The sequence below is a fragment of the Acomys minous genome (genome assembly GCF_964271855.1).
Source record: "Acomys minous genome assembly, chromosome: 9".
Taxonomy (NCBI): Eukaryota; Metazoa; Chordata; class Mammalia; order Rodentia; family Muridae; genus Acomys; species Acomys minous.
The window spans coordinates 22,859,631-23,003,809 of record NC_140490.1 but is presented as its reverse complement, the minus strand read 5'-3'; the positions used below and the strand labels follow the sequence as shown (position 1 = coordinate 23,003,809).

General features: G+C 39.2%; 1 protein-coding gene across 23 annotated transcripts; it reads right to left on the bottom strand.

The window, feature by feature from the left end:
* Positions 1 to 28,642: 28,642 nt before the first annotated feature.
* On the bottom strand, positions 28,643 to 143,789 carry SLMAP (sarcolemma associated protein). 23 transcript variants are annotated; one of them, XM_084793940.1, is made up of 25 exons: positions 143,675 to 143,789; positions 142,130 to 143,439; positions 93,369 to 93,516; positions 87,325 to 87,397; positions 82,921 to 82,957; positions 81,044 to 81,106; positions 78,993 to 79,088; positions 78,658 to 78,729; positions 77,021 to 77,161; positions 75,636 to 75,773; positions 73,340 to 73,508; positions 73,202 to 73,252; positions 72,730 to 72,780; positions 67,138 to 67,200; positions 58,068 to 58,127; positions 53,227 to 53,307; positions 52,912 to 52,971; positions 44,014 to 44,136; positions 42,039 to 42,113; positions 40,880 to 41,200; positions 40,061 to 40,178; positions 37,924 to 38,095; positions 33,630 to 33,764; positions 31,684 to 31,773; positions 28,643 to 30,462 (listed from the first exon to the last, which is right to left on the bottom strand). In XM_084793940.1, exons 2-24 carry the CDS (start codon positions 142,325 to 142,327, stop codon positions 31,690 to 31,692), a joined length of 2,529 nt encoding a protein of 842 aa, XP_084650066.1. In that variant the 5' UTR covers positions 142,328 to 143,439; positions 143,675 to 143,789; the 3' UTR covers positions 28,643 to 30,462; positions 31,684 to 31,689. The 23 variants fall into 23 exon arrangements, with proteins under 23 accessions (XP_084650066.1, XP_084650055.1, XP_084650061.1 ...); XM_084793929.1 differs by lacking the exon at positions 31,684 to 31,773; XM_084793935.1 differs by lacking the exon at positions 44,014 to 44,136.
* Positions 143,790 to 144,179: the final 390 nt, after the last annotated feature.

Here is a 144,179-nt window from a genome sequence, read left to right as displayed (position 1 = left end):
ATTTTTCATCACTACCTATGTGACTTAATCTTTGTTCTGACTGGACACCCACAATCCCCACCACCTCTGCATATTGTAACAGCGGTGTGGATCTTCCCCGATGTGCTTGTTCACCTCAGAGGACTGATCTTTCTTCCCCCTCATCCTGACCTAATTCCCACTAATTTCCTAGCAACCTTTATTTCTCATCTCAGTTAGAGACCTTAAGAAGGGGAAAGAGCCATTCCTGGACTATTTTTTGAAAGTGAGTCTTCAACTACCCGTAGATAAAGTAGTGAAAGGATTCTGATGTGGCAAAGAGATCTCTGGCTTTGTAAGGTAGAGGGCTGAAGGGCGTCCGCTGTGTCTCAGGAAAGCCTCCTGGAAAGAGAGCTTTTAAAAATATGGGTGATGGCTGTTGGCAGTGACCCTAACAGTCTCTTCTCTGAACATTCCTTGGTATTCTCTATGACGTCATCACAGTTGTGGCAACACCAACTGCCATTTGGGGCATTTGATCAGTGCCTACAGGTTTCATCCGTAGACATGTTGGCAAGACTGAGCAGGCTACTTGGGAGAAAGATTTGGAGGGATTAGGCACACCAGAGAGAGGCAGAAGGAAGCTGGCCTTTGGTCTCAGTGTAAAACAGCAAGAAATAGATGGACTCTGGAAATGGCACTGTGAGTTCCGGGCAGGGGATGAGGGGCTTCCTGGAGAAGGCAGGACTTAAGCTGGGAAGCAAAGGGCCTACCCTGCTTCTCTGTTTCCTGAGGAGCAGACCCAAGTCAAGCATTTCTGAGGGTTATTTGGGCAGGGAGGCAGGAATTGTCAAGACTACAGCTGCTGTGTTGGGAAGTTACCCTGGCAATCAGGAGCCACAGAGTCAAGCTCTGCAATGGACCTCACACAAGAGATTTATCAGCAGAGAAAAACCCAGGAGGATGGCTGCCTCTGCTCAGAGGAGAAGTAGCAGAGAGCCAAGCTGAAGGCAGCCTTTCTAACCTGTTTCTTGATGGGAGGTGGGAGTTGGGGGGCAGAGCTTTCCAGGGTGGCCTGGGATTGGAGAGATAATGTGGCCTGATCTTGAAGCTCGGGAATTGGAGGGATTTTGTGCACAGGAATTGGGGGTGGGGATGAGGGTTTTTCTTGACCTTAAGGTCAAGTCAGGGGTAGAACGTTATTTCCCTTGGCCTTGGCTCAACGTCAAGTCAGGGCCAGAATGGTCTTTCCCTTGGCCCTGATTCCAGGGTCAAGTCAGGGTCAGGGTGTTTTTTCTTGGCCCTTTTACCTTACATCCCCCCTCCTTTTGTTCAGTATTAATAAACAATTGAGGGTTAGAAAGGATACAGAGTCATCATTAGATTCCTTCCTGCTGATTGGGGCCACCAAGGCCCTTGGGGTATAACTGGGTATTGCAGGCCTCTGGCTCTGTAGGTAGGGGCTAGTAATCCTGGAATAGCAACTGATTAAAAGTCTAGTTAGAAATCTTCATAATATGTTGCTGAAGAAATCTCGACAAGAAGTTTATGAGGCACGGTAGGATTAGTAGGATTAGCATGAAGAGGAGAAGGGGCCTTAGGAAAGGCAGCCTGCAACTTCACACAGTGCTGTCAATGATGCATCAACAGGGGCTGTGTCTTACATGTCTGCACATCCACCTGAAACATTCCCTCATTCCCTAAATTCATTTCCTTAAACCTTCAGAGCTTTCTTAAGACCTTCATGCACTTTCTCAGACTCTCGTTGCTAATGGGCTGCGTTTTCACCCACAGCCTCTCCAGGGCTCTGTTTAGGAATCTCAGTCCTGCCACACAGTGCCAGGTCACGGTTGCTCTCCATGACGCAGCCCTTCACGACTTGTTAAAACGATACCACAGAGGAGGCAAAGTTCAGTACCAGCGTCAGGTGGATTCTTGTATATAAGTACATGGAGGTAGAGCTTTAATACCTTATTAAACAGGCATTTTTTAATCCTATCATAAACCCAGTTTTTATGATTTTTTTTAATTTCAGGATAGGAAGTATCATACAAAAATAGAGAAAACAGGCATAGGAGGCAATCCCCAGTGAAGGAGTGATGGATACGAGAGTTATAGGAAACTGAATCAGCCTTTGACAACCTGCTATAGAGCAATTTCTTGACCCTATTAGGACAGGCTGTTGGTTAGAGGAGAGGGTCTCTTGGATAATACACATCCATATGTAAGAGCTACCCCAGACAGGCAGACAGACAGAAATAGAAGAGGGGAGGGCAAGTTTAGATGTAAAAGGTGTTTTGGATCATTTGTGCGGTGGCAGAAGTTGCCATCATTGACCATCAAGCATGCCAATTTTGGCCATCTGAACTGAGGCTAAGATGTCTATAGCAACAGAGTGGGGTTTTAATAAAAATCCGAGTCTATAAAGGAAGAGAGGGAGGGCCACAAAACAAGCTCTACCGGAAGGAGTTTCTATAAGCTCCCAGTGGGAGCTGAAAGACAAGAGAGAAGCCCAGAAGGATATTGAGAAGCCTTGAGACTTCCAGGGCAGAGTTGGGAGACAGGAGGGACAAGGTCACAGAGGCCCAGAAAGGTTCAGGAAGCTGCAGATTTAGGTAGGCGGCTGGTGGGGAGAGAGGGAGGCAAGGAAACGGAGAGGATTCCACTGAGAGAGCGTTCTGGAGGAAGGCAGTGTTTGGAGACCCTTGTTTGTTAGGAGATGGCACAGGTAGTAAAGAGAGAAGATGGTGGTGGGTGACCCGAGGCTAACCAGGGAGAGTATGGTCTAATTTTTTTCTCCCCATAAATATGCAACAGGAGTCTTTCTACTTCGGGGTTAACTCACTCATTATGATCATTTTTAGTCCCATCCATTTGTCCACAAATTTCGGAAATTCCTTGCTTTTAATAGCTGAATAGTATTCCTTAGTGTAAATGTACCATGTTTCTTTATCCATTCTTCAACTGAGGGACATTTAGGCTGTTTCCAGGTTCCGGCTATTATGAATAAGGCTGCTATGAACATGGTTGAGCAAAGTTTCTTGTTGTGTGATGGAGCATCTTTTGGGTATATTCCAAGGAGTGGAATAGCTGGGTCTTGAGGAAGCCCTATTCCCAGTTTTCTGAGAAAGCATCAGATAGATTTCCAAAGTGGTTGTACAAGTTTGCATTCCCACCAGCAATGAAGTGTCACTTGAATTTTTTATCTTAGCCGTTCTGATGGGTGTAAGATGGAATCTCAGAGTCCTTTTGATTTGCATTTCTCTGATGACTAAAGACATTGAGCATTTCTTTAAATGTTTCTCAGCCATTCAATATTCCTCTGTTGAGAATTCTCTGTGGGGAGGCCTGATGGCACTCAAAGAAAAAATAAGCAGGCTACCAAGATGAGACTTGATAGCCTATGACCATATAGTGAGGGAAGAGGTCCCCCTTGGTCATAGACCTAGGGGAGGGGAATTAGGGTGAAAGTGGGAGGGAGGAAGGAATGGGAGGATACAAGTGAAGGGATAACAGTTTAGTTGTAATCTGAATAAATTAATAAAAATTTTTAGTAAGTATGCAACGGAGCAAAGGAAGGTTCATCCCAGATGGTGACCCAGGCCCCCCAAGAGCATATCCCTTCTTTTCAGTAACATAGAGAAGGAACAAGTTAAGTTCAGAAGATGTAGGGTCTGACCCTGGACGAAAGCCTGCTGAAGCTTACAAAATGGCTTGGTAACGGATGTGAGAAGGGTTCCTGTGAGGGGCCAAGGGCCGCATCATATAAAGGGCAGGTGAGAAGAGAGGAAGAAGGAATCTCAGAGTGGAAGAAGTGAGCAAAATTCTAGGAAGGATAGAATTCCATCCTTGATGGTGGGGACTGTGAGTGACTAAATTATATGTTTTCTATCTAGGGTAATGGCCTTGTTGGAATAATAGCTAATCTCAGATAAGAAACCTGAGGGGTGGACCACTGACCATCAGAGGGGAAGACCCTATATCCCTGGCTGGACAGAATGTTTAATAAGGTAGAGTTGTCTGCCTGGCTAATTATCAGGGACGGACTACAAAGGAGACCATTGATGTGTTGTATAAGCTTGGATTTAGGAAGAGACAAAGAGAATAAGTCAGAGCCCAGAGCCTGGCCAAATAGATAGGGGCTATCCTGGAACCCCTAGGATAGGACAGTCCAAGTGAGTTGTGAGAGTGCCCAGGTCAGTCCAAGTAAAGGTAATGATGTTTTGTGACTGGGGATCCAGGGGAATAGAAAAGAAGGCTGCCCCTCTGGGGCAGAGGGGACCACTGCCAAGTTGGTAAGTCAGAGTCCTGAACCAAGTGGTAGGTTCCACTGGGTTTTTAAACTGTGAGTATAGGAGTGGGGGAGAAGTGGGGCATAGAAGATTCTTTCTTAAGAGGTCATAAATAAGAGGCTTAAGTCCCTTGAGGCTTTGGAGAGAGAGAATGTGTATTGATCCAGTGTGATATATTTGGTGGGGTTTTGTAATTAAATGATGAGAGGGAGCTGATGTTTGGCTATAGAGGGGTTTTGGGTGCCCCATGTACAGGGATCTACCTGAGAGGCTGTTAAGGGAGAAAGTGTGTCAGGTTGTGTATTTCTTCCACTTGTGGAGTCAGGTGTCCTTTCTCTAGATGTTTAAGTTTGGCCCTGATGTCAAGGAAACTGAGACAAGTAAGTCATAAGGAGTTGTTTTCTATCTGGGGTCTTGTGATCCAGATTGGTACATTGGAGGAGACTGTGTATGAGAGACTGTGTGAGGCTGATAAGGAGGAGGCTCATTAGTGTGATCAAAAATAGTGGAGGAACCAGCTGGTTTGGCGTTCATGGCTAGGCAGAGCTGTTTCTTTTTTTGGTTGGCTTATCCTAAAATGGCACCACGCCACATGGTTCCTCTAAGATTACCTGTGTATATGTCTTTTTTTTTTTTTAACTATCAACCCCACTGTTAACAGATTTTTAACCTTATCCAATACGCTTACAGATCTTGAGGTAAGATTTATTTATACCTCAGGAATAGTTTCAGAAAGTTAGACCAAAACCAAAACAGTATGAGATGAGTAGCAATAGTCTGCACTGGGAATAGTCTGTCCCTTCATTTTGTTTTGCTCTACTTTCGCTGTCACATAGTCAGGTGGCTCACCTGATATGGGACTGAGATTTTGGAGGAAATCTTTAAGTAAGCATGCTTGAGCCTAGAGGAGGGGGAGCCGTACCCCAACTCCAGAGCCTGCTTGCAACTGAAGCAGGACAGCGTAAACAACAGGCTAATGCAGCTCACACCGAAAAGACACCTGAACGTCTGCAAAACTGAGCCCAGTAAGCTGAGAACAGAGAAGGCTTAGGGATGGGAAAGTTCTGAGTCCTGGCTATCGACAGAGAACACTGTCTGAGGAGGTGAGAGGTGCACAAACCAGAGAGGAGTGTGTGAGAGTGGGTGCAACTGCCGCCAGTCTACTCCTTGGCTTTTTCTCCCTCCGGCCAGGTCCACCTCCCACTTGGCAACAAACTTACAGATTCATCAACACCAAAGAGATTGAGGAATCTCTTTCCATTTCCCCAATCACTTGGGGTGTTTGTAAAGATCTTGAATAATACCGGGATCTAGGTGATTCTGTAAGTGATATCGATATTTTCTATGGCAAAAGTGAATAAATTTAGGGCCCTTCGTGTCAAGTGCCAGGTAAAGAGGCTGAGGGTTTTCTAAGAGGCATCCCAAGAGGGAACGAGAGGGTATGAAAGACAGTGTTCCCATGGATGAGAGAAGGGAAGGAAAATGCCACTGCAGTCTGTATTCATGGCCATCCCCCGGGCTCAGGGAGGACTGAATGAGGGCCAAGTGTTTCAATGGGTCAGCACCACATTCAACCATGGTGAGGAGCTTAGCCTGGACAAGCCAACGGAGAGACTTGGCGCCTGGTACCAGGGCTTTCATAGAAGCCAGAAGGCAAGGAAGAAAACCAAGCTCTAGAAGCAAGGTCTCATCCAGAGGAAAGGGTCGGGGAAGTCAGAGAACCGAGTTGCAAAAGCCAGGAGGGTCTAGAGGAGCGGCGGGATTATGGGCAGCTCCTAAGGGGGGAGAGGCGGGAAAGAGGGCAGGAAGGGACACAATCGCCTAGTTGAGCCTAAGGAAACTGCAGGGTCGCAGGTCCAAAGGTGATGATGACATTTCTCCTGTTGTCAGAACAGGGATTTTCATTCCTGGGTTTCTATTGCTGCATATATACCCACAGCACATTTTCCAGGGAGGAGGCCCAACTTCAGGATGACTTTATAAACTCCACATGGGATTCCAACATGGAGTTTGGAGATAACATGAGCTGAAAGTAGGGCCTTTGAGAGATTCTGAGTTACAGTATAAATGCAGCTGCATCGCAGTCCAGCAGAAGTGGCACAGCCATGCTGAAATATGAGAACAGGGCTGGCTCAGTGCAGCCTCCTTCGGCTCCCCTTAGGCTAAAGCACTCACCCTGTGCTGTGTCTGCAGCACTCAGTAACTGCTTTTATTCAAAGCTGTTCACTCTGAGTTAAAAATCGGCCTCATAGAGGCTTGAGATTAATGAGGACCCTCCAACATCACTGGTGGGTAGCGCTGTATGGAGGCATGTGCATCCAGTGGTTCTGTGCAGGGGGACAAGCTAACACTGCATAGCCATGGCATTTTGCTAAACAGGCTTGGCTAACAGTCCAAGACCCCTGGGTCCAACTGTCTGTCTGCTAGGTTTACATGGCAAGGACTTCAGTGGCTGAGGCGTCTATATCCCCATGCCCAGTATGTTCTTATCCCATCCAAGGAAAGTTAACTTTCTGTTCAATCGTATCCTGGATGATCTCTTCTCACATTATATTGTTTCTAAATTATCTGTATTATCAGTAGGCCTGACGAACAATTAAGACATTGACACTTGTTATATTTTAGAATAGCCTTAGTTAACCTGGGGCAGGGCAGATATCAATCTTCTAAACTAGTTCCCATAGTGGGGCAGGCATGGGATCCTTACCTTAGTCCCATGCCATCTGTTCCTAATAACTTCCAACAAGCTACCTCCCGTCCATAATCCCATATACTTGCTAATGTTCTTCATCTGGGCTGGATTCTCCATCCACATAGGCCATGTGTTTCTCCTCATCTAACCCATGGCGGCCTTCCTCTCTCCCCTTCAGGTCTTTCTCCTTCCTCTTTGTGGTGGTCTTTCTTCTTCTCCCCATAATTCCTCTCTCTCTCTCCTAGCCTCACCTATCTCCTTTGTCCTTTTTATTAATCAAAAGATGGGTCACAGAGACAGCAAGCAGTAATTAATATCAAAATATGTCAGACCATCCCCCAACAACATTACCACTACCCAAGAAACTAAACATGTAATGGCAATGCAGTGTGCTTGTATGCATGTACTTGTTTGTGTTCAGGAGTGGGGGAGCGCATACGCATACGCACATGTGTGTGCATGCATGCATGTGAGTGGCCAACCCTCTACTAAGAATGCAATCTTCTAATGAACAGGTACAAGTCAGACTGGAGGAAAGACTGCAGGACCCACTGAAGCAGAAGAAGCCGGTCGCCCAGGGAAGGGACTTGGCAGTTACACTGCAGCATCATTTCCATGTCTCCATGATGAAGTAGGAGCCCGGGCTAGGAGGAGGGGTTAAAACCTAGTGGGTTCCCTGTACCTGCATCTCTTTTTTGGGTCTCTGGCCACCTGTGTGGCTCTCAGCCACAGCTAGGGAAAGAATACCTCAGAGTATTGTGCTGGTTCAGTCACCAAAATCTGTCCAGGAAACAATGGTTGATCCTTGGTGTTTCAGGGTACTATGTATCCTTCCTTCCTTCTGAGCTCTCTGGTATTATCTAAGTACCTTGTCCCCTAGGTCTCCCCACAAATACTCCTTGTCCCAAACCAAGCATTGGCAGCATCACTTGCGGGAGACAGTGAGCCCAATGCCATTGTATTTTCCTTCAGGAACATCAACTTTAGAAGTCAGTTCCTGCCCTTGGGCAGATTTGCGTGCAGTACACTGCTGCTGACTGATTACAGGGTCTCTGCAGTGTCCGTTGGCTTCCTGTGAGATGGTCTTTCTGGTTGTAAGCAGATTTAGGGGTTTGATAGGCAGATCGCATGCAGAGTTCTGAGATGTAAGGAGAATCAGAGCCTTCACTGCGCTCCTGTGTAGGCTCCATGGAAAGCCTCCATATCGTTTCCCGGGCTGTACACATTCACCTGGTACGTAATCAAGGCTATGCATCACTCTCCAACTGCGACTCGGGCATTTCTATGCTGTTTTTGCAAAATAATATATCTGGACTATTGGAGAAATTTGCTGGTTTTTTTTTCCTGGCACAATATGTTTTTCTCAGTTCAACTTCTAGGAGGTTTTTTTTTTTCATGTGTATTGGTATTTTTCCTGTATGTATGTCTACATGAAGGTGTTGGAGCCTCTGGAAATGGAGCACAGGCAGTTGCGAGCCACCATGTGGGTTCTGGGAATCAAACCCAGATCTTCTGGACGAACAGCCAGAGTGCTCTTATCCACTGAGCCATCTCTCCAGCCCCAACTTCTAGGCGTTTTAAAGGCTGAGGAAAACCCAGGTCCAGGTGCTCTGACTATTCTCCCTTGGGGATGCAGAGACATTACCTGAGCATTTTGGTCATGCTGGATTTTGCTGCTGAGTAGAGCTGAAGGGGGCTTAACAGCTGAAATGGCAGACAATCATCAATCCTGTGTCTCAACTGTCTTCTTCCCCTAGGTCAGAAAATCTTCATCATGAGCTAGAACAGGCCTCAGCCCATGGCCAAAGCCTCCTGCAGACAGAGCTGCTGCAGCAGGAACACTAAGTGTACCAGGAAGGTGAGCCACCATTCCATCCCATCCTCAGCAACCATGCACTCATGGGGTGGGTTTTCTCCCATTGGTTTCCCTTGTGAAGATAGGCACTGGTTTTGTCTACCCTCTCTCTCTCTAGACACTCTCCCAAGCCCTCAGTCTCATTGCTAGTGCCGCAACAGACCACCAGCTGCAGCCTCCCTATCCCCCATCCCAGCCAACATCTCTGTGGATCCTACAGATCATCCCCACCTGGTCTCTCCCTCCCCCACATCACTGTATCCCAGCCCCCAACTCCAGCAGGCTAAACTACAGACCATGCCTGCTAGAAAACAAATAGGCTGCCTGCAGGCCTTCTCTCTCTCTTTCCCCAGACCCAGCTCTGCAGCAGAACACCTGCAGCAGCCTTCCATGACCCCTCACTTCCATCTCCTGTGGATCCCACATATCTTCTCTTTCTAACCTTCCTCCTGACTTTTTGCTTTATCCAGCTTGAATTCCAGCATGCTAACCCAAGGGCAGCTTCACCCAGGGCAACAAGTAGGCTGATAGGTGGAGATCCACACCTCTCCTGTTGCTCCCTACATCCAGTCTCCCCAGTCTCACTATCAGCTCTGTAGCAGGAAACCTGCTGTGGTCTCTCTCTCCTCTCTGACCCCCATCCCCAACAGATCACAAAGACCTCCTCCTCCAACCTTCTTTTCCACAACTCATCCTAGTATCACAGACCACAACACCAGCAGGCATTCCCTGTGAACGCACCAGCTGAGCTGGGTGGTGGTGGTATACTTGCCTTTAATCCCAGCACTTGGGAGGTAGAGGCAGGCAGGTCTCTGTGAGTTTGAGGCTAGCCTGGTCTACAGAGTGAGTTCCAGGACAGCCAGAGCTACACAGAGAATCCCTGTCTCGAAAAAACAAAAACAAAAACACCAGCTGAGCAGGCCAGAATAACAGGCAACACACAGCCATCACACTCGACAAAAATCCAGAGAGGAAGCAAAAACCAAGGAAGAAAACATCCACCCAACAAAGATATCTCCAGAAATCAGCATCAAGACAAACAGTCATACCAAATCTAGATGCTTAGACACAAGCATAAAAACAATCATTAACATCCAGGGCAATATGTCTCCACTAGAGCCCATTTACCCTAGCACAGTAGACCCTAAATATTCCAAAATAGTAGAAGCACAAGAGAAAGAACTCAAAACCAACTATATGAAGATGGTAGGGGTCCTTAAACAAGAAGTCAACAAATCTCTTTAAAAATTCAGGAATAAGCAAACAAATTTTTGAGGAGTAAATGAGTAAATCTTTTTTTTAAAATCCAAAACCACACAAACAGTTGGATAAAATGAATAAAACTTTTTAAAGACCTGAAAATAAAGACGTTGGTTTGGAGCCTCTGGCTTGCCCCCTTCACTCCCCACCACTCACCCCACCCCACCCCACATAGTCCAGTAATCTCCATTCCCCTTCCTCTCTCCAACCCCCCCAGCACAGAAAGCCTCCAACCAAAGAAAAGGCCCCGAAGCCCAGTTCCACATTCTTGGCAGCTGTCAACCTCCTCCCCTAATGCCGCCAGCCACCCAAATCCCTACCTAAGTGGCCATGCTTGGGCACAAGGCCAGCTTGTGGCTGACATGTCATTTTCCTTCACCTATAATCCATAAAGACTTCATTGCCTTAGCCTGGGCACAATTTCTCTCGCCTTGTCCTCTGAGTCTGGTGAACTCACCTGGGGTTGCTCCCACACAAACCTGCTTTTATACTTTCTCAATTTGGCTCAAATTGGCTTATTACATTGGTGGAGAAACTTGTTATCTGAGGCAGAAACCTATTAGGAAATATAAGCAGTAAAGAAAACACAAATTGAGGAAATTCTGGAAATGAAAATTTTAGAAATTCAATCAGTAACCACAGAGGCCAGCTTCACCAACAGAATACAAGAGATGGAAGAAAGAATCTCAGGCACTGAAGATGTAAGATGAAATGAATACATCAGTCCAAAAAAAATGTTAAGTAAAAAGAAAACTCCTGAAATAAAATATCCAGAAAATCTGGGACAATATGAAAAGACCAAACCTAAGAGTATTCAATATAGAGGAAGAAGAAACACAGCTGAAGGGCCAAGAAAATATCTTCAACAAAATCATAGAAGAAAATGTTCCTAACCTAAAGGAGGAGAGGCCTAGAAAGATATAAGAAGCATACAGAACACCAAATAGAATGGACTGGAAAAGAAAGTCTCTTCATCACACAATAGTCAAAACACAAAACATACAGAAAAACAACAAAAAATAGTAGAAGCTTCAAGGGAAAAGGGCAAACAACATATAAATGCGGACTTACTAGAATTACACCTGACTTCTCAATGGACACTCTAGCCTGGACAGATATGCTGCAGACTCTAAGAGACCACAGATGCAAGCCCAGACTAGTATACATAGCAAATGTTTCAATCACCCTAGATGGGGAAAATAAGATATTCCATGATAAAGTCAAATTTAAACTATATCTACAAGATAGTCCCACATAAAGTGCTAAAAGGAAAACTTAAACCTATGGAGGTTAGTCACATCATAAAATCACAGGAAATAATTTCAGACGATTAAAATCAAAAGAAGGAACACACCATCACACAATCATCGCCACCAAAACCAACAACAACAGAATAACAGGAATCAACAATCATTGGTTATTGAGCCTCTCAATTCTCCAATAAAAAGATAGAGACTGGCAGAACGGCTGTGAAAGCAGGATCCATCTTTGTGCTTCATCAAACAAGCATACCACACCATCAAAGACAGACATTTACCTCGGGATAAAGGGTTGGAAAATGCTACTCCAAGCAAAGTGAATAAGAAGAATAAAAATAAGAACCAAGCTGGTATAGCCCTGGTTGTCCTGAAACTGCCTATAGACTAGACTGGCCTCATAGTCATGAAATCATAGAGATCCTCCTGTCTCTGCTTTCTAAGCACTGGGATTAAAGGTGTACGTCACTATGCCTGGCAATTTTAGATATAATTTTAAAAGCATGAAATAGCCAGAATATATATAGATTTATATCTAAAGTAGAGAACTGGGAAATTTACCTATTTTAACATATGATTTGTAAAGACATGCATCAGTGAGATAGAGTGAACTTATACTAGCCTTCTTAGACTATTGAGAGTTGTGTAACCATCACACTGTCCAATTCAGAACATTTCATCAACCCTAATCTGTCATCTGCCTAGAACCTCTAGCTTCTCCAGGGCTGGAAACCCACCAAACTCTTTTCTCTTTGTAAAACCTCTGCTCTGCACGCATCTCATAAGTAGAGTCATACAGTACTTACTCACTTTTGACAGCCTTCTTGCACTTAACACAGCATTCCCAGGATCCATTTGCCTCATGGCAAGTGTCAGTACCAAATCTACAGTCAGATCTGTATTGGGCAGTTGTGGCACTCATCAGTTAATGGAGCCCATGGTTGCTTCTGCTTCTTGGCTGTGAGTGAAAATGTCTCACAAATATGTCTGTTAGATATATTGGGCCAGAAAACTGAAGATGATGCTCCAACATTATAGAGAGTTTTGGGTGACTGTTCAGGCAGTGGACTGTCTCTGCTGTTTTCTTATTTTGGAAGCTGCTAACCTACATTTGCAGTTTACTCAGGTAATTAAATTTTATTCCTTCTCAAGTCTCTGATGGGGTTGAAGACCAGATAGTTTAGTCTTACAATTAAGCTTAGTTGCTTAGGGGTTAAGATGTTTTTAGATCTAGATAGATGTTTTAAGTTAATAGAGATGAGATATGATAGATACTGATTTTCGTTTAGAATTTTAGACTCAACAAGGTAAGAAAGATGTTTACTTCAAGTTTGCCAAATACAAATAGCTAAATCACTATGTAATTCCTGATTGTTTCATGGTTCTTCCTGCTGTATGTATTTTTTATTTATGTGTAATAATATAAATGTATGTGGTAAAAAAGAAACAATTTTAAAAATGGGAAAAAAGAATTAAGAAAAAAACACTGCCACTAGTGCTTGTTTCTAAGGCACTTTGTAAGCTTCTATTTCCTTGCTTTTGGACCTTATCCTCTGAGTAAACTGGGATGATTACAGCATCCCTGTGCCTTTGCTCATGTCCTGGGTGTTATCCAGCCAGCCAGCCTCACTGGCTCATCATTTGATTTGTCAAACAGTGTTCTTGGACTCTTCCCACCTCAGTGACCTCACTCTTGTCAATTTTTGTTTGTTTGTTTGTTTGTAACAATTTAACCCATAGCTTAACATTGCATTTACTGTTTTTGTAGTGTCTGTATAAAAGATAACCTTGTATACATATAAATTTGTTGAATAGCTAATGATATTTGATAAGCATGTAACTTTTACTTAAATGAACCGAATACATTTTTGCTTAATAGTTAGGTTAATTAAGTACTTCATCTCCTATACTAAGACTTGTGAGGTAAATGTGGGTAAGGAATTAAATATAAAAATAGAAAGCATTTATTCTAATTGAAGATGGTTACTTTGTCAAAGCCTGTGCTTGTCTAACAATGGAGACAAATAGGATTTGGATTTCTCTGTTACATAGCATTTAACTCACTGAAAAGCACTGGCTACCACTTTTCTGATATGCATTCCACATACCCTTCATCTACTATTCTACTATTCAGAGTTCTGAGTAGAGCAGCCCAGCGTGAATACTCACTTGGAATGCATTGATTCACGAACCTTGATCTCAAAATAGAGTCCAATAGTATGCCAGTCTTTATCGGCCCCCACATCAGTTACATGCTCCTTAGTGTAGAAGGTTCTGTTTGCATTTTACTATATGATCATTGCACTGAATGTTAAGTACTGAAAAAAGTTACTTATGAATTACTATACATGGTTTCTAGTGCAGCTGTAAATGTTTTGTAATTAATTGGGACAAATTATGGGCCTCATGCTCCCTTTTGGCCACTGCTTTAAGCAGTGTGAAAAATGACAGCGTGCACTGTGTGTAGAAGACCTCTACTAGCATGCCAATTACCTACCATAGCAGCTCTTGCCATGGCTTAAGTCACAAAGTACACATGCTGAAAGCTAATATAACATATGGCTCCTTTGTGTCAATTACTCCTCAAAGAGTCGGCTGCTGGAGGTAAATTAATCTCTTCATTTTAATCAGAGTCATTGATGTATAGAAAGTAATCCAGCCAGGCGTGGTGGCACACACCTTTAATCCCAGGACTCGGGAGGCAGAGGCGGGCGGATCACTGTGAGTTCGAGGCCAGCCTAGTCCACAAAGTGAGTCAGGACAGCCAAGGCTAACACAGAGAGACCCTGTCTCGAAAAACCAAAAAAAAAAAAAAAAAAAGAAAAGAAAAGAAAAAGAAAAAGAAAAGAAAGAAAGTAATCCATTCCAGTTCACATTGGCATTAAATTTGTGAAGCCAGGATACAAACCCATTCTTATAGATGCTGCCGCTCAGGCTACTTCATGAAACATCTACTTGTCGCCCAGAGTGTCATCTCTGTTCTTATTATCATTAGTATCCTTTGATTGCTCATTTACATGAATTTTCACTCATTTACATTAATTTTTCAAGTAATCATTTTTGAGGTAGTATTGAAATATAAGCAAATTCTTCACACAAGGAATTTCTAGGTTATCAATTTTCTCCATTTGAATATCTGATAAAAATATAATTTAAAAGACCAGAATCGTGTGCTTCCTCCGTTCTAGAGCAGAAGTCAATAACTTTTCTGCAGGAAAGTGGACCATGGGGTTGTACTGTTGACAGGGATAAGGTCCCTGTTCCATCAATTCTGTCTCAGTCTGTACAGCATGGAAGCTCCCACAAACAACAGCTGAATGATGAATGGATGCAGCTGCTTTGAATCATTTTGTATGAAAATAAGTGATGGGCAGATGTGTTCTGCATGGTCACTCCAGGCTTCTCTGTTTTAGTTGCAGGAAACACAGTGGCAAGAAGATCCACAGAGCGAAGGCGTCCTGAGTTCCACAAGAACGGAGCATCAGCTACAGAAGCCACATGCAAAACACCTCTGTTATTTATAAATCCAATCAACAGTGTAGTGTGGAGATTGTGTCAGCCGTGGCAGTAAACACATCCACGTCAAGCCAGAAAGACAGTTCACTTTGTTTTGTGCAATCCCTAATTTAGGACTGGGATATGAGTCAGTGCTAGCTTATGTAATTTGCATGGGCAAGACCCTGACTTCCTCATCTTTCTGCTCTTTGGTTTCTTAAGATTTGACTTATTAACAATTGAGAACAATTAATTACTCTGTAAAATACCTTCTAAGCTGTGAGTTGAGTGTCTTGAGTTAGAAGGCTCATTAAAGAACCAACTATAAGAAACTGAAGAGATTGAGAATCACCTATTAAGAGAAAGTTTGATAAGTTAGTGTATTATTCATTTCTGCCACCATGAAGAGAGATTTCCCTGTTCTCAGTGCTACTTTAAGGGAAAATTATAGAAAACAGGAAAGAGATAGTTGATAAAAATTATTTCTGTGTTCATGGTGATAATGCATGCCATGCTACAACTCCTCTTGACTTCACACAAGAGCTTAGTTGAAATCATAGAATTAGATAGAGATTTGTGCAGTAAGCTCTTACCTAGAAAATATCCTAACAGTTGGAACTCAACATTTCACACACCTATGTTTATCCATCCACTGAGTAACCTCAGGGTGGCTTCCACCTTCTGCCTGTTGTAATCCTACTTTAGAGAGGCATGGGTGTGATGTTCTCTGCTTGAGGCTCTGTATTTTACAGAGCTGTTAGTATTTTAATTTTCCTAGAATATTAAGTACCGTTTTATGCAGTGTTACGAATCTCCTTTGTAGTCTAAGCCTTCCATGGAAGTTTTAAGAATACATAGCTTCTAATTTCTATTTCATCAAGAACCAGTACTTGGTCATTATATTAACTTCCTTCAATAAAATGCATTTTTCTTTTTTGTGTCTTTTAGACACAAAAGAAAGGTGATGCAGGAAGCTGGTAGAAATGGTTGCTTGATGCGTTAGGGACTTACAGAGAAACACACAATACTGCTGGTATTGAAGATGCAGAATCTAATTTCTCTTTCACTTATGCTCATTATCCTTCCAAAGACATCATACTGTGATCAAAGACATCATACTGCAATCTCATAGGAGATGTAATTCAGGATGCCAACTTAATGACATATAATGAAAGTGATACTTATACTTATCAGTCAGAGTAAAATTCTTTTATTACTCATACATTCACTTGTGGAAAAAAATAAGATAATAGTGGGCTGGAAATATGATTTAGCAGTTCAGACATTTGCAGAAGACCCAAATTTAGTTCTGAACACCCACATTGTGTGGATCACAACTGCACGTAACTCCAGTTCCATGGCTTGCTTCTGAGTCCCTCCTCTGGACTCTGGAAGCACCTGCATTCACATGTGAACATTACAAATCACAGACATGCTTAAACACATAATGAAAAATAAAGTCTCTTTTAACAAAGAAATCAGGCTCGTAAGACTGCCCTGCGAATACTAAGTTGGAGCAATGGTCCTTATGTCCCTGTAGCCTTTTTGGCATCATTGCATTGACATTTTGTGTCTCTTTGTATCACAATAGTTATAGTCAAATAGTCTATTATATACATATATTTATCAGGGGAAAGTAGAACATCTGTGTTGACTGATCTTCCTCAGGATGGAAGAGGCATTAAAAAAGTTTTTACTCTTTTTTATTAATTAGTCCCAGTATTATTATGCTTTCCCTACATATATGCTGTGACAATGTATCAATAAGGAGTACTCTGATCATTAGAGTTCTAGTAGATATCCTTAAGTGTCGTACAGAAATAGATTAGGTTATCAAAGTTGAAATTTTATTACCCATGCCTATGAAGCTTATTATTATCCAAATATAACAAAGGAATGAGTTAGAAATACGCAATTAATCATCAGCCATTTTCTAGTTTTCCCTGTGAATCAGATATTTAATGAGACATGTTTCTTTTCATGAAGTGAGTAATTAGCCCTAACTCTCCCAGAATGTCCTCAGGTCCCTACACTAGAAGGTGAGGAATCTGGCCAGGGAAGATGAGCTCTCTACCTCACACAAGCTTCTACACAATCTGGCTGAATGCCATGTGAGAAAGTCTTCAGGACAAGACCTCCTTAACGTCATGTCTGTTTAGCAAAGTCGATTATTCCAAAGAAACAAAAGGAAACAATTGATAGTCTGGTGCTCAGAGAAGAGACAAGCACTGTAAAGAAAAAAAAAAAAACTACAGCTGGGAATATATCACCGTGGCAAAGCATGCCCCTCACGTGCACTTTCAGGGTCATAAAGATGTCTAAATGCAGTGCAGGAGGCTGATGTGGTCAGACATCAGGAGGGAGAAGTTGTACATAAACACTCAATCCATACGCAGCACCGGGTTTTCTTCTGACCCCCAGGTCCTAGCTCATGGGTCCCTCCTGGTGAAGCTGTTCATGGCTCCTGGAAAAATACCAGAGGGTCTGATGCCCAGAGCATGGATATTTTAGAGTTTTATTTAAAAAAATAATTTACATGGCTAGGCAATGCTCTGAGTTCTAGTAAGTATATGTTGTAGTGCACCCACCTCTACCATGCAGTTTCCAAATTCGTCCTTTGCACCTCCATGCAGGAGGCTGCTGTTTGTCACCTGTCTGATTCCATTATAGCCAAAAAGCTGCTATTCCTTGCTACTGCCTCTGAGCTTTAACTACCCACAAGGTTAGTACGGGCTTTGCTGTGGTGGTTATTGTAGAGACAGGGATTCATATACCTCAGGCTGGCATTGAACAAGCTCTGCAGCCAAAGATGACGTTGAACTTCAGATCCTTCTGCCTCCATCCCTGAGTGCTGGGCACAGTTTACACTGTGCTTAGATTGAACCCAGGACTTCATGAACAGTAGGCCAACTCTACCAACTGAGCTACGGCCCTCACCTAGGAGCTATTTTTTTTTCTAATTTTACAAAACTAAAGAGTACAAAATTACCAGTGGGTTTCACTCTATTCTCCTACATACCACTGAACCTTGCACATATTTACAACCAACACCATCCTGGTCACTACTCATCCCTTCCTGTTAGTCCCCTTTCTTCTGTCATGCATGTGTGTGTGTATATACACACATGTGTCTATATATAAATATATTACTCATGACTGAAAGAAATCCATATTATATGCCCTTTCCCTCTGCATTTTAGACCCCTCCCTCCTCTCTCCACGGTCACCTCTCTATTTTCATGTCTTATATGCACTTATATACACATATCTATATACATTATATATATATATATGCATATATACATTTATTTTTTAATTAAATTTATTTATGGGAGGCTAGTCACATGTGATACAGAGCACATGTGGAGGTCAGAAGACAATGTGTAGGAGTCAGTTCTCTCCCTCCACTATGTAGGTCCCAAGGGTAGAACTCAAATGGTCAGGCTTCGCTGCAAACACCTTTACCTGCTGAGCCATCTCACTGACAACAAATGACAACAAGTGCTGGTGTAGATATAGGGAAAGTGGGACTTTTATCCACCGTTGGTAGAACTATAAGCTAATGCAGCCATTTTGAAAAGTGTAGCCTTGGCTATCCTGGACTTGTTTTGTAGACCCATCTGGCTGGTCTCAAACTCACAAAGATCTGCCTGCTTCTGCCTCCCAGAGATTACAGGCAGACACCACCACACCTGGCTGTAGAGGCTTTTCAAAAAACTAACAGTAGAACTACTGTACGACCCAGTTAGACCAAACCCAAAGGGCAGGGATACTTACACATCCATGTTTATTGCTGGTTTTTTGGTTTTTGTTTTGTTTTGTTTTGTTTTGTTTTGTTTTTTGCTATTACGGTGGCATCCCCCAGCAAAAAAGCAATGTCCCTGGGTTGATAAAGGGCACAGAGACAAATCACAGAGATGGTTTCAGGGAACATCGTCTGCTTTGTTGCATGTGAACATCCACTTACACAGTGGAAGCCTGTCGACTGTGGTTGGTCAGCACACTACCTCGGGCTGCATAGTGAGTACTGAAACCACCACTCTAGCAGAAGCAGCACACTGAAGGACACTGCCGACTCCTCACAGGCCAGCTATTTCAGAATTCTGTGTCCTGCCTTCAGGAGCACGCATGGCCTGCCCTGCTTCTTTGTTGTAGGAGATTTGACCCCGTTGTGAACCCTGAGATTGCAAACTGTAAATACCTGCTTCTGGTTGTGGAGTGGCTCAGCCCTAGCACAGACTTTTAATCCAAGAGCTAAATAACATCAACCCTAGGTCAAGAGGAGCAAGAAACCAGCTGACAAGGATTAAACAGAAAGGAGGGATAGTGAGTGAAGGTTATTTAAGACAGTGTAGAGAAGAAGAAAGGGCTTTGGGCTTTTTCTTTCTGGGATGTTGGCTGAGTAGGAAGGTCAGCTGGGTGCTTTCTCTGCCTCTCTGAGCTAGTAGGTTTTCACCCTAGCATCGGCTCCTTGAGTCTTTAATGGTAAAATCGAACAATTGAGATTTTTAGTTTTTTATAACAACACTTCTTATTTAGAAGCTCAGTGTGCCAGGTAGGCTGGCCACCAGGTCAGGCCTGCATTTTTTCTTACACTTTTCACAGAAACAGATGCCCATCAATAAATGGATAGTGAAAACACAGTGCATATACAGTGGAATTTTATTTAGCAGCAAAAGAAAGTAAAATTTGCAAAAAATAAAGAAATGGATGAACTAGAAAACATTAAGTGGATCCTAGCTTCTGTTAAATATGTGTATCCAGGGGGAAGCAAAGATGGGTAAATGCTGGGAAACGAGAAAAAAAAAGTGAGATTGGGAAAGAAGAGGCTTTAAGGAAGAGGCATGGGCAAGAAAGTAAAACAAAATAGAAAGGGGAACACTGGGGGTTAAAGGGCACATGAGAACGTGGGAGCATGGTGGGTAAATGAGCCAAAAAGAAATGTGTATAAGGCAGGCACAAGTGCACACCTGTAATCACAGCCCTCCAGGAGGCAGAGGCAAGTGGATCTCTGGAGTTCAAGGCTAGCCTGGTCTATAGAGTGAATTCCAGGACAGCCAGAGCTAAACAGAGAAACCTTGTCTCAAAAAAAAAATGTATAAACATCCCATATGAAAATCTGTTACTTTGAAGACTAATTTAAAAACATTTAAGTAGCCAGGCACAGTGGCACATGCCTGTAATACCAGCATTCAGGGAGGCAGAAGCAGGTGGATTTTCTGGGAGTTTGAGGCCAGCCTGTTCTACAAGCAAGTCCAAGACAGCCAAGACTCTACAGAGAAACCCTGTCTTGAAAAACAAAACAAACAACCCCCCCAATTTAAGTAACATTTAGAGTCAATTAGAAAAAGTATGCTATCCATTTTCCTGTAAATGACATACTTTTCTTCCTCTTCTTCCTCCTCCTCCCTCTTCCTCCTCCTCCTTTTCTTCTTCATGTTACAGAAAGCCAGGTGTGGTAGCTGACACCTGTAATCCTAGCACTCAGGGAGGCAGAGGTAGTCGAATCTCTAAGACTTCAAGGCCAACCTGTTCTACAAAGTGAGCCCAGGACAGCCAAGACTACACAGAGAAAACCTATCTCAAAAAAAAAAAAAAAAAAAGTTACAGAAAGCGCTACTGGACAGCAGCCTAATGTGGGAGAAATTAAAGCATCAGTAACTTAGGTTCAAGAGCTAATTTTCAGGGAAGTGTGTTGGATTATGACTTAGCCAATATGCTATAGTAATACAGAAGATGACTAATAACATCTTTAAAATATCTTTTCATTTGTAACTCAAGCCTCCACCGTAGAAATGTACACACACAACTCTAAACAGCTGGCTTCCTTGTGAAGACAAATGACCCTGTAATTTTGTTTCCACTTAGTCACTCTCAGATTCCTTTTATCCTGTTTTTAAATTTAAGTTAGCACTCAACTGCATCTAGAAACATGAAGATATTTTTTTAAACTATTGTAACATTAAGAATATTGTTCCAGAACACCATGGGCTTGAAGATTACACCCCAAATCAAAAGCAATGCAATGCAGATCAATGATTTATTACTGGTGACTTAGGTGGGGATTTAGCCAAGAAGGTAGTGACAGGGAGTCTAAGACGGATGTGAACATCTGGGAAGTCCTACATGTCAGTTTAGCAGAGCTGGGAGGAGAGCATCTTGGGAGTTCCTCCTGCCACCTCATTTTACCAGTTTGTATCCACGTGTTTCAACCCTAATGCCCAAGGTACCTGAACCTCTGCGGAGGTAATTGGGTCCTGGTGATGGAACCCTCACAGAGGGATTAAAAAGACACACTGGAGCTTGTGTGCACTTTCTGTTTTGGGGAGACACAACAAAAGACAACCCACCATAAGCCCTCACCAAAAATAACACTGGTGGGGGTGCTTGCAGCCTTGGTCTAATTGAAGCATATAAACACGTAACCTGGTTTATTTTTAAAAAAAACAAAAACTAAAAACTAAAGGCATTTGTAGATTCAGCATCTTGTAAGGGCCTCTTTCCAGGCTTTTACTCTTCTTCAGAGCTAAATAAATCTCCTTTGTACATGTATGTCACGTTCTCATTATCACTTTGTTGACTGACATAGAGGCTGGTTTCTTGCCTTGCCTATTGTGATACAGTCGAAACTGAGAGGATGTGCAAGTATTTCTGTGGTGTCATAACTTCTTAACCTCCTTCAGGTGGACCTCAGAATAGTACGGCTGGATCATATGATTGTCCTATTTTCAGGTTCCTTGTGTGTGTGTGTGTGTGTGAGAGAGAGAGAGGGGGGGGAGGGAGGGAGGGAAGAGAGAGAGAGAGAGAGAGAGAGAGAGAGAGAGAGAGAGAGAGAGAGAGAGAGAGAGAGAATATGTGGGGACCAGAAGTCAGTGCCTGGGGCCTTCTTCAATTACTCTCCAACTTATATTTTGAGAAAGAGTTTTCCACTGCACTTGAAGTTCACATATTAGGTGGACTAGCTGGCTAGCAAAGCCCAGGGTCCTCCCACCTCTGCTTTCCTGGCTAGGGTTATACATTGCAGCTGTTGAGCCTGGCTTTTTACATGGCTCTGGGGGGTCTAAATTCAGGCCCTAATGCTCACATGTCAAGCATTTTTACTTTACTACCTAAACCACCTCTCCAACCTAATTTTAGTTTTCTGTGGAACATTCAGGGTGATCTCATAAAGGCTGCATCCGTTTACATTCCTAACAACACTGTTTAAGGGGTTCCTCTCTCCTCGGAAGTCTTGCCAGCATTTTGTTGTTTTTCTAGACAGGCATTTTTCTGTATAGCCTTGGTTATCCTGGACTAGCTTTGTAGACCAGGCTGGCCTTGAAGTCACAGCAATCCGCCTGCCTCAGCCTCCCCAAGAGCTGGGACTAAAGATGTGCACCACCACGCCTGGCCTTTTTGTATACTTTTAAAAAAAAAATTAAGACCAATATGTGTTGCCCAGATATTCTTGCATCATGGAATGGCAACTGTGTGCTTCTGGGAGAGGGAGGCAGTTCTAAGAGCCTATCTGTAGATTTTCTCTCTCCAGAGCTCTCTTCACTCTGTTCTCCCAAAGCTTTTGACTTCAGGGAATCAAACATGGGCCCTCTGGTTTGCTCTTAACCACTGGGCCATCTTCTCTCTAGGCCTAACATTTTTGTTTTTGTTTTGGGACAGGGTCTCAACAGCCATGGCTCCCCTTGAACTCAAAAACCTTCTGCTTTGTCTTCTCATGAAGGGATTGTGGGTGTGAACCATTATGCCTGACAAAGCACTATCAATTTCATATTTACAAAAGATAATGGTTTCTTATTTGCCGGTCTGTCTAGCAGACATCAATAAAATTAACTAATTAATAAACAAATAAGGATTCTATCTGTAAGAGGAGTTGCCTATGGCTCTTCCGGGAGCCCCTAGATTTCAGAGTCCTTGGGCACACGATGACTGGCAGGAGCTTGTGGGATATGAGGACACAATGACGTGGGCAGGAAGACAAAATGCAGGGACAGTCAGGGGGATGCTTCTACTGTAGCAGTTACATAGCCATCCGGGCTGAGATAGCAGGAAGGCATCTCTAATGGGCAGCTGTGTAATTTTTTTTCTAGGTCCTTTTGTTGCAGAAAGTGGAGGTGTTTCAAGGTCTGTGATTAGGCTAGCTGCTTTAACTCAGGACACTTCCCTTAGATTCTGTTTGGCTTTGAGGGCAGAACAATGCTTACACTTCATCAAGAAATAAACTTCAAGAAATGTCCCCACAATTTTTTTCTTTCATAATTTAGATTTTATTGAGGATTTTACATAGACATTCCAATCTGTTTTGTTTGGCATTTCTCTCTACAATTCTTGACTGTGGGTTTCTACCTGTGACAGAGTCGAGCAAAAAAGAAAGGAACATGGTGAAGTCTTGACTATTTACCTCAGATCTCTAAGATGTCCTTCTCTCTACCCTTCCTTCAGATGCCACAGTAGGACAAGAAACCAGCATCCATGATGAGTTAAAAAAAAAAAAGTTATCCCAGCACTAAAGAGGCTGAGTTAGAATTGCTGAAAATCTGAGGCCAGCCTTGAAAGACAAAAGTTGCAGGGTGGGAGAGATGCATGAAGGGAAAGGACAGTGGGAGATGAGGGAGGGTATACTCAAAGTAGGACACATACAGGAAAATGTCCTTATGGACCCCTGTGGACTAAAAGAGTAGTAACAATAGTTGCAAAAGAGGTGGCTTTGGCTTTTGTTTAAATGTTGCTGTGCAGTCCAGGATGGCCTTGATCTCAAAATCCTCTCGCGTTAGTCTCGTAGGTGCTAGGATGACAGCATATGCCAATATGTGGCTTGCTGTGGCAATTGAGGAGACTGGAAGACAGAGTGACAGAACCAGAAATCTCCTGCAGTGCAGCATCATGACATAACTCTTCCCACTCACGTCTCACACACACAACCGAGAGTGTGAATCTGCTTTGTGTTCTAGGCACCTGCCTACATAGCCCATTTGTTGCCGACTACTTCTGTTATTAAATTTCTTTGGCAATTTCCTATGTGTGTGTAATGCATTCCAATTATCATCATCCCTCCATCCTGCCAATGGCCTTCACCTCCGGGCCCTTCCCCACACCTGCTTGTTTTGTGAGCCACTGAGTTCACCTAGAGCCGTATGTGTGACCATGCATTTGGAGCTATCCACTGGAGCCTGGTGGGCTCGGTAGGGGGAACAAAAATGGTAGACAATGAATTCCCCCTCTCCTCAAATGTGTCAGTAGCCAATAGTTCAGAAAGAAGGAGCAGGGCCTAGTCAGGAACTCTCCTATACATGGCTGATGGTTGACAGAGCGTCTTGTTCAGACCCAGCACAAAAACTGCTCGGCTCATGACTGCCACCATGGATGGCATTTCACAGCCTTTCTCCAGGTCTCCTGGCTCTTGCATTCTTCCTGCTGTCTTCTGCAGTGTTCCCCAAGCATTAGAGGGCTGGTACAGATGTCTTGTTTAGGGCTAGCTCACTTCTGTGTCAATCATTTTTCCCACTTGAATTTCCAGCATTCCCCGCAAGCCCTGCTGGTCCTCCAAGGCTAGCTCTAAGCCACATAAAGCCAGCCCTGTCCACTTGCCACAGTCCCATCTTGCAAGGCCTTCTGTTACAGCCCTGACCAACCAGATCTTCCCTGTTTCATAGCCTGCCTCTGAACTCTCAATCCCTTCCAGCTTCTCAGGCTGCTCCCTGGAGAAGTCCTCCGATTGCTCAATTTGACTGCTCAAGCAGTTGTCTAGGAACGATGTCCTTGCCAACACCTCCACACCAAGTCTGGGGGTCCACTGCTCTTGACAGGCAGACCTGCCCAGAAACAGAATCACAGCAGGCAGAGGAATGGCTAGGAGGGTAAGACTCAGGGTTATCTTAGCTAATGGCACAGAAGTACTTGAGTAGAAATCCCTTCACACTTAGCTGCAAGCACCAGGAATACTGTCACGAGATGCCTGAGGCCCAACTAGTCAGGGTCTAGGTGTGGCTCCTTTGTCCACAAGGACTTCAGTGTGAGGAGGAAAAGCAGCCACAGAAGTTGGTATTACTGTGTTTGAAAGATTTAGAAGGGAAGGGCGGGGTAGAGGCAACGCGAAGATAACAAGTGCTTGTCTGCCTTGTGCTGTTACTCAGCATGGGTCAATGGGAACACAAGAAAAGCATGGATCAAAAACGGGGCACTGGAATTTGCATGAAAGTCAGACTCCACGCTCCCCACAACGGTGGAGACGCCTGGTGGCACTCAGAGGAAGGATAGCAGGCTACCAAGAAGAAACTTGATACCCTATGAGCATATACAGGGGGAGGAGGTTCCCCCTCAACCACAGACATAGGTGAAGGGAGTAGGGGGAAAGCGGGAGGGAGAGAGGAATGGGAGGATACAAGGGATGGGCTAACAATTTGAGATGTAATATGAATAAATAAATAAAATATTTAAAAAACAGAAAGAAAAGCATGGATGATGTCAGGAGAATCAGCCATGTACTCACTACTGCAATGAGTTAAATTCTGCCATGTCTGCCTTATTATTTAGAATGTCCATATTTATAACTGTTTAAATTACACACAAAATTGTATATATTTTCATGTACATATTTGGAAAAAATTATGAGGGGGAGATGGTTGAACCCAAATAAAGTATATCTTACCCGAAAGCTTTACAGGAAAAATAATACTATATTGAAATAGATTATAAGCTTTCCTTTTGGCTTGCTGGTAGTGTTGCTGGTAGTTAACCATTAAACCTCTGCCTAGCTGGCATTTCAAACAGGAACCTAGAAGCCCTAACATAAACTACTCTTGAGGTATCCATCTTTTAATCCTGTCCAAGAGCTTTGCATGCTCTCCTGTAGTCATACACCAGAACACAGTCAAGCAATGAATGAACAAAGTGCTGAGACTGAGATGCCAGGGGCATTCATGGTGTAGGGGCAGGGGAAGGAATGGTGGTGATTATGGAAACTCTTGTTCACAGCTCCCAGGATCCCCACCCCCAGAACAACATCCTTGTCAGTAAGAATGACATCCACAGGGGTGACCTCTACCACCCAGCCCTTTGCATATTACAGATGTGCCAACAAATAAGTTGTGTAGAAAAGTTTCACTTCAACAATACCAGGGTACCAGTGTGCACAGGATGAAGCACAACAGACCAGGCTTTTGAGCATGTCACCATCATCTTGGCTTTTATGGCAGACATGTCCAACTTACCATTCTTCTCTTTGATGGCTGTGTGCAAGCAAACTGAATTGCCCTATATGGACAACTCCCAGGTGGGAACCAGTCAGTGGTCCCATGCAGAACTCCCACAAGCTGTAGAGGCACGAAGAGGACATCTCTCAAGCTGTGGTCCAGCTTGGGTAGGCACCCCCTCCTCCCGAGAGATGAGGTCATACTGAAGTTGAAGTGTCTTTCACTTCAGGTCATCTATCTTCTCCCAGGTAGAGGCGTACTGTCTTTAGTATCCCATTCTGCAGGCCTCCAGAGAGATGGCGATAGGGAAGAATCATCAGGTAGGAGGTGGAGATCTCTTTGGCATGCTGGGATCACTTTTCTGGTGCTGAGACCACAGATCTGATCTGGCATCACTGAATTTAAAGGTGGACTTTCTCTTGAGGGCCTGCTCAGTCAGATGTCTCATATTCGATCAGTGTCCAGCCCGTGGCTGTGCACACATCTCCCAAGACTGAGAATTTAAAGTGTAGAGCTGGCAATTGGTTGACTATGTCCCTTTTACTCTGTCAGCAAAGAGCAAAGTGTACAGGGTGGGCTACCAGAACAGTCCCACAGGAAGGTAAGAGCCAGACAGAGGAGGGGACAGAAGCCGAGTAGAGCCCAGAGTAGACCCATTTGTGTCTTTTAAATAGCAGATAAAACACATGTTTCAGCTAAAGCAGATAAACCTTATTTTCCTTTGCCCACCTAAATGTCATATTCCTTCTACAACCGTATCAAAAGCAACCATAGGGTACTGGTAATTATACTGCCATTATTTGGTTTTCAGTTCTAACTATTCTGATTCCAACTCCTCCAATTCTTGCCTGCTAAACAAAGGAGAAACTAGATTACTACTGCTCCTCTAAGAATTATAGCCCAACATGACACTGATTATTGAGTGACGCCCAGAATTCACGAATACAAATAACCACTAGTCTCTCTAAAGACAGGCATTTTGCCAAGTTACTTATTAAATTACAGGAACCAACTGAGAATCATTGTTTCTAAGTTAATGCAACTCTAAAAATTCACAGAAGCCATGCCTGCAACCCCCAAACATGGAAGGCAGAGACAGGAAGATTGCAAGTCCAAAGGTAACTCAGGCTACTGAGTGAGTTCTAGGCTAGCCTGAGATAAATAGAAAAGCCTTGTCTCAAAGAAAATTATATTACTAAAAATGAATCATAAATCCTTCTTCCCTCCCCCCCTCTCTCTCACACACACACACTCCAACCACACACCTATGCAAAGGCAACTACTGTATGTCTATACTGCTTCCCTCTGTAGAACTAGGACAATTCAACACTTGCAACATGTTTTATCTATTGGATGTTTTGCTCTTTTTCTGCTCTAGCATGCATATTCTTCCACGTATCTTTCATACACAGTGTATAATCTGTAGTGTGGCAATATTAACTGTTTTAGCCAATGACTTACTCTTGGACATTTTGATCATTTATCTTACAAAACTTCCACACTGTCCTCTTATCTGAAATTTTGTGCACATAACCATGTTTGCAAAACAAATTTCTAGGTATATTTTTGAAGCAAGCCTGCATTTTACTTCAGTTGATGTATGTATGGATCTCTATTCTTTTGGTAGTAGACATATCGCAATCCCTTGGAAAAGCCAAAACTCTAGTGGAGGAGGCCAATTGAGGCAAGTCTGATGATTAAGAGAGAAAAGTATACTATTTTTTAATCCAGTCTCTCTGCATTCACAGCGAGTGTGATCCAACGTGGAATTAGAAATAACGAATTTCAAAACAGCAATTAGCTCACTACTAACCCAAGCACAGCCCTCTACAAGAGAACAGGACAAAGGGAGCAGTGCTGCCTCGGGGTCTCTATCAATTCATTTAAAGTGCGATTTATTGTCTCACCTAAAACTTTACTATTTGCAATAAATGTTCATTAATGGATTCCAAGAACACATAACTTGAATGGTACTTTTATGTGTTAGCTTTTTAATTTTTACACCACCACCAAAAAATACAGACATTGTTCTTCTCAGTTTCTGGAGGATGAAATGGAAACTCGGAGAAAATAAAAGGATTTGCTCCTGAAAACAGAGATGATAAGACCCAGAGAGATAAGAGCTATTATAGCTGTCTATCACATTGAGCACCATGTTCTTTTAATTTTGTTATTGTCAATGTTTTGAGACAAGGTCTTACTTTGTGGTCTAGGGTGGCCTTAATTCCACACACAATTTCTAATTGCTATGCTTAAATTTTAATGAATACGAATATCTTGTAACAGCCTTACCCTATTTAACCTGGAAAGAAACTGAGGGCACTGCTTATGAGCAGGCTTACTTACATTCTTGAGGAAAAACTGAAATAACTACAAAATCCCATTTATTTGATTTGAGTAGATATTGACACTAGGCCTGGTGTTTAATGGCATTAGTCTGGCAAGTGAAGTCACATTTTAACAATAACCATATTAAAAGGAAGAAAGTGTCACAGCAAGTTAAGTAAAACCTGGAGGATTTCATTTTAAGCCCTGATGACCATCTAACCTATGATTAACACCAAGTCACTTCAGGGGGAGGCTGAGGACAGCTGAAGGGCAGAGACAGCAGTAAGAACTTCAATGATGTACAACTCAGACATGCAGAGGGAGATTAAAGTTATTTTATTAAATCATGCACATCACGTGTGTTAGTGCAAATAGTTTAATCTGTACTCCAGAAATTCTATTGTACGTTTTATCTTTACAAAATAGATTTCAAACAATTATTTACTTTAAAAAAGGTAATTTTGAAGTTATGCATTTCAGAACAGTATTTGCAATAACTATATACAAGAGGTACTGTGTACCACTGGCATATTAGCATTCTGTGGTGGAGTGGCTTCCTGCAACAGAGAATGGTAAAATGAACTATATGACAGTATTTCTATAAGTCATATGTGGCTAATTCCTCCATAAATCTAGTGATTCTCCTGACAGCAATCCCAAGTAGCTTTAAATACAACTTTTAAAATAAAAACAATGACTGCCAAACCTCACAAGGCAAATTATATCCTAAACTTCTATCTCAGCATCTGGCTAGATCTGGACATTCTCATAGAACATTCAAGCCAATTCACTGACATTCCCTCCCAGTCTTCACTGGCTGGAGACTCAGTTATGTGATACTTTAGGATATTGACATCACTACGGTGCTGCACAAACCACAGCTAAACTTCAACCTCTGTGTCTTAAATGCAGAACGTCAAGCGGTGCTTAGGTGTGTCGCTGTGCATGAAACACTACAATCTTGGGAATGGTGCAACTAATTAACAGGCTGTCCCAATTAACAACGAAAAGAGTATAACCATTTGTATACCTAACCAAGAAATCTGTTGGTAGGTAGGTAACATTAGCTTACCTTGAATGTGAATTAGCTCCACATCATAACCAAATTAAGTCAATAAAAGCTTATCTAAACAGATATAATTCTTCCTTCAATTAAACATGCTTGGAGGAACAGATGACAGAAAAAAAAAATCATGCTTTCTAAACTGCTGTATATGAGAAGGTAACTTAGCTTTTAAAGAAAACATTTCTTAAATACATGAGGTTTAGTAAGTTACATTCCAATTCACTCAACAGTTTGGTTGTTTGCACTGAAATTATGCAATTATGTTTTTGCTCCCAGAAATATTTCAGTTTGCTCAATAAAATACAAACTCTCATGGAAAGTTTTTCAAAGCTGATGTCCTTCACATCTTCAAGTCACATTAAGGCTGAACAAACATGTATGTATCCCCAAATTATCATTATAAGAGAATATTTTCCAAATGTATTTTTTCCTTTAAAAAAAGAAATCCACACAAATAATTGTCTAAGTCTTGTTCCCAATAGCTCAGTGGTTTTATAACAAGTAAAAATGGCGTAAATATGTAAAAAAAATATATATATATGTGAATGTGTATATATTCAAACTGATAGGCACTGAGCACACAGGGCCTCTCTTCCCATGTATGTATTGGTTGTTCGATTTGAGTAATTATCGAATCAGAAAAATGAATTATGTGGCCATCAGAATTCAGAGTAAAATATCTATAAATTTATGGTATAAATAATTTGGTGCACTAAGAAGCCTACTTTAGGCCACCATAATAATTCAGAATCTCAACATACTAATTTAAAAATTACATGTAAAACCGAATAAATTCACAACTTTATAACCTCTCTATAGACAGATATATTTTATATAAGTTAAAGCAATGACCCTACAGCTGTATTCTTGCACTTTGCTGTTTTAAGAGGTAAAAAGGAAGAAAATGGTTCTGCTTGTCCCCAGCATGAGTGTGGTGCCAGCTTCTAGAGGGAGGACGGTGTACAGACTCAAGACACACTGTCATGGAGAAGCTCTGGCCAGACCTGGCACATACAGCACAATTGCTGTCACCGCAACCAGGGCCGCCAACATGGGCATCCAGGGCCAGGGTTTCTGTGTGGAAAGAAACCAAGAGTCAGTATCACATTCTCCCCTCTTTTTTCATACATATTTACCCCTCTGGTGAACTGAGCCCCACATACTTAAAAGACCACTGGAAAACTCTTGCATTTGCATTATAAAGGTAAGTATAGAAAGAAAGGAAAATAAGGGAGAACCACACTAACAGGGCCATTATATGGAAGCCTGAACACCCCAGGAAAGTCCTGGGCAGCTTTTAACTTTATAGTTGAAACTTAGTCGTTACTTCTAAATGTATTTCTGGGCTGTGCCTGTTGCATTTATTGTGCTATCTACAAACTGCAGTAGAACTGATGCCTACAGTACACTTCTGCTGAAAAGTTTGTTTCGATGAAATCAGAGTTCCAAGATGGGACAGAAAGAAAATGGTCCAGGCTTGATCTTATAACTTGAAACCAAAGAAGATGCAAATCAGATGAGGTTCAAGAGAAGGGCACTAAGACCTGTATGATTCCTCTGAGGAGCATGCTTTATTACCAGTTAACGGCAACGCGCAGATGGACTGCCCAGTCAGCCTTCAGAGGGTTCATAATATCCACTTACTTTGATTGCTACCTTTATTCTTACCGGTACTCTTGACAAACACTCTGATTTGCAGATCAGAGCTCAGAAAGACTTGTTAAAAGCTTACTTATATTTTCCCAAGTCAATTCTCACTGATGTTGAAATTGTGAGCCAAGAGTTCATTACACTAATCTCATTTTATTTCATCCTCACAAAAAGCAGACAAAGGATTAAAGGGAAAAAACAAAACAAAACAAAAAAAAATGCAAAACTCTACACCATGGAGGGAAAGAAAAGAGTAACACAGCTAGCTGAAAACTTCAAAGATGCAAACTCTTCATTTCTCATTCCAATCTTACTGAACATAGGACTGGGGTGTGAGTGGGGATGTTGCAGAAATTCACTGCTTACTCCAGTTTGCTAGAGGTAAAAACGCAGTTAAAGGCAGCATAGTAACAACAGGTTAGCTTGAGGTTAATTTATGGTTAGCATTATTACAAAAGAAACAAGACATAATGTTATGTGACTGGTTGATTGCTCATTAGTGTGACACAAAAACACAGCATTCTAAATGAAGGGTTTGCTTCAGGTAACAAATACCTGTATGGTTTTGCCATGCACTCTATTACAAATATGGCACAAACAGGTGACAGGGACAAACAGACAAGGACTTAACAGTAGTGCTTGTACCTTTCTCTACCACAATGGACCGAAACACCAAAACAGGAAAGCCAGGAATAGGCCGATGAATACGGCTGGGACAGGTTGTAATATGGAGGGCTAAAGAAGGGAAGGGATATTAAAATCATTTTATGCTATGAAAAAAATTTGATAAGATGATTTAGACCCCAGAGGGTGGTTGGAGAAGGAAAGGAAGGCTGAGGTAATAGAAGTTTTGCACCAATTCGAACAGTTTAAAGACATCTAACACAATTCAGAATGGTGACCTATATGACATGTATACTAAAAAACTACTACTTTAAAAGAACAGTTGGAGGCAATAGTCAATGTGCTTGTCACCAAATATCCTAATGAAACCAAACAAGAATAGACAGAGCAATGATGACAGTTTATCAAATGATGCTCTGTCTGACAACATATTATTTTTTTGTTTCACATCTTAAGTCCACTAGTTAATAAATATGTTTCCATGGACTATAACAAGACAGGTTTTATCTTGTTCTTCTATCAAAACCAGTTTTCCTTCTAACCAAAATTCTTTCACTTTTGAGATAGTATTGCTTTAAAGCTTAAAAATACATCTTCTGTGATAATGTGAACTTGATGAGGCAAGAGACATGGCACAATGTAGGATAAACAGGCAGCCAAAGCTCATGAGTCTCCTTTATTCTAAATATATCTGGTCTTATTTTAAAGGGGAAGGGAATTAAATATAAGCCTATATTTGCCTATGGCAAAAAAGGGAGATTCATTTTGAAGGTAAATAGTTTTATACAACTCTAAGTAGTAACAGAACCGGTAGGGTCATTCTGATCATGCAAGATGTCTTTGTAGGTTGATTTAACAGGAAGTGGGCTTCAAATCTATACTCAGATATGAATTAACACAAAAGAAAAGATATCAAACCATTATTATCTGATTTTAGACTGCAATCTACTTTTGATTAGCATAAAGCCTTCAACCTTTCAACTTCTAAAAGGCTGCCTAAGCTGCAATCCTGCGTTGTCTAAAACCTATGACTTTAGTGAGCAAAGGGCAGCTGGACACAAGTCACAAGCATTCTGTGTAAACTGCATAGCTGGGTGGCCATGCAGCATCACTTGTCTGTGCTTGTGCTGCAAGTTAAGCAGCCACAGGAAGCGTGCAGCTCACATCCACTGCAGTGTCCACGCTGTGACGCTTGGAGTAAGTCTCAGAGCACGACCAACCACACTCAACATCCATCAGTTAGGTCCCACAAATGGTCACCAAAACAAACAACACAACATTTATTTAGTATAACATTGCCTTAACGACCTTTTCTTCTAACAAGTGGGAAACAAGTATTATCAAATTAAATTTACAGTCAAATGTTTTTCCCATCTCTGTGCCTGAGACACCCCCTCCCTCCCCTCCCTCCCCTCCCTCTCCTCCCTCTCCTCCCTCCCTCCCTCCCTCCCTCCCTCTCTCAAGCACAAATAAACAGAAAGTTTTTGAGAATGTACATTACTCCTATAAAAACATAAAGCATACCAAAGCTCTTCTGAGACAACCAAATGCTAAGGAGCAGCATGCACCATGTCTCCTAAATGGCCCCCTATGGCACAGGCTTCATTTCCCAGCAGGAAAGAGGAAAAAAACAAAAAAAAGCCAGATGATGACTTATTGACAGAACGTTAGACTCATCTGTGCAAACCAGATAGTTCCTCTAAGTTGTTTTACTGATAGTTGTTTTCCACCAGGCAAGCTTCAAGATTTTCTATGGGTGTACATTAAAGGGCAAATTCTTACTTAAAAAGAAAGGAAGAAATCCCACAGCACAGTGGTTCTGTCACAGATACTCATAATGAAAAGCTTACTTTTCTGGTACCCAGATTGTTAGTATCCCACATCATAATGAAGTATTCTGAAAGACATTCTCAAACCTCTGACAATCTTCTCTCAAAGGAAGCCAAGCCGAGCAGGAAAACACTTACATTATTTCCTTTCTCTCGCAGCAGCTTCAGGTTGTCTTTACACTGTTTGAGCTCATCTGTGATTGACTGCTTTTCCCGCTCAGTCATTTCAAACTTCAACTTCAGTTCTGAGAGTACAGTCTGTGTCTTTTCATACTAAAGGCAAAGAAAAAAGAGTGTGCAGACTTGACTTAAAACGGGTATGATGAAGCTATTGTTCTACTGGGTCCTGTTTGATAACTTTAACACCAAAGTCAAGTCTATCTGTATCATGAAAGATACACTCTCAGTAAGAAACCTTTAAAGTTGACTTAATCCTATGTAATGACACTCTTGACCTGGTGTTAAAGTCAAGGAACAGAACATACCATGCTGCCATCTATTTATAATATAAAGGGTTGCTCTTCCATCATGTGACAAGAGGGAAAACTTTTCCTCTGAGCAAAAGAAAACCAGGTAGAGACACACCCTATAGCCTAACTAAATGGCAGTGTTAGGTCTATGTGTATTTCCTGGTAATTAAAAGTAAGCCTTTTTAGAAAAGCTATTTACACTTGAAATAAAGAGCATTAACTTTCAGTGGGTCTTCCATTACTCAGTACTAGTGGATATCACCAGTAAACTACCAATGAGTTTTCTAAGTAAAACGGGCAGAGAAATGCATCCGACTTATTCCCTACCAAGAGTGGGGGATTTGATACTTAAAACCTATCAGCACCAATTGAAAAGACTTTTTAAAATCTGTTTGTAATAGGGAAGTTTCCATAAAGGAACAAGCCATGTTCTACTCTTGAAAAGTGTGTGTGTGTGTGTGTGTGTGTGTGTGTGTGTAATATATAGATATAATATAAATAATGCATGAATTTCATACAAATTATCCCTTGAGCGCAGGTCAAACCAATGTGATACAAAGTGTGGTTTGATCTCTCAATGTTTCCAAGAAGCTGAAATCCTAGACTGGTTCCATTTCTAAGTACTACAACTTATTGAAGCCTAGGCACCCAGAGGGACACTGTTCTGTTGTTGAGCTGTCTTTGTCTCCACTTCTGCTGCCCCACTCTGCCATCTCTGAGTGTTTGAGAAGGTAGACAGGAAGACAAGGACTGAATAGAAAACAAATATACCATAAGTGTAGTCTGTCAGAAAGGCTCCTCCTCTTCTCTCAGCATGGCTTAGGAGAATGGAAGGTTTCTAGTCTTCTCTACCTACATCCTAAACTTAATAAAGGATGCCTTTATAATAGTGCTCTTGAAATAAAAACACCTTGAAGTGGAGAGGACCTCGTCAATACTCAATAAAGACAAATATTAAGAAAGATGAAAATGTGCAAATAACATTAAGGTGGAAGCAGATAGGGAAGAGGTCAGGGTCAGCATAGAGGTTACCAGGAAGGAGAAGAAAGATTTGAAAGAAACATTTTGTTACCTAAGAACATTCCCAGAACAGTCCTGGGCAGTTCACCAGAAAATGAACTAAAGACTAAAATCCATGGGTTTTCCCAGTTGGTGTGAGGGTCTATGAACTGCTCCCAGAGGGCAGAAGGCTACTGGGAAGCTGCCAAGAAAAAGACAGTGATACTAGACTAGTTTTGCACTTTAGCACACAATCAGTTCTCAGTAGTCACGGAACAGTTCTTAACAGCACTAATAAAGGATAAGTCAAAGGTGCTTTGTTGGTCAAACTTTTCCTTTCCCTCCCTTTTCCACCATTTTTACATCCAGACTGCACTCTACATCAGAACATTAAATCATCACGGATGCTGCTGTGTAGCTCCAGCCCAGGAATGCCTAGGGAGGATTCTGGCCCTATAGGAAGACAGGGAAGCCAAACACCAATTCTGAGTCAGTCTTTTCAGGGTAGACTCAGATGTTCACTGTTTCATGTATTCTCTGGTTGGCTGGTTTCTTTGAGACAGGATCTATGTAGCCTACATGGCACCAACTCAAGACCTATCTTTCTCGGCTTCCTAAGTGTGGAGATTGCAAGTGTATGCCACAAACTGGTTGAACTCTTGGATCATAAATATTCTCGTGAAATTAAAATACATAAAAGCTTTACAAAATTAGATATAAAGGTGATATGCAATTATCTTCTCTTACTGTTGAGCATTAAAAAGTCTTTCTCATACTTTTTCTTTGGAGTTATTTGTATAAAAATTACCACAGATGAAGCTTTAACCAGCAGAACAAAAGTCACCCTCTGAGGCCTTAGCTTTATATCTCGCTTGGGTATCACGTCTGTTCCCTCTTGTTTTTTAACTTTGAAGTGACTGGTGAGTTCACTCTTAATAGAGAAATATCGCATAATATTACCAACACTTTTGTCTCTTCTTCATAAAAATAATCGTATCTGGGGTTGCTCACCTTGTGATAGTTTGACCTGTTACAGTACTAAGGACACATAATCAGGATTTTGAGCACATTAAGTATGAGTCCATGAGAGAAAGGAGAGCAAAGGGAAATGTTGAAAAGAAATAAATATACATTACTAAAATGTAATAATGTATTTGCAGTGGATTACACAGAGATAAAAACGTTATTGAAACTATTTTACTTACAGACTAGTATCCAATGCATTGACAGAAGGACAAACAGAGCAATTTCACATTACAAAGGAATATGATGACCATACATTATTTCACAAGGGAAAACAGTGAACAAGAAAATAGGAAAGAAACATACTGACAAGCTCAGACATATTTTTAAATAATGCTGCATTTAATGCAATCCAAAGACCAGCAACAGTTTAGATGCTGTGACAACATGCCACTGCCATTTGTGAAAACAGTCAAAGCATTTGACACTGATTATTCAGTGACTGAAAGCAGACAAACAAATAATGCAACAAAATGGCTAACGTATCCATAATAACATAGGACAGAATCATCTTCCAACCACAAACTCTTCCCGAATACTAAAAGAATTATGTATGGCACATGGACTGGAAGGGCACAAAGTGTGTACAGTATTAGATATTGGGGCATTTACTTTGGCACAAATTTTGTAATTCACCCAAATAAGGATTTTCCTAAAATACACATCCTTAAGCAGGTAAAGCAGAACATTTCAAAATCAATGTATCTACACAAATATAAAAACTGTTGCAGTTTTTAGAAACAAGCACAAAGACAGAAGAACATTAATCATTTCCAAACGCAGGACACTCAAGGCAAAGTGCAAAGAGAAACTTGCATTAATCAAATTCTCTAAAATCAACTTTCAGAAAATTCATTTCTAAAGACAAATTGCTGTCTTCCACTTCCTTCTAACCTAGGAAGCATCTGGCCTGTCGGCAAGTCTACAGCTGATGCTTCCTGAGGAGCAGACAGCCTTACTAACCTGCACCCTGAGCCGGCAGGAACCAGTGCAGGAAGGGCAGTAGGAGCCAACACAACCTGTACTGCCCTGTTGTCAGCTTTAAGGAAATGTACCTATCCTGTTCAGAAAGACCTTGGGTGAGTCCCTTCCAGCGTCAATCTCTCACCATCCTTAACACCATTATTCAAAAAGCTAATAAAATCAATGTATAAGCAAAAGCACATGAAAATTTAAGTGTGTATTTGTAAAGACAAAAAAGAAAGTAGAGAGGAAAATACAGTTCCATAGAACAGGCCCGTTCTTTCGTGTATCGGTAAATTTTAAGTATTTTTTTCTTGTCTGTTTTCAGACACAGGATCTCATGTAGTCTAAGCTGACCTCAAACTCACTGTATTGCTGAGGCTGACCTTGAACTCCTGATTTTCTTGCTCTGCCTCCCAAGTGCTAGGATTGTAGGTGTGCATCACCATGCCCTTCGGTATATATGTTTTAATTTGGTGTTTTGAGCTAGGATTCATTATGTAACCCAACCTAGCCTTGAATTCATTGCAATCCTCCTGCCTCAGCCTTCCGAGTGCTGGAATGACAAGCATGAGGCACCACATCAGGGTAAATGACTTTTTAGTCACCTTTCCAGGAGCATATAGCTTAGTACTAGTGTTGTCCTAGTTTGCCTTCTGAAAGAACAGTTGGTTAAACATGACACTCTCTTTCATAGCTAAACAATAGACCAAGCATCTTCTACGAAGGGTCTCTCATGTCAGAGAAAAATTAAAAACTAGATCCCATATCTGTATGTTTGAAAAGAAGCACTTGATAAATTCTTTTGATATGGACCATGACACACACCTAGAAATGACCAGGCTAGAGTGTTCCAAGTGTCAACTGACAGGTAATATGGTTTCTGCTTTTCTTTATTTCTAAGTAGCATGGATATCTGATTTGCCTTTGGCTTTAAGTCCAACCATAATTGGGCTCAGAATGTCTTTTCGCTTTACCTCTTTCTGCACATCCTTTGCTTGGTTTTCAGCCTTACTGAGAAGAGTCTTTAAATCTGCTGAATCTCGAAGATGTTGTTCTTTCAAGGATCCCACTTGGTTCTCAAGCTCTTTCCTAGTCATCTGCAGGATGCTGAGGTCACTCGTGAGTTCCAAACTCTGCTTCTGAGAACTGCAACATAAGCACTGACAGTCATCACAGCAGACACTGGGCAAAGAGGACATCCAGAGTCCTCACCATCTCACCAAGTGAGAGGGAATTTCACAACAGAAAACAAAAGGTATAAATAAAGCAAGATACTTTAGTAAGGAAAAGGCATTATGACATTAAAAATTCCTTTAAGTTTAAAGCCATATCCTTTCAAATACATTTGGCCTGGAGAGACAGCTCAGCAGTTAAGAGCACTGGCTTATCTTCCAGAGGACCCAGGTTCAATTCCCAGCAACCACATGGTGGCTCACATAAAAGTAGAAATTTTATAAATAGGAGAAAATGACTATATTTTGGGTGCTTTCTTTGCTTTTATTATCTTCTTGTTCTGAGATAGAGTATGTAGCTTTGGCTGGCCTGGAAATCGCTTTGCAGACCAGGGTGGTCTTACACTCACAGAGATCTACCTGCCTTTGCCTTCCAAATGCTGAGATTAAAGATATGCACCCCATGTTGTATACTTTATTGTATATCAAATTATCTGTACTATTTGTATCATAAATACATAGAAATGCATGTTTCAACTATGTTATTAGATTAAGTACTTGAAAAGAGAACAGGGGTCAGAACCCTGAAGCAAAGCATAGGAGCTACTGCTAATGTAGGCAAAGACAAAGCTGCGCGAATGAGAAGCACCGTCACATGGGGAAAAGCACATGACAAGGAACTAGACCACAAATGAACTGTGGGGTATGGAGCAAACTGTGTAACTGCTAGGCCTTATTCTCTGAATAAACATTTCCTGAGCCCTAAGGTGTCCCCATAAGCCATGCTACAAACAGCAAGGGGTGCCTCAGTGTCCCCTTCTGTGCTAGCTAGTTTCATGTCAACTGCACACATTCTAGAATTATCTGGGAAGAAAGACTCTCAGTTGAGAAAACAACCCTTTGCTGACTAGCTGGTAAGCAAGCTTGTGGGGTGTTTTCTTCATTAATGATTGATGTGGGAGGCCCCAGTCCACTGTGAGTGGTGGAACCCTGGGCAAGTAGTCCTGAGTTGTAAAAGAAAGCAAGCCATGAGTAAGCCAGTAAAAGGCACCCCTTCATGGCCTCTTCTAGGTTCCTACTCTGACTACCTTCAACAATAGTCATAGTCTACGACCCAAGAGTTGTAAGATATAATAAACTCCTAGCCAAGTTGCTTTGTCTTGGTGTTTTATTACCACAATAAGAAACCCTAATTAAGACAATATATGAAACTATTCTCCAGTTTTAATTACATGATTATTTTTATAATTTTCTACTAAAAATAATTTATGTATGAGGCAAGTAATGTGATATGCATCTGGGGATATACCTCAGTAGTAGCGTGTATAGCTAACATGACCAAGACTCTGGGTTCAATATCCAGTGTGAAAAATAATAGCTCCTTATTCAATTCTTTGGTAACAGAAAAAAAAAAAAAAAACTTATCTAGCTTAGGGAAAAAACAGTTCCCACAAAGATTTTTAGAGCTGAAAAGATGGTTCATAGTTAAAAGCACTAGCTGCTCTTCAGAGGATGTGTGTTTGATTCTCTGCATCCACATGGCAGCCCACAACCATTTGTAACTCCAGTTCCAAGGGATATGCTGCCCTCTTCTGGCTTCTATAGGCAATACATGCACATGGTATACATGTACACAGGCAACGAAACACCCATAACATAAAACATTTTTTAAATATAAGAGTTTCAAAATGAGTGTTATGTCTTTCAGAATGGAACTTAATCATATTCAATACTATAAATAAAGAACTACAGAGCATATTTCCCACTCTGATTATACAATGGGCAAATTCTTAGGGATGAGTCTGGTAGAATCAGGCCAATATGTTTAACTTGCCAACTAGTTTGGCTGAACATTTTGCTCCAAAATGATATTTAAGTATCAAAATTTACATAAAAATCAAAGACAAATATTTAGGTTGAAAGGGAAATTCTCACATACTTGTCCAATTCTTTTTCTTGCCGCTGCAGTTCTGATGACAATAGAACGTTTTCTTTTCTTAGAGAGTGGCATTCAGTCTCCAAGGCATTCCATTCCTTTTTCAACTTCTCTAGTTCACCTAAAATAGTCACAAATATCTGTTAAAATAGAAATTAAAATGCACCACATTCAATGGAGACAGAGTAGCACCTCAGAAAATGCACTTTTTCCCTTAGAAGCACATGGGTTTTTAGAAAACAGTCTTTGATTCCTATCACTTTGCTTTTGTAGCTCAGAGAGGATCTATCACCTTAAATTTTCAGTGTTTCTTTTCCTACTTCACTGTTTTTACTTGTTTGTAGCCCAGGCTGGCTGGGAAGGTTCTATGTGAAGCAGACTAACATTAAACTTAGAGAGAACCACCTGCCTTCACCTCCTGAGCACCAGCATTACAGTGTACCCCACTATGCTTCATCGTTTCATTGTTTTAAGACAATAATGTTCATGTTCGCTTGTTTTGAAGCCGACTTTCGGGATATAATCCAGAAAGGTTTTAAACTCATACTCCTCTGGTCACTACCTCCGAGGTGCTAAGATTATTAGTAAGCACTATGGTTATGACACATCCTTCAATAGCATTATATAGAATTAACAGTGTATGCTTCTAAAATGAACTTATTACAGAACCAGTAGGGCTGCAGGATTTATCTACAGCTCCTGTATAGAAGCTCTGGTTTATACAGTTACCTTCTATCAAATGAGTTAAGAGCTGGCAGATGTGGGCTGAGACAACACAGTGAGACAAAGGGCCACCCCCTCCTACTCCCCACACTCACTCACCTTGCAACCTTGTGGCCTCCTCTCTTTGCTGGTCTTCACACTGCTGACACCTAAGCTGGAAACTGCTTTGCAGACTTGTGATCTCTTTCTCATATTCAGATGCTGCTTTCCTCCAGCTCTCAAGCTCCGCTCTCACCTTCTTAAGCTCTTCTTGCAAAGAAGCAAAGTCAGTGTCCCGCTCAGAAGCAGCCTTTGCTGCCGCTTGATGTAGGAGCAAAATCTCATCTTGGGCACTAAGTAATTTATCTCTCGTGCTGGAGATTTCAGTGTCTTTTTCCTCTTGGAGATTCTCCATATCCACATGTAACCTCTGCAACTGGACTATAAAAGTGTATTTATTTATCAATCTATCTTTTTCTTAAGTCCATAGAAATTAAGAACACATTACAGGCCACAGCTACTGTTCAGCCTATTTGTCACAGATATCTCTTTTGATTAAACTGCACAAGCAATCCATGTTTGATACAGAAAATGCCAAGATATATAAGAGAGAAACCAAAAAGCTAAAATAAACTTTACCTTCCTCACAGAGATGTATTTTAGTATTTTTGTATTTATTCTCCTTGTTTTCCAATGCCTAACTACATATATAAAAACAGACATTAAGCCGGGCGTGGTGGCGCACGCCTTTAATCCCAGCACTCGGGAGGCAGAGGCAGGCGGATCGCTGTGAGTTCGAGGCCAGCCTGGTCTACGAAGCGAGTCCAGGACAGTCAAGGCTACACAGAGAAACCCTGTCTCGAAAAAACCAAAAAAAAAAAAAGACATTAAATGGAAAGGGGGTATGTAATATATTTCCTACTTTCTTGAAGATGAAAATATTTTGGAGGGAGACAATGAGACAGGCTAGCTCAGGCTAGTTTTAACCTCATGACCCTCTTGCCCTGTCTCTTAAGTGCTGGGATTACAGGCATGCACCACCACAGTTAACATCACACCTGCCTTTTCAACTCCAGTGTCTAACAATGGGTTCATGAGTCAATCCTTCTCTTTCATCCGCTTTAAAGGAAAACTATCTAAGAGCCCAGTATGGCGGTGAAGAAAGAACCAGAGACATGACAACTGAGGACCCTCTGTAATCTTACTTGTCATTCCTTTTCCAACATTAAACATGAACAGTAACCAGAGCCATCTCAAATAGTCTTGGGATGCCCCTTACCTTGAAGAACCTGTATTTGTTTAGCAGATTCCTCAACTTGATTTCGATAGGCTTTTCGTTCTTCTTCCAAAAGAGCTAAAAAGCAAGAACATAGTGTATCTACTTTTGTGAGTTAATGAAAAACATTCACAATTGTGCAGCTAGAAATTTCTAAAATTTATCTTTTAAAGTTTACTGAAAGACTCAAGGTTAGGTGATCAGTATTATCAGTATTAGCCATTAAGATTTTAGGAACACAAAACAATAGTAAGTAACAAATCTACAAAATACAGTTTCAGAGTTTCTACACATTGTATCACCAAGAAGCCTGTCTTACACAAGAAATATCCTAATAATTATTAATCATCATTGAGCATTGTGAGAGCGCACGCTTAGAATCCCACATACTGGGAAGGCTAAGGCAAGGAAGCTCCCAAGCTCAAGGTCAGCCTCAGCTACACAGTGAATTCAAGGCCAGATTAGTCTACAAGAGGGCTGGGATATGCCTCACTGGTAAGAGTGCTTGCCTTCTATACACAAACACCTAGGTACAATCCCTAGTACTGTTAAAAAAAAATAATAATAATAATATATTAAGAGCCAGGCATGGTATTGGATACTTTAATCTAATCCAAGCACTCAGGTAACAGAGGCAGGAACATCTCTGTGACTTCAAGCCAGCAAGAGCTATCTATATAGCTATCTATCTCAAAAACAAAACAAACAAACAAAAAATCCAAACAAACAAAACAAAAACCAACAACCACCCCTCCAACAACAAACAAGCAAAAAACAAACCTTAAAATAATGCACCAAAACAAAACAAAAAACTCTAAAACATAAAATTCTTGTGTTTGTTGTCAAGTACGTAGTAAATACAAAATAATGACTGACTGCTAAATATTTTTCATTATAATTAGTAAACATTAGACTGTATCCTATAAAAGATTCAAAATGAAGAAATGTCTATTTTTTAATTGTTGCAATCCTGGGGCTCAAAGCCAGGGTTTCACATAAGCGAGGATGGCCTTACACTGAGCTATAGCTAAGTAAGTTGAGCTCAGTACTAACACCTCATCAAGATAATAATGTCTTTAAGTACCAGGAAAGGAAATAAAGTTCCCAGCTTCTTGTTGGCATTTGAGTTGTTCTTCTGCTCAGAAAGTGCATCTTATAAAAGCTACGAGTGGCAGAAGACTCCATAGGCTGGACCTTAGAACTCTGCAAGATTTAACTGCCAAAGAGCAGATGCTGGGATGATATAGAAGCCTAAGCTCCAGAAATCAGCATGGTCCCCACTGACAAATAATTATCACACTAATGAGCCACAAGGAAGTGGCCAAGATGAGAAGAGCCTTTTTTCCTTATTTAAAAGGGAGTCTAGCTCCCCAGGCTGGCCTCAAATTAATACTCTTCTTTCTGCTACATGTGCCATTGCATTTGGCTTAGAAGCTTCCATATCCTGAACCCTGCCTGTAACCTTACTGTTAAATAAACTCCTACCCTTCCCCAAAGTGGACACTAATATTAGGAATAAATTCATTTTTGAGGGCCCTCACAAGGCTTGTGTTGCACTGGTTGATTGGGCGTCTCACAACCCAAAAAACAAAACAACAAAACAAACAAAAAATAAAAACAAACAAAAACCAAACTAAAAAACCTAAAATATGTAATGCTATGAAATCTGAAACTTTTGCTCCCAAGCATTTCAGATAAGGGACATTCAGCCTGCAATAGCATGTAATTAAATTAACTATTATCGATGGAGGTCTTTTGTTGATAGAGCTCACAAAGAAGGAAGGTGAGCAGCTTTAACAGTCCTCATCTCGTCTTCTGAAATGGAAGCTGAGAAGGCCGAGTGGATGGTGAGAACAAGCCTGCCAAAGCCCCGGCTCTAGAAACCCCGCTGTGCCTCTGGACTCTGAGTTCTGTGCCAATAAGTCACACTGTGCTGCCTGCATAGGACCCCAGGGAATTGCAATCATCTTGATCTCACCTTGAAGTTCAAAGCATTTTTGTTTACTTGCTCTAGCTAGCTCCTGGGCTTCGATCAATTCTTTGCGAAGATGCTGAATTTCTTGTTTGGCCTCAGTTTCTGACTGTGCACCCTGCAAGTCATCTGACAAAAACATGTTGATTTTAAACGCAAGTGTTAGCGCTGCAGTAGAATCTCTGTAACTGAAGTCCGGCACTTTTTTTCATGGTTAGACATACACAGCTAATAACACGGCACAACTGAGTTAAGCAAAACTTAGAAGCAAATTAGAGTAAGCATATTAGTTACGTTTATTCTGAACAACATGAGTTAACATGGATACTAGCACTATAAAATACAGAGATTAACATACATTTTATTGATGAACTGCTCCTGTAAACTTAAAATTCAGTGAGATAGACATAACACTGTTTTCCATCAATTTTGAAATTATATTTATTGTTACTATTGTGGTGTGTGTGTGTGTGTGTGTGTGTCTGTATGTGCATGTGTGTGACATGCACGCCACAGTACATATGCAGAGGCCAGAAGACAAGGTAAGGAACTTTGCTCTTTCTACCATGGTGCTCCCAGGGATTAAACTCAGGTTATCAGGCTTGGCAGCAGGTGCCTAATTTACTAGACAAATCCTCTTTCAGGTTCCTTCATCAATTTTGAAATTGAAAATACAACACAAAAACTTTACTTAAACTTAAATAAAAAGAGAAAAACAAAACCAAAAATTATACAAGAAAGAGAGTGAGGACTAGCAAGGCTTGGCAGGGAGAGGCACTTCCAAGTTGACCTGAGGACCTGTGTCACCCTGAATTCTACAAAGTAGCAAGATGGAGCAGCCTCCTTAAGAGTTGTCCTCTTAACTCCATATACACACCTCTCCCCATCCTACCCACCATGAACAAATAAACTAAGTTAAAAAAGAAAAAAATCAAACTTCTGGTTTTTAGTTTGTTTGGTGTGTGTGTAATAACATTTAAAGAAAGAGATCATTTAAGGATGGCATAGTTGGAGTTGGAGGTAAGAAAGGGTAATAGAGAAACAATGTAGTTACAGCTTAATTTTAAAAAATTAAAAAATACTGTCAACCATATAAATACAAAAAAATATTAGACTGGATATTCTACTGTACCTGATTTGTACCCACTATCACATACACAACAGATAAATATACTTGTTGAATTATTACCGATGTGACCTTAGCAATTTAACTGAAATAAATTTAATCTAGCATTACCCTCTTTCCTTCCTAGTTATACTCTGCTGCTCATCCTCTGCTGTATTAAAACTTTTAGTGGGCTAGAAATGTAACTCCGCAGCTAAGAAAGATTGCTAAGCATCCACAGGGCTGGAGCTCAGAATCTAGCACCTAGGTAACAAGCTGAGTGACTTGCAAATGTCTCAACCTCTGATCCGAGGAGTGTATATCCTCTTCTGGCCTCTGAGTGCACACGGGCTTACATATACCCATCCAAAACATATACATATACAAATATGCATGCGCTCTCGCTCCACCCCCTCTCTCAAACAAATCTTTAAAACTATTTTGGCTACTGAACACTGGCTAACATCACCCAGTAAGTCATATTTTTATATTGTATTCTAGTTGTGTTTTGCATTCTTTTGCTTACAAACAGTAAAGCTATACCACACAGCAAGTGCTAGGCCTGGGCTATAGGGTGAGACCCTGTAGCAAATAAATAAATAAATAAATAAATAAATAAATAAATAAATAAATAATTCTTACCGCAATAGGAGGCAAGACAACAAATATGTAAGAAATTATACCATTATAAAATCATTCTTTGACCCCTACTGTAACAATAACTAATTGGGGGGAAATAATCAGCATATGCTAAAACATTAGTAGTAACAAGTCTGAGGTTTAATGTAGCATGTTTGTAGTCAGACAATTCTCCACAAGGTACTTACTAGTTACAAAAAGAAAATTAGTTACTTTGCAAGGAAAAACCTGGGAGACCACACATTAAATAGTCAAAGTTAATGTCACCAATATCAGAACTGTTATGAAAGTTTGCGTTTCTCAGTTATACTATATAAACATGTTTTTGTCTTAATCCCAAGTATGGGATATGGGGTCGTCCACAGTAGCAGACTATTTGCCTCATGCAGCTCTGAGAAGGGCATGGTCTTTACCACCTGCAGTTAGTTAATTCTTAGGACTCTGGAGAGAGGGAAAAAAGCCACCCCCAGAGAGAGCCTGGGGGCTCTGAGAAAGCAGAAGGCTGCTGCTGCTCCCCCTGCTGCTCCTGGTGCTCCTTGTCCCAAGGAACCTGAAGACCCTAAACAACAGGAAGCAGCTAAAGAGAACTATGCCCCACCCCCCCCAACCCCGCTGACCTTCTTTCTTTCCTACCTGGTGCTGGGGTGTTAGAAGGGATTCAGGGGGAGAAAGGAAAATGAGATATAAGAAAACCAAAATAAAAATAGATTTTAAAAATATGCCAACACAGAACAATTCAGTATCAGGAACTTTCTGACATGAATATTTCTGTAAAATATACATAGTTCAAATCTAGTCATGATGAGGCATTAGTCACAGCCAAACTGAGAGACATTTTAATTGCCCCATGCTGTTCAAAACTGTTAATATCATGGAACTCAAAGGATACTGAAGAGACATGACAAGTCAATGCATGACCTAGGACTCTTTTGTCATAGTACACTATCGGACAGCTGGAAAATGAGAATAAAGTTGGCAGACTCAAGTACCATATCAATGTTAACGTCTTAATTTTGAGAATGGTATAGTCGTCATATAGGAGGAACTGGATATGTATAGCAAGGTATTTAAGAGTAAAGACTGTCATGTCTGCAATTAGTTCTGAATGGTCCATGAGTAAAAGGAGAGAGATAGGAAAAAAGAAGGGAAATAATGATGGGGAAAAAAATCTGATAAAGTGAACAAATATGGTTGCAATGTTTACATTTGGAGAATTTGAATGAAAAGTATATGGGACTCTTAGTCGTAATGCTGTAACTTTTCTGTAAGTTACGAATTATGTCAAAGTGAAAGAAAATGTCTACATATGCTTAAATACAGGAAATATAGTAGAATATTAACACTTACTGAATCAAGCATATATAGGTGCTTCTGGTTTTCTTCAACTTTAACCATGTTTGCTTGTTTTGTTTTGTTTTTCAAGATATTGTTTCTCTGTGTAGTCCTGGCTGTCCTGGAACTCATGCTGTAGAACAAGCTGGCCTTGAACTAACAGAGATCTGCCTGCCTCTGCCTCTTGAGTGGTGTGATTAAAGGCATGCCCCACCACTGCCTGTCTGTTTACATTTTTTAATAATTTAAAAAAAAAAACTCTCTTAAGTAACAACCCTAATGCCACCATCTTAGTAAAAGCCCAATAATTTCTGACTGAATTCCATCAACTCATCTTGCCCTTCTGTGTTATTGTGTTATCACTATAAGCACAGTAAGAGTAAATGGATTACTGCAACAGCTAAAAGAAAACTGCTTTGCTTTAGTGGATCTTCATAAGTGAAGAATCCACCTCTAAAGTCTATACATAGACAATTGTCATCCACAGCACAACACTTCCCTTAATAGGTCATGCTGTCAAGCAAAACTAACACAGCAATTCGCTTTCAAATGAGATAACAAGGAAGTGGGGCTTATGCCAAGTAATCACATTTTAAAGGAGAAAATATAATCAATGACATAATGAGTTGTACTCATACAATGGAGCACTATTTGCACATTAGCTCTCTGAACCATATAAACTACCAACACTTTAATTACAAAAAAAGAGATGGCATGTATCAAATCATACAAACAGTCGCAGAAACAGTACTACTGACTAAAAATCATTACAAATTAAGTTTGGTGCAATAAACACAAATGACCACTTTCAAACTAATCTCGTAGTTAGTGTGGAGATTGGACTTCTAAACAACCAAGAGCCAACTTTTATCAAAGACTAATGAGAAATCCTTGTGTGCTAAGGCTGATTAAGCATCTGTTTTCACAAGGTTTGGTGGGAAATTACTCTATTAGTTTAGTTTATTGTGGTGAAGTCTACTCTCATGCTGCCCTACTTTTTTCCTTAAAATGGAAGGCTTTTTTTTTTTTTTTTAATCAATCTGCTTCACAGTCTTGGGAGAGTTTGGTGGTGAGTATTAATGGACAATGTTTAGACGAGGCTAAGTGCAAGCCTCCCACAGCCTAATTTATTTTTTCTCTTTTCTTTTTGGGGCTGAGTCTTATCTAGCTTAAGCTGGTCTCAAGTGAACTTGGAGTACTGCCTCAACCTTCTACGTAGCTAGAATTAAAGGAATGTGCCACAACACCTAATCCCATTTCTGTGATGACTGCTTTTATGGCCGTGAGGTAATTTTCCTTCTGCTATACAAAGCTTTGCTTAAGAGGGTATATAAACCTAGGACAAAAATAATAAATGTGTTTTAGAGCTTGTGGGGTTGCCCCATCCACAAAATATATTTTTGATTGTCCATATATATGTATATATATATATATATATGTGTGTGTGTGTTTTATATATGTATGTATGTATGCATGCATGTGTATGTATGTATGTGTGTGTGTGTACACACATTTGTATGTGTCAAACTGTTGAAACCTATTTGTTTGCTTCATCCATTGAGTGTTTATATGAGTATGATTCTTTCCATTTTCTCTTTTCTTTCTCACTGGCCTCTGGAGAGTTAAAAGAGTTCAGAGTCTCTCTATGGTCAGATGGTCACAAAGAGCACCAGATAATTAAGTTTGGTGTACTCAGAGAAAAGTCCTCTGGGTCATCTTTCACCAATTCTACATCTACCTTTGCCAGTTTTTCTTTTGATCAAGTCAAAGCTGGTCTTTGACATCTCAAAAATAAAATGAAAATTTTGGCCCTAGTTTCTGTTCTGCACACTCAGCTTCCTCTGTAATTCCTAGTGTGAGCATATAAAACAAGGACATTTTGTCTCATTAAACCATCCTTTCAACCATCTGTAGTCAAATGACTAAGTTCATGACTTTGTATCTCTCTGTTTTTTAATATGGCATATGGCATAAGATATGCTATTAGAGTCATCACAAATGATCTTTCTTCCAAAACACTCCAAACAAAAACAAAAACTGGAAAGAGTCCTTTCTTTGACTCCTGCTGGCAACAACTCCCAGCACTCAGCTTATCACTTACCCTTCTCTATATTCAAAATGACAAACAAAGCAAACAGTTTTGCAGGGTCTCTAGGAACCACTGTAAGATACTTACAATAAGAATTGAGGAGCCATATGAATTTTAAGGCTTCTCAGACCTACAGCTCCTAAAGAAGGAGGCCTGGTAGAGGTGTGTAAAGATGATATGGGAGGAGCTCCTAGGAATGGGCACCAGCAGGCAGGGAGCTAGAAGTGAGGACCTTTGGCTAGTGGCCAACAGCATGAGGAGAATTACAATGAACCTACCTAGGTCACATCAGAGGGCACAAAGGGAAACTTGTGACCAGGACTACACTCTTCACTGTGGTGTAACACAGTGGTCCAGGCAGGGTATTTACTATCTCTTTAGGGGGAATGTTGGAGATGAGAGTTAGGTACTAGGAAAACATGAACTCCCAAAATTTTACAGTATCTTCTTTTTATTGCTAACTTGACTAGAAACTCTTTAAATTCCAAGTAAACCATAAGAGTCTTTGAAGCTACTAAGTTCTCTAAATCTTTACATTAGATGTCACTTACACAAAAGCCTCTAAAGAGGCAAAATCTAACATATATTATTAACATAGCATGAAAGGTACTACTGATACCATGACTTTACTTGTATCTCTCTCCGAATGACTATTTAATGGTAGATTATTCTCTCAACCCTACATCACTAACATGAATAGCATATGATGATTATTCCCAATTTTTTTTTTAAAGGAAAGAACATTTGAGAACAATGACTAGATACAGAATGTCAATGATGAAGATAAATGGGCTATTTTAAGTGTCACTCCGTTCTAATCAATCCTAAAAGTTAATAGTGGGGTCTGATAACTTACCCTCTTCTTTTAAGAGAAAATTCCTAGATGAGTGTCATAGTGTTCCCCTATAATCCCAGCACTCAGAAAGCTGAGGTACTGCATACTTGAGAACCTGTCTCAACTACCCCACACCAAAACAGAAAATTCCGTCAGGTTTTGTACCTCATTATATAGCTCTCAAACCATAACCCCACATAATCAAGCACAATTTAAATGTTCCTAGTAAGTTTCAGTGAATAAAACATTTTAGGAATGTATAAAACTCTTACAAAGGAAAAAAATAATAACCAGCATTTAGAGTAATGATTATTTCTTGGCAACTCTTATAAAAATCTACCTGCTCCTAACCAAGCACAGAATGACTTCACACTCCATTCATTCATTCATTCATTCATTCATTCTCCCCTCCCTCTCTCAGATTTATTTGTTTTATTATATGTATGGGTGTTTTTCCTTAGACACTTACTATTCTGCTCTTAAAACTCAAGCTGCAGGATAATGAAGAGATGGCTCAGCGGTTAAGAGTGTGTTCTACTTGGACAGAGTGCCAATGTTTAGTTCCCAGTACCCACAACAGGCAAAGTCCTGTAACTCCACCTCCAGGGAATCTGATAACTTCTCTGGCCTCCACAGCTACCTTCACTTATGTGCATATACCTCCACTTACTTAATTAAAAATAAAAAAAAAAATCTAAAAATAACTTTTAAAAAAGTAAGTTGTAAAGTCTATTTTACTGAGAGGTAGACAGGCCTCTAAATTTGTTTGCTATACAGTTGAAGGTGGCCTTGAGTTCCTTACTCTCCTGCTCTCCCAAATGTTGCTATTACAGGCAAGTACCACCACATGCAGCTTCAAAATCTTTGGACAGATGTTGTTAAAATATTATTTCATTAACAAAGTTAGCAGTCGTACAGAAATGTAAGGATGGAGGGAAGAAGGGAGTGAGAGACAGAGAAAGAGTGTGAGTATGTATGTGTTCGTGTACACGAGTGTGTATGGTACATGCGTATAAAGTGTTCATACAGATACACGTGTGTGGGTGCATACATGCACACATGTGTACTTGTGAATACAGAGGCCAGAGGTCAGTGTTGGGTTTCTTCCTCTATTGAAAAATACACATAATTAAAAGTAAATTAAAAAGCATTAATAATAGTTATGTACAATTAACAATCATAATTCTACCTAAAAATTAATCAGAATTTAGCTAATAAAAAGATATGAGAGATTTATACAGCACAAAAGAGCATATAAACTGCTACTTTTATGAGTGTTTATTACTTAATTTCCTCCTTTATTTTTTCATGTCCCCATGAAGCACCAATGTTCTGTTCACCGTTGCTCAGTATCAGCTATTCTGTCTGCCTGTTTAACAGTGCTTCCTTCACAGTACCAGCCTGTTTACTTGCTTGTTTATTTGTTTTACAATGCTGGGGATCTTGCAAGGCCAGGGCCTTGTGCCAGAGTGGCAGATACCCTAATGATGACCTAACACTCTCATGACTTTTTTACAGTAAAAAAATAGTATCTTATAATGATTTTTAATTTCTGTGAAGACTTCTAAACTGTGCAAACATTAACTTATTTTAATTACTATGGCAGGAAAGAACACATGCCTTCTCAACACCCAAGAGTCACCTAAGAGCAGTTAGTACAGATCAGTAAATAAAGTAAATTGTCATTAGACTGAAGGACACCTTGGCTGCCTGGGTCAACAGTCCACCAGGGCCTTCCCTGGGTTGTGGAATCCAGTCAAAACTGGTTCCATGAGCCATGTGACTTTCAGTGTCCGTGGAAAAGAAAAGTAAGGATGCCCAGACAAAAGAACACTTAGATAATCTGAGTGAACCACTCTTACCATGGTTACACAAATAGGCCAGGGCAGGGTCATCAGGGTGAACCAATCCTCTTCCCTCATGTCTCGAAATTCAGTCCCTTAATAGTCCCACTGGAACAACAGGTATATGTACAAAGAAACTTCTACCAGCTACCACCGTTGTTCCTCTCCCAGAGAGCTTCCTGACTGGTGTTAGCTCACCACTTCTCATATTCATCCACTAGAGTAAAACTTCCTTTTGTAAAGTGAGGCAATGAAAAACAGTAAATGCTGGGAATCACAGGTTTATCAATAAGTCTTCCCCAAAACACTTTATTTTAAAAATACTTCTATAAATAACTGATATATCTTACCCACTGTATGCTAAAACAGCAACTACCAAGAAATAAATGTACTTCCTTTTTAGGGATGAGACAAGTAAGAAAGTTTATCACAAAATTTCTCAGCTTACTGAGAGAGGGAGACTTAGTCTTCCCTGGGGATGAGGCCCTAATTGGCTATCCAATGACTAAGTCCTCAGCCCTGAAAACATACACACAGAGGCTACAACACACAGGCTGTGCAGGCTGTGTGCATGTATTTAAACATATACACATGATAATAATAAGAGGCCATGAATTTGAGAGGGAATGGATTGAGCTGGAGGGAGAAAGAAAAGATGTAATTGGAAAAAAAGATTTTTAGCCCCACATTTCTTAGAGTCTTAATAACTAGATAATTTTTGGGAAATGAGAAAGAGCAGAAAACTTTAAAATAAAGGACTTCTAGTACATGACAGCATAAAGGAAATGGCTCTTAAAGTACACATAAGTTTCTACTACAAAAATGAGGAAAAACACAAACACAACTACAGTTCAGGTTCAACCACTTGCTGCTTTGTCTTCACTAAATCAAGGTATTCTGCAATTAGACGTGTATACGTATTTCTTAGCAAGATACTTTGTACAATTTTTTAAGTCATTGAACTAAAATGTAAAGCTTCACAAATATATGAAACAGATTTTGTGCTAAAAGAGGAGCCAAATATCCTGGTTTTAAATGTTGTGAAAACACATTAAAGTACCTTTTAATAGAGACACCTTAGCAAGGGGTTCATTTAGGTCTTGCTCATCCATCTGGGCGTCTATAAGTGGGAAAAAGAGAATTATAGTTTTTAAATCTATCAGCAAATTATTATCATAATAAATAAAATATCTCTTATACTTGGATAGTTGAAAATAGTTTTAACAAAATATCCAAGATTTCATACAAGGTTCTGACAAGTCAAAACACTGATTTTTCATTAAACACATAAACTCTGAATTTCCATCCACATTAATTAATAAACCTAAATTGCCAAGAGACTGTTCAGATTTGTAAATACTAGGTTAACACTTACCTGTAGTGTCGTCGCTGCTTTTTTCCTTGCTTGGACTCAGAGTATCTGATAAGTCAGATTCCTTTGCTTTTGCCTGGTTTTCTATTAGGAAAAACAGAAAAGTCAAAATGTTATTATAATTCAACACTTTCTATCAAGAAAACTGTGTATGCATAAATGCTCAAAATCTATGCCTAAACAAAATAGAGTTAGAAGAAATCAAGTGAGATCACTGAATCCCTTTGTTCTTCACCACCCGATCCCAAACAAAACGCTCAGAGCTCACAGCGAGTCATGGTGCGGACTCTGCCTGCTCTGCAGAGGGCTGGGGCTCTTATCCACGTTGTCCACTTATCAACTGGGAACAAAAAGGCAGTGAGCTTTGTTACAGTAATCAGGAAAGCACAGCAAATGCAGTAAGATTCCCAGAGCAATGGGGACATTCTCCAAAGATAACCAAAGGGAAAGGCACATTACACAGGACAGCTGGAAACTTACCTTAGTGCAGAGTCAGAAAAGTCACTCTAAAGCTCACAGTTATAAAAGTACCGGTTAAGATAAGCAGCCCATTTCTAAAGAAAACTCAACAAACCTGAATTACAACAAGAAATGGGACCTGTTTTAAAGATTCTGGTGGTGTTTTCAAGAGCTACTCTGCCACATCTGACCAAGCCATTCTATGCTATTGCTTTTAAAAATCTACTCAGAGGCCAACAGCTTATTAAATATGATGAGTGACTAAATCCCAATCAGTATCTATAATAGCATACCTATTTATATGGCATTCTTTGGGACAGGGTTTACAGAGAAGGTCATTCCTCCAACTAAAACCCTATAGCTTCACATCTAGGCTTCAGCTAAGCTTCAGATTGCAGAATTTACCCACAATCTCATCCCCATCTTGATTCACACAGGAATTCAGTGTATAAGGTTCTTTATAGGGCTAGGGCTATCTGCCTAACAGCTCACTACAGACTGCAATTCTTTGTTTGAGTCTACATTTTCCTAACTCAACAACCATTTTCTCTATCTGGCCTATTTATGCTGCAAGGTATAGCTTTTACTTCAGTTATTACAAGGAAACAACTATTTTCTAGTATGTTATGCTCTTTTATTGTATCTTTTCTGTTGTTTTTTGTTTTCCCTTGTTACCATCTCCACTTTCTGGGGGTATATAAATGTTATTTTTCTAATGAGATAGTCATATTCATTAAGTGATTACTATCTTCATGATCATAAATAATCATGGCATATATCTGAATGTACCATTCTGACAATATGTATCAAAATTTAAAATATGCAAAACTATGGACTGAGTGATAGCTCAGCATTTGTTATTCTTTCAGGGAACCCTAAGTTGGTTCCAGCATCCACAGAGTAGCCCACAACGGATTATAACGCTAGGTCCTCGGGATCCAACACCCCTTCTGCCTCTGTAGGCATCGAAACATATACAGTGCACATACAAAGAACTAACGCTTATTGCTAGAGATGGGTACATGAGGCATATTAACTTCACTAAATCTACTCAAGAATGAAACAGAGACAAAAAACAAACAAGAGAACATCTATTTATTTTTAAAACATCTACTGTTGGTCATGAAGCAGTATCTATCTACCTTTGTAGTATTAAAAGTCATTACTAGAGCTAAAGAGATGACTCAACAGTTAAGACTTCCAGATGACCTGAGTTCAGTTCCCAGCACCTGACTTGGGCAATTCACAGCCACCTGTAACTCCAGGTCCAGAGGATTTAACATCCTCTTCTGGATTCTAGGGGAATCCGCACTTACATGCAAAAACCAGCACAGAGACATACATATGATATACATATAATCTAATCAACCTTTTAAAAGTATTAAAAGTATTATGTGTAGATGTGTGTGTCTATATGGGATATGGACATACAACTGCAAGTGCCTACAGAGGCCAGAGGTGTCTGATTCCCTGGAGATGGAATCACAGATGGTTGTGAACCACCTGACATGGGTACTGAGAACTGAATTCTGGACCTTTGAAAGAACAGCAAGTACTCCCAACTGCCGAGCCACTTCTCTGGACCCTTTTTAAAGTTTTTAAAAACTCACTTCTGATTGATTTTTCTCTGTTGTGCTTAATCATTAAGATACATATAAAAGAAAATGGGAGAGCTAGTAACATAGTCACAGAACTATTCCTACACTGAGAAACATGCAAGGTGACTGCTTCACTGTATCTTAAGTAGGCACAACTACAGTAAAAGAAACACACCAACCACAGGGCACTTCTGTGTATACCACTGTGTGTACCAATTACTTGGAAGGAAGAGTTCACTTTTTGTATTTTTGTTTTAGACAAGGTCTCATTCTGTATCATAAGTTGCCCTGGAGTTTGCTATGTGTCCCAGAATGGCCTCAGATTCATAGCAATCCTCCTGCCTCAGCCTCCTAAATGCTGGATCAAAGTATCAAGTCTAGCTGAACACAAGAATTTTATACACAGTACATCGTTAAATTCTAACAAAAGGGCTAGCAAGATGGCTCAGCAGATAAAGTCACTTGCTTCCATGCCCAACATCCTTAGTCAATTCCTAGAACCCACATGGTAGAAGGAGAGAAGCAATTCACACAAGCTGTCATCCAGCCTACATAAGCATGCCATGCAAGGCAAGTGTGCACCCCAACTCTCACAAATAAACAACAGACAAATACTTTTAAGGATACCACAGTGATCCTATGAATAAAATTTCACTTTATAAATGAGGGAAGTAAACTGAGGCATGGTGAGACATGCTCATAATCCCACACTGGGGAGATGCTAACGTCAGAAGATCATGGATTTGAGTCCAGTCAAGGATACACAGTAAGATCCTGTCTCAAAAACTAAACCAGCCTAAGACACACACCAAAAACAGTGGGAAAACTGAGGTTTAAAGACTTAAATAAGTTGTCTGAGAACATACAGTTAGTTGAATTTTCTTCCTGCATTCCTTTCTACTTCTAAGCTACTATAGATATGTAATGACAGTAACTTGAGGTAGTTCTAAGTCAGAAAGCACCCACAAGGCATGATTATATATCATGTTAAATAAAGTCTTCAGAGGAAACAGTAAGACTGGTAAGAGCCGATAATTTAATTCCTAGCAACTGTCATTTTCAATGGAAAAAAGAAAAAGCCCACCATAAAAACACTAATGCATTTTAAAGACAAGTAATTAATCAAATTCCAAAGAAATATTTTATAGCTAGATTGAAAACATTAAAAATATAATTATTATGGCCACCCGGTTTGGCAGTGTACTAACAAATGTTGAATAAAAAAATATAAAACATTTGTATTACTATTCTTAGAAAATGAATTAAACATATTTGCATGGAATTATTGGCCATAATATATTTAACAAATGTCTAACTGAAATAAAGAGTCTTGAACATTTGTCCAGTTTGTTCCTTAAGATAAAAGCCCAGCCAAATGTGGCTGTTCCCACTTGTAATCTCAGCACTCAGGAGGCTGAGACAGGAGCTCAAGGCTAAACGACGCTACACAGTGAGAGCCTGTCTCAGGAAACAAAAGCCAAAGCAAAGAGAGACCCAGAAGTGGAAATGCTGAATCAAAACAGGGTCTTCAAAACGTTCCCTATATAATGTTGCACACATCTTTTTTTTTTTTTTTCAAAAAATTCCCCTAATATCAAGCAAATACATTCTATTCCAGAATACACTAAAGTTCGAAGGCAGCAAGGCACTTTCCTTAAAGAAACACCATCACCCTCTCCCTCTGCTTTGCTTCCAGCATGAAATGCAGGTCACTCAATCAACAGATTAGAATAGGAACTTTGGTGGTGAAGTAAAGGCTATTTTAAAATCTGTTCTCATCTCACTTTAGTAAGATGAAATAAACTGCATATGTACTAAAAATAGTTCACTATTCTGAAACCTAATGCCTATTTGCCAGAACAATATTAGCATTGCATAGTCTATGCATTCTTTCTCCTAATATGGCATCTACTGTGCACAAAACTCAGAATGAAAACTATCCAACATTTGAAATAACAGCTTGTTTTAAAACATTTTTTAAAAGCACGCTCACCCCGTTATTCTAACAATACAGAATGTTCTAAAATGAAATGCTACAAACTCTTAGCATTCGCTGTTTCAACTAACTAGGATTGTGAGGTTTTAAATTTTATGCTGGCAAAGTCTGATGACAAAAGTCCTATTCTAACATTGAACACATCCCAACAGATTTATTTATCTCATTTTCCTATGCTTAAAAGCAGCAGTGCACTTTAAGACTTAATTTTCTTCCCTGAGTTTAAAAACTGTAATGACAATTTTTAAAAAGTAAAATATAAACCAAAAAAACACACCCTACCTTGGTGAATTACTGGACTGCTAATTATAAAATATAACATGATTTTACACTGACAAAAGTCATTGCTTTTGTTTTAATCAAACTGATAACAAAATAAATACTGAATACCATAAGGGTGTTATAGATACAATAATCCTCAAAATAAAATTTTAAGTATTTTTCACTCATAAACAGCTTGCATTGTGTAGACTAAAATTTTGAATGAAAACTAAAAACAATGCAGAGCTGAGACAGAAAGATCAAAAGCAGACTTACCATAAACATTAACTTTAAAACATACACAAATGTCTACATTAAAAGAATTGCTGTGTTTTCTTAAAATAGCCACTCAAATATTTTATACAATGTCAAATATTTTATATAATATCCATACGGTTACTAGATTGATATTTTGTAAGCTGTAAGAAGTAAACTCATAGTTAAAATACAACAACAAACTTAAATTTTTAAACTAACTTTCATTATCCAAAATAACTGTAAAACTATAGAGGGGGAAACAGAAAACTAACCTTTTGAAAGCTTTGATTCTTCTACCACTTTGGTTAGATGCCCCTGGACAATCAGCTTCTCTGCCAAAGAAAATAAACGTTACTACCCAAGCTCAAGCAGAGCCGCATTCCCTGAGTGGAGCAGTGTAACACATTCCATGACCAAATTTAAAGACGATAGCATCACCCCTATGACCAAGCTTCAACAGAAAAGCTTGAACCTTGAAAAGGAACTAGAGAACTGAACTTACTAGAACATATTTTTTTAACTAATATAAGTCCCCCCCCCACAAGTCTAAGTTCTCACAGAAACAAAATTCCTGCTATTGTCACACACATCTCCATCCCTCCCTTTCCCCATTTTTGTTTGTTTTTTAAAGCTAGGGTCTCACCATGTCACCCAGGCTGACCTCTAATTTCAGACCTCCTGCCTCCAAGTGCTGGTACTTACTACACCTCACCACACTGGCTTTCCTCAGGCTTTTTAATTTTACTGCCTTAATCTCAACTGTACCCTGCATTGTGTTCCTGACCCTGTGTTCTAAATCTTTCTCTTGTATATTCATTCTCTCTCTCTCTCTCTCTCTCTCTCTCTCTCTCTCTCTCTAAGATTTATTTACTCATTATTCATACAGTATTCTGCCCACATGCATGTCTGTCTGTACGCCAAAAGAGGGCACCAGATCACATTACAGATGGTTGTGAGCCACCATGTGGTTGCTGGGAATTGAACTCAGGATCTCTGGAAGAGCAGTCAGTGCTCTTAACCTCTGAGCCATCTCTCCAGCCCTTATTCTCTCTTTTTATTATTCTAACATAACTTCTGATAATTTCATGAAAAGGAATAGACAGAAGGTAAGTGATTCGTCACCTTTTTCCTCTGAGAATGCTAGTTCTCTAATACTGAGAGTTATTTGATAGTTTAGCTAGGCCCACGATTTACAAGAAATCATTTCCCTTCAGAGTTTTAAAAGCACACTGCTCTAAGGTTTCCTAGCTTCCACCTGGTGAGGCCTATGACGATCTGAACCCTGTTCCTCGTGGGTGGCAAGAATTTCTAGGATCTGCCTGACCGTTCTGCGTATCTAGGTTGACAAACCCTAATTCTGTGACCCTGAGAAAAGTCCACAGACTTATGCTGGGACCAAAGCATGTAGGAGAGGATGGGAGTTTCCTACTTCTTGCTCACACCCTCCCCACACTACAGAAAGTCTAGAATCGTCTTTTGATGTGGCAACATCGTGGTAAAGACTATTATTAACCTTCTAATCCTAAGTAGTAATGTGGAACAAAATCCTCTCATCACAACAGACAAGCAGCATAAATGAGAAATAAGTACTTGACAAATTAAGCTAAGAATCCAGAGACTGATCCGTGGTTAAGAGGAGCCGGATCCATTCCCGTATCAACGTGGTGGCATGCCCATCTATAATTCCAGTCCTAGGGGATCTGACACACTCTTTTGGCTCTGCACCAGGCATGTTTAGCACTAGCATCCCACTCACTCCTCTCGGCCTTAAGCCATGTGTATTTGTTGTGAAAAATAACACACACACACACACACACACAAGAACACTTTTTAAAGGTGCAGGTTTTTATAAGTGAACTTCTCTGAGACTACTACCCAGTCAAAAAAACAGAACCTTCCTACTTCCTCAAAAGTCTCCATATTCTCTCCCTCATAAAGGCAAGGACATTCTGACTTTTTAATATTCTTCTTCCTCCCTTACTTGGTACATATATGTGTGTGTTCATATGTGGGTATGGTACACATGTATGCACATGCATATGAAGGGCAAAGAGTACACTGGGTGCTTTCCTCAGTTGCTCTCACATTATTTGTGAGAGATGATTTCTCATTGAACCTGGTCTCACCATTCAGCTAGGCCAAGTGACCACACATCTTCCTGTCTCTGCCTCCCCATTTCTGAGGTTTCAGGGATGTGCAGCCACACCCAGGTTTTTACACTGCTACTAGGGACCCTTCTGGCCTTTATACTGGTGCAACAAGCACTTACCAACCAACCATCTCCTTGCAAACTCTCTCACATTTCTTTAGTCACACCACCCAAATATATCTGACTAAATATAACTTTAATGCTTTTAAACTTCCTATAAATCAAATACTACAGTGTATATTCTTACATGTTAAGCTTCTTTAATCCAATAGACCACAGTGCATTTATTCATTTATTTTGAAAGTCTTGTGTGTTGTTTCCGCTTTTGAACTATTGTAAACACTGTTGCTATGAACATCCTTGAGTTTTCATCTTATATAACTCCTTGGGTACTTCTATAAGGAGCCTATTTTAGGGAGCAAAACTGACAACATAAAAATTTAACTAACTATCTCCTAAGCTTTTAGTTTAGCCAGAAAGTATAGAATAATAAAATTATAAAAGCTACTGAATCTGCCACAACCTACTAGATGAAAACCAAGCTTATTTCTTGGTTCACAAGAATTACTACAAAATAAAAATAAAGAACAAAGTAACTCACTAAAAAGAATACTAAAGGAAGACAGTCATGGTGGCGCATCCCTTTAATCCCAGCACTCAGGAGGCAGAGGCAGGAGGATACCAAAAAAATGTACTAAAATTAACATGAAAAGACCAACTTGGCCTACAAAGTGAGTCCAAGGACAGCCAACCAGGACTAAACAGAGAAACTCTATTTCAAAAAAACAAAACAAAACAAAAAAACAAAAACAAAAACAAAAGAAAGGAAGGAGGGAGGGAGGGAGGGAGGGAGGGAGGGAAGAAGACGACAATGACCACCACCACCTAAGGGAACTCAAGTGTGCAAAGATTCGGTTTTTAGTGTTGAAGACACATTTTCCTTAACTGATAAGGACAACTAACTAAAACACTAAGGTACAACTTAAGTACAAATGGGGACCCTAAGTAAACTAAAGCACAGAGGAGAACTAGGCTATCTGCTCTGCAAACACCAACCCGAAAAATATTTCTATGTCTCAAAACTGAGCCAAAGAAATCAAGAAATAAAGTTATGACAATGGGCCTTAACCTTAATTCTGTAAATTCCAAACAAAACAGCAATTAAAATTTTGTAAATGGTGTGCTGGTAATTAAAGAGTAAAACTCTAGATTCTGAGAAAATTTTACAGTAACATAAAGCTGGCTCATCTCGCTCAGCATGCTTTATGCCTGAGATGAAGAAGGAAACCGGCTACTACAGGAAAAGCTTCTGCAGGCACTGCTCCACAATTCCAGATGTGTGTGTGTCTTCTCCCTCCCCGTTCATGTGTCAAGATCAGAGATCACCAGGTAAATACAGCCTCAACTAAGTTTCAGAATAGTCTCATGGGGCAGGTACTACCACCTCACTCTGAGAAGGAAGGAAATGGGGCTAAAGGAGCAAATTTCCTAGGGAAAATTTGTCAGTGAAAACTCATATCAAGATTCCTCTCATAGCATTATAAATGGAAATGAGTCCAAGTCACTTGAAGAGTTGGTTTTTAAAAAGCAAATACCAAAAAAATGTACTAAAATTAACATGAAAATATAATTAAATTAAGAAATTATAATTAGGAGCTGGAGAGATGGCTCAAAAGTTAAAAGCATTGGCTACTCTTCCAGATGATCCTGTTCAATTCCTAGCACCCACATGGCAGATCACAACCGTAACTCCTGTAGATTTGACTCCTTCACTCAGACATATATGTATGCCAAACACCAAAGGTACATAAAAATAAACTTTTTAATTTAAAAAAGAAATAATTATTATTCAGCTTCAAGCTAGCAACTAATATTGCCCAGAGACTGGCAGTTTACTAGCAGGAAGACAGCTTTAGAACTTCCCAGAAGAGGCTCCATGCTTGCATTTTAATAATTCAGACATCTATACTGGTGGCACAGCCATATCTAACGGGAACAGTAAAAGTTATAAAGCTAGCAGAGCTGCTTGACAAAGATCCAGCAAAGCCGAGCTGAGGGATACAACCACTGCCGTGTGGTCTCCCACATTTTGGTCTTGATCTCCACATGTTACATGCTTGGAAGGAGGGTGGCTTTCATTATTTGTACAACTTGGGAATATTGGGTTGATGGAACTTTCCTTATGAATCATTTATGCCCTCTCCCCAGAATACTGCGTCTACACTTCCTCAGGAAAGTCCTGACCAAAATATTCCTTTTAGAGAGATATCCTTATCTGGCCCTACTTGAAGGTCTTCCTTACTCACTGGAGGTTGTGACTCAAAAAAATATGCCAGAGACATCCTTATGAGGCTCTGACTCAAAGATACTCTTAGCACATCTGCCCTTGCACTTACTCAGGAACAAGATAATCAGAACAAAGTAAACTTAAAAGGTCAACAAGAATCAATGGGCTAGAGAAGTTGACAGCAGATCAAATTAAAAGCCTCTTCCTACATCAGTTCAAAGAATGATGTGGGTACATGATAAAGGAATAAAGTATTAAGACCTCCCTTTTCTTAGAAAAAGTTAACTCCTTTACAGCCACTGTGGTGTCATATGACCAAGGAACAAAAGAATAGCAAGATTAGACAGACAAATAAATTCTACAAATATATAAAACATAAACATTATATATTATGCTAGAAATTGAATAATAACTGCAGCAGCTTTGGCCTGAAGACTTTTCCTGGGCCTAATGACAATTAGTACTCTATTAAAAGTTGATAATACACTGCATGGAACATGACAATCTGCCCAGGCTGGCTTGGAGATTTTCTTTGTCTAGTGCCCTTGAAACTGTGAGAACCACCAGCCCGAGAATGGGCCAGCATGCTTTGGCACAATGTGCCCTTGAAACTAAAAGACTGTTAAGAGTTGGTTTGTGGAGTTGATGAGGGAAATTATTGTAAATTCTGTTCTGTCATGGTTTATCAATGATAACTAAACTTATGACCAAGAGGAAGTTAAAACATGCATCCGGGGACAAAAAGACAGGATTTATGTTTTGAAACAACATGGATATATCCCTGCCTATTGAGTTCGGTATAAAGTCAATCGGGCTGTAAAACTCCCCCTAATCCCCAAGCCTGACTCACTCCTCCCTCCCTGGCTGACTCCTTATCTTCTCTGCCAGCTAGTATTTATTTCTGGTGAAGTAAAATCAGTTAAAGCAATTCATGCGATAGAAGACATTCTTGAGGCCGTTTTAAAACAAGAGAAAGCAGGAACAAGCAAAGGAGAGAAAGATTCAGAAGACATGGTGAAAACAGACCAATTTCAAAAACAGAAGGGTTTCTTCTACAAAGAAAGCACTGGAATGAACTTATAATTGTCCTCTTCCTGCCATTCAAGTGCTAAAAGAACTGCCAATAACCTTCAATGTATCCTAAACCAGACAAACTAAGAGCAAAAAGATTATTAGCAACATCTAACCCTGAGAAAAAGAGTTTTCCTATAATGGGGATATAAACTATTTTGAGTTCAGAACCATAATTACCTGGGTTGTTTTGTTTTGTTCTGTTTGTTTTTTCTATCATAGATAAACTGATCAGGTTTAGAGAAATAAGAAAGTTTAAAACCAATGTTTAAAGGAAAAAAATCTGTTTCTGTAGAGTACGTACCCAAATAACCCTGAGACTATTCTGAGGCTGACCTCAAAGAGTGATACAGTAAACACCAAGTTACCCAGCAACACTGACTCGACGGATCCCCTCTAAATAAGGCTTGTTTCAGCGAGAGTGAGGAAGCCATAACAAGAAGAAAGTCCTGGAAGAAGCCTACAAAAACAGTGACTACAATTTCAAAATGAGGAAGGGCAAGGGAAAAAAATATTTTACAAACAGTAAAAACAGAAAGACTCCTGGAGATAATGAAAAGGATAAACATGGATTAAGATTATAAAGAGGGAGATGACTCTAGGAAAATAGAAAACTTGTCTCTACAAAGCAGACCTGAGAAGAAAGCTTCTCTGGCATCCAGCAGCAAACTCTCCCTTGTGTGGACACAGCAGCCACAGACACCAAAGAGGTAGGCAGCTGTCCAGAGAACAGTCTCTCCCTGTGCTCCGGAAAAGGTCTTAGGTCTCTATGTCCTCAGAGTTTCACCCTTCATCTTTTCGCTCAGCTTTCAAGTAAGTTAGTGAGTGACAGAGCTCATGGACCCAAACAAAACAGATGCACAGTTAGTTAGCTCACACAACATCTTTATTAAAACACAAGAGTTTTAATGTATCTATTAAATTTATAAAGAAAGCCTCCTTACTCAAGTAATAAACTTTACAGAGACCATGGAAGGAACCCAATCCTTCCTAAACTTTGAATTCCTGAAGACAATTTTTTGCTGGTTTTTTTTCTAACAAGTTTTAATGAAGTTACCTTCTAATTCTAGACTTTATATAATTTTATACAGAATATTTTATAGATTGGGAATTGTGCAAAAAGTTATACTTAAACTGTTTAAAGCCCACTTTTTGTTCCTAGGATTAATAGTTTTTCCCTAAAAGAACTTTGTGAAAGTTACAGTCTGACTTTCCATACAAGGAAAACATTCAAATGTGCTCCAGCTTATCCATTTTCTACAGAATCAAGCTACTCTGTCTCATGGATTCATGCAGATAACTTGACATATCTCCCAATATACTAAGTATAGATGAAGAATCTAATGGAAGCAAACCATGAGCTTTTTATTTTTTTAGAGCACAGTGACTTGATCCTACATAAGCCCAGTAATTAATAAAGACAAGTATTTGACATGTGCTTCTTTAAAAAACTGGAAACAAGAACTTGAAGTACTACTGCACACTGACTACATATTTTGTGATCAATTTAAAATGCCTGGCCATTTAAAAAACAGTAAAAAGAAAAAAAAAGAATATTGTATATAGCTGTCTTTTCATAAGTTTACCTGAGCAAGGTGTTTGCTGAGTTTCTTTGCTTGTGATAATACTCACTAAACAATGTCTACAAAGGCAGCTTGCCTTCAAAAGACCTTTCTAACCACAACCAAAGCCAGAGGTAATCCTCATTCCAGCAATCTTGTATTTAAGGAGCCAAGTTAATTTGGAAAATTTGAGAAAACATCTGGAATCATCAAAAGCAAACTGTTGCCACCTGAAATTCAGAAACCAGGTTCTTAACAATAAACCTCTCTCAGCGTTGCACTAAAACCTCAAAAGATCAGATGCATAGCCCTCATCTTTAGATGCAAACCCACTGGTTTGGTTTGGTTTCTTGATCCTTGCTCTGCCCTCTGTAAACAAGAACAGGAGTGTCTACCTGGCTTCCTTCTGTGTACCTCAGGTTCAGCGGTTTCCCATGCAATCAGTCAGCACAAGCGCCTCTTTATTAGTTAACACTCTCACTGAGGGGATTTGCTGCAACTTCTGTAACTCTCTTCTCTTAATGCTTATTTAGCTCGCTTTACCACACAAGTATCTAAGCAGATTTTCATTTAAATTAAATATGAAACTACAATTATACTTTATATTTCTTTAAATTAAATGTATAGTATAAATTAGACATTCAAAAGGCCTTTTTGTTTCTTTTTTTAAGATAGGCAAATGGTAATAAGGTCTGTGACCTTTATTTGTTACTAGCAAAACAATGACTTTTGAAAAGCACAACTCTGCAAAACGTTATTTTGATGGTCCTATCATTTGTTGGGCTCAAAGTACAAATTCTAAAAGCTCAAAAATTAATATAAAAGTAGCATTATATATAACAACAGTATAAATATTTCTTCCAGAGTATGGTTCTAACATTATGTCCTCTTGCTGGTTTCAGTAGGTATGAGTTATCTTGCCACAGAAATTACTGTGCCAATTCCTATAAGTGAGATGCAGCAGTCAGAAGGTTTAAAAAAAAAAAAGTACTACTCATTCACAAGTACTAAGGGTTTGGGAAAATATCACATTTATTAAATTAACAGCCTTAAAATAGGTTTAAACTTTATTAAGGTATCTAAAACTGAGGCGGGGAAACCATCAGCTCTTCTAAAACCATTTATGCAATTCTGTCTTTTTCTAAACATCTCTGGGAGCTATAACTGTGACCACTGAAACCGTATACTCTAATTCCAGGTGTGACCCCCTATGACCTCACGTGGTCCCGGAGTTAAGAATGGGGCAAACACGTGTGCATGAGAGATGGATTTTAGAACATTTCATTTCAGAGGAAGAAGAAAGGAAAAATGCTTGAGCATATCTGCCCAATGGGACAAAGTATGCATCTAAACAAGACTCTACTCTATGTGGTGGCCTTTACTTGTCACTAACAACAGTAAGAAAATGTCAAACTTCCTGTTAAAGATTAAGCTGCTCTATGATTTTCAAACAAAAAGGATTCACAACATTTTGTTTAGAACTCAGGAGGAGTCCAAATCACCAAGACTTGCCAACAGCAGGCAGCACCAGAGTGAGAGACAACTTATTGCTAAGCCTTTCCCTAAAATAAAAAGCTCCTACGGTGCTGTGGGCCGTCTGCGGAGCTGAGTGCTCAAATAGACTACCTGCTTTTAATAGCTTCCTTTATTCTAAGAAATGTACTAAAGAATCTCAAAATTCGATCTGTGGTAGAACTAGAGCGTAATGAAGAAGCTGTTAGCAGTACCCACATGGACAGTCTGGGTGTGAGCACACAGATGGTTGAATCTGATTCCCAGCACCCACATGTGGCTCACAGCTCTCAGTAACTCTAAGTTTCAGAGGATGTGATGTCCCACTAAGGCCTCAGAAGACACGGCATACACATGGTACACAGACGCCCACACACAAGCAAAACAAACAAATAATAAATAAAACACACATAAAAATAAATGAATACACGTTTTTGAAAAGAGAAAGTTTGGGTACTTCACATCCCAGGCAGTCTGTTTTATTTCCTGATGGATAATTGTTAAGTAGCAAGTTTGAAATTTCTGTATGTGTGTGTATGTGTAGGGGCCACTGAAATGAAAGGTTCTGCTCCATATGTGAAGGCAAATGCATCAAAAATATGATTCTCAAAAGTGAGAAACAAGCAGGTTTGCCGATGCCTGAAGATAGTTACTTGCACACTTCTACTACAACAAATACACTGAGATTCTCATTTTTCCTCCACCTTACTTTTTGGCCCTGGCTTCATTGGAAAGCAATGTGAGAAATACTCTGTACTCACTCTGGCATTCTATGAACTGATGGATAGAGGTGCAGTCCCCGCCACTCTTTGAAAGCAAGCGCTCTAATGAAGAAAGAAACACCTTTAAGGATATAGTTTGTTGCTGTCTTAAAATAAACAACAGCCAAGGTAAAAAAAAAATTTTTTTAATATTTTAACATAGGTAATTAACACATTTTGGAATTAGGTACTAAAAGTTGTAATTTGTATAATCACTAGTTTACTCTGAATTGCTAGCTTTAAAGGTGCAGTTTTTATCCAAAGAGCTCAAAAAACAAATACAAACAAATATAGTCTTAAAAAGCCTTTTCCACTTTTCATATGTACCTTTCTCCATAAAAGGTTTACAAATACTCTTAAGTGATTTTTGTATTTGTATTACTGAATTAATTTCAAATATGTGTTCTAACAGTCTCTCTTCCAAGATGTTGATCTTAACTAAGATGCAAAAGGTAAAAACTTTAAAAATGCATAAAGTCAGCTAGACATGACAGCATATATCTCAAATCCCGACATTCAGGGAGACTGCCGTGAGTGTGAGACCAACACGGGCTACATAATGAACAGGAAGAGAACGCAGACTGTGATATAAGCCTGTTTTTAAAAAATGTTTTTTTAAAGTTGGCGACAGGATTACCATACAATAATTTCTTTAGGTTTTTAAGAAATTGATGATAAGATATTCTTACACATTCATTTCTACAAATAGTTTCCTACTTTAAGTTCCTTATTCTATATCATATATAACAGTGCAAAATTACATTGTTTATCTCCACCCAAATTATCATGTTTTACCCAGTCGAAAGCAAGAGCTTCGTAAATGATTTTGCTTACTTCAGAAATAATCCAGCTTTGTAAAAAGTAGAACTTAAAAAGAGAAAATTAAAAATTAACACAGTAGTGAAAAAGAGTTTCAGCCCTTTTCTTATAGTAGTCTTTACTCAAGGGCTAACTTATAAATCTAGATACATTCTTCAATACGTATTTGCATCTTTCAAATCTACATGAGAGAGTCCAGAAGTTTTAGAATAAGAGGCTATGCCTAACTAGCAACTATGTGAAAGGTCTGACAGCACTCACACCCTGAGTGAGTTCGCTCTTGCTCTCCCCCACCTCAGCCTATCCAGCAATCAGAGACTCTGTGGTGACAGCACCTCTTACATCTTTCCTGCTACCTGCTTTCTTAACCTTTCAATTTTGTCATTTTCTTTTATCTAGTTACTCATCACCCAAAGGGCCCAAGCTATAGTCATAAGACAAAAAAGGGGAAGAAAGACAAACACAACTTTTGTTTTGGAAAGATCAATGAGAAGTACAATACAGCCCCAAATGGAAAAGAATTAGAAGTTAACTGCAACAGAAATCTGGAATTAAAGAATTTAAACACATAGGATCTACCAACTGAAGCTAACTATAGCAAAATAGAAACCTCAATAGATTAGGCAATGCCAAGGCGAAAAATCATTTTACATAAACTCTCAAGTATAACAATTTCAAAATTCAAATTATGCAATGCCATGTTAAGTGTGAAAATTTGTTTGGATGGGTAAAGAAAATGTAGTACATATATGTGACAGAATTTTGTTCAGTCATATCGAATGAAATTAGATCATCTGCAAGAAGATGGGTGGAACTGATGATCAGCATGTTAAACAAGACAGGCCAGACTCAGACAACTAGCCTAAGCTTCTTTCATATGTAAAATCTAGATTTAAATGTATACAAAGCATATATGGTAGAAAGGGACTATTGGGGGGAGGGAGAACAAGAAAGGGTAATGGAAGGGAAAAAGACAAGTATCTTCTGACATGTAATCTAGCTTAAATTCACTTATTTATTTGATATAAAGCAAAAGGAACCATTGAGGAAGGAGGAGAATCAGTAGAGAGGGAGATGATATCATAAACCTTCATGGATACTTACCAAAAAATTTAAAAACTCATTTCAAACCAAATTTGAATATAGCTAAAGGACTTTATGACAGATACGAAACCAAATTTCAGACTAATATTAATCAATTTCTGGTAATTATTATTGAAAACAGGGAAGCCCACTGTGGTGGTGTGAATGCGAATGGCCACCACAGGCTCATATATTTGAATGCTTGGTCCTCGGGACGTGGAACTGTTTGGGAAGCTTAGGAGGTGTGGCTTTGTTGGAGGAGGTGTGTTACTGGGGGTTGGCTTTGGGGCTTCAAAAGCACAAGCCAGGCCCTGTCTCTCTGCTATTTCTCCAGCACCATGTCTGTGTACCTGTGGCATATTTCCTGCCATGATGACGGAAACTCGCCTTCTGAAGTACTTTCTTCTGTACGCTGCCTTGGTCATGGTGTCTCCTCACAGCAACAGAACTTTAACTGCAACACCCACGCTACTCACTGACAGCAACAGAACACTAACTGCAACACCCACGCTACTCACTGACAGCAACAGAACTTTAACTGCAATACCCACGCTACTCACTGACCTAAGACCGCCCCTGTCTATTCTAGTTTTGCATGCAGGGATCCACACAGGTCAGAAAGGGACGCTGGGTGCACTGGGGCTGGAGTTACAGGTGGCTGTGGCTGCCGTGTGGGCACTAGGAACCAATGATCCAGCAGAGCATTAAGTGCTGTGAACCTTGGAGCCATTTCTCCAGTGTCCTGTGTACTCTATTCTTAATATCTGAACCTAATATTTAATAGACTGGTTTAGATAAAGTCTGCTATTAAAGTGAAAAGGTAAATATATGTGTGCCGCATCTATAAAAGCACCTTTTGTACAAATAAGACAGCATTTTTATAGTCTATATAAAGCATTTCAAGCATGACAACAGTCTACTAGTTGAATTCAGGCCCTTAAGAATTAAGTTGACACGACTACAGAATGTATTATTAACACTGGTAATCCAAAAGGAAGAAGATGTTTATTGGGAGGAAAACAAGTCTCTATGAAATGGGGAAAAGCACATGGAAACATAAATAACAACTCTAGCTAGAATGCAGAGTTTATTCAAATGAGTACAGTTTTCTTTACCCCTATATCGTACTATGCTGCAAAAACTATTCACTGAATATGCCACTAAGTCTTTCCAACAGAGATCACTCTAACAGAACTGTGTGGCAAGCATAAGATAAATATATGATGATCTCAAGCACCTACTAGGGAAAATTAATACAAAATGGTTCATTAATAATCTCCAAATACTGATTACATGTTTAAATAATATTTTCATATTGTTGATTAAATAAAATTTACAACTAAAATGTGTTTTGCTTCTTTTTAAACTTTTACTGCAGTTATGAGAAAAAAATTTAAATTTTACATATGGCTCTCATATTCCTTTCAGACCGCACTATTCTATACTCTAATATATATTTAAATAATATTTATTAAAAAAAAAACAAAAACTTATAGCATAAAATCTGTGCTTTTAGAAAAGGTAAGTATTTCAAAGGGTTCGCTGGAAGAAGTATGAATTATAACATCTCTAGACACTGCTGACCTTTCTCTTGTTCCTATACTTGGTATTTTCTTTACTACTAAAAGGGTAAAGTTAATTTAAAAATTCATGAAAATTATGGCTAGGAAATTTGGTGATCTTTAAAAAGGTAAATGATCTTACTACAAAGTCCACTTCACAATAAAATGTTGCATGAGATGTTTGTGCAAATGAAAAAAACTTAGTGTCATCAAAATGCTCTATCAGTCATTCCCATGCTACTTAATATATTATCAACAAAGACTCAAATATTTTAACAATGGAATAATAATTACAGCAAGGAGTTCTCTATAACAATATAAAGATTCTTATTTAATTAATATTAAATTAAGGAGCCTATGACTATTCTCTAATAGAAAAGCAGTCTAATAGTCTAAATTTTCAGGCAAAAATTTTGCACAGCAATTTCACAACTCTAGTAAAAAGATGGTTTTGTATAGATGTAAAAATTCTTCACTAAAAAAATGAAAAAAGAAAGAAAGAAAAAGACTCTTCACTGAAAAAATAGGAAGTTCTTAGCTTAAATCAATGTAACAACTGACAAATATTCAAGGAAATACAGATTTAATTAAAAAGTATGCAATCAGAAATTTAAAAAGCAAGTAAAATAGTAATGGAAAACAAAATCATTTCAGGAAAATGAGTACTTGGAAGACAAAAATACTCACTTAGCAGAAACTTGTTAATACTTTTAATAAATAGCAACTAAAAGTTTTGGTTAAATGAATGTAAACTACACCTTTAAAAATTGTCAAATTGAAACTAAGAAACTCGAATCAGAAAAAGTTAAGGCATCTTACAAAATACAAAAAATAGCAATGAACAACTGTTTTCTCAAGAATCCTAAAATGCGTAATATATGCAGTGCTAGACCTTAACCATACAGCTCACATACACACAACTGTCCAGACCTGCTTTGGCAGCTACTAGAACTTTTTTTTTTCTCTTTATAATGCTAGAATTAAATCCAAGGCATAAACCAGGAAGACTCATGAAGCTGTATGTGCGACTCATCCAGTTTTTGTTTAAAACAAATCAAAAGAAACTATTTCTTAATTCTGACCTCTTGCCATGCATGATAAAGATATACCCTGATATGTGGAAAACGGTTTCATTCGAAGTTCTAGCTCTGACCTCAGTATCGCCTATTAACTTCTGTATATTAAAATGGGATGATAAGTACATCAATATGTACTAGAAATAATTTTATTCCTTCACTACTCAAATATCCAGTGTAAGATTAAGCACACAGTTCAAGTTGATACTCAGTTCACGGCCAAGGTGAACAGAGATCTTAAGACTATAAAAGCCAGTGATTTACAAGTGCCTCATGTACTGGGCAGGGTGGCTCTTGTCCTTGATCCCAGCCCTTGGAGGGCAGACAGAGGCAAGAAGATCTCTGTGAGTTCACAGCCAGCATGACTTAAATAGATAGTTCTAAATAGCCAAGGTGACATAGTGAGACTCCGCAGAGAGAGAGAGAGAGAGAGAGAGAGAGAGAGAGAGAGAGAGAGAGACAGAGAGACGGACAGACAAACAGGCAGACAGGCAAAGAACAAAAAACAGGAAAACTAATACACTGGCTTTGGTCAACTGAGGACCCCCACTACCCAGAAAAAAAGGGTCAAAGAGCCAAAGACTAACAAAAGATGTTTCTGATTAGAGTAATGCCTAATCTCATTCTCTGATCAATAAAACAGATGGATAAAAAAACAGTAGTTTTCACGTGTCTGAGGATCAATGGGACATTAAATAAGCTCACACACTGCAAATAGAGACCTGGAAGCTGGGCATAATGGAACAAAACAGAAATACAAGCCCCTAGTAAGGTAAGAGCCATATAAGACAAGCCACAGCTCACAATGTGCAGCTCTTTCTCACCTGAGGCACTGAAATTTCCACATAGCAAAGGATATCTAAAACAGGTCACATCTGTGTCTTAGACTATAAAGAGAAGCTGGATTTTAAACAACAAAGTCCAATGATATGTGAAGAGTTGTATATGTGTTTTACTCTAAGCACTAAAAATCATCAGGCATTTAGCGCTCTGTTCTACTTAAATGATAAAAAAGACATGATAAAAAAAAAATGTAAGTTTTTTTACGCTACCTTTTTCTGTGCTCCCATTTATTTTAGGTAAGAAGTCATCAACTTGTATCCCTAGGATTAAGACAGGATATCATTGCCTGATCAAAGAAAGTATCACTTTAAAACTGGCTTCAAATATAGCTGTGGTATTTATATTCCTGCTCACAGTGACTTTGCATAGCACACTTACTTGTAAGGAAAGTCCAAGTTACTATCTCTAGTAATTCAGGCATAGGAACCTTCCAAAGAATCTCAGAAGAAAGGATCTGCTGCTGTTCAGACTTATAACCATCTCAGAGAAGGAAGCTCATCACTGGCTCAAAGACTAAACAATGGCGCCCACTAGTGGCAATCATGAATATTTTAAAGTAAACTTCTAAAAGTGTAACCGTTGATAGTTGATATGTAAAATATCAGATGAAGTAAACAATGTGATATGTGAAAAAGGCCAAAAGCTTAATGAAAACACATCTTTAAGTAAGGTGACACCTACCTAAGCTGCTGCATTCTTTAAGAGTTTTCTCCTGCAGATGTTCTAACCGTACTGTAAAAAATAGTCCAAGAAAAAGATATTTCACAGACAAAGAGAACAAAAATCAAGTAAGATCAGTTTTTTTATCGGCCAGCTTACCTTGTAAAGCTGTTAGCCTTTCATTGGTGAAATCATTATCAGCTTGCAAAGCTTCTATTTTTGCCTGGAGCTCCTGTTCTTTTTCTTCCATTTCATCTATTTTACTCTGTAATTCTTTCTTCTCAGCTTGTCCCTTCTGTTGGATTTCCTCTTGTTTTCCCTCTGCTACCTGTTGAACAGGAATCTTCCGTCATTTCATAAAACCTCGTCTTTAAGTAGTGTAAGGCCAGGAGTGACTTCATTCACTTATACTTCTAAAGAATATATTCAGAGTTATAAAACATTTATAAAGCTGATTTTCTAAAGAAAACAAAGACAGAGACAATGTGGAAAGTGATCTGCACTGACATCACTAATACATGGCATTGAGGAGAAAACTTAGAAGCAAACAAGCAAACACAAGAGATAAACACAGAGCTAAACAGTCAAAATTAAGTCCTCCATGCTTTTTATGTGACAAATACAATCTCAAACTTACTATTATTACAACTTGTTTTGTAAGTTCTAAAATGTCACATTAATTTAAAATTATCAACTATTTATTTTTTGCTAAAAAGATGATGGTGCAAACCCTTTTCAAAACCACGTCTCTTGACCAAACCTCCCTGAGAACTGCTGTGAGCTGTGCCCTGCCTTCTCTGATGAGTACCTATCTTAGCAACACTCAACTGAGGCCGGGCTCTTTTATCATGTAATAATTAATTTTTAAGTTACTATCACAAAGTACTGTGTTTTCCTATGGCATTTTTTGTATATGTGTGTGTAGCTACATTGCTTTAATTTGTCCTTATCTGCACTGCCCACCTCAGGACCCCGCCCCTCCAACTGTTCCCCTTGCTACTGGCAGCAGCCCTGATCTGCTTCACACCATGTGCAGTCCACCGCCCTCTCCTCTCTCCAATCCCACAAGCTACTCCTCACCTCTCAGAACCCACTTCTCAGTTCATGATCCACCAACACATATGAAGAACACTAAGATGGATTTTCAACAGTTTCAGTCACAAAATTTTAAAGTACCAACTAGACATTATCCTCCTCTGGCCTGATGCCCTTATTCCAAATGTTCCAGAGGGAATCACAGCTGAAACAGAATCCACAGCACACCTGAAGGCTGAGGAAAACTTCGGCTGAAACAGGTTACCCCAAGCACCCTTTGAGTTTGCTGCAGACCTAACCAGCTGGCCTCTAACTTTGAGATGACCTAGAAATGAGTAGGTTTTAAAAGCATCAGATTATGCTAGATTTTGCTAATTCTTTTTAAACTTTATTATTATAGTATGTACATATGTATATATGATGCATTAGGGAGGTGCATGTGGAGATCAGAGCACAGCTCTGTCAATTCCTTCCAATTTAACATGAGCTGCTGGATGAACTCAGGTTGTCAGGCTTGCATAGCCCATCGAGACATTTCACTCTGGCTACTGAGTCTCTCTTTTTATAATTTATTTATTACTATATTAATTATTGTATGTGTATCTGCCTATCTGTTGTGTCCGCGTGTCTACATGAATGTGTGTCACACATGGCTGGTGCATGTGTGGCATGGCCCTCACATGGAAGTCAGAGGACAACTTTGGGGACTTTCCTTCCTTCCACCATGGGCTCTATAAGAAAACCTAGGTCTTACAGTTTGCATGGCAGTACCCACACCAAGCCATCTCACCAAAACATAATATGTTGATTTCCATCTCCTTCCAAGTGTATATCAGAAGACGCTGCTCTTTTCTGTATCATTCCAACCTTAGTCTATGTGATGCTGAAGTAAACACTACACCTGACTGTCCTGAAGCACTTCCATCCAAAGGAATTATGTCTGGTTTGAAGGGCTTTCAATTTTCAGTAGTAACCAAGGGTAGACTAAGCAGAATACATTTTCTATTTTCACTATCAATTTCAGCTTTTCACTTTTACCACATTTTACAACAACAACTCTTGAGGGATGCATAAACTTTTATGCTGTCAGTATGTTGGAGATTATTAGCTTAACATGCTTTCAGGCAGATTAAACAGCAGCTGTGGTGGTTAAACTCAGAACGTCCCTCAGTTGCTGGTGCTGTTTAAGAGGTTTGGCTTTGCTGGAGGAAGTGCGTAACAGGGGATCCTCAAACCATTCCTAGTGAGCTCTCAGCTTCCAGCTCCAGTTGCCACACCTGGCGGCTGCCACACTTTCTCACCTTGACGGTGACAGACTCCTGCTCTTCTGGAACCACAAGCCCAAATAGACTCCTGCTTCTATAAGGTATCTTGGTCATCGTGCTTATCACAGCAGCAGAAAAGGAACTAGTATACATACCTTTAACTTATCAGACAAATCTTTAATTTCATTAACTGCTCCATTATATTTATTGGCTAATTCTCTTAACTCTTCCTGAGTCCGTTCATTCATTTCCTTCAGGTGGGTACATTCATCTTCAGTGTTACTAAGACTTCGCTGCAATTCAAGTTCACAGGCAATTCATTTAGAGTAAAAAGGCACTTATTTAAAATTTATCAAATTAAATTTGTAAAAAGTGTAGCTCTGTACCATTCTACATCAACATTTGGACTAAACTTATATAAAGGTGCATTAAAAGACAAAATAATTTCAGGAACATATATACTACTAAGAATTTCTTTTTTTAATGTTGAGAAATGAACAAAAGTACTTTTAAAAGGTTTAGCCTTGAAAATATTTTAAAACCACCATTTCCTTTTCTATTTTGTTTCTGAAACAAGATTATGTCACTCAAACTGGCTTCAAATTCAGCACAGTCTACAGGCTATTCTAAAACTGAGAACCTTCCTGCCTTAGATAACAAGTGCTATCATTATAAACATAATCTATCATGCTCACTTCTAAGTCAACAACTCTTAAAGTAGTTTAATCCCATAAAACAAGTCATCTAATATAAAAATAGGAAGATGTTTGAAACTTGTATGTCCAATTACTCAAGCAACAATGGACATAAAGCACACACTACCGGATGAGAACATGATACAAACCATCCACGTCCCTATACGTGCTAAGCTCATGCCCACTTATCAAAACTCTCAGTCACAAGAATGACATTTTGACTGTTCCTAGGACCTGAAGATACTAAAGTTCTAAAGTCTAAGTAAGATACAGTGTCACTTTAGAGCAGTAATTCTCAACCTACGCGTCATGACTCCTTTATGAGTGGAATGACCCTTTCATAGGGCACCTAAGACCATCAGAAAACACTGATATTTACATTACAATTCATAACCATAGCTAATTACAGTTATGAAGTAGAATGAAGTAAAAATGAAAATGGTATGGTTGGGGGCCACCACAGCATGAGGAACTGTATTAAAGGGCTGCAGCATTAGAAAAGTTGAGAGCCACTGCTCTACAGGATGGGTAAAGTGGTAAAGTTCTCAGTCTTATGTGACCATCCTCCACTAAAAGTCATCAAACTTTTATGACAAAAGATCAATTCCCACCAGATATGGTGTTGGCAGCCTTTAATCCCATAACTTGGGAGACAAAAGTAAGTACATCTCTGTGAGCTTAGGGCCAACCTGGTTTATAGAACAAGTTCCAGGTCCAGTGGATCCACGGCCTCAGATTTCTGTAGACACCTTCACTCATGTACACAAACCCACACACATACTATACAGACTCATAATTTTAAAAATAAAATAAATATTTAAAAACTAACAATAAGAGTGAAATACCTCAACTTCTGAAAGTTTTCTAACCACTTCAATTTTCTCCTGAAGAACCCGCCTCAGGGACTCTTTGGCTGTAGTTTCATAGTTGTGTTTATCCTCTTGCAATGCTATAAGCTCCTTCCGTAAACTATCTTCTGTTTGATTCTAGGGTAAAAGATACTTATATTATACCTGTTACTTTTCTTTGAAAATTGCTTATCCTTTGAAAGAAATAGATATATTACCATACTCAAAATTATATGTTAAAGTGTTCCCAAATACAAATATTGGCCAACTGTTAACTAAATCTATATTTCAAAGTTGTGTCAGTAAAATATGCCTTCAGAAATTATACTAATTCCAATAGAAAAAAGGCAAATATAAATTTCTCTCAAATATTAAAATTATTCATATTTTGTTGAAGTCATCATAGTTCCATTTGTGAGCAAAAAAATCACTGCTATTAAAGCACCAAACATTTTAGAATAACAGCTAAGACAAAAGAAATCGGAGCATCATGAGGAAAAAGGAGACCCCAGCCAGAAACAAGAACTGTGTAAGATGCAGGGGCTGGAGAGATGACTCAGAAGTTAAGAGCACTGTCTGTTCTTCCCAAGGCCCTAACTGCAACTCCCACAACCATCTATAATGAAAGCTGGTGCCCTTTTCTGGCATGCAGGCACACATGCAGGCAGAATACTGTATAAATAATAAATAAATCAATAAATAAGTCCTTTTTTAAAAAAAAGTGTGTTAAGATGAGCATGGAGCATCCTGTGTCTAGCCACAGGACACTATCAAAGTCAGTTTTAGCCAAAAAGCCAACCTTAAGAAGTTTACTCAGACAAACCTCTGGATGATTTTATCATCAACAAAGATAACTACCAGTATAAACTGAAACATACCAAATATACTTAAATCTCAGCACTTCATTGTCATTTGCTGGTGCATAAAAAAATGAATCAATTTATTCTGTTTTAATCTAGTAAATAATTTGTAAAAACTGTAGCTCTGGACTATTCTACATCAACAATGTACATCAATTCTGTTTTTTGGGGTTATTTCCTGTAAAAATGTACTTCAGGGTAACAAAATAATTTCATGAGGGAAAAATTCTCTTTCAACAAGTAATCCAATTAAATAAATGAAGGAATGACAGAATTACATTACTATGCTTAAAATCGTTAATGAAATAATGGACCTAGTAAAGAGTCATTAAATAATAATAAAATCCTAAAAGGAAAGCCACCTGGCCATTATGCTTTCTTTTCCTGAAGAGCACCACTACCCATGAAGTGTTATTGCCGGGGGGCATGGTGGAGACACAAGTAAAACAAGTGCCATAGCCTAAACCAGACCAAATATCTACTATTTTCTGCATACAGAAAGAACTAGAAAAATGTCTCAAAAGCAGTACAGACTGAGTCATATTCCAGAAGGAAGTCACCTCTTCAACAAATATCAACTGCAATTGAAGAAAGGAGCCAGAACTGAATACAAGTGTGTGCTGCACAACTCTTCCTATTTACAGAAATGCTTTAATTTCTTTCATGACAGAGATGTAAAAGAATTGTGGAACTATATAAATGTTTAGCATACATTCAAATAACAAAGAAATGGAACACCTGAGTTCTTCCTGTGTACCTGAGGTTAATACCTACTTTGGAGCATGCCTGTAACTGGTTTCCCATAACTTCTAACCGTGACAAGAGTCTATCTTCATCTATTAAAGCCTGTTGAAAAAATTAGATATAAATAAAAACCCAGAGTAACAACAACAATTAAAAATTGTATAAAACAGATTTTACTACCAGCAAAAGAAAGAAAATTAGAAAATCAAGATCTGATACAAAATGCTGTTTCAACATTTGTTCTTTAGTTAAGAATAACTTTACTTCTGTTTGCCAGAAAATCTTAGTTTTAATTCATTCAACACATTAAACAAAAAACTATTAAACTGTTTAAATGCTTCTGAAATATAAAGTAAATGACATACCTGCCAACTAGTATCTGAAGCCTCTTGGGTAATGGCTAGTAGCCGCTGAAGTGTGGCTAACTTCTGTTCCAACATCTGTTCCCGATGTAAGGCCTCCTAACATGAATCAGAAAAGAAATTCCAATGAACTCCGCAGCATGGTTCCTCTGAAGAATAACAGTACAGATGGAATATATTCTCATATCACCCCATGGCTGTATCTCATTATTTTAGTCCATCTACTGGACTGCAAGTACAGATATAATAGGTAGTCTGTTAACTTTTCTCCACCTGGAAAACAGGTCACTCATTTCTGGTTTCTTTTTGTTGCTAATTTACTAAAACACTAAGTTTAAAAAAAAAAGATTAGAAAACAAATGTTTCTGTTTCTGCTTATATTTCATAAATACACGTGTGTTCATGAAGTATTTATATATCTCAAAACAAATGTATTTCAAACTAAGACAAAAGATTTTGGTTAGTATCAAAGATACTTTACAACAGCTATACAACATGGCATCTAAAATAGTAATCACTTTTAGGTTTTCCCTTTCACAATGTTATTTAACTTTATACACATATAAAAGAAAGATTACTCATAGCTTATGGCATTTTCAAGTGCTTTGATTCTCTCCCTGATTATGTCACTGAGCAGTAGTTAATATTAGTTAATATGTGAATATGGTGAAAGACATTGAAGAGCAAGAGTATTCTAGTCAACATTTGATAGCTATTAACAACATCCCCTTCACAGGCTGTAAAGGTAAAATGCTCACGTCATTCAGCTGTGGCTTTGGCACACCTTCATCCTCTGTCACTCCTGCCAGTACCCAAAGGACACTCACTAGCATTCTATCTTTGAGCCACCATTGCTTTAAATATAGCACTTAAGATTTAAAACATCAATTTATTGCTCTCCACATCCTTGATAAACAATGACTAGGGGAAATCTGGCCTAATGTAGACTTAAAAGTACTTTGTTTTAATGCAGACTGAGGAATCTAATATAAACACCATTACCTGAGAATCCACATTAAAATGCTATTTGTTTTTATTTTTAAGCGCTGGAAACATTCCTAATATCCAGGAAGTAACGGATACAAAATGTTTTAATGATAAACAAAGCTACCAGCCAACCATAGTTTTAGAATCTACCTCCACTAGATGGTGTCATTACATTGTTTTAAAATTTCCATTCCATTAGTTTCTTAATTCTAAACCAAACTCCCAAAAATATAGTACTTCTGGAAATGATCTTTTAGACCTACAGTATAAAATGCATATATCTCAACCTTTATTCAGAGGGTTCACAATTTACATTAGAGCAGAAAAATCAAGATCAAAACTTCAATCCCTAAGCTTCTAAACTAAGGTTTTCTTTAACTGATCCTCATTGTAATCCCCACCACCACCCAATGCCATAATCCCGCCCAAATAAATGAAGACAAAATAACACTTCTCTACTTTTAGAGTTGAATGCCTCTTTAAATAAAGAATTGAGTGCACTGCAGGCCGTTCCAAGTGGCCACTCTGTGCTAGGATCCTGAGACAGTTCAAATGGGACTCTGGAGTCAAACTACTCCAAACTCAGACTAAGGGCAAAGCACATTGCATGTGTGATATTATGTAAATTCTTAAATCTCCCTGCCCTTTAGCTGCTCCACGTGGAAAAACAAAAATGAGACAGCTACATTTTTTACATAACAGTAAAGACTGTTACCTAGACAAAATGAATCAGAAGAGATAAAGTGCTAGAGTGAAGCATATAATAAATGCTATACAATTATGTACTATATCACATAGCCAAAACCTGGACAAGTTTAATTTTATTTAAAAATCATCTGTGAAAAAAGAATTTTGGAATCTCCTTATACTGGAAGAAAAAAATTCTCTTGCACAGACCAAACAACCTGACTCCCTTTTTTTCACAAGATCTATTTTTAATCCTTCATTCTTCCTTAAAAAGATAATTCCTGTGTACATGTTTCCAGCCAGTATTTTTTATTCTGTATTTTCAAACTAGCAAAATAAAATCTAAGTTACTTTTAAAGGCTAAGAATTCTCAAGAATACCTGTAGATACTGAGAAAGTTGGAATAGTTCCTGAGAGTACATACTTGGAGTGTTAGCAGCAACCTAGAAATAAACAACACAAGGTCAATAATCACAGAAAACAGTATATGTAAAAGGCCATTAAGAGCCAACAGGATTGCTCAGCAAGGGCCTGCTATCACGCCTGCTAACTTCAGTTTGATCCCTGTGCTAGATGGTTTTATGTCTACATGCCATAAGGTAAGTCATATGAGAGAAGAGAACCTCAATGAAGAAAATGCCTCCGTAAGATCAGGTTATAGGCAGGCCTATAGGGCACTTTCTTAATTAGTGATTGATAGGGGAGAGCCCAGCCCACTGTGGGTGGTGCCATCCCTGGGCTGGTGGTCCTGGATTGTATAAGTAAGAGGGCTGGGCAAGCCATGGGTAGTGAGCAGCATCCCTCTGTATCTGCTCCTACTGCAGGTTCCTACCCTGTTTGAGTTCCTGTCCTGATCTCCTGTGATGATTAACAGTGATGTGAAAGTGTTAGCCAAATAAACAAACCCTCTCTCCCCAAGTTGCTTTTGGTCTTGAGGTTTTATCACAGAAACAGTAACTCTAACTAGAATAATCCCCCATATCCACGTGGTGAAAGGAGGGAACCAACTTCTGCAAGTTGCTCTCTTAACTCCACTTGCAGAGCGAGCATGCACACAAAATGAAAATGCCCTTTAAGAATTAAAGACAAGCCAATTCTATGAAACATCTATTTTCCTAATATGCAGATAAAATTTCTTAACCAACCTCATCTCTTAGTTCCCAAATTGCTGTATAGATTAGTTCTCAAAGGATTTCTGCTGTGTGGCCAGAATGTATAGATGGTATTACACTGACCACATCAGATTTATAAGCAAGATGATGAAGCAAGCCCTTGTGAAACATTACAAGTCAAACCACAAACTTACAACACTAAGGTACTGAGCCTTTTCATAACTTAGAAATAAAAACCAACAGTCATGTTTTTCCTTTATAATTCATCACTAATTACTTCATTAATGGATCATCATGTCACAATTCATCTAGAAATAACAATCCTCAAAATATTAAATGGAAGCATGAATCAGGTTAGAGGATAACATGAAATCTCATACTCTTTACTAAAAAACAAAAGTTAAAATAAAAGATTCTAACATTTTATCCAATACCCAGAGACAATGAAAAACCGTTATTATTGTATGTAAATATTAACAAGAAGATAAAAAATAATAATATCCAGAAACTACAAATCAGCCAAACTGCTTAGAACCCAAATGTACCAGAATTAGCCTCAGTAAAGGTTTTTCGGGACTACTGACTACAGAATCATGTCATTACATTGAAGGACAATGTCAAATGTAAATGTAATGTCAAATAGTAAAAGATTTGTATGGTTTTGCTCTTTGATCAAACTCTCTTATTTAGCAATGGCACCAGTAGTTTGAATGCACCATTAATCCTAAACAAAACTCTAGCAATCAATTACTACATCTAATCGGTGGTGCCAAAACCGGTCAATGGCATTAAAAGAACAATTTCTGTAAGGTCTTGTTTCAGAGCGGCTTTGCTATTTGGGTAAATAGCTTACAACTTACAACTTCCTGGGAAAAAGCTTTGGGAAATTCCTAGACAGAACTTCAGAATAAAAAGTAATAGTTAATACGACTTACCTCTGCCTAGGCACAAAACCAGATACATTTAGTCTACTCAGTCAGTGGTTTGCTTGGGCTACAAAAACTTTTTCTGAAAAAAAGATTCAGTCCAAATTTTCCAGGCAGTGAAGGCTATATTAACTACACAGCTATATTTACTTAATTACAATATAAACACTTCAATGAAGTAATATTTCAAAGTTTGGAAAACAGTCATTCACAACTTACTTTGTCAACAGGACTCGGCAATGGAGCATGGATGACACTGAAAAGTAAAATTTAGAATTTTATCTAACTTCCTGAAAACAGAGGAAATGGTACTAGAGCACCAGAGTATTTAGTCAGTCATAAAAGTAATGCATCTTCTCTCATATGATTAAAAGACTTCATAACTATATAACGTTCTTAGGAAAATAAACTAATACATATATAACTACTTACCCATTATTTCTCTTAAAACAGATTTCAACTTCAAAATATATTATGTGTCTTTTGAGAACCCACTACTTACTGAGTGCTGTATTTTAGCGTTTCAACACACTGAAGTTGATACCTTTTACATCATGCATTTTTAATGTGTAACATATAAATTATCAAAAAAATTAAATACTCCTATGTAGAAATCTTTAATAAGTAAAGTTCAGTGAGAAAGAAAGGTTATAATCTGAAAAGTTGCTCTAGTGAAGAGCAACTTTAGCTGTAAAGACAGTGACAACTGTTCCTCACCTAGACACCTTGGGACTAAAGGAAAGTTTTCATGTGGGTAGGAAACTGAACTCAGGAGAGCAAGCACAGCAGTAGAGGGCACTAACTGACACTAATTCCCTTTTGGACCTGATAAAGAACTTTTAACAGAGAAGCAGCAGCAATTAAGCATACAGGCTCAGAAAGTATACCAACTAGACCAAACTGGCTGTACTTACCAGCTGAAAGGAAAAGTAACTAAGCAACAAAGGCCTTGTGTAGTGGCCCTACCGAGTTCTTTTAAGTATTAAATGTGCTGATATAAACAAGTATCTTAAAACAATGGCTTGGAATAGTAAGCAGCCAATGACTACCTTCTACTTTGATCTTGCAAAGTATCATCTGTAAGATACTGTATGTGTCTTGAATGCACAGAGAGGGATATAGAGCACGGATGCCACCTACAACCCCTACACGTTACATCTCAGAAACCAATCCAGTGACAATGTGACATCTTGAAGGCTGACTGGGGAAGTTCCCACACCCAACTAGTAAAGCACATGTAAATGGCTAAAGAACTGACTTGGTATGGCATAGCCAATGGAAGGTTAAGTACCAGAACCCATTTCCTGCACACTAGGGAATTATACAGAGACGCCTCTGAGCATGCATACATCTGTTTTTTAATTGAAAAATAAAATCATTCATATTACATCTCAATTGCTATCCCGTCCTGTGCATCCTTCCATTCTTCCCTCCCTCCCGCTTTCACCCCAGTCCCCTTCCCTATGACTATGACTGAGGGGGACCTCCTCCCCCCCTGAATATGACATCCTATTTCTCCTAACATGCATACCTCTTAACTGTGTTTATTTGATAACATGTGTCTCAGGAATTATGATCAATTTACCCCTGCATCCACAGAGCCTATCAGAAGGCATTAAGAAACTTGCTGCCTAGTGAATGCTTTTAAATAGTTGTAATTACAGGTATTCTTCTTCACCCTATAAAACTAAAATAGATATTTTAAATATAAGTTAATTTTCCTTGGCTGTATAGGCAATATGTTAAATATGGAAAATGTGTTAAGTATAAAAATAAACTAAAAGTATTCAATCTGAGCACCCAGAGATAACCATTTTTGTATATATCCTCTTTTCTATCAGTGTGTGTGTGTGTGTGTGCGCGCGCGCGCGCGCGCGCGTGCGTGCGTGTGTACACATTAACTCAAAAAACTTAAATGGAAACAAACAGAGAAAATGTGGTTTCTTAGTTACACAAGAAGAAATTCTCTGACCTCATGAAATCTAACTAGCAAAACAAAAATAGGGTGGGGAGAGGCTAAAAAAACAACATTCTGCAAATACATTTGGTTTTACAGAAACTATATTGGATATAGGTGTACCTTGAATTTTTGGAAAACTTTTGTATATAAAACATATAACAAGGGAATGTTAGAAAGTGAAAGCTTATTTAATGTTAGGGTTGTAACGTTATAAGCAATTTCTATTTCTTGTTGTTAGAAAATTATAAAATATAACAAAACCTAAGAAATAATCAGAACTACCTACTGAAGATCTTAAAAACAGTATACCCTATTTACACAGTGGGCCTGGCATTCCTGATGTATTCTACCATTTAAACTCTCAATTACAATTAGATTATAATAGCACTTAATGTCTACGGTGGATTTATTATATGCTAGATACTATGTTAAGTCTTTAAATATACAACTACATTTAAGGCTCATAAAGTTCCTGCTCAGTGAGTCATATGATCTATCTTTATGAGAAAAGTAAGGCCTGCAAGGTCACAGCAAAGGTGAAGTCAGGCTTTCACTAAACTGCCTACCCTAAAGTCTACTCATCCAGCTTCAGAAAATGGTTTGTTCAAAACATTTTTCTAAACTGGAAACAAAACGTTAAATGAGGTCATCTTTAAGCGCCCTTTAAACAGGGGCTAGGAAGATTCTTTAGCAGGTAAAGTCCCTGCTGTGCAAGCATCCCCAGAACCCTTATAAAAGGTCAGATGCTACAGCATGCCTGGAACCTCAGCACGTGGGAAGTGTAGGCCCTGGGGCTCACTGGACAACATCAGCAAGTCCTACTCCAATGAGATCCTGTCTCAACAAACAAGGTGCACAGCTCCTGAGGATTAACACCGGAGGCAATACACACATGCTTACAAAAATTCACATATATAGTCACTAAAAGGGGTGGGGCTGAAAAGATTTTTTAACTATTAAAGGATGACAACCCAAAACCCTGCCTCAAAGAAGCTGGAAGGTAATCACCAACACCAAGGTTATCCCTGACTTCACACATGCCATGGCACACACGTACACACATACACACAAACATGCTCTATTAGATGGAATCTAAGAACACAAGACATACATGACTGCTCAAGGCTTTTAGCTCTATCAAAAACGACCTCCTATCAACTACATTTCATATCAACTGCAAACATTAGTCTTTAAAAGGCTGTATGTCATTGGTGGACTGGTTAGTTATTCTATAACTGAAAGCTTAATTTTGGTGGTGGTGGTGGTGGTTTTGTTTTTTGTGACAGGGTTTCTCTGTGTAGCCCTGGCTGTCCTGGAATTCACTCTGTAGATCAGACTGGCCTTGAACTCACAGAGATCCACCTACCTTTGTCTCCTGAGGGCTGGGATTAAAGGCGTATGCCACTACTACCTGGCAAAAAGTTAATTCTTGACACATAAAGGCTTTGTTAAGTTAAAGTTCTTGAACTTTACTGTCATTTAATTACATTTTTAAAACTGTGATTAAAATAAATGATAATTTAAATATAAAATGTTTCACAAATCTCGGCTTTGCATCATCTAGACATAAAACCACAGAGGGGAAAAAATGCTTGCCCAAAGAAAAGCATAAAACATATAACTCTTTTCTCATTTGATTTGGAGGTTGGTTTGTTTGTTTGTTTGTTTGTTTGTTTGTTTTTTGAAACAGGGTTTCTCTGTGTAGCCTCAGCTGTTCTGAACTCACTTTGCAGACCAGGCTGGCCTCGAACTCACAGAGATTTCTCTGCCTCTGCCTCTGCCTCTGCCTCTTAGAGTGCTGGGATTACAGGTGTGTGCCACCATACCTGCCTTAAAATATATAATTCTAATGACAGACAGGAGAGACTACACAGTATGGGGTGGAAGGACTCTTTCCGCTTTATCTTTCTCTCTTCCCTGTTCACTATTCAGCATTTCCTTAAGCTCTTGGTATTTTGGCATAATCAAAACCATGTTTGCCACTAGTAGAATACTACAAACTAGTAGTAACAACAGGAAGCTCCTTTGAAGCAAGGAGACAAGCATCTAGCAGAGTCACAATCTTCTTAAATTAAAAAAAAGTATTAATATTTAAACTTCCATAGGTCACAATGATAATCTGTAAAAAGCACAGGATGTTCTTATGTTCACATTTTAAACTCTAGACTTCGTGATAAAACTTGATATTGCTTCATATAAAACATAAAATACAGCTTAAGGGGGATTTCTTTAAAATCACCATTAAAAAATGACTGACTATATTGATATCATAATTCTGGAAAATACTAACACCTACATTAACTCCATAGGAAATCAGTCTAAAGAGCTCTGTATTAAATATATGTCAAAAGGAACACAGTTACCATTGACCAGTAGCTAACAAATCTCAATATTACAAAAGGCAACTAGGTATCTATTTAAATATACATTGTAAAATTAAATTTGGAAACAAAACAACCTTTACCCTTGATACATCATTATTTACTAGATTTTCAAGTAATATATAAGGTAACTGAAACTGAAGTATATAATATGGCAATAGGTACTATATCAGTTTTCTAATATATTAAAGTAATCTTGTAATATTAACAGTATATCATCACTCTGAATATTACCATCCAAGATAATTAATTCAAACCTTCACAGCACTAAATTATACTCACTCTGAGCGGAGCCGGGCTTCCATACCATCTGGTAGAAAAAGTTTTATTGTGGAAACAATACACCCATGGGTAACTGGTTAAAACAAATAAAATAATTGTTTAAAAATATGAAGCTTGGTGGGTCTCATATCTAAGCTTGTATTTCATTCTTAAAAGTTATAGTTTCTAGGAAAGTAAATACATCTAGTAGTTTAATGACAATATCTATGGCCTTAGAAAAACTTCCAATTCCATAACAGATAATGAAAAGTCAACTGTGTGCAGAAATAATGAGAGTAGAAAGGGATGAAACTATTTAGGCCCAGTTTGTTGACAGCACACCTAGTCCACTCCCCTTTTAGAAGTAGTCCTTAGTCTTAATTCTCCTGTCTCCAACACATCTCATAAGACATTAAAGTCCTTGATTTACAGTTTAAAACATGTTCATCATTCCCCCGCGTTACAGGCAAGAAAACCAAGCCTGCTGACAGTGCGGTGCCTCCCCGACTCTTCTGTGTACTGTGGCTCTGGCATACACAGGAGACTCGTGGGGCCGCTCTTACATGGCTGTTTTCCCTCCACCCCCAAAACCTTCTGATACAGTCACAGCAGTCTCCCTGCATACAACTCACATTATTGCTCCTCACGCTTTCCTACTGAGGGTTTCAAGAGACAAGCGTCCCACATATAGCACATGGATGGATCACTGTGGCTTTTATAGAAAAACATGCCTTCCAGTTTAAAAATGGATACTTTTGCTTTCTCTGTTCTTAAAATACTGCATCATTGATGGTTCAACAAATTTGTTAGTTTATGGACTTAAAGCTAATATGGGCAGACAAAAGTACACTGTACAATGACTTTACTGCTTACAGTGGCTGTGTACATCTGCCACAACTCACTGCATCTTACAAGGAAACTGGCATTGATATATTATATAAATCTATATATAACTATTGTAACAATAACTATTGCACTATGGATATATTATATGTTGAACAATTACAAACACAGTATAAAGATGAAAAGAGAAAGTAATGTGACTATCATCTAAAAATGTATGTTAAATTTAAGGAATTTAGCACAGTTTAGTCAATATTTGTTTTTGGTAACTGGTTATATACAAAAAGTGCTAAGACAGACAAAGAGCAAGCTCAGTCTTCTCAGTTCTGCCTGGAATAGCCATCACTGTCATGAATCGTGGCTTCTTCCTTTGTGGCCACATCCTCTAAGCTGCTACCACAGGCAGGTCACATGCAATCTCCAAATATATTGTTTATGACCCCATTTTTACACATCCGATCTGTGATGTTCCTTATCTCCTTGCTAACATAACCAAATGCTATGTCCCCCCAGTAAGTAGCACTCTGTCATGGCCTCTGCATCAGTTTCTGCCTCGGTCTAGGGTTCCTGGCCTGGTTTCCCTGTATGAACAGGTTGTCAGCTCCAATGAACCCTTCCTTGCCAAGGGTTTTATCACAATAGAAGCCGTAAGACAAACAGTAGGTGCTCTTAACCACTTAACCACTTCTCCAGCCCCCTAGGCTGGATCTCTTCTCAGCTGGAAAAGTCCTTTCACCAAACTCCAGAGTGAGAGGCTCCTTTCCTTCATATTATCTTAGTTTTCCCTCCTGCCCTGCTTCATTCTTTCTATGACATATCTCTATCTCCAGGCCTTCAGATTTTTGCCCAAACCTCTCTCTTTCTTAGGACCACCCTCCAGCCTCAGATCTTTATTTCAGAATCTCTTATCTTACATCTTATCCTCCAACTTTCTTTTCCCTGAAAACCACTTCACTTCGTCCTTAGATTACTCTGCTGCCAATAATCTGTGCCCCCTCCATCAAAACCTCATCTCATCTTTTGACCCTCACATCCGTTGCAAGATGCCCCCTCTTTCTAACAGTCACAGATCCCCAGCGCTTAAAGCCTGCCCCTGTGACTTGGGATGCTATTACACAATGAGCACCTAGTTCTTCATGGCCCCTGGCATTTCAGCCCAAATAGCTAATGTATTAGTGAAGGCAGGTGGTGTTATAAAATGTATGACTTCAACTCCTGTAAGTACCACTAACTGAATGCATAAGTTCTCAAAAAAAAAAAAAAGAAGAAGAAGAAAGGAAGGGAGGGAGGGAAGAAGGAAGGAAGGAAGGAAGGAAGGAAGGAAGGAAGGAAGGAAGGAAGGAAGAAGGAGAAAGAAAAAAGAAAAAAGACATGAGTGGTAAAAGGAGGCTGGGCGCCGCAGCGCACGCCTGTAATTCCAGCACTTGGGGACTCCAGCAGGCGGATCGCTGTGAGTTTGAGACTAGCCTGGTCTATAAAGTCAGTCTAGGACAGACAGAGCTATTACACAGAGAAACTCTATCTTGGGGCGGAGCGGGGGGAGTAGAAGAACAGCTATTTGAAAGGGGAAAGGCATTACCAAGGGGAAGTGACAAAAGAAGATAATGGCAGAATGTAACCAAAATTTCATATCTATGTATGAAATATCTACAGCAATCTACAGCAACAACAACAAAAATAGGTGAATGAGCTATAGAATCAACTGCAGTCCCAGAGACAACGTGTGATACATCACATCAGGAATCCTACCAATTAGCTAGACTACTCTAAAGTTCAGCGAATGGGCTAATACATAAATCAAGTGAAGCAAGGGCTAATACTGACTAGCCAGAAAAAAGTCCATGTCTGACTAAGTGCAGCCAACCCTATCTTCAATAAGACTTCATGTCAAGTAGACACACAGAAGCATAGAAACCTTAATAATCTTTAGGATGAGGAACAGGCAAGAATTTAAATATAATCAGCATGTTTTAATATTTGTATTTATCAATTTGGTACAGTAAAATTTCCCCAAATACTGTGCTAAGAAGTGTTAACAAAAAGGGAAATGGGAACCAAGTGGTAGTGGCACATGTCTTTAATCTCAGCACGTGGAAGGTAGAGACAGGCAGATCTCTGAGTTTGATGCCAGCCTGGTCTACTCAGATTGAGTTCCACTGGGCTAAAAAAGTTTTAAATGCTTTTACGTGTATTCATTCTGAGCTTTCTCTGGGGGTGAGGAGATAAAAGAAAAAGCTGAGAATATTGCTCAGTGGTAGAACAACTGCCCTGCATATATGCAAGGCCCTAGATTCAATTCCCAGGACAGAAACAAAAACTTAAAAGATATCTGTACAGTGTGAAAATACATTTTCCAAGTTTATCTGGCCATCAGCCTCACCCCCTTGCTCTCTTGCAAAAATATTTATAGAGAATCTGATATTAAGAAGGAAATGTTTCAAATAATAGTGTTCTAAATAAGTCTATGAAATATTGTTAAACATATTTTGCTCTCAAAATCATCACAAAAATGATTTCTACATTTCATACTCAAGGTCTAAATAGTAAAGCATACGATTTAAATAGTTTGTGCAGAAAAGAAAGGAAGCATCAGGACATTGCCACATTAAGTATACACAGATATTCTAAACCACATACAAATTTCATCAATGATAAATATGAAAAACAGATGTATCCAAATGGAGGCAACAAAGCACATGTGGAAGAACTATTTACAATTACTCCATGGATATAGACTATGATGGATAGAACACTATGAGCTGTCTCTGGAGTTTCTTTCCTCTTATCTACACACACCATTTATTTTGGCTTTGAGATCGATATACTTTGTGGTATGCACTCAGCCTCTTTTTGCCTCCTCACACATATGCCACTTAAGGGAACCATGTTCAGTTGATTGGTTTAAAACTTTCTGGTTTAAAGCCCTGAAATGGGGAGGAGAAACATTGGGCATATTACATCTGGCTCTGCCTCTAACCCTGTGTGGAGTAGGAAAGCCAGTGCCATTCTATGCTTAGCAGTTGAAAAAGATCTCAAGAAGACTGGCAGCAGCAGTAAGAACAACAATGGAAGCCTTACAAACCCAAGAAACGTTTTAAAAATCAAGATCTGAATCAGGTATTAATATTTTAACAAATAATTTCCATTAACTGAATTTTACCATTTAAGATAAAATAATTGTTAAGAACTTTCTATCTGTAAGTTTTTTTATTTTATACGGCTTCTAATTCTTAGAATTTAAGAATTAGAAATGCAGAGAAAGATAAGTGCTTTTGTTCGAAAATTAAGTTAATATTCTATCATTCTGTCTTCTCTTGAGAACTGTAGATTAGTCATCACAAAGTTTTTAACAATTAATGCCTAATAAATTCTATTTGAGAACCCTATATCAATAAGTAGGAATTTCTTGAAGGAAAAACAACGTACTCAAAGTATTTGTGTGTTCCTTACATGTAGGGGTTCCATTTACTTGGGCCTAAGTTTACTATGACAACAGCCAAACAGCCAAGTGCTGCCTTTCTCATTGTCATCACATCCTAAGGAGTCATCAGCACTTTACAGTAAGATTCAACCTTTACTTCAACTGTAAATTTAGATTGGCTCTGCCCAAAGTCAAATACCAAAACACAACTTAAAATGAGGAAAAATAATCCAACAAAAATAAGACTACCATTACAAGGGCAATATAAGTTTATAGAGAGACCTGCACACAAATCAGAGTCGGTACTACTGTCAAGTGCACTGTACTGTAAAATATCAGAATCTGATGAGTTAGGGCATCAATAGGTCAAACTATGCTCAGAAAACAGGAGAGACTTGCCAAGCCATTGTTCTGTTGTCTGAATTAAACCAATAAAATATAACTGCCCTCTTTTGGTTTCTACCAGAAGTGGTTTAATTTTATGAGTCAGCCATATGAGCTCATAATCAGAGAATAGATGATGAACTAGTTAGAGCCAAGAAGCTTCAAAATTGTAAAATAAATAATTTTAAAGAACAATCAATTATTTAGCTAGAGAAATATCAGTTTCAGGGACTGTAGCACAGGACACCTTATACTTGCAGTCAGTACTACTGCCTGCCCCGTGGCTTTTCCTCTTTTTCTTGCTGGCAGAACTTTCCCTGGGGATAACAACCCAAAAAGAGAAGTCATATCTGATCTATATCAACCCTTGTTCTCTTTTCTCATTTATTGGGTTTCTTTGGTACTGTAGATAACGATATATATGATCTATTCATGGGGCCAGTGATACAAAGAAAAATATAAGTATGGAGCACTTTCTGTACAATTGACTTTTCCACACAAAAAAAGAGACACATGAGGGCATTTTACCCCCATGCCATCTTTTTCTACGGTATGAGAAAAATGTACCTAGGTTAACAGTTATCACCCTCTGACCATGAGATAAGCAAAAGTATGTTAACAGTTTAATAGCATGCTAAAGGTAGTAAAAAGGGCAGTAAAGACCTTAAAGCCACAATTATTTATTTTTAGGATAAAACATGACACTACATTATTTTTATAGTTTTTTGGTTGCGATACAAAATAATGAGTTTCACTGTATCTTTTGTTTTGTTTTTTGTGACAGGGTTTCTCTTTGTAGCCTTGGCTGCCATGGATTCCCTTTGTAGACCAGGCTGACCTTGAACTCACAGCAATCCGCCTGCCTCTGCCTCCCGAGTGCTGGGATTAAAGGCGTGCACCACCACACGTAGCTTCACTGCATCTTTTTTATACTTATACATGTGTATGAACACAAGTATATCAACTGCTGCATATAGAGCATATTTGCCCATTATCCATCCTGCACCCTCCAGCTAATTCTCTTCTGCTTTTATGACTGAGTTCCATTATATCATTACATCAACTAAACAAACTGTGTCCAGACTGCTCATTAAGTTTCAGTAAGTCTTGCTATTAATAATAAACACCATCCCATGCTTTGAGTTCATCTTAGCTGGATGTGATATCACTGCAGCCAAGTGCTTCTTGACACAATAGTTCCCTATGTTTTTATAACCTGATGAAGAATATTTATTACTAATTAACATCTTATAATTTATAATTTTAGAAAAGCAAAAGGGAAGTGGTTAACTTAAATCTTTGCGTCATATATCCATATTTAAATAACTTTTACAAGAATGTAATGTTTTATAACACTAATAAAGAATTTTAAAACTTATAAAGATAAATGACAGTAAAAACTGATCCATACTCATACCTTTCCGTGTATTCTCTGTGACATCTACCCCAAATTGGATAATGTCACCAGAAAGAATTTCACATGGTGGACTTTCTTCCGAGCCTCGACTCAATCTCTGGCTATTTATAAAGGTACCATTACTACTTTTAGTGTCTTGGAGATAAAACTGAAAAGGAAATAAAAAGCAAAAGATTAATAGTAATAATTTCAAACTTACTTTTAAAAAAGTACTGCCAATTTTGCAAACTACTTCAAGTTTCCCCTATTAACTAAAACTATCCATTTCAGTTAATATTCAATAAACATGAAAATAAAATCTTAGAACTGGATAGCTTAAAATATAACTCAACATATGGTAGACCCATCTTATAAAGCACTTTGTGTTATGTCCTCAAAGTGTTAAAGATGAAGTTAGAGTACAACCCAACAATTCCAAAGCTCCTTAAAGTTTATCCAAAATAATAGAATGCAGAAGTCTTCACAAAATTTGTACACAAACATTCATAATAACATCGTTTATAAAAATCAAAAACAGAAACTGAAATGTCTATTAACTGAATACATAAACAAATGCAACATATCCACACACCAGGTTATTATTGACAATACAAAAGAATGAAGTATTGACGCATATATACCTTCATTTGATGAGCCTACAGAAAGTAAAAGACGATAGTTAGGAATGAGTGCCTGTAATTTCAGCATTCACGAGCCTTATGCGGGAGGATTATGAGATCAAGGATGACTATCCTGTCTCAAAAGAAAAGGAAAAGATAAATGCAGACTGGAGGTGAGCTCAGTGACAGGTGGTGTCAAGCACACACACAAGTCCTGGGATTCAATCCCCAGCAAGACAGAAAAGGAGGTGGAAAGGGCAAAGCAGCAGCTGCTATCACAAGTCTCCAAAAACCATATATTTTGAATCAGTCCATTTACATGAAACATACCAAGTGTTTGAATACATAAAAACAAAAGTACATCAATGGTTGCAAGGAACTAAGGCTGCAGGGTGACTAAATGATATATAGTTTCTTGTAGGAATAATGAAAAAATATATAATAAAGGTGATGGTTGTACAACACCATGAATGCATTAAAAAGTACTGAGATATACACTTTAAAGGATGAATTTTAATTCTGAAATAGTAGCCCATACCTGTAATCCCAGGACTCAGAAATTTGAATTTGATACCAGCCTGAGCTACATAATAGCTCAATGCCAGCACCGCCCCCCAAGAGTAAAAAGAGGAAAAAAAAATCTATGATATAGATATTAATAGATTCACATGCAAATAAGAAATGTGATGGTTAAACAACTTAAATTATCCTTCCAAAGGTTACAGAGGTAACATGCAAACAAGGATTCAAATAATATAATCAAAAGAATGTGTCCCCATTACTTCACAATGACTTTCATGTTTTATTATTTTTTATTCATCCCACAAGCACTCTTCCAAATTAATCACAAAGGCTAATAACTTGCCAGAAATGTAAAAGTGACATTTCATTTATTCCCAGGTGACAATTTAAAGGCTACTATACTCTCTATAAATGACTTATTCTGTTTAATATTTCAACACAGAACAACTGCTGACTTAGTCGAGAGGCCTGTACACTTAAATACAGATCACTAATAAAAATTCTGTTGATATCTTACATATCCATTCAAAATTTATATCACTTAACACTTCACACCAGAAACAAGGACAGGTGACACTGTCAGGAAAGAACATTTATTCACAAAACCTTTTTCAACATTAGAACTTACTGTATAAAAATATGAAGTAGGAAGCACATAAACAGATTGTGGTTTAATTTTTCAGAATTTATGCAAGGAAAAGACATAAATACAAAATTTACAGTCTCTTTCAAACTTCAAATAGTAACCTGTTAGCTAGTTAAGACAATTTATAGAATTGCAATTCTATTTAATATTTAGATTTATTTATTTAAATATGAATGAGTGTTTTGCATGCATATATATACTATGTGCCTGCCTGGTTTCCACAGAGGTCTGAGAGGGTGCCCAGTCCCTGGAGCCAGGGAAATCTGTGAGCTATCATATGGGTGCTGAGAATCATTGCTGAGTCCTTTGCAAAAGGAGCACGTGCTCTGAAGCACTCAACCATTACTCTAGTCCTGTTTTTTTTTGGGGGGGGGGGTTGTTGTTACTGTTGTTTTGTTTGTTTGTTTGTTTGTTTTTGTCTATATGAAAAGTAAAAGAAAAAAGTACATGGAATAAAGTTCAATACTATTCATTAACACTTTGTTGAAAAGCAAAGAAAAGCATATATTCATATTATAGTTCAACATCTCATCTGCCTTCTATATATAATTAAAAATATAACAACTTTTCAATTAAAAAACAATAAATCAGTATTAATACATGCTCTTTTCCTTCTGTTGTTATTTACTATATTACTTTTCAAAATACACCATACTATCTTTGGCCTCCATTTAGCTCGAACATATCATTTATATTAATTGCTCATTTTTTTCCTTTTTTTTTTTTTTTTTTTTAAATCTAATGGCTTCCAAACACCATAGAATAAAACATAAAGACCTTTCTACTGTAGCCTAGAGAGGTAGCCCTGTATGATTCTGTTCCCTCTCTGAATTCAGCTATTCCAGGGTCTTTCCTTACACACTAACATTCCCTCATAGCTTTGAGTCTGTACTTTTACACAGACTGAATTTCCTAGAAGAAATACCTCCCTTTGGCAGTTGTCATGGTTGGTTTTAACTGTAACTTGGTAGGCTCTGGAATCCCCTGGGACGGGAATTTCAATGTGGGTTGGACAGGGATCTCTAGGTTACAATGGTATGTGGGTATGTCTATGAAGGATTGTCTTAATTATGCTACTTGATATAAAATCCATCTTAATTGGGGCCACTGCTTAAGAGAGGAAATTTAGCTGAGCACTAGCATGCGCTGACTTCTTCTACAGTCCAATGTAACATATATAACCAGGTGCTTGGAATTCCTGAGGCCTTCACTTTGACCATTATGACAGATTACTGTAACCTGGAACTGTGAGCTAAAATAAACCTTTTCCCCCTTGTTGTGTCAAGTGCATTTTTTTTTTCAAGACAGGGTTTCTCTGTGTAGTCTTGGCTGTCCTGGGCTTGCTTTGTAGACCAGGCTGGCCTAGAACTCACAGTGATCCACCTGCCTGTGCCTCCCAAGTGCTAGGATTAAAGGTGTGCTCCACCACACCCGGCTTCAAGTGCATTTTTATCACAGCAAAAGGGAAGGGAGAAATGGAATTAATAGCAATGGTATTTCCTCTTGGGTTAAGTTAACTAAAGATGCCAAGTGGTTTACAAGGCACTGAGGGAGACTGTGCTTACAGTTCCCAAATGCTTTCACAGAAAGCAGGTATATCAGTTTGTCCTGTCAAACCAGATATATTCCTCTTTATGCTTTTTCCACTTGAAAGTTCTAATTAGAGCAGATCATGTATTCTTTTTTCTAAGCACCCTAAAGACCATCTTAGCAGTCTATTGTCTACACTTGTCACAAGGCATTCACCTTGATGCTGAGCAGGTACATAGAATCCTATAAACTTATAAAACATCCTCTATGGCTTGAAGACAAGAGTTAAACACAGTACTTTCTTTCATTGTTTTCAGTTTTTAATTCTGCAATTAATTCTTGCTTTCCCAAGTGAGTTTTAAGCTCCCTAAATCATGGATTGATGATGATTCCTAATTGAAAGATTTTCTGTACCAACAGTGACTCTGCTGAACCTCTTGTTGACCAAGGCAGTCACAGCACTATCCATGCAACATTATCTGACTTCACAAAGTGCCTATCATAGATTAATTGATCTTGTAAGTACATACATTGTTCACTACTTTCAATGTGGAATATTTAGAAGCTGAAAATACTTTCATCCCTACTAATGGGACACTGCTTCCCTTTTCAATATAGAAAGGCTTAGCAAATATCTAAACACCAAAAAGAGCTAGAGCTTCCAAACAAAACACAAGCGAAAGAGAGAGAGAGAGAGAGAGAGAGAGAGAGAGAGAGAGAGAGTGTGTGTGTGTGTGTGTGTGTGTGTGTGTGTGTCTCATACTGCATTTATCACAGATGAGCACAAATTGTAACTCCATATAGAAGAGATTTGTTTGTTTATTCCTCAAGACAAGCTCTCATTTACCCCGGGCTCGCCTCAAACTTGATACCAGCAGAGGATGAGCCTGAACTTCTGACTTTTACATGCACCACTCACTACTCCTAAGCACTTATATGGTGCTGGGGCTCAAGCTTGACAAGCACTTTACCAAGAGCGACAGCCCCAGAACCACATGGCGATTTCTAAATGTTGACTACAGAATGAATTCTGTGTAGACCATAGATATTGCAAAAACACATTTTTAATCCACCTCAATTATCATCTAAAATCAAATACTAAGACAAAAATCCAAACCCCACAGATAAGAGTAGGTAAGCCAGGCATGGTGGCACAGGCACCCAGCACTCAGGAGGCAGAGGCCAGCCTGGTCTACAAAGTGAGTCCAGGACAGCCAAGGCTACACAGAGAAACCTGTCTCTACCAGAGCTAAAAATCACAAAATAGCTACTAGGTGTTCCAGAGACAATCTGGAGAACAGTTAGAGAAGAGAAGCTGAAACTGGAAATATTTAACTCAATCCAATAACCAAATAAACTTGGTTTCCAGTTAACCACAGAACCTGTCTCAGTGAGAAACTAGGCCCTACCACTCAGGTAAACAAGCTATCCTATGGAAATTCTTGAAACCAGCCAACCAACCAACCAAAGCTGCCTTCTAAGACACGGCTCCTCAGTGATGGAAAGTTGCTAGAAATGGAACCAAAAGTGACAAGAGAAACAACAAAAGAATAGATCCACTAAAAAAATGAAGAAGGAAAAATAAACTTATCATGTATTTTTAAAACATTACACAAAAACAACAGAAGAGGGTGCTACGTGACTTGAAAACAAACTAAGAACCCTTAGGAAAATTACTAATGACAGGAGATAGCATAACTGCGCAGTGGTGGAGGGGCTTCCAGTTAAATAGGAAGACTCAAAAAATAAATAGGAAAAGTTCTACAAGAAATGTTAGAGTGAGTACAATAAACAATGTCCAAAGAAAAATGAAAAAACAAAACAGAAGCAACTTTTATAAACTCATGAGAAATGAACAAAGTAACACCAGCAAAATCCTAGAGTAAGTAGGCAGCTCCAAGCAATCTATCCACACAAAAACATTTTTAAAAAGAAAACCTACAGAATCAACTTTGCTAGAATGCCAGAAAACATGCAAAGCCTTAGGATAGAGCATTAAACACTGACTCAAGAGCAAGGTAATGTAACAGCAAAGTAAGCCAGTGTCAAACACTGCAGGTTTATACTTCTGTGTGTATTTGTATGAAACTGGAATGTAGGAGGGTAACTAGTGAGCGAAAAAGAGGTCTAAAGAGAGAAGAAGGGGAAATAATGGGAAGGAAAACACCGCATATTCTCTCTCAGGCAGAACCTAGATTTTATTATACACACACACACACACATCATGATATTTATATATGACATTTATACATGACAGTATATATATGACAGTAGAAGAGGGACTATTTTGGGAGAAGAAAAGGATCAAGGAGAGCAAGGAGACAAGAGAATTAATGGGGGAAATATAAGTAAAGTATAATGATATACATATATAAAAATTCACCAAAAGCCCACTATATCATACATTTAGCATGTATTTTTTAATGTCTTTTTTTTTTTTAAGGAAAATGACAATTTAAAAACAGAAAGAAACTTTGTGGTATCACTTACACTTGGCCTGCCTACTCTGCAGAACAGCGGAAATCTCGACAGTACCAACATGCATTCCTGAACAGGACCTTGGTACCTGGCTCCAGGGGAAGCAGGACAGACTGTAACCACAAATTACTGGGTAGTTTAACCTCTCTGAAAGTGACATGAAGGACAAATGCAGAACTCACCCAAACTAAGAAAGTAGCTAAACCTATCGTAAGTGGTGTCATTTAAGAAAGTTAACCAACATTATGCGCCACCTTAGAAGACATAAGCCAACCAGCATTATACATTAGTAGGAAAGGGAACCTCACAGTCATCTCAATTTTTGCAAAAAGACATTTGACAGAACATAGCATCCTCTCATGTAAACACTCAGAACGGTGGGGTTAGCAAGCAGCATCCGATAATGAAACACAACACCTAACCTTCACTCACAGAGTTCAGAGTAGCAACTTAACGTCAGGATAAAACTGCAGATTGAATGAAGAAAGCCAGTATAATAAAAATAAACACTATTACAATGAAGAGGCAGGCACAGGAAAATCATAAAGAGTGAGAGTCAGTTGGAAAGAGCTGAGAAAACAGAAATGACTGAACAAAAAGAAACAAGGTGTGTGGCAGTGTGGTTGAGGGTGGGGAGTGTGAAAGCGGCACTCAAAAATAAGCCAGGAAAAAAACAAAAGGAACAAAAAAAAAAAAACCTGACAGTCCTACCTAAAAGACAGACCCACAGTTCGCACAAGCCCCAATTCTGTGGTCTCAGTTACCAGAGTAGCCATACTGGCTGTGACTCCAGGGATGTTTGGCCTGTGCCACCCAAGAGAATCCACTCTCTAAAACTGAGTTCTCTTGGATGGTCTGAGAGCAAGTAACAACCACACTGCCAGCAAGGCTGAAGTCAACCTGCTGAAACAGTGAGCAGCAGTCATGGAGAGTGGTGGCTGGGCCTCAACAAAGAAGAAGTTCAGGGACAAGAGGCTCAGTGATCATACAGGGTGAAGTTATCTGTCACAGAGACCTAGGAATTGACCTCAGTCACATCCCATGCCTCCGAACTCTGCCTGGAGCCAGGGGACTCAACCTCTACAACAACCTATCTGCCAAGAGGCTGACCGATACAGAGCACAAGTTCTTAAACTGTGAGCTGAGATCACCATGGCAACAGTAAAAGGTTTGGAAAATGCACCAATTTAATAACAAATATGTCTGGTAGCACGTGTACTTTGTACTGAGCGCACCCTCACACCATACAAAGCTAATACACACGCCTAAAACTCTTGGCTCGGATTCAAGGACAGGACAGGAGCTGCTCTGTAGAAACACAATTTTTAATTACAGAAAACAAAGACTTTCACGTATTTTTCTACTGCCATTTCTTGACATGGAAACATCAAATTAGTATATCTCTGGATTATGTTATGTTAGAAAGTTCAATTTTAAAAAGTGATGTTTATATTGCTGATTTCAAATTCATAAAAATGCTATTTTGGCTTGGGATTAGGACAAAGCTCTCTCAATGATTTCTGAAATGACCCTAACGATTTCTGCCATTTTGTCCTATATAGTTATACAAGTGGTATTCCTGATATTGATTATAAAATCAAAATATTAATCCATTCTACAAAACTCTGAAGATGTTCTAAGTATTGCAGTATCAAATATGCGGACATGATATATAAAAATAAACAAGCATAGTCATGCTATTAGTGTATAATTTTGTTATCATCATTAATAAATATGAAAATCACATGCATATCACAGACTTATTCTGAAATAATTTTCTGACTTATTCCAAGTAAATGTTTGATTTACATATTGATTCTAGATGCTCAAATACCCATGGTCACATACAAATCTCTCAAGTGACAGAGTCAAGTGTGGAAAAGCTATCAGATACCCTGCTACAGAAACTAAGAACTCTGAAACTCCAGTAGATGACTCAATATCCACAAATGTGGTACTGAAGTTTAACAGATTTAATTGTTGTGCTGTTGAGATGGTCTCACCAGGTAGATCTCATAGAGATCCGCCTGCCTCTGCCTCCAAAGTGCTGGAATTAAAGGCATGCACCACCACACCCAACACTACTTAGCAGATAAGGGTTTTTTAAGATTCATTTTTATATTTCATAATAGTTTTTGTTTTGAAATTGTAATATATTTACATTATTTCATCCTTCCCTTTCCTCCCTCCAACCCCTCCCACGTATCCTCCCTTTGCTTGCTCTCTAACTTATAGTCTCTTTTTCTTTAAGTGGTCATAGTGAAAAGTGTATAGTCATTAATGTATAAACACAACACGTTCACTCTGTATAATGTTGCCTGTATGTTTATGATTTCAGAGCTGCCCACTGAGGTAGTGTATCCAATTGGGAGCTCTTCCCTGGGAAAGACTATTTCTTCTCTTTTCAGCGCTCCTCAGTTGCCTACAGTTCCTTGCCTATAGTTGAGGCCCCTTCCTTGTCAGCACGTCTAGTGATGCCATTGTTGTTCCAGTCTCATTTAGGCAGCCACTATGACACCTATGAACCACAACAATGATCAGCATGGCATGATGACCCTTAGGGCTGCTGCGAGAGTGGCATACATAGCTCTCTAAATGCACTTAAGAACTGCTCAACCATATGAGCATATTCAGGGGGAGGAGGTCCCCCTCAGACACAGACTTAGGGGAGGGGAGGGGAGTAGGGGGGAAGTGGGAGGAAGGGAGGAATGGGAGGATACATGGGATGGGCTAACAACTGAGATGTAATATGTATAAATTAATAAAAATGTATTTAAAAAAAAAAAAAAGAACTGCTCAACATGGGGCTGGAGAGATGGCTCAGAGGTTAAGAGCACTGACAATTCTAAAGGTCCTGAGTCCAATTCACAGGAACCACATGGTGGCTCACACCCATCTATAATGAGATCTGGTGCCCTCTTCTGGTATGTAAGCACACATGCAGGCAGAATACTGTATAAATAATTAATAAATAAATCTTAAAAAAAAAAAAAACTTCTCAATAAGAGGGAAACCATGTCTCCTGGAAACCTAGCCAACTACCCAAGACTAGTGAAGTAGATCTTGGAAGAGAATCTACAACTGTCACTTCACTAAACCAGTGCAATCCCTAACAAAACTCTAAACATTTATCTTTATACCCTCATCAACTTTTTTTTTCTTTGCAACAGATGGAGAACATCCCAGAAAACCTCAAGTGCAGAGAACAAGAGATCACATGTTGCCCAGTCCCAACCAATACATCTACAACACAATTCCAACACCTGAGACTCAGGGACCATAGAAGACGACGTAAAAACTCCCCAGAGAAATGGGGAGTTTACTGTGACACTACGTCTCCTAGAAATATGTTTAAGAGATTGCTAAAGCACAGTGACAACTCCATATCAAAGACCTCAGTGTTGCTCTTGCTACCCAGACTTCCAATGCACATGGGATACAACCCCATCCTAAAGCATAAACCAACCTGGGGAATCTTGACAAAGGGATAGAACTTGCCAGATCACAGACTGTAGTGTTAACTCTGACCAGCAGAGGTCACTGGTGTACAAAGAACTGAATGAAGCTAATATAGTGAAGACAGCACTGGCAAGCCTGACTCTGAAACCTGAGCATCCACACATAAAGCCAGCAGTGAGAGAGAGAAGGATCCTGAGGGCACCAGCCAGGCAGTCTAGCTTAATTGGTGAGCCCTTGGTCCAGTGAAAGACCCTGTCTCAAACAATAAAGGCTGAGTGGGCTGGTGGGATAACTAGTGAATAAAGGTACTTGCCACCAATCCTGAAGATTTACTTATTCCTAGGCTCACATAGTAAGAGAAAACCAACTCCCACAAGTTATCCTCTGACTTCCATGTGTATCTCGCAGATACTGTATATGCACGTGTACAAACACACACATACACACCAAGTAAGTGCAATTTAAAACATTATTTTAAATTTTGTGTGTGCACCACATGGGTAGCTCCTGGAACTGGAGTTATGATGGCTCTAAACCTGGTCCTCTGCAAGAGCAACAAATGCTCTTCATTGACGAGCCATCTCTCCAGCCCCCAAGTTAAAAGAGAATAAAATTAAAGAAATAAAAATAAATAAAAGGAGAGAGAAATATAGGAAGAGAACCAACACTGAACTGACTTCTGGACATGTGCTGTGGCGCTGCCACACATTCACACATCATCACATACAAAATAAATTAAATAAATCAATGTGATGAGTGATAACGGAAGACAATTGACTTCTACCTCTGGCCTCCACAAGCACATGCAACACACACACACACACACACACACACACACACACACACACACACGTGACCTCAAAGTTGGGGAGACAGAGACAGAATCCATGAGATTTGCTCAGGTTCAATGAAAGATAAATCTCAAAAAATAATGTCGGGCATGCTGGTACATGCTTCTGATCTCAGCACTCAGGCAGAAGTAGCTAGATATGTGAGTTCGAGGCCAGCCTGGTCTATACAGTGAATTCCAGGCTGGCCCAGACTACATGGTGAGATCCTGTCTCAACGAACAAGGCGAAGGGGTTGCAGCACCCACATGATGAGTCATAACTACCTATAGCTCCAGTTCCAAGGTCCTCTTCTGGCCTACAAGGATACCAGGTACACACATGATGCACATACATACATACATACATGTGTGTGTAGGGAAATACTTTAAAAATCTTTTAAAAATAAGTAAGGTGGAGAGTGACTATGGAAGACCCTCAATATCAACTTGTAAAATGCACACATACAGGCACTTGCTCACACACATGTGCACAGAGATAACATACAGATACATACAAAAATATACAAAATCATTACAGAATATTGAAAACCTATCCTAAAGTGATTTTTTAAAATATAGACATGAGAAAATATCTAGAAATATGACCTACCAAAAACTTAAATCAAGAGGAAATAAATAGTGTAAATATAACAAGTAACAAATTGAAGAAATAATAATCTCTGAACAACAACAAAAGTCCAGAATATCACAGATTCACTGCTAGAGTCTACTGGGCCTTTAAAGAAGTCCAGACACCAATGCTCCTTAACCTGTTCCATAAAATAAAAAGGAAAGGGGCACTACAAACTCAATCTGTAAAGTTATTATTACCTCAATACCAAAATTAGACAAGGACACAACAAAAAAGAAAACCACAGACCAAACTCCCACATAAACATAGATTCAACAGCTTTCAATAAAGAGCCAGTAAAATGGCCCAGCAAGTAAAAGTGCTTTCCAGGAGCTGGAGAGATAGCTCAGTAATTAAAGGTACGAGCTACTCCTCCAGAGGACCTTGGCTCAGTTCAATTCCCAAGACCCACACTGCAGCTCACAACCATCTGTAACTCCACTTCCACGAGGTATGGCGCTTTCTTCTAGCTTCTTCCTCAGCCACAAAGCATGTACATGGCACACAGACTTACATGCAGACAAAACACCCATACACATTAAAAAATAAAATAATTTTTAAGAATTCAAAGTGCAAACTGGAGAAATGACTCCGCAGTTAAGAGTACTGGCTGCTCTTCCAGAGGACCAGGGTTCAATTCCCCACACCCACATGGCAACTCACAATTGTCTGTAACTAGTTTCAGGGGATCTGGTGCCCTTACACAGACATACTGCAGTCAAAACACCACTGCACATGAAATTAAAAAAATTTTTTAAACTGAAGCACTTTCCACAAGCCTGAAACTTGAGTTCAATTCCCAGAACCTACAGAAAGGTGGAGAAGAACTGACTCTACAAAGATGAGCCCTGATCCCCATACACATATCATGGCAGGCATGTACTCACACATACACATGCACAATAATAATAAGTAAAATTTTAAATTCTCAATAAGAGACTAGCAAAATAAGTTCAATAACACATTTCAAAGATCACATGCCATGACCAAATGGACTTCATTTCTAGGATAACAGGATGGCTCAACACACACAAATCAATATGTAATCTAGCTCATGGTCTTAAAAAAAAAATCAATCAACTCAATAAATCCTCAAAAGGCCTTCAACAATGCTCAAAGTTCCTTCATTATAAAAGTCCTAAAGAAACTAAAACTAGAAGTACTACATCTCAACATAATTCAGTCTAACAACCGTATAGCCATCATTACAATAGAAGAAAATTGGGAGCACTTCCTTGAAATAAACAATGAGATAAGAGTGACCATTCTCTCTATACTTATGAAGACAGCAGAGCTAAGAACAGAAGGTAAACCATCACCGCTTACAGACGATATAATCCTAGACTTAAAAGTCCCTCCCAACTCCATCAGAAAATTCTTAGACCTCATAAACAATTTCAGAAAAGCAACATGATACAAAATTAGCACACAAAAAACCACTTTCTGTACACCCATAACAAACCTGCTAAGAAAGAAATCAGAGGAGAGAAATGCACACACGATCTTCCCACTGAATAAAATGCCTAAGAATAAGCCTAACCAAGGAAGTAAAAGAGCTGCAGTGAAAGCTGCAAAACCCTGCCGAGGGCTGGAGGGCGGCTCAGTGGCGTTCTTTCCAAAAGACCCAAGGCAGGTTCCCAGAACGCACAGGGCAGCTCCCAGCCTCCTGTAACTCCAGTTCCAGGGACTCCAATATCCTCCTCTGGTCTCTCAGGACACCACCCATGTACATCACACATAGACAGACACATGTATGTGCACAATTTTTAAAATAAATCTTTAAGAACACTAAAGAAATTGAAGAAGACAACTGAAAGTGGCAGGATTTCTCAAACTCAGATTCACAGAAAAACACCACAGAAATGGCTGTATTAATGAATATGATCCAGAGTCAATGCATTCCAGGTCAAAATTTCAATGGTACTCTGAACAGAACTTGAAAACAAAACAAAACAAAAAATCCTGAAACTTTCATTTAAGTAGAAATGTTCCTAAACAGACAAAACAATCCTATGAAGAAAGCAATGCTGAAGGTATCACAATATTTGACCTCAGTTATATTATAAAGATTCAATAACAGCCGGGCGTGGTGGCGCACGCCTTTAATCCCAGCACTCGGGAGGCAGAGGCAGGCGGATCGCTGTGAGTTCGAGGCCAGCCTGGTCTACAAAAGTGAGTCCAGGATGGCCAAGGCTACACAGAGAAATCCTGTCTCGAAAAACCAAAAAAAAAAAAAAAAAAAAAAAAGATTCAATAACAAAAATAGCACCATACTAACAAAAAAGTCACATGGATTAATGGAATAAAAGACCAGAAATAAACCCGTGCATCTATAGCCAACTAAATTTTAACAAAGATTAAAAACAAAACAAAAACAAAAACTCTTTGCATGCATCTATAGCCAACTAAATTTTAACAAAGATTTTTATTTTTAAAAAAACTTTAGAAAAAAACATTCTCTTCACCAAATGGTGCTGAGATAACTGTTCTCCATAGAAAGGAATAAAATTCTGACATGTGGAAAGGTGGACCTGGGAGATCATCACAGTAAACAAAATAAGGCAGATCACAAAGACAAACCTTGCATGTATTCTCTCATACACAGAGCACACACATTGTGCTGGTTAATTCACTGTCACCTTGCCAAGATTTAGAATCATCTCTGGGACACTCGTCCAGGTAGGTCTGGGCATGTGTTTCCAGGGAAATTTAAATGAGAGAATAGCCACTCTGGAAGTGGGCACATCATCCCACAGGCTAGTGGGGATAGAATGAAAAGAAGAAAAAAAAAAAAGAGAAGAGAAAATGGCCATGAGAACTCATCTCTCTTTGTAGTGTGTGGAAAACATCAAAGTGAAAAAGAGAGGCTATGAAGGGAGAAAGGCACCTGTACTGGTATGCCTTGATTGTCAACTTGGAGGCATTACCATGGAAAACAACTTCCGGGCATGCCTATGAGGGAGTTTTTATATTGTGTTGAGATAGAAAGAGTGACTCTAAAAGTGGGTACACCATTCCATGGCTGGGGCCTCAGATCAGTAAGCTGAGCACAAGCATCCATTTCTCTTGGCTGAGTAGATATAGTGTGAATAGCTGCCTCATACTCCTCAATGATAGACTGTACTCTCACTCTGTGAATACAAATGAACCCTTCCTTTCTTAAGTCTCCTTTGTCAGGTATGTCATTACAGCAAGAAGAAAAGTAAGTAATATGCCTAAAGTTAAGAGGTAGCGTGAACAAAAGAAGGACAAAAAGCAACATGTTTTCTCTTATGTGACATATTTCATATACACATACACATACAGTCATAGATACATATGTGCGTGTGTGTGTGTGTGTGTGTGTGTGTGTGTGTGTGTGTGTGTAAAATGAAAGCAGAAGGGGACTATTTTCAGGGAAGAAAAGTACCAGTGGGTGGGTCAGGACCAGATATGAGCAAAATAAATAAATAAATGATACATAGTCACAATATCATATTAATTTTTTTAAGAATAGCAGCTTCCTCCTTAGATCGGGAAGAAAATAAAAACATCTAGCCTTATCATTATTTTGGTACTCAATATTATACTAAAATGCTTAGCCACTGAAAAAAAAAGACAACAAGACTGAAAGGGGAAAGGTAAAATACATCCTTTCACAGATGACATGCTCTTCTGGCTAGAAATCCCACAGAATGCACCAAACACCATTCAAGCTAAAAAAAAAAAAAAATTTCAAGAAATTGCACTGCATAAGATTGACACAGAAAGAGCTATTGTATCTCTCAATTACAGCCCTTTCCATCCTCCCATTTGTTTGATGGTTGGAGATGGAACCCTGGCCTTTGTACACCCTAGGCAAATGTTCTACCATTCAGCTACAGCCCTAGCCCAGCAGCTATATTTCTACAACCCCAAAATAGAAATTAAGAAAGTCCTTCCATTTAAAATATATATATAAAAGACTAGAATGCTTATGAATAAATTTAGCCAAGAAGGTGAAAGACTTGTATATTAAGGATTATGTGATATCATTAAAAGAAGCTACATTAATAGCTACCACCTACAGACCCTGTGTGGTGTGCAGATATTTGACTTACATCACTTCCGATCCTCATAATAAGATTATCAAGAAGATATTAACATCTCTATTTTATAGAGTGAAAAACTGAGACTCGAGTATATTAAACAAATTGTTCCAGTCTCATAGCTATTGCTGACTTGACAGTATGGCTCCAAAACAAAAAACACAACAATGCTAGCCTACCTTCCTTCTTAAACTAAGCACACTGACCTGCAAATCAAAGCTTCTTATAAAAATCTCATAAAATTATGAAATTTTATTGAAACATGGTTAGAACTTGTTTCAGTTGTGAATCTATCACTAGGTCAAATCATTTTAGTTTACAATACTTACTGAGCACCCAATTATACAGAAAAATCAATCATATACAACGAAACAGTAAAAATAAGTCAGGAGAGTATGAATCAAATAGCTAAGTTCTGCAAGGTTGATGTGAATTGCAGATCGGCATAATTGTTTCTAAGTCACACTTATGTGTGAGGGTGGTGACTGGATTGAAGAGGCAAGGAGGAGGAGGAACAGGTACGACAGTACATTTATATATAGTTATGACCCAGCCCTAAAGAATAACAAAAACCAGAGGAACAAGTGCAGAAATCCAAGACAGAATGCAATGGGGGACCTTAGCACCCGACAAGGAAGTTGAGATTTCTTAAGACAGAAGGCACAAATAATAGATTTGATTAAAATATTGGTTTAGGATCCTGTACTCAAAAGCAACTGCGGGCTGCCTGTGCCCTGGTCATTGATACTGCAGGAGAGGATGCCGAAAGCCTTGCCCTGTCTTTAGAAGGTCTGCTCCTGTCCTTGCCAAACCCTGAGGCTTTGGAACACATCTTTCTTGCAGCCTCTTGGTCTCCTGGCTGCTGAAAACAGGCTCACTGAGTGTCCTCTACCAGCGCTAGGCAGTGTCCTCAGAGGCTTACTGAAGAGAGGCAAAAGCAGGGCTCCCTTACAGAGTAATAAACTCTTTATGGGTTTTATTCTGCCTAAGTATCCCATCAGCCCTAGTCATACGCTCCTATGGAACAGCCTTCCTTGCCTTCCATAGCTGCTGCAGAGGAGAGGTCTCCAGAAGCCTGTAGAAGGCTAGCTCACCCCTCCTCGCCTTCCAGGTGCCTGTGGGCACCAGATAGCCAGAGTGGACAGCAAGATCACCACTCAAAGTCAAACTGGAGACACTGTCCAGCATCAGGAAAAAGCTTTTACTTTGCTTAGTAATTGGCTCAAGTGTGGAAGACTCCAGCATACAGTCTTGACAAAGAACCTCAGAGAGCTAGGTCCTATCCCTGTGTCCATCTGCTAGTGCCTGGAATGACTAAAGTGACAAGAGATTTCCTCCTGCATTTTGTTGCAAACTTTTCCACTAAAATTTAAAAAGAAAAACGTCTTTTAAAAATTGTTCTAGCCAGGCGTAGTTGTACACACATTTAATTCCAGCACTTGGGAGGCAGAGGCAGGTGGATCTCTGTGAGTTTGAGGCCAACCTGGTCTACACACTGAGTTCCAGAATAGACAAGGCTACACAGAGAAACAATCTCAAACCACCTCAAAAAAATAAATATTCTACCATCTGCTGAGATAACAACTATAAGTAGGGTGAGCTGCAGTCAGTCACTAGAAATAGGGATCATGACTTGCTCACTTTTGCCAGTAGCTTAGTCTTTTCTTAGAAAACACATTTAGACTTTACATACATTTCTTTTTCAAAGAAATTGTAATATTTAAAGAAATCCTATGTGGGGGCTGAAAAGATGGCTTAGAGGTTAAGAGCACTGGCTGCTCTTCTAGAGGTCCTGAGTTCAGTTCCCAGCAACCATATGGTAGCTCACAACCATTTGTGATGAGATCTGGAACCCTCTCCTAGTATGCAGGCAGGACACTGTATATATAATAAATAACTTAAAAATAAAAAAGGAATTGCTAAAAAAAAAAAAAAGAAATCCTATGTGAATATATAAATGGTCTAAGTCTTGAGCAAATACTCTTTTCTTTGAAAAAGAAAAGTAAGTTTACTAACTACAGGTGAATATAAATAAAAACAATGATACAAACCAGGAGAAAATAATTTTATCTGAGAAATAACTATTTTATCATGGTAAATGGCTATTAGGGCTAAAGAAAATAAACTCCTTACATGGTTAAGCACAGAGGCTTCTGGTTTTCTGCATAATTTGGGTATTCAAATACCAGCACACTCCCAATATTCTTTATGATGCCCACTTCTCAGCATAAGCAATATTCCTGTTCAGGAATAACTAATTCTTTTAAAATTTTACACTGAAATTCAGTAACAGAAAGGATCATGTTCAATTTCTACCTCATTTATGGCTTAAGCATGAGACCTGATCACCTCCCCCAGGAAAATCTTGAGGCCCCAGAGGGAAAGGGAATTTTCTTTTAATTAATTTCACTCATTTGTTTGTTTGATTGTTTGGAGATGGGTCTCACTATGGAACCTTTGGTTGGTTCTGCCTCCTGGATGTTGGAATAAAATGTGTATACAACCATGCAAAATTTTCTTTTAAAAGGATTAATTTCTGGCCCAGTGGATTAGCAAATTAAAGGTGTTTGCCATCAAGCCTGTCATCAAAGTTTAGTCCCTAGAACACAACAGTAGAAAAAGAAAGCTATCGCACATGAGAACACACACACACACACACACACACACACACACACACACACACACAGAATTGAATGCTTTCACTTCTATGAAAAGCAATGCCATTTCCACCCAGAATTCAGCTATTTACAAGTTTTATCCACAGAGAACAAAGTTGAACAAGGAATTCATTGCTCACCAATAACAAAATAATTCACAATCATCACAATCTGTGTTGTAGTTACTATGTGTTTGGACAAGCTACTTTATGTACACTTTTTTTCACTTAAGGCAATTGTTACATTACCCCACACTAGAGATAAATAATTGAGAATTAAAAGAGATTAAGTAACTTGCTAAAAGTATTCCCAAACTAGCAAAGGTGGAAAGAGTGCATTTAAACATTTTAGTTTATTGTTAGTTTCTGGAACAAGATCTTACATTTGCAGGCTATGTAGACTTCATGCAGGATTGCCTTGAACTTGTTATGTAGGAAAGGATGACCTTTAAAACCTGATTTTCCTGCCCCTAGCTCCCGGGAGATGGGACTACAGGTGTGAAATTTTAAACTGTTTTAACTTCACCACTCTGCTCTACTATCTCTGTTTGGAGATGTTAGTGCTTCTTCTGTTTCTCTCAAGCCTCTATGAAATAGGAACAATTTTATTTCAGAAAGAAATAAAAATATAAAAATGTATATCAGTAAGATAAGGCTGCCAGGTGGCAGATCTATAGTAGTGATGGTGAAAATAAAATGATCAGACCTTCTGCTGCAAAACCATCTGGAAAGACAGGCTTTAAATTTTTTTGAAATAATACATATACTACCTCATACCAACTATCTGACACACAGGCCTAATAAATTTAGGTTTTTCAGTTTCCATGTCCACAAGCATAGTAAGTATTTGCTTATCCCAGGTCCTATACTAGCTTCTTTTTTTTTTTAAGATTCATTTATTTATTATTTATACAGTATTCTGCCCATATGTGTGCCTGTACCAGATCTCATTATAGATGGTTGTGAGCCACTATGTGGTTTCTGAAAATTGAACTCAGACCTTTGAAGAACAGACAGTGTTCTTAACCTCTGAGCCATCTCTCCAGCCCCTAGACTAGCTACTTTATATATATTACCTCATCTAAATTCATAGACATCATGATTAAACAGTATCTTTTTTATTAACTAAACATCTTTACATATACATTTATATTATTACACAAATATACAATAAACTACCTATAGCAAGAAAAACCATGACACAATCAGGAATTATATAAATGCTACATTCTTAATGATTTGGCTATTTGTTTTTGACAGCCTTGAAGTGAACATCTTTCCTATCTTGATGCATCTAAATTCCTGAATGTAAATCAATCTCCATCACATACTGTCATTATCAACTTAAAACATCTATCTAGACCTAAAAACATCCTAACTCCTAAACAACTAAGCTTTATTGTAAAACTAAGCAACCTGGTCTTCAATCCCATCAGAGACTTAAGAAGGAATAAATCTGATTACCTCAGTATGCCACGAGTTCAGGTTAGTAGCTTTCCAAATGAGAAGATGACAGAGACAGTTTTCTACCTGAGTAGTCACCCAAAACTCTCTATAATGTTGGAGCATCTTCTTCAGCCCTCTAGCCCAATATATCTGACAGACATGTTTGTGAGGCAGGAACTACTGAGGACTTACTTACCCTGTCTAGGCAGAGTTTGGCTGTGGACTCTGCCTGCAAAGTAGTATCTTATATGAACAAAGACTAGTTGAATGCTATGCCCAAAGATTATACAAAAAAAAAGTAAGAATATCAAACAAAGCCTCTTTACAACCACTAAAAGTCCCTTGAAGAAGTTCTGCTGGTAAACCCTTAATAAAATGCATGCGAAATAGGCAGTAAGCAAATATTTCAAATAGTTAACTAATTCATAGAGTAATACTTAAGAGTGGAGACTTCTCCTATTGCTCACCTGCCAGTTCCTGAGCATCTATGGTCACGAATTCAACCAGCAACCACTAGTTATAAAATCAATATGTGACTATCGGATACCACTCACACAATGAAATTCTACCCAGCACTAAAGAAAAATGAAACCTGCAGGAAAACTAATGTAGTCAGAGAATATTGTACCGAGTGAGGTAAGCCACACCCAGAAAGACAAACACTGGGTATTCACTCTCATATGTGGATCTTGGACTCAATTTTTCAGATAGCTGTGTTAAGTTGCAATGAGTGTCAGTCGAGGCCAGGTACAGAGAAAAGAGACATGGGGGCAGAGGGAGTTGAGTAGAGCAGGAAGAATAAAGCATATTTATATATAAGTAGAGAAGAGAATACTAGGGAAGAAAAGGTTTATAGAGGTGGGGGTATAAAGAAATTGAAGAAATGTGGGCTTTAGGGGAGTAGATCAATCAAAATTAAGAGTGCATGAACAAGTCATATAGGAACCTACTACTTCATAGACTTACGAAAAAGAAAACTGAATGTGAACAGAAGTAATCTGTATGATGGATAGGCTGCTCCCAGAAATCACAGGTTTTCAAACCAAAATTCTAGTACCAGATAAGGGATACTACCTGTGATTGGCCAGGCAGTCCTCACAGCTCCCAAATACTACAGACTGTTGTATTTGCTCTTGGATATCAACTACCATAGTGCCAGAATAATCACACCCAGCTTTTTATTTTTCCTGTTTCAATACTGACTGCCTGGCAAGATATGCTAGGACCTGAATGTTCTGGTTGGATCTGAAGCAACTGTATGGGAGAGAATACATCCCTGGCACCACAGAACTAGTCAAAAGCCTATGGGAGGTCACATGCCCTATTGGAGAATCTAATATTGATGTCTTGCCAAATAGACATGTATTTAAACTGCTTTTTAAATATACATATTTATACCCATAGACTACTGCAGCTCTCAGAGTTGACTAGAGAAGCCTCTTGCAGCAGTGAGCAAGTTAAAGCAGAGGCACATGCCAGCTGAGTATTCAGCCAAATGGACTATCTATGTCACCCCATCCAAGGCCCAGGAACATCACAGGAGAGTGGAAAGACTATAGGAAGTAAAGCATGGGGAGCAATGCTGCAGGATGCTGTCTTCTGAATACAAGGAGGTCCTTACAACCATCAACACACAATAGCTATGACTACCTGTGAGGATCTGACTAAAAAGGAAGCAGGGGAAAAAATGGGAGGGAAGGATAGAGACCAAGAGAGAAGGATGAGGCAACAGATATAAGGGAAGACAGATTAGAAAGAGGAAAGTTTGGAGAAGTGGGAGGGGTGAGAAGGGCTGAGTACAGCAACAGTTCATTGTATATAAAGATAATAATGTCAATGTTTTTCATTAATTTTTCTTAAATCAAGAATGGGCATGGTAGCAAACAGCTTTTTATTTATTTTATTTTTTATTTTTATATTTACACCTTTAATCTTAGCACTCAGGAGGCAGGCAGATCTCTTTAAGTTTCAGGTCACCCTTGACTACACAGTAGTTGCCAGCCAGTGAGAGCTACATAGTGAAGCTGGAAGTAACTCTGATGCCCATCTAAACTGTATGAGAAACAGGGCTTGTTGAACACTTGTAAGCCAAACACTCCAGAGGCTAAGGAAGGGAAAGTGCACATTTGAGACAAAACACCAGCAAAAATCCATACTACCAGTATCTGATGAAATATAATGCAATCTTCACAAATAATAAAGTAGGGGTATAGTGCCAGGATTAAAATATAATGAAGATATCCTTTATTTTTATAAATCAATATATACTCTATTAGGAAACAAAAAACTATTAAGAATGGACACCAATAGCTTACAGTGCTTATCTCCACAGATAGAAATCTGAAAGAGTTAACTCTTAACTTAGGATGTAAAACTTTATTCACTAAGCCCAACAAGTCTTCAATAATTATGGTCATTAGTGGAAAGTAATGTATAAGGGCAAATGGGAAGGGAAACAGCAAAGGCTGAAGACATGGTCAATCAGTAAAGTGCTTGCAGGATAAGCATGAGGACTTAGTTCAGAGCCCAGCACCCACTCAAAGTCATGTGGTATGCACCTATGCACCTATAGTGCCAGTGCTAGAAAGGCAGAGAGAGGTGGGCTAGCCTGGTCCAATAGGTAAGCTCTACGTTCAGTGAGGAATCCTGTCTTGGAAAATAAGGTGAAGAGCAACAGAAGGCACAGCTACTCGCCTACACGTACCTGCACCTACATGGTTAGTAACAGTAAGCTTGTCATCCGTCACCTTTCACACAAGAAAACAGCATTCAGAAGTAAAGTTACTGCCTTTGGGAATAAAAATCGCTGACTTTCAATTTTAAGAGTTTTTACAACAACTTTTTTTTTTCTTTTAAGATTACAGAACTAGCCGGGTGTGGTGGCACACGGCTTTAATCCCAGCACTTGGGAAGCAGAGGCAGGCGAATCACTGTGAGTTCAAAACCAGGCTGGTCTACAAAGTGAGTCCAGAACAGCCAAGGCTACACAGAGAAACCCTGTCTCAGAAAAAAAAAAAAAAAAGATTACAGAACTAAGTAAACAGAAAAGTTGTAGCAACCAACCAGTTCTGATTGGGACTTTTGTTGTTGTTGCTGCTGTCGTTGTTGTTGTTGTTGTTAGCCTGGAGGTAATATAAACCAAGGGCCTTGATATACCTATGCTCTCCAGGATCCCTACCCTTAAGGCAATGTTTCAAAACTTTTTACACAATGGCCCAGGAAATTTGGCTTTCATCATAATAAAAACAGAATTTAAGGTCAAAAAGTAAATGAGATCACCAACAGAGCAAGTACAGATAAACAAGATGTCCAACTCAAAGTTGAAGAGTCAGGGAGATGAAGATCAAGTAAGAAATTGTGGGGCTGGAGAGATGGCTCAGTGGTTAAGAGCGCTGCCTGCTCTTCCAGAGGTCCTGAGTTTAATTCCTAGCAACCACATGGTAGCTCACAACCATCTATAATGGGATCTGCTGCCCTCTTCTGCAGATAAAGCAGTCATATGTAATAAATAAAATAAATAAATCTTTTTTAAAATGGAGTGGGGGGAGTAAGAAACTGTGAAAAATAATAAGCAAGTATGAAAACTACATTGAGAAAAGGTTAACTCCTGGAGCTGTGTGAAGGTGTGAAGAATGTTCCAGGAATTTTGGGATGAACTGGTGCTGGTCTGAGTAAGTAAGGTAAGAAACAGAAACTGCTGGTAGTGGTGACACAAGCCGGTAGGATTTGCTGAAGGAGGCGGAGGAGGCAGGAGGATTATGAGTTCAAGGCCAGCCTGGGCTACACATTTAAAAAAAAAAAAAACAGAACTGACCACTAGAAAGAGCAATCTAGATGCCACTAAGGATATTGATAAGAACAATAGCTGAAAAGGACAAAATGAAATTAAAACTACAGTAACAGAGAATAAAAGCCAGAATAACTCAAGAGAAAATAGAGAAGAATGAGAGACCACATATGCAAACAAATCTTTTAATGGGCTTTGCTTTACAAGGAAGCAAAGAAATAAACAAAACATAGAAGGAAAAGTGACATCAAGAGACTTTTTTTAGAAGTGATATTCTTGTCATACTGCCCAGAGGATCCTCAAATTTCTAGGCTCAAGCAATCCTCTCACCTCAGAGCCCCAAGAGGCTAAACCTACAGGAATGTACTACCACACAGTTGAGAATACTGTTAGAAAACACACTGCTTTATACATTAAAAGAAAAAAAAAAGTACCCACCACAGAGAAGAAGCACCTTCCCTATCCTTCAAGTTGTAGAGGTTTCCTTAATAAAGTCATTCCATATTCAGTCTACAGGATGAAGGGGACTGAGCAGCCTGAGCAACGACAGATTAGAAACAACACAGCAAGTAGGGCTAGCAAGAGAGAAGACTGAAGGAATACTAGGAAAACAGAAGTCTGAGAGGACAGGAAATAAGACTAGAAAAGGAAGCAGTCACCAAGCACTATAATCTTTAAGATACAGATAGTAGGGAGCTCAGCACCATACCTTCAGGCAGGGAAGTGCTGGAGTCACACTGGTACTTCACTCAGGGCAGTCAAGGTTTCAGAGGTACGCGACTAAAGCCTTGGACACTCGGTTATAAGGCTTCTAAAGTAAATAATAATGTTTTGAACTTGGACAATTTTAGAAGCAGTAAAAAGAGCTTAATGATAGATTCTATGGGCTCAGTACTGAAAGCCCAAGTTTCTAGCTTTGGCTACTTCAGCAGCCCAAGTATCTGTGTTCACTGGAGTCGCCTAGTGAGCGACTCTCTTCAGTTTTGGACATTTCACTTTTAGATTCTGTGTGGCACATGCAGTGAATAAGTGTAGGTGCACACATCTGTGATCCCAGATACTAGTAGGAAACTAAGGCAGAAAAACTGTTGGCCTGGCCAATTTAGCAAGACTGTCAAAAAATAAATTTTAAGAGAGGCTAAGAATGTGACTCTGTGATAAAGCACTTGCCTCTCATGCATGAGGTCCCAGACACAAGCCTCAGTAGAACAAATATGCAAAGGAAAGGGAAGATATGGAGAATTGAAGAAAGCAAAGAGATACATGAATGAAACACACAAGCATTAACTATCACTAAAGTTACATGAACTAGATGCTGGAGACCTGGCTCAGTGGTTAGGAGCACGAACTGCTCTTCCAGAGGACCTAAGTGATTGCCAGCACACATCAGATAGCTCACAACCAAGCCCCGTAACTCCATCTCCTGGGGATCCATTGGCCTCTGTGGGCACCTGCACTCATGTGCACATGAACACACATAATTTAAAATAATTTTTAAAAATCAATTATATGAAATAATACTAATGTAATTGAAAAAACAATAACTCAAACTCCTTAAAAAGAAACCAGTAGAGAAAATGCTTGACATACTTTCTGACGGAATAGTTAGAAGTACAGAAGGCAGGAAAAAAATCCAGGAAAAATAATACCTAAAGAAGTCAGAAAAAAAAAAATCAAGAACTATCTAACATTTCCACCAGTGTACACACATAAGGCATGCTGACCCAAAAAAACTGCCAAAGAGCAGAAGAAATCTAACAAAGTCACAATACTTTTCAACCCCAATTTACAGGGATATTTCTTCTTGGGGTCTTAAAGTAACCAAGGGAATTAGAGTGGAAAGACTAAAAGGAGCAAATAAATATACCACTACCTATGAGAAGATCATTTACCATTACAGAAGAAGACAGTTTACCATAAAGAAAAGTATTAATTATATTAAACTGATTATGTAGGGGTTTTTTGTTGTTGTTGTTTCTGAGCTTAATTTTCTTTTTTGGAGACAGGGTCTCACTATGTGACCCATGCTGGCCTCTGGAGCCTTTTCAGTCTCTCTCCTCTCCTGAGTACTGGAACTACACGTGTCTAATACCACATCTGACTTTATTTTCCATAAAATAATAACTACTACAAAGCAGAATAAAATGGACAGAAAGATGTTTTATTTATCAATCCTGACTTCTTGATTATCATACCTCTGGTTTCATGTAAAGCAAATTATTAACAGTATAAAAACCAAGCATCCCTATATAACAAAGAAGCATATTTAAGTGTGGGTAACGTATCAGACTAGGATAGCAATTACGGAACATGTGACTAATCAAATAATTTATCAGAAATGGGAACAATTTTTGATACTAAAAGGAAAAAATAAAGGATACATTTTCATTACTTGCTTTAAAAGCAAGTAGGCAATTTGTCATTTTGTTTGTTCGTTTGTTTTCTTTTTTTGAGACAGGGTTTCTCTGTGTAGCCTTGACTGTCCTGGACTGGCTTTGTAGACCAGGCTGGCCTCAAACTCACAGCGATCCGCCTGCCTCTGCCTCCTAAGTGCTGGGATTAAAGGCGTGCACTGCCACCACCTGGCATTGTCACTTATTCTTAAACAATCATTCTGAACCAAAACCAGTTGGGAATGGTGCAAAGATGTTTGTTGGGTCCACCCATAAAGAACTGCACAAGGAGAAACATATTTTCAGATGAGTCCACAAAGCAAGTAGATCAGAAAGGCCATGAGAGAAGCTTTATTTGAAGTGGTAAAGTTAGTGGTGCTTCTTGGAGTAGCATGGGGTAGAGTCATGAGGTGAGCCACTGAGTCAGAAGAACGAATTTTGGGATTTAGCGTCAGCTAAAAAGCAAGATACAGACTACAGAACAAGCATACAACTCTCTCTCAACAAGCAAGAAACAGCCAGGTGGTGTTAGCAACTCTAGTTTGAGTGAATCAAGAAAAAAGGGTTGAAAGAAAGGCCTGACCAGATCTACAGAGCACAGCATCTGGGAACACTTACAGCTGTGCTTATCTTTTGTTTTATCCCTTCTTTTTAAATCCACTATTAAAAGTTTAAACTGCATTCAAAAACTTAAAATGAAAGTTATCGTGGATTCACTAATTCCAAAATAAAAAGTTGGTGTCATTATCATAACCTTTCTAGCAATAAGTATTGTATTAAAACAACAACCAATTTGTATTTTTCTACATACGTATTTTCCCCACACTTGCATTGCTAATGACAAAATCCAGAATGTCTTAGTTAGGGTTTTATTGCTGTGAAGAGACACCATGACCTTGGCAACTCTTATAAAGACAAACATTTACTTGGGGCTGGCTTAACAGTTTAGGAGGTTTAGTCCATTGTCATCATGGTGGGAAGCATGGCAGCATGCAGGCAGACGTGGCGCTGGAGGAGCTGGGAGTTCTAGCTTACATCCTAGCTGGGTGTGGTGGAGCATGCCTTTGACAGAAGCACTCGGGGAGGCAGTTCTAGGACAGCCAGAGAAACCCTGTCTTGATCCAAAGGCAGCAGGAGGAGACTGTCTTCCACAGGCAGCCAAGAGGAAAACTGTCTCCACACTGGGCCAAGCTTAAGTATAGGAAACCTCCTCCAACAAGGCCACACTCCCTAATAGTACTGAAACCCATGGACCAAGTATTCAAACACGAGTCTATATGAGCCAAAGCTTTGCCTTGCTTTTTCTTTTTGTTTTCTTTTTTCTTTTTTTCTTTTGTTTTTTTTGTTTTGTTTTGTTTTGTTTTGTTTTTTCAAGACAGGGTTTCTCTCTATAGCCTTGGATGTCCTGGACTAGCATTGTAGACCAGGCTGGCCTCGAACTCACAGTGATTCACCTGCCTCTGCCTCCAGATTAAAGGCGTATGCCACCACACCCAGCTGAACCAAACCTTTTCAAACCACAACACAGAGCTTTATATATCAGGCACATGCTTTATCACTGAGCCCTAATAATCCCAGACCTCCAATCTCTATTTTTTATTATTATTACATGCTTGCTTACTTATTTTAGATTTTTGAGTGAGGGTCTAAACTGCAACCAAAGCTGGCTCCACTTAATATGTAGCCTGGGTTGTCCTTAAACTCTCAATCCTCTTCCTCCTCCAGAATGCCAGGATTATAGGCATGCTGCCCTGTCTGGCTTAAACATGCATCCTGAATGAACCAACTATTTTCTTCTTTGGATGACATACACCACTGCTGTGGGCTTTGAGAGTTCGCAGCTGTGTCCCATTTCTAGTTTGCTCTCTGCTCCCTGCATGTGGATAGAAATGTGATCCTATGGCCATACCTGAAGCTATACTATCTCCAAGATATCAGCTCTCCCCCTGGAACCATACACCAAAATAAACCTTCTTCCTCAAGTTCCCTTGGTAATGATATTTTCATGACTGCAACAAAAAGTAACTAATACAGTCCTAAAAACAAAAACAAACAAAAATTCCTTGTTTCTTGGTAATTTGCAGAAATAATGACCCCTGCAACAGGCTATCATTTCAGATACTCTGCACAAAGAGGAAACTTCTACAGACAGAAAAAAAAGGTATTGAAATACAATTTCTACCCTCGTACCTATAGAAAACAAATATATATTGCCTTCATCATATAACTGCAATGATAAACTTTGCTGCCATAGTGACCTATTCTTAGATAAAAATTTCCAAAGCAATGCAACAGGTGAGTCATTGCTGACTGATGAAGTTAATTACCTCAGAGTCAGTGAAAGACAGTGATGTAATATGAAACTAATTTATTTCTGTAGCCTTCATTCAGGGTTACAAAATGAACTTCAACATGGTTACTAAGAGTGACTAACAAATATACTGATTTATTTCTTACTGTTGTTGAATACATTCTTTTCTGGGATTAAATTAGGATCTTTGCATCATTCGAGTTAAATGGGAAATTATGATCTATCAATTTCTAGCTGAGTTTCCAAGGTCATAATGTTAGCTAAGTCAATTTGCTCTAACATTATCTTGACCCTTATGCTATGGTCTAAAGTTTAAAATACAAGTAGAAGAAAAATAGGTACAACTAAAGAATACTATACTGCAACTTATCATAAATAGAGTAAAGAATACACTGTGGCTTCAAAATAAAATAGTTAGATGAAACTCTAGGGGAAAAAAATGAAGTCTGACTTCTCCAAAACCCTCATCAATGAGATAACTTAAGGCCTAAAGAAACTACCGGTACAAGAACCCAAAGTAAGAAAGCAAAGTGTAAAGTCATACAAGTGTTCAAACTCCAAACAACTCCACTTTACAAACTGTAAACCCACAATTTTCAACTTATCTAGACAGAAAACTAAATAAAGTTTTTAAATAATACACTAGTTTAATAACCACCATTTTAACTAAAAATATTCTTGACCTTAAGTAACAGCATAAGGGAGGTTATGTAGTAAAAGGTTAATTAATATTTATTGAGTCCTAATTGTGTGCCAGACCCAATATTACTTACTTCCTTTACACATAATAACTTTTTTTCTTTTTTCTTTTTTCTTTTTCTTTTTTTTTTTTTTTTCTTTTTTTTTTTTTTTTTGCTTGTTCAAGACATGGCTTCTCTGTGTAACCCTGACTGTCCTGGAACTCCCTCCATAGACCAGACTGGCCTCAAACTCAGAGATCTGCCTGCCTCTGCTTCCTGTATGCTGGGATAAAAAGCATGTGCCACCAAACCCAGTTCATGTAATTTTCTTAATCCCTATGAAATACTATTATTATTCCCACAAGAAAACTAAGACACAAAAAGGCTAAATTCTCATCAAATGCTACCCACACAGCTAATAAGAGGTAGAAACACACATGTGGTCATTTCCACAGCTTTTGTCCCCAAAGTGTCACATCTGACTTCTCAGATCTTTTCCACTCTAAAAGAGAAGTCCATGGTAGAGAGACAGCTCAGCAACTAAGAGTACCAGCTGTTCTTCCCAAGTACCCAAGTTCAAACCCAGCACCCACACAGCAGCTCAAAACTGTCTATAACTCAGAGGATCTTACTCCTCTTTTGGCCTCCATGAGTGGCAGCATTCACATGGTACACAAATATGCATGCAGACAAAACAGCCATACAAATAAATGAATTAATTAAAATGTTTAAATAAATGTAAATCCAATTTCTCATTCTATAGATGAACAAACTGTTTTACTACAAAAGACAGAAAATAAATTCGAAGTTCATAATCTTCAATAGCTGAAGTAGTGCTGAACAGGAGTCAGGCTGCTCACCTCATATGATCCTTTTCTTCTTTTTCTCTGTGCAGCCTTGGCTGTCCTGGACTCACTTTGTAGACCAGGCTGGCCTCAAACTCACAGCGATCCGCCTGCCTCTGCCTCCTAAGTGCTGGGATTAAAAGAGTGCACCACCACTGCCTGGCTTTTTTGTTTTGTTTTGGGGTTTTTTGTTTTGTTTTGTTTTTTGGTTTTGGTTTTTTTGAGACAGTGTTTCTCTGTGTTGCCTTGGCTGTCCTGGACTCGCACTGTAGACCAGACTGGCCTCAAACTCACAGGTATCTATCTACCTGCCTCTGATCCTTTTCTAAAATAATGTATTTTCTCTAATCTCAGAACTGCAGAAGCAGAGACAGGTAGATCTCTGAGTTCAAGGCCTCCCTGGTCTATATAGAGAGCTCTAAGCCAGCCAGGCCTAAAACTTAAACAATTTTTAAATTAAAAAAAAAATGATGATTGAAATCAGAATAACAAGCCAGGCAGTTTATTCTTTAATGCCAGGACTTGGGAGACAGAGGCAGGTAGATCTCTGTGGGTTCAAGGCCAGCCTGGTCTACAAAGCAAATCCAGAGCAGTCAGGGCTGTTACACAGAGAAACCCTACCTCAAAAAAAGAAAGAAAGAAAGAAAGAAAGAAAGAAAGAAAGAAAGAAAGAAAGGGAATCAGAATTACAAAATTAAGTACAGAAGAAAATCAAAACAAATACTTCAAGCTTTCAAGAATAAGCTACTATCAACAGCATATTTATTCATATGCAGTATACAGTAAGCATTCTAATTTCTTGCAGTATCTCTTTAAAGAAGTAGAGACATACTCATTATTAATGACACTTTTGCCCTTCCACTTATATCACTCCACAGGAGTGTCAAATACTCTGGGGCAGATGATTCAGTGGGTAAAAGCACTTGCAACACAAGCTTGATGACTCCACACATCCACCATGTACACACATACATACATGTGTAAGCACACGCATTGATAAAATTAAGCAAATACTTGTGACAATATTGCTTCATGACTACGTTATAGTTCATAACTTTTATTTATCTATACTTAATAGGTTTGTTGAATTATAGAACAGTTTTTTGTTCATCTTATAGTGTCTTATTTTGGTAAAGGGCAGAAATATGAATTCCAAGCCTCCTCGAATTCTTTGATCCTCCTGCCTCAGAGGCCTCCTTAGTACCAAGATTTCAGATGTGTACCACCACAATTGGTTTGAAGCTGGTACTTAATACTCTTTGAACATTACCTGTAAGGTTCCTAGGAATGATATTATTAGATTGACTTAAGAACTCACACTCATATGAAGACTACTGAAGCCAAACTATTCTCAGCACTTCACAGTACAACTACTTGTATTTGAGTTTTTACATACTGGTGTTGATTTTTGCCAACTTGACTGTATTAAAAAACATCTTAGAGAAGAGTGAGGTACGCCTGGGTCCCAGGGAAGACTAACGGAGGAAGACTCAGCATGAGGAGGGACGCACCATCCGTGAGCTGGAGAAGCCGCAATGAACAAAAAGGGAGTGAGGCGCGTGAAAAGAGTGCTGGCATGTGTCTCCTTGGCGTCTTGGTGTACAAGACATAAGGAATCCCAACCACGCGCTGCTGCATGAACTCCACCCTCTCAACCATGAGCCACAATAAATCCTTCCCTCATTGGAGCTGCCTTTGTCAGGGATTTCATCACTGTGACAGGAAAAGTAACTAATAAGTACATTTGTCCCAAGGTATGTTATTTTACAACACAATAAATATTCTAAATGCCTTACAAGGATCCTATAACAGAGGAAGTAAAGGCTCTGAAACAGCAATGACTTGCCCAAGATGATGGAAAGTGACAGAGGCAGGATTCACAGCCATCTATAATAACTGGGCTCCACAATCCATGTTCTTAGTCGCTGTTCTATTATTTTAATTCTACATTTCTCGACTAATATACAATAATCACCTGACATTTGAAACTACCTTTTTTTGAAAGTCAGTTACAGCTCATACTGTAATCCCAGCACTAAAAATGAACAAGAGGGGGCTGGAAAGATGGCTCAGCAGTTAGGAGCACTGACTGCTCTTCCAGAGGTCCTGAGTGCAGTTCCCAGCAACCACATGGTGGCTCACAACCATCTATAATGTGCTCTAATGTCCTCTTCTGGGTTGCAGGTGTATATACAGGCAAAGCACTGTATTCATAATAAATAAGTACATACATAAATAAATCTTATATATGTATATGAATTATATATATATGCATATGAATATGTATATATGTATGTGTGCACGCACGCGTGTGTGTGCGTGTGCATGTGTGTGTGTGTGTGTATGAATAGAGAAGAAGAGAATCTTAAGTCCAGGCAAACCTGGGACCCATATACACACTAAAACCCTGTCACAAAAAACAAGAAAGGAAGAAGAGAGAGAGTGTGTAGGAGAGACAGAGGGAGGAGGAAAGGGCAAGGAACAAGGAAAGGAGAGGAAGAAAAAAGAAAGGGGGGTAGAAGGCAGGCAAGCAGGCAGTATGTATATACAAATATATACATGCACATAATAGTGAGTAGTGAAAAATGTCATTAATTTGAAAGAGAGATGAAAGGGGTCTATGGGAGGGCTTAGAGGGAGAAAAAGGGAGAAAATATTTAATTATATATATAATTATATTATAATCTCAAAAACAAAACTCTTGGCCAGGTGTTGTGACACACACATTTAATTCCAATACTTGGGAGGCAGGGGCAGACAGATCTCTGTGAGTTTGGTGCCAGCCTAGTCTACATAGTGAGACCCTGTCTACAAAAAACTGAACCCCAAAATGGATCTCACTAGGTATTACTTCAACATACGGATATACAAGATGGGTATGGTAGTAGTACACACCCAACTGTAGAAGGATAAAGCAGGATGGTGAGGTAGAAGGCAGCCTGAGCAGGATCCTATATCACAAAATGAAAACAAAATATACTTAAGTCACCAATGATATGAAAAAATATCAACATTACTACTCAATAGAGAACTACAAATTAAAATCTGAGCTATCAGCCGGGCAGTGGTGGCGCACGCCTTTAATCCCAGCACTTGGGAGGCAGAGGCAGGCGGATCGCTGTGAGTTCAAGGCCAGCCTGGTCTACAAAGTGAGTCTAGGACAGCCAAAGCTACACAGAGAGACCGTTTCGAAAAACCAAAAAAAGAAAAAAAGAAAAAAAAGAAAAAAAATCTGAGCTATCACCTCATACTCTCTAGGCAATTACAATTTAAAAAGATTCCGATTAGGAGATACACTTAAAAACTCTCATACACTGATGAAGTATAAAATGGTACACCCACAGTTTCTCAAAATGATGTACATAGTTATATATGACATAGCAATTTTACTTTCAAGTATATACACAAATAAAGTAGAACATATGTAGCATAAAAATTTGTATGCAAATCCATAATAGCCAAACAAAGAAAATCAAAACAATTTACATGTCCATGAATGGATTACTGGATATATAAAATATCATATGGTTATACAAAGGGTATCTGTTATAAAACAAACAAGGTACTGGTAAATGCTACAACTTGGAGATGCCCTCAAAACACCATGCTAAATGAAAAGTAGATGCAAATGATGTATTGCATAATTCCATTTAAACAAATATCCAGATAGGCAATTACAGACAAAGAAAGACTAGTGGCTGCCAGAGTCAGGCAGAAAGAAGGGATGGGTAGTGACTGCCAAGACATTCATATTCTCTGTGGAGGTGGAGTGACAAAACTGTCCTGGAACTGGAAAATGTTATAATGATGCACCTTTGTAAATATACCAAGCACTACATTGTACACTCTAGAAAATTAAAAATAAACTAAAAATACAGTTAAGAAATACATGGAGATATAAAGTTTAAAATAAAATACTCAAAAGTAGTTAAAACTGTAATTGTATGACTTTTGAGAAAACTGAGAATATTAAAAATCAAGGGATAAAAATGAAGACATTGTGGTAACTGTAGACAATAGAGACAAAGATAGAGATGTCAAAACTGTCAAAAAAAAATTAACAGCCAGGAAAGAACAGTGTTATGCACAGAAGAGGTTTAAAAGTTCCATTAAGAATGCACACCACGGGTGTTGTACAGTAGTATGCCTGTGACCCTGAGTTGGATCCCAGACCTCTTTCCTCCCCTGTCCTACCACACACAAGATATCCCAAAGCTAAACTAAACTAACTCACTAAATAATCCACATAAAAGGTTCCCTCATGACTTCTAAATCTAATGTACATGAAGGATTACATGAGTTAAATATGAGAAAGTAAAGAGACATAGAAAGTACATATATGATCTATATAACGTCAGAGGAGAGATGAACAGAGTTCATCAAATGCAAAACTGAAATTTTACCAAAAGTATGGCTTTTGCACACTATAAGCTCAAGACAGATGAAAATGTGTTACATTTTCTTGCAATGAATCCAAAGCACTCCAAGGGGATGAAAGATAGGCGGTGGCACACTGCACACCAGAATGTCAAGTCCGCTGGGCAAAGACTTTTATTTACTCAGAACTGTGATGAGCTCAAAGGAAGAGCTCAATTTTAAAGTATTGCACTTTAAAATTATTAAAATAATCACATATGGATATTTAAGAAATTAAAAATGGAATCCTAATAGATGAAAAAAAGCAGTATTCTCAAGTCTGAAACTTGAAAATCCAAGGAAGAAAAAAAAAATCCCTCAAAAACCAATAAGAGTATACTACAGTTCAGATCCAGAGTCAGAAGCTCAGCAAATACTCTCACACTGACACGCATTCTAGCCCTCTGTTATTTAACCGCCAATATTTTAACATATGTATGTATGTATGTATGTATGTATGTATGTATGTATGAATGAATATATCTGCACAATTCTAAGGAATTAGCTCTTTAAATACCTATAAAATATCCACTCAGAATTCACTGGAGCCAGGCTGGGTATATATCAGTTGCCTGTGTTCAATGCATGACATTTCCATCATAGTCAACTTAAGGAATACACAATACAGAAAACAAAAAATATGGCCTAAGAAAAACAGAACAGATAAAATAATTATGTAAGAAATCTAAGGAAGAAACGAAAAATCTAACCCTAAAAACCTATTCAGTATTAACTAAACTTTGACCAATAACCTGTTATGATCTATTCAATATTAACTAAACTTAATATCTATACCTATATATATGTATGTACAAATGTATCAACAAGACACCCTTCCAACTTAAGAAGTTCAAGCCAAATAAAACAAAAGCAGCACAGAAGCAAATGCTAAAACAAGGTAAGGACGATTTCTCACCAACTGATTCAGCTCATCTACTTAATTTTCACAGTGAAGAAAATGACATTTTTATGCTGGAGATTTAACACATACAAAAAATATAAAGAAATCAATATAATCAAAACACATGTAAGTATCGCTGAGAATGATGCTTTTTAAATACTTGATCAGCATAATTATAACAAGTTTTTGCTCTTTTAAAGTCAAGTGCTCTCTCTTGCTGAGTAACTGTAACATCACTGTTTACATCACTCTTCTTTTTAAACGAGAGACCTGCAGGCAATGCAGTTAAAGAAGGAGCTCAAGTCGCAGAACTACTTTGAATACAGCAAAAAAAGTCAAACCACAAAATATCCTTTGTGTTTCTCACATCAGAATACTTTTGTAGCTGGGCGTGGTGGCGCAAGCCTTTAATCCCAGCACTCAGGAGGCAGAGGCAGGTGGATCGCTGTGAGTTCGAGGCCAGCCTGGACTACAAAGTGAGTCCAGGACAGTCAAGGCTACACAGAGAAACCCTGTCTCGAAAACCAAAAAAAAAAAAAAAAAAAGAAAGAAATACTTTTGTAAATTTTATTTGATCTAATATGTAAAGCAAAATTTTATATTATATGATGTTGCATTAGTCAATTTCAACTGTAAATTCAGTAAAGAATATAAAGTAAGAGCACTGCTATACAATAAAACTATAATCTGAGGGCATAATCTGAGCCAATTTAAATGCTATGCCAAAAGGCTTAAGAAATGTTTATAGTTTTCTGGTAATAATAAGAAGTTCATTTAACAGATTTATTGAAAATACTGACATAAACTTCAAAAAAGTAGCCATAATTCAGGAAATTTATCATACCTTAATTTTTGGAGGGCATTCTCAAAATGTTTTCAAGACTCAGAAAGTCACTTCCATGTAAGCTGTTAGCAGCAATAGTTACACTGTCCAAAGGAAGTGACAGTGCAGATTCTGGGTTTTGACATCCACAGTTTACAATCGATAAACATTGTGCAAACCAACAGTACTACTAAAGCTCAGCCGAGTGTGGTGGCACACACTTTTAATCCCAGCAGAGGCAGGTGGATCACTGTGAGTTCGAGGCCAGCCTGTTCTACAAAGCGAGTCCAAGACAGCCAAGGCTACACAGAGAAACCCTGTCTCGAAAGCCGGTAGGGGAAAAAAAAAAGAGTAAGAGTACTAAAGCTCACCAAAATGACAGCTCCAAGCTTGACACAGAACCGCACACCTGTAAACCCAACACCTAGGAAAGCCAAATAAGAAATATCACGAGCTCAAGATTAGGCTAAAATCTGTATTACTGCAAACTCACAAGCACACTAAGCAGCTCTCAGAAAGCCTCTCATTTGCATCTTTAGACACAGTGGTCACACACACACTTTTCATTCAACTTTTTCTATCAATAGTGGTACAAAGATAAGTTCCAACCTTTCCAAACTCCAAACATAAAAAAAAAAAATATGAGAACATCATCTATGGCAACCGAGTTTCTAATTCATGCTGTGTTTATTCCAATATATTTTTTACAACTGTGACTCACAATCCATTAGCACAATACGTATTTAACTCAAAATCTCAACTAACTTGTAAACCTACAAAGACTGCACAGCTTTCTCTCACCATATTCATTCCTCCTGCATACGGCAATCAACAACACAGGCTTCATGAAAGTAGCAACAATTAAAAAAAGAACAAGTTATCCGCAAGTAAAATACACAAGCCTTAATATCTACATCCCCTCAGTCAACTGCATTCACTAAGTCACTGGGCTTCCAGATATACTCTGACCATGCCTTATGTCGCCGAGAATACAGCTCTACTATAACAAGGATATGCGTTAAAGAATGCAATCTTCCTAGGTAAGATTTTGGAAAAGTAATAGAATCATAACGGTTTTGAGAATCAAAAGATTAATCCATTAAAAGATTTTATAAGAAGATGGGGGAAACTGGGCCTCCCTAGAAGAAGTGGAGGTCACCGGAGGTCTGCTTTTAAGGGGTCTATCTTAACAACTGCCTCTTCCTCTATTGTCTCTCTCTGTTTCCTAGTTGACCTAAGGTAAATAGAACAGCTTTTCTTACCATGTCTTGTTGTCATGATGCTGTGACTAAAAACAATGGAGCCAGCAAGCCAAGTAAAGACACTCATAAATACTACAGAGCTAGGCCAGAAGAGTAGTGGCTCAGTTGGAAGAATGCTTTCCTTACATGCACAAAGGCCTGGGTTTGATCTTCAGTACTGGCTCAGCGTGTTGGCACACGCCTATAACAGCCGGAGTTCAGGAGGTGGAAGCAGAGCAGGAGCTCAAAGTCATCTCTGGCTACACAGTAAGTCCAAAGCAAGCCTGGGCTATATGAAACTATCTATAAGATTATCATGAACAACTAGAGGTCAAATCATAAAAGGATAACAATATCATAATAGCTCACCCATATGAGATTTCTATTTCATGGTCTATTAGTGAGTGCTATGGTTTGGATGCAAGTGTTAAAGATGTGGTTCAATGGATGGCACTATTAGGAGGTAAAGGAACTTCTGTAGGGTGAGATGTACTAGGAGATACTGAGATCCTTGGAGACATGAACTTGGACAACGGTATGTGACAACAGTCAGCTCCTCTTTCTCATTTTTGTTCCCTGGCCATGAAGTAAATAACAATGCTCAACCAAACCACACACCCCATTTGTAGAAAACAACAGCAACAAAAACATAGAACTACACAAATACTAGGAAACTGAACAATGGGTCATTGAAGGAATCAAGGAGGAAATTTTAAAATTCTTAGAATCAAATGAAAATAACAGCACAATTTACCAGAACCTCTAATATATAGCTAGAGAAATTCTAACCAGGAAATTTATATGTAAATGCTCACATTAAAAACTCAGAGACGTATTGTTTTTAAAATTATCTGTATTACCTGTAGGCCCAGCTAGCAATCACTCAAGACACAGACACTTGTTATATTTTAAGATAGCCTTAGTTAACCTGGGGCACAGCAGATATCAATCCTCTAAATTGCCTCCCATAGTGGAACAGGCATGGGATCCCTGTCTCAATCCCATGCCATCTACTTCTAATAACTTCTATCAAGCTACCTCCCATCCATAATCCCAAATACCTGCTCATGTTTTTCATCTGGGCTGGATTCTCCATCCACGCCACAGGCCATGTGCTTCTCCTCCAGCTAACCCATGGCAGCCTTTTTCTCTTCATTTCAGGTCTCCCTCTCCTGGTGGCGGTGTCATTCTTCTTCCCAGAATTCCTCTCTCCTAGCCCCACCTATCTCCTTTGCCCTGGGTGGGATGGCTTTTTATTAAGCAAAAGGTTGGTCACGGAGACAGGAAGCACTAATTAGCATCAAAATACATCAGACTACCCCCAACAGAGAGGGCTCAGCAGTGATGGTGTACGCCTTTAATCCCAGCACTCGCCTTTAATCTCAGCACTCGCCTTTAATCCCAGCTCTCCGGAGGCAGAGGCAGGCGAATAGCTGTGAGTTCGAGGCTAGCCTGGTCTACAATGCTAGTCCAGGACAGCCAAGGCTACACAGAGAAACCCTGTCTCAAAAAAAAAAACAAACAAAAAAAAAAAAACTCAGAGACGGAGCCGGGCATGGTAGCGCACACCTTTAATCCCAAATCATACATGGGAGAAAACTGCCAGACTGGCCCACAAATGATAATAAGAAAATAACATGTCCACTAGAAAACTGAAGCTAGATGTGTATTTCTCACCCTTCACAAAATTCAAACCAAGAAGGATCAGAGACCTTAGCATAAGACCTGAAAATTTAAGCTGCTGGAGGGAACACAGGAAAGACTACTTAAAGGCAGAGTCACAGAGAAGAACACTGTGAAAAGTGTGGCATTAGCCATTGAAGTAAACCCAGTGTCTGACAGATGGGATTACATGAAATTAAAAGGGAGGAAAACTGAAAATCAACAGGGTAAAGAAAGAGTCTACAGAATGGGTGAGAACTCTGCCAAACCTAAATTTACAAATCTTCCAGTAAACACAATGGGCTAATAGTGAACCAAACAGACAACTCCCAAAAAACACAAATGGTCAATAAATTTTTAAAAGATGTTCAATGCCTTAGCCATGAAAAAAATTAAAATTGCTTTTAATTAAGTGGAAAATGCATCTCAGAAGTTAACCTAATTAGGAGAAAGGAAAACTGCCATCAGATCTCTGAGACAGTTGAGCACCTGGCCCAGCCCTGCACTGTTGGGGACAGAGATTGTAAGGCTTTCCAGTTGTGCCACCCTGGGACGTCTGTTAGGTTAACTTCTGAGATGCATTTTCCATCATACATTACTCTCTTTCAGGACTTTTGCCTTAAGTGTTTCCTGCTGCTGCAGGCTAGGATCCACTGCTCTTTTTCATCCAGCCTGCAGAACCCTACACTCTTTAAACAGTGCTTTTAAAACAGCATTCTCTGTGAAGCGTTCTTCATTCCTCCCACATTTTCTGCCCCCATTGCTGGAGGAAGCAATACATGGCTTTCTCAGCTCCCTGGAAACAATGATTCACACACAGATACTTCTACTGGTATTTGGGATTCTAATTCTTTTTTAATAAAACTATTTACTGGGCTCTGCCTTGCCCTTGCAAGCATTGACACTGAGATACAAGTTGGCCTGGAATATTTAAGGGTTCCAAACCAAGTTCAACAGTAATTTAAACTAATACTTTGCTCTTCTCAAAACATTAAGTGTTTTACCCCCTCCATGTTCCTGTAATCATCACAAATTCACTGATCAGCAGAAATTTTATACACTTCCCAGGTTCAGACCAGGAGTTTAAAGTATGTTTTTAACTACCATTTCTCAATTCCCACATTAAAACCCTAGCACTGCAACTTCTCAATAGTATCAGAATTGGTCTTGATAAGTATTTCAAAATTTAAAACAGCATCTCCATGAACTAGACTTATTAAAACAAAGATCCAATCATGATTAAGACACTCACACTAAGGAAACAGAAAGAAAATTCAAACTACACTGTAATTCAAAGCTGGGAATAGTGGCTTTAGCCACTTTGGAGAGGGAAGACTACAACTTTGAGACCAGCGTGGACAATATGGCACATGGTCTCAAAAATTAACAGGCATTGTGGCATGCATTTGTTATCCAGTACTGTGGACACAAAAACAGGAGGCTCCTTGGGGCTCACAGACCACCCAGTCAAACCTAACTGGTGAGCTGCAGGCCAATGAGAGACCCTGACCCATGGGAGGTACAAGGTATTCTTGAGGATGACAACGAAGGTTCTCCAGCCTACACACAACACACACACACACACACACACACACACACACACACTTGTTAAAAAAAGATGTTTACTAATCTGTACACCTAAAGTGGACAAATGCAATAAAAAATTATACACCAAGCTAACAGCAGCTATTTCTAAAGTAAAAGTCAACAGATTTCTGAAGGATGAGTTTCTTTTTATCTATATGCTTCCCTATCACTTAAACTTTTATGTGAGCATATTCCTATTATTTGGGTAACTAAAAGTACAGAAAGACTTGAGCATACTGAAAAGTCTTGTCCAACTGGATCAGGTAAAACAAGTAGTTAGTTACACTGCAAATAAAACTACAAGTGTGAAAGCATAATTAATGAAATTTTAATGTACAAAGTTTCTCCATATTTAAACTTAGAATCTACCACAAAGTATTAGATAGAGGATACAATCAATACGAATCACTAAAACATCACACTTCCAAGTGCCATTACAGAGCTGACTTTTTAGCTTTTATGTGTTTGTGTGTATGTGTGTGTGTGTGTCTGTCTGTCTGTCTCCAAGTGTGTGCATGTGCTGAAGATTATATCAAGGCCCTGTGCTCTTCCTCAGAACTAGGTGCTTAACACTCTCCAACTACATATAGCCCAGGATTGCCTTAATTTGCAATCTTCTTGTCTCAAGAGTCTGGCATTTTGGGATTACAGGCATGCACCACACCTTCTCTTTCAATTATAAAAAAATGTACATGGTGAAAATGGAAGAAGGGAACCAAAGGGGTAGGCAGGAGAAATGATGGATATGAGCAAAGTACAATTACAACATCTATTTTTAAAAAGTCATTTTGAGCCAGGCATGGTGGCACACACCTTTAATCCCAGCATTCGGGAGGGAAAGGCAGGAGGATCAATGTGAGTTCGAGGCCAGCCTGATCTACAAAGTGAGTCTAGGACAGTCAAGGCTACACAGAGAAACTCTGCCTCCAAAAAAAAAAAAAAAAAAAGTAATTTTGAACTCTATTTTTTTGTATGATAAAAAAAAATTATGTCAAAAATAAAAATCAATTTTTAAAAGTTTGTTAGATGGGGTCAGTGGTACAGCACCTCCCTAGAATGGCAGTGGAAAAGCTAGGTTCCATTTCCAGTATTGCATTAAAAAAAGTTTTTCCAAGACTGTTTTATTCATTTGCACATGTACCTAATCCCAATCTAAGAAAAAACATTAGGAGTATTAGAGGTAAGTTTAGAAAAACATCAGTTGACTCAAAGAAATGATTACTGAATTCCTTTAGTTGTTGAAAATTTGTAATGGACAAACTTTTAGTTACATGCAGAAAACAAAAGCTTAAATTACCTTTCAATACCAAAAGGCATACTTAGGCATGGTGGTGCACACCTTCAGTCCCAGCACTTGTGAGGCAGACACGGGCAGACCTATATGAGCTGGAGGCCAGCCTGGTCCACATAATGAGTTCCAGGACTACTAAGATCCTGACTCAAGGGGAAAAAAAAAACAGCCAAAGCAAACATAGTGAAATCCTGTATAGAAAAGAAACAAAATGAAATTTTAAAAAAAGAAGCAAAAGACATAGTTTTATTACAATTGTTTAAGTCTATAAAAAGTTCAAAATAAATGTCTAGCACTTCGTCTTTTTATTCCATAGTTTAAAAAAAAAGTCAGACTGCAGCAATTCTACCTGCTTCCTGAACATGTTATACAGAGAAACTTATTATTTAAGTGTTCTTTTGTCTAAGAATGGATATAAATAAACTAATGATCACCAAACACAAGTTTATATAAAAGCCCAAAATACTTAGGTATCTTAGCTATCCTGCATATTCTCAATAAAAGTGATGATTTGCACAAAGAGTACATGTTGGTAATTAAGTCCAACTAACTTGAATAACCTTCTGCCCTTCAACCCACCACGGGTCTGTGGAAATCCAGACTGCAGCATTGTTCACACTTCACTGTTCAAACATTTATATAGTGCCTGGTCTTTGTTCTCAAGAGCACACATCTGCAGGGCCGCAGAGCATTTGCATTACACTCAGTTTGTTGTCTACATCCCATAATGAAGTTACAAACAAGATTCTATAGGAGCGGAGAAAAAGAAGCCATCCATTCTTCAGAGAGTCAGAGAAAGTTTCCCCTGGAACTAAGCCTCAGGGATGAAAGGCAAAGGTCATTTTGGAAGACAAAAAAGCAGAAAAGGCACTTGTTTTAAAAAGGAACAGTGAGTGCTGTCATAGACCCTCTAATACCAAGTTTGAGATGAAGGAAAAAAGTAGAAATAAAAGAGTGTGTGTGTGTAACAGATTTTAACACTAAAAATAATTTATGAAGCAACAATCAAGATTTTTTTTTTTTGAGCAAGAGTGTGGAATATTTATCTACCTATGTTACCCAGAAAGAGGCATGAATCCCAGAAAGTCCTCAGAATAAATGCCACCCCCATGTGCCCCTTTTCCTTTGGAAATTCTGGGAATGGAAGCAGGGCCTCATGCACGCTAGGCATGCATTCTATCATGGAGCTCTAGCCGAGCCAGCCATATTTTTCTGAATTTAAATATAAAGTAGCTATTAAAAACCAATCTCATGTGAAATCGAGCAGTGCACACTTATAGTCCAAGCCTAGGGAGATTAAGATCAGACTGAGCTAGATAGTAAGTTCTGACTGGCCTGGGCTACACAGCAAGACCTTGTCTCCAAAGCCTCCAACTCCCAAACAAGAAACAACTTCACCATCTTTCTACTTAACCCTCAAATGACAGCCGTTCTACTCCCTACCTGCTAGAGGACAGATGTTAGGCCAACATAAATGCCACTAAAGAAAACCAAACAGGAGCCTAAGAAGGTAAATGAAGTTAAGGCCAGGTGTGGTAGAGCACATCTTTATTCTCAGCATTAGTCGGGGGGTCTCTGAGTTCAAGACCAACCTGGTCTATAAAATGAGTTCCATGACAGCCAGAGCTGTAGCTCACTATGTTCAGTGAGACCCTGTCTCAAAAAAGAAGAAAAGAAAGAATTTAAGGGGTAAAGTCAAATAACGAAATGGGAAAGGATGATGAAGTATGCAAACTATTCTTCAGGTGCTTTGCCTTCATGTACTACTGTGTATCGTGTGTGCGCATTGACTACAAGACAGAAGAGGGTGCTGGATCCCCTGGGTCTGGAGTTAAAGACAGTTGTAAGCCACTATGTGGATACTGAGAATCAACTCTGGGTCCTTTGAAAGAGCAACCAGTGAGTGCTCTTAACCACTGAGCCATCATTCTCTCCAGGCCCTAATCCGTATTTCTTTTCTAAACTTTTTAGTGACTCTTTGTGAATTTCACATCATACACCCCAATCCCACTCATCTCCCCCTCCCTCCTTAACTGCCCTCCGCCCTTGCAACCTCCCTCCAAAAGAAAACAAAGCATACTCAGGCACGATGGTGCACCCCTGTAATCCAGCACTAGGGAGGCAGAGGCAGGTGATCTCTGAGTTCGAGGCCAGCCTGGTCTACAAAGCAAGTCCAGGACAGCCAAGGCTACACAGAGAAACCCTGTCTCAAAATTACAAGAAAGAAAGAAAGAAAGAAAGAAAGAAAGAAAGAAAGAAAGAAAGAAAGAAAATATGAACAAGAACAACAAAAATCTTGCTGTGGAAGCTGGAGTGTGTCAGGTGTGTCACACTATATACCTTCATTACAATGAGTCACTGGTCTGGCTGGAGGCCTCTGGCTTCGGCTACACTATCAATACTGGATCCTCACTGGGACTCCTCTCAAGACATCCTGCTGTCCTGTGTCATGGAGATCCTGCATCTTCACACATTCCAGCAGTTCACAGACGGGGTAGATGTTAGGGTGCATCAACTCAAAGCCCTAGATCTGGGCCTGGATGTAGCTCAGTTGGTCAGCCTGCTAGCCCTCCCTCACTCATGCCACCAAGGCCAGCTGTCTCACTCTGCCAAGGAGAGGGACAGGGGCCAGTTTTCCTGCCTAAGCTATGTTTTTTTTAAAACTCTGTATATTAGGTCAGGCATGGTGGCGCACACCTTTAATCCCAGCACTTGGGAGGCAGAGGCAGGCAGATCAATTTGAGTTCAATGCCAGCCTGGTCTACAAAGTGAGTCCAGGACAGCCAAAGTTACACAGAAAAACGCTGTCTCAAAAACTGAAAAGAAAAAAAAAAGAAAAGAAAAACCTCAGTATATTAAATACTTCATCAGTTTTCCAATATCACAAAAAGTAACATGAAAGGAAATAAACATGTAGTTTGGAAATATAATCTGTCTTCCTATACATATTTAAATTAATGTACCTTTTAAATATAACTTACAAGATAAACAACTTTCTCATAAAAACTAACGTTTTTCAAAGAAATTTTTGCTTTTATTAACAATAGAAATCTGTTAAAACACACAAACAAAAGAAGCAATGACTGTATAATCTGCCATTCCCTCAAAGGCTGTGTCCAGGGCCTTAGCAGACATGTTTAGACACGGCAAGGAAGGAGACAATCTTGCTTTCTTCTGTTGCAATGATGTCCTTGCCATGTCCCTGGAACATATAATATCACTCTTCTTTCTGTGCCCTTTCCTAAGCAATTCCTTCCACCTCAACTTCTTTCCTTGATTCACTCTTACCTCCACTTTGCCTTTTTTCTAAGTCCTTCAGTGTAGCTGAATCGCTTTTCATCCATAAACTATGTTATCCACCTAACTTTCTCTAAAATCTTCAGTTGTTCTAGAAATCCTACTATACAAGTTAATCCAATACACCAGTCTGCTTGCTTGTTTTGCTTTTGGGTATTTAATCATTTTCATTTCTACTGTCAACCCAGCATTTGGACTTAACAAAAATCACATCCTCTTTAAAATGTCAGTCTTGAGATGGCAATGTTTATGGGGGTTGGCCCTGCAGATGACACGTCAAGAACTAAAATTCCTGTGCCCAAATCATGGCTCTACCATTTATTAGCAATATCAACTCAGGCGTGCTGACCTTTCTTAAGTCTCCCTACCCCTCGGTTTCCTCAAATAAGCACCTCCCACAGAGGTGAGGATTAAGTTCGTATGTAAAGCAGGGGTCCTCAACCTTCCTGACGGCTGCAACCCTTTGATACAGTTCCTCATGTTGTGGTGACTCCCAACCATGAAATTATTTTGTTGCTACTTCATGACTGTAATTTTGCTATTGTTATGAATTGTAACATAAATATGAAATATATCTAATGTGCTACCCCAAAGAGGTTGCAACCTATAGGTTGAGAATCATTGATGCAAAACATTAGAAGAGAAGAACATAGGACATAACGGACAGGTTAAGCTGTACTTCCTTTGCTCCAGGCCCTTACTGTACACAACACTCCATCACGTCTCTTAAATGGTGATTTTTGACTGTTATGTGACTGCTATTCAAAATTCTCTGGAATTCACTAACAATAAGGCCATTCAAATATGCTCACTTATAATCCCTTCTGTATAATTACCATATGGGTAGACTACTTGCTCAATGACATTTCTGAGTCAACTGAAGAATTATCTACTATCTGCTATAAAAATTGAAGAGTTTACAGTCCACAAAAGAGGAAAAGATGATATACAAAAGGCAGGTAAGACAGCTGTTAACATCCCTAAGATGAACTGTACACTGTGGCAAAATTGGCACTCTCCATAAATTTAACATTAAAAAGTATCACCTATGTATCCCTGATAATACCCAAGCCCATCCATAACTATATCTTTCTTTTGCTTGATAAACTAAGTTTACCTCAAAAGCAAACACCCAAAAGTGTTATCTAGACTTCCTTTAGCCTACATTTTGCCAGTTTCCTAAAATGCACACCTATTAGCTGAATAATCAAAAAGTTTCAAGTAGCCAGGGATGCTGGGTGATACTTGTAACCCTAACCCTGAGGAAGCTGAAGAAAGGCTACTATCGCAAGTACTGTAGATACAGAGTGAGAAAACATCATGTCTCAAAATTCCAAAACACATGCTTCAAGTGTTTATTACTTCCTCCAGCTTTCACTAGGCCTTCCATAATTGCAAATGCAGATATGGTCACCAACAAAGTCGACCAAAGGACATGATACTCCAGTTTCCTACCTCCATGGCAAAGTGCCTATTGGGACAAAGTTATTACCTTCACTATCTTCTATTTTTAAAATTACTTCTATATCTGCCATTGTATTCAACAATTTCTGGCCTTAGGATGTAGCTCAATTGGTACAGTGCTTTCTTAGCTTGTACAAAGTCCTGAGCTCAATCTTCAACACTTATAAAAATGGATGTGATGCCAAGGGGAATTCAGTGCTGAGTTTGAAGACAGCTTGACCATACATGAGAGCCTGTCTAAAAACAAAAACAAACTTCTTACCTTCCCAAGACTCTAAAGCACAAAGGCAACTGACGAAGCACTGTTGTTGGTTCACTCTTCCTGGAGGCTTTAATAAAAGCCAAGCACAGGGTACCAAGTGATCTACATAATGATCTCAATCCCAAAATATTAAGGGAGCAGCAGACATGGCTCAGTGGTAGAAAAGATGTTTAGTGCACACAAGCCCAAGGTTTCTTTCTCATTACAAAAATTAAAACTTTAAGTAAGCAATACTATCCACAGATAAGAAAACTAAGGCTTAGAAGTGCTTAAAAACAAACTTTCCTGAAATGATTTTTTTTTTTTTTTTTTTTTTTTTTTGGTTTTTTGAGACAGGCTTTCTCTGTGTAGCCTTGGCTGTCCTGGAACTCACTCTGTAGACCAGACTGGCCTCGAACTCACAGAGATCCGCCTGCCTCTGTCTCCCTGAGTGCTGGGATTAAAGGTGTGTGCCACCAACGCCCGGCCTTGCATTTTTTCATATCACAATTATAAATCAGATATATTAGGTCTCAGAGCAGTTATGAACCTGACACATGAGAGCTCTTGAAACCACAAATTTCATACACAAAGCAGTAAGTAGTATTTGGCCAAACTGGTTTGGTTTTCTTTTTTGATCTTCCAGGGTCTGGCACAGAATGCATGCTCAATAAAAACCTATCTGTCTAAGCCAATACTTTAAAATTAATTCCTAAAATAATTTGATCAGAAAAAGAAGACTTGGAGCCGGGCGTGGTGGCGCACACCTTTAATCCCAGCACTCGGGAGGCAGAGACAGGCAGATCGCTGTGAGTTCAAGGCCAGCCTGGTCTACAAAAGCGAGTCTAGGACATCCAAGGCTACACAGAGAAACCCTGTCTCGAAAAACCCAAAAAAAAAGGGGGGGGGAGAAGACTTGGAGATTGTTTAAACTAAATTAGGTGATATAATAATAATTACACAAAATATACCCTTAAGCCGTAGGTGCTATTTTAGCCAATAATACAAAAAGGAAAAAAAGTGAAATAAACCGAGTCTACCCTTGAAAGAATCCCCCCTGACCCTCACTCTATCCTGACTCTGAGACAGGGTCTCAATCCTGTCTTCCTAAGACTCATCAGCACAAAAGCAATTCACAAAGCAGTTTTTGCTTCTCTTTCCCCACAACCTCCCCCCTCCCCCCACCCCAGCCCCAGCTGGGTCTTAAACGCATTAAGCAGCCCAGGCTAGCCTCAAACATGAAGCATTCTTCCTGTCTTTCCAGAGCTAGGCTTACAGGTATGTGCCACTGCACTAGGCACTATTTTTCAAACAAGAACTGCAGTTGGCAAAGCATGTACTGTAAGCAAATCTGTCATCTGATTAGGCTAGACCTGTTTCCCAAGGACATAAAAAGGTAAAAATGTAAAAGCTGGTTGCATTAAGACACCAGTAGTCAACTAATGCTGGAATTCCATAAATTCTATAGTCATTTACAAGGAACCACAGGTCATCTATGAATGCACCTAATGTTAGCTTTCAAGGAGAAAAGAAGGGGGTCTGTTTCATGGGTTAAAGAGCATCTCGTGAAACTCAGAAAAAAAAAAGTTAACACATTTTTTAGTTCTCCTCCTACACACAGAACAGGTTATAGGCATTATGCAAGCACACAGCACTTAGGGATCTTTTCCTTCTTTTAAAAAAAAAAAGTAATTTAGTAATTCTTTAATTCAGTAGCTACACAAGTATTACTTTCTTCCTCTAAAGGCTCAAGTTTCTTTCATTTCAAAACACCACTCTTGAAGGCAAATTCTTCTTTGAAAAAAAAAAAACTTAATCGTGTCACTCAGAAAGAGAGGGCAAAAAGTCAGGAGACAAAACTGGAGACAGTCCTATTAGTCTTATGTAACTTATTTTGAGTTGGAATTAACTCAATAGTTCAAGCAAAACTTTGGGTTTAGACCCAAAGATAAGCTCTTTAAAATATTCTCCATACATACACATTTTTTAAAAACTAAAAGGATTTTTTTAAAGTATAAGCAAGTAGCAAAGTACAGTGCCAAGAAAAAAAAAAGTTAAAAGCACAGTCAGGCTTGAGGACCTTTAATCCAAGCACTTGGGAGGCAGAGACAAGCAAATCTCTAAGTTTGAGGCCAACCTGGTCTACAGAATGAATTCCAGGCCAGCTGGTCCCTGTCTTTAAAAAAAAAAAAAAAGATTACAAATGACAGTATTGAATGTAATTTAAGAACAAGCTAATTTATTAATACTAATTTTAGCATATCATCATGTAACTATATCTACCAAAGAAATTAAAAAATGACTTTCAAAAGCAATAGATTCCTATTCACCCAACTTGAAAACCGAACTCGAAAAATGTAATTATTCCAGCTTAATTAAATTGCCTTTAATTTTTACAAATTACTTCATCAGGGGCAAACATCCATCAACCTTGCAAAAACATTAAGTTTACACTCCAGTTATCCTACCAGATAGGCCCTGAATTGAAATCAACTAACTATAAGCTATGTGTTAACTACATTTCACCACAGAAACACTTGAGCCTCCATGTAATAGTGGCCACAGATTCCGGCATTGCTCTGGGAACTGCTGCTTGCTTAATCAAGCACCGAACAGCAGATTCACCTTTCTAAAAGGGCTGAAAGCAAGAGGTCAAGTTTCACTATCTACTTTTCCTAAACAATTAGTAGGGTTTTGGGGTTTCGCTGGGAATGACCAAGTTATCAAGAAGCCATCGCCCTACTGAGACACTTAATGACAATACCTGCCTTGTTTTTCATTCAGCCACTTCGATTCAATTTCCACTAGAATTCAGACACACAAAAAGCTGATTCCACGGCCTCGAAGAAACGTTTGTTCCTCAGGGAACAAACCTTGAGATTCCCACATACTTTACACCTCTCAGGGAGGACAAGGAGAAAGAAAAATGAAGATTGTAAAAGACTTGTCGTGGCATTACCTTGCTCGTCTTGTGATCAAACCAGACGAGAGCATGGTTCCTTGACAGCACTTTGCAATCAAAGGTGGCATTATTCTGCGCCGGTCGACAGCGTGCCACCGAGCGGCCGATCTTGATGGGCTCGTCCAGGTAGACGTGACGCTCCTGAAACGGGTGCGAGTTCGGGCGGCAAGTGAAGATGGCCAAGGCTGACGGCATCGAGGACAGGCTGCGGGGAGGTTTGTCTCGACCAGGGACAACGAGGAGGAGCTCCTCCAGGTTCGGATTGCTCTTCACAAGCCTACACCCCTATCCCCCCAAAAATTTTTAAATTAAAACAAACTGAGCATTGTCTAAGCATAACCAGTGAACATCAAGAACTCGTCAATTGGGCAGGAAGACAAGCCAGCGCAAGCCCCATCACCTCCTTTCAAATACAGAAGCTTCTTGACCAAAAAAAAGTCCCCAACTAGCAGCTTTCAGTGCATCTTCCCTAGGAAGAAAAGGCTCAAACATTGGGCAGCTTCGGCCAAGAAAACTCCTGGAAGACAGTTTGAGGACGGGAGGTATCCGAACAGATGAGTCACACACCGATTCTTGCGTTTTGTTTGAGATCCCGGCCGCTTCTCCCCTTCGGTCGCGGAAACGTTGCAGCACTGCAGCATGTAGCCAAGAAGGTCCTTCGGGGCACGAGGAAGCGGAGCCGAGACGACCTCCGGGCGGCCACCGCGAGGAGTCCTCGGCGGCCTCGGGCGTGAGAAGCGGTGCGGGGACCGACGGGGACGGGCTAGAGGGCCAGCGGGCCGGGCTGCATCGCCCCTGCGGTGCCGAGGCCGCCCGGGAGTGGCCAAGGGGTCCCCCGGCCAGGCGTGAGCCGAGCCGAGGCTGGGAGGGCTGCGGGGGACACGGGCTGCCGCCGAGTCGCGAGTCCCGGGCACCTGGCGGGTGTCCCCCTCCCCTCCCTCGCGACCAGGGCGGGGACCCGGCTCTGCAGGCCGGTGCGGACACAGCGAGGCGCTAACCCCACCGAGGCTGGGACGCCCGGGCCGGCGGGAAGTTGGTTCGGTGGAGCTCCGGCTTCTGCGTGCTGCTCAGCACACGGGCCACCTCCCCTCAGGACCGTCCCCGCGAGGGTCGCATCTCAGGGACCGGTAGCTCCCGGAGGACGGCGGGGTGGGTGGGTGGGTGGGGGAGGGAGGGAGGGAGGGAGGCTGGCCCGGAGGTGGAGGGAGAGGCCTGGAGGCCGGGGCTGGGTCCGCCGCAGCCTCCTCCGCTCGCAGCCAGTGCGGCAAGCTTCAGGCGGTGGCGGACGAGGCAGGAAACTTTCCGACCTAGTGGAGGAAAACACCAAAACAAACGGCGGTCGGCAACCGGCGCCCGCCCGCCCGCTCCCCTCAGCCCTCGCCCCCTTCAGCCAGCCCCCCGCCAACCCTGGTCGCCGGCTACGACCTCCAGCGACCTGTCCTCAGGCCGGCTACGGGGACCCGAAGCCAGGACAGCACGCCGGGTTCTGCCTCCCCTACCGCCGCCGCCACCTCCACCGCCGCCGCCGCCGCCTCTGCTTACCTTGCCAGCATTGGCCGCCATAGTGACTCTGACTGAAACCTACCGGGTGCACCGCCACGGGAACGCGCACCCTTTTCAAGGGCCCTCCTCCGCCGTCTCCCGTGCCGTAGTCCCGGGATGTCACGTGACCGACGCCGTGGACGCCATGTTTGTCTCTGGCACAGAAGAGGGCGGACTCCTGTTTAATGTGCCTCCCGGCGCCATCTTTGTTAAGGGCCAGAAGCTTCAAGCCTCCCGACAACCTTAACAACCATCTTGGGTAAGGGCAAGGGAAACTTTTGAGGGGTTGAATGTTTCCAAAACACACTGCGGCGACTTCCTGGTTCAACTGATGAGTAAGGAAGTACCAACTTTTACTAAATGTATTTTCTGTAAGTCTCACTGAAAATTTAACACTTGAGGAGGATCCAAGCAAAGGAAAGACTCATTAGCAGCCATCGTAGCTGTGGGCAACTGAGTCACTCCACTGACCAAATTCCACAAGTCCCTGAATTCCATTTCTAAT

Coding starts and splice junctions, on each gene's coding strand:
- SLMAP (XM_084793929.1), bottom strand. CDS start 142,327: ATGCCGTCAGCCTTGGCCATCTTCACTTGCCGCCCGAACTCGCACCCG. Junction 82,958..87,324: donor GAAGCCCGGCTCCGCTCAGA/GTGAGTATAATT, acceptor TTTACTTTTCAG/TGTCATCCATGCTCCATTGC. Junction 40,179..40,879: donor GGAGGCCACAAGGTTGCAAG/GTGAGTGAGTGT, acceptor TGACTATTTTAG/GTGAACTAGAGAAGTTGAAA.